Source organism: Oncorhynchus keta, chromosome 23, assembly GCF_023373465.1.
Source record: "Oncorhynchus keta strain PuntledgeMale-10-30-2019 chromosome 23, Oket_V2, whole genome shotgun sequence".
NCBI classification, from domain to species: Eukaryota; Metazoa; Chordata; class Actinopteri; order Salmoniformes; family Salmonidae; genus Oncorhynchus; species Oncorhynchus keta.
In genome coordinates this window covers 14837583-14981761 of record NC_068443.1, presented here as the reverse complement: position 1 = coordinate 14981761, position 144179 = coordinate 14837583, and the positions used below count along the sequence as shown (strand labels likewise).

The 144179-nt window shown below is 41.7% G+C and overlaps 2 protein-coding genes and 1 pseudogene across 4 annotated transcripts; all 3 read left to right on the top strand.

Moving 5' to 3' along the window:
* The window catches only part of LOC118401845 (carbonic anhydrase 4-like), a 5650-nt pseudogene extending 5022 nt beyond the window's left edge, over window positions 1-628 (top strand).
* A 72116-nt stretch (window positions 629-72744) lies between these two features.
* On the top strand, window positions 72745-99484 carry LOC118401843 (carbonic anhydrase 4-like). Its single transcript, XM_035799463.2, has 8 exons — window positions 72745-72875; window positions 72973-72999; window positions 73643-73813; window positions 76533-76681; window positions 77115-77210; window positions 77324-77402; window positions 77567-77730; window positions 96105-99484. The coding sequence occupies exons 1-8, from the start codon at window positions 72809-72811 to the stop codon at window positions 96309-96311; spliced, it is 960 nt and encodes a 319-aa protein (XP_035655356.1). The 5' UTR covers window positions 72745-72808; the 3' UTR covers window positions 96312-99484.
* A 4639-nt stretch (window positions 99485-104123) lies between these two features.
* On the top strand, window positions 104124-137931 carry LOC118401844 (carbonic anhydrase 4-like). 3 transcript variants are annotated; one of them, XM_052476506.1, is made up of 9 exons: window positions 104124-104166; window positions 110231-110297; window positions 110389-110415; window positions 110600-110770; window positions 112472-112620; window positions 114573-114668; window positions 114783-114861; window positions 115063-115226; window positions 136485-137931. In XM_052476506.1, the coding sequence occupies exons 2-9, from the start codon at window positions 110231-110233 to the stop codon at window positions 137148-137150; spliced, it is 1419 nt and encodes a 472-aa protein (XP_052332466.1). In that variant the 5' UTR covers window positions 104124-104166; the 3' UTR covers window positions 137151-137931. The 3 variants fall into 3 exon arrangements, with proteins under 3 accessions (XP_052332466.1, XP_035655357.1, XP_052332467.1); XM_035799464.2 differs by lacking the exon at window positions 136485-137931 and adding an exon at window positions 126240-133730; XM_052476507.1 differs by lacking the exon at window positions 104124-104166 and adding an exon at window positions 109322-109494.
* The last annotated feature ends 6248 nt before the right edge of the window (window positions 137932-144179 follow it).

The window sequence follows — 144179 nt, the reverse complement described above, 5'->3', positions numbered from 1 at the left end:
ACATTGCACATTGACCACAACTCCACCTCTGCCTTGATGACCAACGTCTTCAGGAGCATCCAACCGTTCAATGACTGGTTGGTGACGACCCAGAGCCGTCCAGCTTCGGGAGCCTCCACAATGTGCTCCTCTCTGGGCCTCATGGCCCTGGCCTGGATGCTGCTGAGGGTTTAGTGACGGCGAAATACTCCTTACCTGAAGTGCATTGCCATATCTCCATGAACCCTCAATCTACCAACATATTTTCCTTATATCGATTACCAACAAGGGTCATCTTGACCCCAAGGAGAAACTATTGGAATAAGCAACAATCATTGTGAAATGTGTTAAACTTATTTATTTTCTAAACATAATTATTTAGAAATGTAATGAATGTTATCTGATATAAAATAACCTAAACAAACTGTTTTTTTTTCAAAAAGAAAACAATGTTTTTCCTGTATATAATGTGCAGCTTGAGTACAATCAACCTTAGTACAAACATCATATTTATCATCATTTGATTAAAGTATCATTTAGTTTTCAGAATTTTGCAGTAAATATTAATGTTGTCATATGAATATTGTAAAAATGACTGCCATTTAAAAAGGTTGTTCAATTCACTTTTAAAAGAGACATTGACACAAAATATGACTTAGTGTTCTTTTTTTCCTAACTCAACATGAGCATCACTGCTGGTGAAACAATGGGAGTGGTAGGGGCTATGGCAACATGCTTCAAAATACATGACACAATCCTTTAAGTCACTTCCGATCAAAACGGTATAGCACCTACAATGTTTTAAGTTGCACATATATAATACTGAGGAAGAAAGGAATTCAGGTATTCATTTAACATTTTCAGTAGAATAAAAACATCTCTGAGAATACACACCAATAGAAACTGTGTACATTCCGAGTATAGCTGGTTTCTGTATTACAGTACCTCCAAGTACTCAGACCACTGACAGACTTTAATGACTTGGTTTGATTGCAACTAAGCACACATCCAAGGTAGTATTGATTTGATGATGGGGATTTTTTATTATTATGCTAATTCAATTTATAAGGGGCTGCGGAAATCGACTCTAGGGTGTTAAGCAGTATAATCAAATCAAATCAAATCAAATGTATTTATATAGCCCTTCGTACATCAGCTGATATCTCAAAGTGCTGTACAGAAACCCAGCCTAAAACCCCAAACAGCAAGCAATGCAGGTGTAGAAGCACGGCCAACCACCTGCAGCTGTATGCAACGTACTTTATATCAAGTAGCCAGTAAAGACGTCAACATGTAGGCTATTGACCACACCTGACGTCTTCATGGCAAACTAAATGAGGCATGGTACTGGCAGGTAAACTCATTGCTATATAGAGCTCTCAATAGACCATTCTATCATTACATGACTGTCTACTAGGCCTCTGTGTGGAAGCTAACTACATGTAGCATGAGCTAATGCAGCAGTATGTCCATTTCTCAACTGACACATGGCTGGGTACCCTAGATGAGGGAACATGAGCTGTCATCTTAGTACTTCCGAAATATTCTACCTAAATAATTAGGCAACTGTACATAGTGTGAATCCGCTTGCCATGAACCTAGCCAACCGCCTGCATTAAGATGCACCGCTGAAATGCTTCACTGAGGCAGGATGAGCTGTCAAATTGACATATCAGGATATTCTACCTATGCAACATAGCTACTGGACCACGGGGCTGACGCAATCATGATCATACAGCAATACTGCAGGAACTCATGTAAGTTCCACTATCTCAGAATCAATCATATGTAATGTTGTAGCAGCAGAGGATCATTGGCCCATGAGAAGCAATAGCAGCGCCGATGTCAAATTGGGCAGCCTATAGCTCAGAGCTAGCCCACAGTGCTGTCGAAGGAACCAGAGCTGTGATTAGTTCCAGTATCTAGTCATTGGTTACCAGCATCAATGTTGAACAGAGATTCGCCATGTGCCGCCCATGCTCCGCATCCAAGCAACACAACATGAAAGAGAGGACAAAGCAGTGTTAGTTATGGTGATGACAGCTGATGTTCCATGCTAATTCATTCATCTACGGGTGTATGAGAATATGGCTAAAATGTGAGTTTCCATTATGGAAACATAACATCATGCAAGACTAAAGGGAAGGAACATTTAGTGTATTTCAGACTGAAGAACCCATAAAAGCCATCATAAGTATCGCCTCTGGAAAAGCATAATGTTACACAGCGAAGGGTCCTGATGCCCAATATGAACTGCATCACTGCTATTGGAACATGATAAGGAAAGGCTGAATTTTCCTGACTGAAATTGTAATAGAAAAGGAATTAATGGTTATATAACAGAAGACATTGTGCAGAGAGAAGAGCAGGCAGTAAATACACTATCCAAACAAATCCCCCAAAACCGCAACTAAACGTTAGCTAGGTAACCACCTAAATAGTCCTACTGATACTGCTCATCAGCAGCATCTGCAGCGTGCACAGTGAGAGTGAGAGTGACATGATCATTTAAAACATACATATAGTTTACCTGAGCTAAATCTTAGGTCTAAAGGTATATCCGGTATGCCATGAGAGTATAATAGACTTGACAAATAGACCCCATAGATACTAGAATAAGCCTGCAAATAAGTGTCTGAAATAAGTTCTCTAACAGACATTTCCATGAAAGGCAATGAACACTTGATCAACCATCAGCTGATCGCGATGTGGGTGTTTAGCAAACCCACCGCATTCTAGGTAATGCCAGTATCAACGGCCCATCCAACATTCTTATTTACAATGACAGCCTAGGAACAATGGGTTAACTGCCTTGTTCAGGGTCAGAACAACAGTTTTTTTTTACCTCATCAGCTCAGGGATTTGATCTAGCAACCTTTCAGTTACTGGCCTAACGCTATAACCACTAGGGTACCTGCTGGTTACTGGCCCAACACTCTAACCACTAGGCTACCTGCTGGTTACTGGCCCAACACTCTAACCACTAGGCTACCTGCTGGTTACTGGCCCAACACTCTAACCACTAGGCTACCTGCTGGTTACTGGCCCAACACTCTAACCACTAGGCTACCTGCTGGTTACTGGCCCAACACTCTAACCACTAGGCTACCTGCTGGTTACTGGCCCAACACTCTAACCACTAGGCTACCTGCTGGTTACTGGCCCAACACTCTAACCACTAGGCTACCTGCTGGTTACTGGCCCAACACTCTAACCACTAGGCTACCTGCTGGTTACTGGCCCAACACTCTAACCACTAGGCTACCTGCTGGTTACTGGCCCAACACTCTAACCACTAGGCTACCTGCTGGTTACTGGCCCAACACTCTAACCACTAGGCTACCTGCTGGTTACTGGCCCAACACTCTAACCACTAGGCTACCTGCTGGTTACTGGCCCAACACTCTAACCACTAGGCTACCTGCTGGTTACTGGCCCAACACTCTAACCACTAGGCTACCTGCTGGTTACTGGCCCAACACTCTAACCACTAGGCTACCTGCTGGTTACTGGCCCAACACTCTAACCACTAGGCTACCTGCTGGTTACTGGCCCAACACTCTAACCACTAGGCTACCTGCTGGTTACTGGCCCAACACTCTAACCACAAGGCTACCTGCTGGTTACTGGCCCAACACTCTAGCCACTAGGCTACCTGCTGGTTACTGGCCCAACACTCTAACCACTAGGCTACCTGCTGGTTACTGGCCCAACACTCTAACCACTAGGCTACCTGCTGGTTACTGGCCCAACACTCTAACCACTAGGCTACCTGCTGGTTACTGGCCCAACACTCTAACCACAAGGCTACCTGCTGGTTACTGGCCCAACACTCTAGCCACTAGGCTACCTGCTGGTTACTGGCCCAACACTCTAACCACTAGGCTACCTGCTGGTTACTGGCCCAACACTCTAGCCACTAGGCTACCTGCTGGTTACTGGCCCAACACTCTAACCACAAGGCTACCTGCTGGTTACTGGCCCAACACTCTAGCCACTAGGCTACCTGCTGGTTACTGGCCCAACACTCTAGCCACTAGGCTACCTGCTGGTTACTGGCCCATACTGGCCGCCTTCTTGTTTTCTTTCTCCCATCAAATCTAAAGAATTAGCAAAATAGACATTTAAGAAATGTCATATTTTGGGAGAAATAGCATCCACACATGGGGGCGGCTTCATCTCAATGTACTTTTCAATTTGAGGCTTTTCAAATATATTCCCTTCTCCTTTCTCTTGTTTATAATATGGCTATATTCCCAATAATATTCATTTATACAATTAAGCTTGTACATGTATATTTCTGTCTTTATAATAATAACAATAAACATGTAGAATGCATTTCCCATGCTCAATACACATGTGAAGCTTGTTGTTTCTTGCTTCTGTGCGCAAGTTGTTTGATGGCTGCAGTTTGAAATGATTTATTCCCTATTATTTATGGAAAGAAGCAGATACTGGCCTTCATTATTTATGGAAAGAAGCAGATACTGGCCTTCATTATTTATGGAAAGAAGCAGATACTGGCCTTCATTATTTATGGAAAGAAGCAGATACTGCCCTTCATTATTTATGGAAAGAAGCAGATACTGGCCTTCATTATTTATGGAAAGAAGCAGATACTGACCTTCATTATTTATGGAAAGAAGCAGATACTGGCCTTCATTATTTATGGAAAGAAGCAGATACTGGCCTTCATTATTTATGGAAAGAAGCAGATACTGGCCTTCATTATTTATGGAAAGAAGCAGATACTGGCCTTCATTATTTATGGAAAGAAGCAGATACTGGCCTTCATTATTTATGGAAAGAAGCAGATACTGGCCTTCATTATTTATGGAAAGAAGCAGATACTGGCCTTCATTATTTATGGAAAGAAGCAGATACTGGCCTTCATTATTTATGGAAAGAAGCAGATACTGGCCTTCATTATTTATGGAAAGAAGCAGATACTGGCCTTCATTATTTATGGAAAGAAGCAGATACTGGCCTTCATTATTTATGGAAAGAAGCAGATACTGGCCTTCATTATTTATGGAAAGAAGCAGATACTGGCCTTCATTATTTATGGAAAGAAGCAGATACTGGCCTTCATTATTTATGGAAAGAAGCAGATACTGGCCTTCATTATTTATGGAAAGAAGCAGATACTGGCCTTCATTATTTATGGAAAGAAGCAGATACTGGCCTTCATTATTTATGGAAAGAAGCAGATACTGGCCTTCATTATTTATGGAAAGAAGCAGATACTGACCTTCATTATTTATGGAAAGAAGCAGATACTGGCCTTCATTATTCATGGAAAGAAGCAGATACTGGCCTTCATTATTTATGGAAAGAAGCAGATACTGGCCTTCATTATTCATGGAAAGAAGCAGATACTGGCCTTCATTATTTATGGAAAGAAGCAGATACTGGCCTTCATTATTCATGGAAAGAAGCAGATACTGGCCTTCATTATTTATGGAAAGAAGCAGATACTGGCCTTCATTATTTATGGAAAGAAGCAGATACTGACCTTCATTATTTATGGAAAGAAGCAGATACTGGCCTTCATTATTTATGGAAAGAAGCAGATACTGGCCTTCATTATTCATGGAAAGAAGCAGATACTGGCCTTCATTATTTATGGAAAGAAGCAGATACTGGCCTTCATTATTTATGGAAAGAAGCAGATACTGGCCTTCATTATTCATGGAAAGAAGCAGATACTGGCCTTCATTATTTATGGAAAGAAGCAGATACTGGCCTTCATTATTCATGGAAAGAAGCAGATACTGGCCTTCATTATTTATGGAAAGAAGCAGATACTGGCCTTCATTATTTATGGAAAGAAGCAGATGCTGGCCTTTATTATTTATGGAAAGAAGCAGATACTGGCCTTCATTATTTATGGAAAGAAGCAGATACTGGCCTTCATTATTTATGGAAAGAAGCAGATACTGGCCTTCATTATTTATGGAAAGAAGCAGATACTGGCCTTCATTATGTATGGAAAGAAGCAGATACTGGCCTTCATTATTTATGGAAAGAAGCAGATACTGGCCTTCATTATTTATGGAAAGAAGCAGATACTGGCCTTCATTATTTATGGAAAGAAGCAGATACTGGCCTTCATTATTTATGGAAAGAAGCAGATACTGGCCTTCATTATTTATGGAAAGAAGCAGATACTGGCCTTCATTATTTATGGAAAGAAGCAGATACTGGCCTTCATTATTTATGGAAAGAAGCAGATACTGGCCTTCATTATTTATGGAAAGAAGCAGATACTGGCCTTCATTATTCATGGAAAGAAGCAGATACTGGCCTTCATTATTTATGGAAAGAAGCAGATACTGGCCTTCATTATTCATGGAAAGAAGCAGATACTGGCCTTCATTATTTATGGAAAGAAGCAGATACTGGCCTTCATTATTCATGGAAAGAAGCAGATACTGGCCTTCATTATTTATGGAAAGAAGCAGATACTGGCCTTCATTATTTATGGAAAGAAGCAGATACTGGCCTTCATTATTTATGGAAAGAAGCAGATACTGGCCTTCATTATGTATGGAAAGAAGCAGATACTGGCCTTCATTATTTATGGAAAGAAGCAGATACTGGCCTTCATTATTTATGGAAAGAAGCAGATACTGGCCTTCATTATTTATGGAAAGAAGCAGATACTGGCCTTCATTATTTATGGAAAGAAGCAGATACTGGCCTTCATTATTTATGGAAAGAAGCAGATACTGGCCTTCATTATTTATGGAAAGAAGCAGATACTGGCCTTCATTATTTATGGAAAGAAGCAGATACTGGCCTTCATTATTCATGGAAAGAAGCAGATACTGGCCTTCATTATTCATGGAAAGAAGCAGATACTGGCCTTCATTATTTATGGAAAGAAGCAGATACTGGCCTTCATTATTTATGGAAAGAAGCAGATACTGGCCTTCATTATTTATGGAAAGAAGCAGATACTGGCCTTCATTATTTATGGAAAGAAGCAGATACTGGCCTTCATTATTTATGGAAAGAAGCAGATACTGCCCTTCATTATTTATGGAAAGAAGCAGATACTGGCCTTCATTATTCATGGAAAGAAGCAGATACTGGCCTTCATTATTTATGGAAAGAAGCAGATACTGGCCTTCATTATTTATGGAAAGAAGCAGATACTGGCCTTCATTATTTATGGAAAGAAGCAGATACTGGCCTTCATTATTCATGGAAAGAAGCAGATACTGGCCTTCATTATTTATGGAAAGAAGAAGCAGATACTGGCCTTCATTATTTATGGAAAGAAGCAGATGCTGGCCTTTATTATTTATGGAAAGAAGCAGATACTGGCCTTCATTATTTATGGAAAGAAGCAGATACTGGCCTTCATTATTTATGGAAAGAAGCAGATGCTGGCCTTTATTATTCATGGAAAGAAGCAGATACTGGCCTTCATTATTTATGGAAAGAAGCAGATACTGGCCTTCATTATTTATGGAAAGAAGCAGATACTGACCTTCATTATTTATGGAAAGAAGCAGATACTGGCCTTCATTATTTATGGAAAGAAGCAGATACTGGCCTTCATTATTCATGGAAAGAAGCAGATACTGGCCTTCATTATTTATGGAAAGAAGCAGATACTGGCCTTCATTATTTATGGAAAGAAGCAGATACTGGCCTTCATTATTCATGGAAAGAAGCAGATACTGGCCTTCATTATTTATGGAAAGAAGCAGATACTGGCCTTCATTATTCATGGAAAGAAGCAGATACTGGCCTTCATTATTTATGGAAAGAAGCAGATACTGGCCTTCATTATTTATGGAAAGAAGCAGATGCTGGCCTTTATTATTTATGGAAAGAAGCAGATACTGGCCTTCATTATTTATGGAAAGAAGCAGATACTGGCCTTCATTATTTATGGAAAGAAGCAGATACTGGCCTTCATTATTTATGGAAAGAAGCAGATACTGGCCTTCATTATGTATGGAAAGAAGCAGATACTGGCCTTCATTATTTATGGAAAGAAGCAGATACTGGCCTTCATTATTTATGGAAAGAAGCAGATACTGGCCTTCATTATTTATGGAAAGAAGCAGATACTGGCCTTCATTATTTATGGAAAGAAGCAGATACTGGCCTTCATTATTTATGGAAATAAGCAGATACTGGCCTTCATTATTTATGGAAAGAAGCAGATACTGGCCTTCATTATTTATGGAAAGAAGCAGATACTGGCCTTCATTATTTATGGAAAGAAGCAGATACTGGCCTTCATTATTCATGGAAAGAAGCAGATACTGGCCTTCATTATTTATGGAAAGAAGCAGATACTGGCCTTCATTATTCATGGAAAGAAGCAGATACTGGCCTTCATTATTCATGGAAAGAAGCAGATACTGGCCTTCATTATTCATGGAAAGAAGCAGATACTGGCCTTCATTATTCATGGAAAGAAGCAGATACTGGCCTTCATTATTTATGGAAAGAAGCAGATACTGGCCTTCATTATTTATGGAAAGAAGCAGATACTGCCCTTCATTATTTATGGAAAGAAGCAGATACTGGCCTTCATTATTCATGGAAAGAAGCAGATACTGGCCTTCATTATTTATGGAAAGAAGCAGATGCTGGCCTTTATTATTTATGGAAAGAAGCAGATACTGGCCTTCATTATTTATGGAAAGAAGCAGATACTGGCCTTCATTATTTATGGAAAGAAGCAGATACTGGCCTTCATTATTTATGGAAAGAAGCAGATACTGGCCTTCATTATGTATGGAAAGAAGCAGATACTGGCCTTCATTATTTATGGAAAGAAGCAGATACTGGCCTTCATTATTTATGGAAAGAAGCAGATACTGGCCTTCATTATTTATGGAAAGAAGCAGATACTGGCCTTCATTATTTATGGAAAGAAGCAGATACTGGCCTTCATTATTTATGGAAAGAAGCAGATACTGGCCTTCATTATTTATGGAAAGAAGCAGATACTGGCCTTCATTATTTATGGAAAGAAGCAGATACTGGCCTTCATTATTCATGGAAAGAAGCAGATACTGGCCTTCATTATTCATGGAAAGAAGCAGATACTGGCCTTCATTATTTATGGAAAGAAGCAGATACTGGCCTTCATTATTCATGGAAAGAAGCAGATACTGGCCTTCATTATTTATGGAAAGAAGCAGATACTGGCCTTCATTATTCATGGAAAGAAGCAGATACTGGCCTTCATTATTTATGGAAAGAAGCAGATACTGGCCTTCATTATTTATGGAAAGAAGCAGATACTGCCCTTCATTATTTATGGAAAGAAGCAGATACTGGCCTTCATTATTCATGGAAAGAAGCAGATACTGGCCTTCATTATTTATGGAAAGAAGCAGATACTGGCCTTCATTATTTATGGAAAGAAGCAGATACTGGCCTTCATTATTTATGGAAAGAAGCAGATACTGGCCTTCATTATTCATGGAAAGAAGCAGATACTGGCCTTCATTATTTATGGAAAGAAGCAGATACTGGCCTTCATTATTTATGGAAAGAAGCAGATGCTGGCCTTTATTATTTATGGAAAGAAGCAGATACTGGCCTTCATTATTTATGGAAAGAAGCAGATACTGGCCTTCATTATTTATGGAAAGAAGCAGATACTGGCCTTCATTATTTATGGAAAGAAGCAGATACTGGCCTTCATTATTTATGGAAAGAAGCAGATACTGGCCTTCATTATTTATGGAAAGAAGCAGATACTGGCCTTCATTATTTATGGAAAGAAGCAGATACTGGCCTTCATTATTTATGGAAAGAAGCAGATACTGGCCTTCATTATTTATGGAAAGAAGCAGATACTGGCCTTCATTATTTATGGAAAGAAGCAGATACTGGCCTTCATTATTTATGGAAAGAAGCAGATACTGGCCTTCATTATTTATGGAAAGAAGCAGATACTGGCCTTCATTATTTATGGAAAGAAGCAGATACTGGCCTTCATTATTTATTGAAAGAAGCAGATACTGGCCTTCATTATTCATGGAAAGAAGCAGATACTGGCCTTCATTATTTATGGAAAGAAGCAGATACTGGCCTTCATTATTCATAGAAAGAAGCAGATACTGGCCTTCATTATTTATGGAAAGAAGCAGATACTGGCCTTCATTATTCATGGAAAGAAGCAGATACTGGCCTTCATTATTTATGGAAAGAAGCAGATACTGGCCTTCATTATTTATGGAAAGAAGCAGATACTGGCCTTCATTATTTATGGAAAGAAGCAGATACTGGCCTTCATTATTTATGGAAAGAAGCAGATACTGGCCTTCATTATTCATGGAAAGAAGCAGATACTGGCCTTCATTATTTATGGAAAGAAGCAGATACTGGCCTTCATTATTTATGGAAAGAAGCAGATACTGGCCTTCATTATTTATGGAAAGAAGCAGATACTGGCCTTCATTATTTATGGAAAGAAGCAGATACTGGCCTTCATTATTCATGGAAAGAAGCAGATACTGGCCTTCATTATTTATGGAAAGAAGCAGATACTGGCCTTCATTATTTATGGAAAGAAGCAGATGCTGGCCTTTATTATTTATGGAAAGAAGCAGATACTGGCCTTCATTATTTATGGAAAGAAGCAGATACTGGCCTTCATTATTTATGGAAAGAAGCAGATACTGGCCTTCATTATTTATGGAAAGAAGCAGATACTGGCCTTCATTATTTATGGAAAGAAGCAGATACTGGCCTTCATTATTTATGGAAAGAAGCAGATACTGGCCTTCATTATTTATGGAAAGAAGCAGATACTGGCCTTCATTATTTATGGAAAGAAGCAGATACTGGCCTTCATTATTTATGGAAAGAAGCAGATACTGGCCTTCATTATTCATGGAAAGAAGCAGATACTGGCCTTCATTATTTATGGAAAGAAGCAGATACTGGCCTTCATTATTTATGGAAAGAAGCAGATGCTGGCCTTCATTATTTATGGAAAGAAGCAGATACTGGCCTTCATTATTTATGGAAAGAAGCAGATACTGGCCTTCATTATTTATGGAAAGAAGCAGATACTGGCCTTCATTATTTATGGAAAGAAGCAGATACTGGCCTTCATTATTTATGGAAAGAAGCAGATACTGGCCTTCATTATTTATGGAAAGAAGCAGATACTGGCCTTCATTATTTATGGAAAGAAGCAGATACTGGCCTTCATTATTTATGGAAAGAAGCAGATACTGGCCTTCATTATTCATGGAAAGAAGCAGATACTGGCCTTCATTATTTATGGAAAGAAGCAGATACTGGCCTTCATTATTCATGGAAAGAAGCAGATACTGGCCTTCATTATTTATGGAAAGAAGCAGATACTGGCCTTCATTATTTATGGAAAGAAGCAGATACTGGCCTTCATTATTTATGGAAAGAAGCAGATACTGGCCTTCATTATTTATGGAAAGAAGCAGATACTGGCCTTCATTATTCATGGAAAGAAGCAGATACTGGCCTTCATTATTTATGGAAAGAAGCAGATACTGGCCTTCATTATTTATGGAAAGAAGCAGATACTGGCCTTCATTATTTATGGAAAGAAGCAGATACTGGCCTTCATTATTTATGGAAAGAAGCAGATACTGGCCTTCATTATTCATGGAAAGAAGCAGATACTGGCCTTCATTATTTATGGAAAGAAGCAGATACTGGCCTTCATTATTTATGGAAAGAAGCAGATGCTGGCCTTTATTATTTATGGAAAGAAGCAGATACTGGCCTTCATTATTTATGGAAAGAAGCAGATACTGACCTTCATTATTTATGGAAAGAAGCAGATACTGGCCTTCATTATTTATGGAAAGAAGCAGATACTGGCCTTCATTATTTATGGAAAGAAGCAGATACTGGCCTTCATTATTTATGGAAAGAAGCAGATACTGGCCTTCATTATTTATGGAAAGAAGCAGATACTGGCCTTCATTATTTATGGAAAGAAGCAGATACTGGCCTTCATTATTTATGGAAAGAAGCAGATACTGGCCTTCATTATTCATGGAAAGAAGCAGATACTGGCCTTCATTATTTATGGAAAGAAGCAGATACTGGCCTTCATTATTTATGGAAAGAAGCAGATGCTGGCCTTTATTATTTATGGAAAGAAGCAGATACTGGCCTTCATTATTTATGGAAAGAAGCAGATACTGGCCTTCATTATTTATGGAAAGAAGCAGATACTGGCCTTCATTATTTATGGAAAGAAGCAGATACTGGCCTTCATTATTTATGGAAAGAAGCAGATACTGGCCTTCATTATTTATGGAAAGAAGCAGATACTGGCCTTCATTATTTATGGAAAGAAGCAGATACTGGCCTTCATTATTTATGGAAATAAGCAGATACTGGCCTTCATTATTTATGGAAAGAAGCAGATACTGGCCTTCATTATTTATGGAAAGAAGCAGATACTGGCCTTCATTATTTATGGAAAGAAGCAGATACTGGCCTTCATTATTTATGGAAAGAAGCAGATACTGGCCTTCATTATTTATGGAAAGAAGCAGATACTGGCCTTCATTATTTATGGAAAGAAGCAGATACTGGCCTTCATTATTTATGGAAAGAAGCAGATACTGGCCTTCATTATTTATGGAAAGAAGCAGATACTGGCCTTCATTATTTATGGAAAGAAGCTGATACTGGCCTTCATTATTTATGGAAAGAAGCAGATACTGGCCTTCATTATTTATGGAAAGAAGCAGATACTGGCCTTCATTATTTATGGAAAGAAGCAGATACTGGCCTTCATTATTTATGGAAAGAAGCAGATACTGGCCTTCATTATTTATGGAAAGAAGCAGATACTGGCCTTCATTATTAATGGTTTTTTTCAGATGTTTTTTTAGCTTAATTCAATTGATTCATATTAAGGTGTTTCTATTCCAAGAAAAAACGAAAATACATTTGACAGCCTATGTAATGGCTAACTAAAACATCCGTTAATACATTTGAAGTCCCTCAAAATGGAAATTATATATCCTGATGTTATATAGTAGAATATAAACGAGAGATAGGCTATTGTAGGTGGGGTAGGCTAAATCATTACAAATGAATAGAACTCATTAAAACATTAGTGATAAAGGGAAAAAAACACGCTAGGCAGAGCATGCCCAGAGCTTGTGGCTGAGCAGTACCAGAGCAAAATTGCAGTGGGAGAGAAGGCCAACCACATTTTTACATTTTTTTTACGCTCCGCTGTCCTCTCCAAACTCAACCACTTACATGCTCTGCATTCAAAAGCAGCCCTGTTTTGGGCTATAAGGGAAGTGTCAAATAATAATCAAATCAATGGATGGAATCCGTGAATGAATGGCTGCAGCAACTACTAAACGGTCTGACAAGCTGCATAGCAAATTATGCCTCGTTCTACAAAACAACAGTTCAGTCGTTCAAACGAGACACAATAATATCTCTTTTGAAATATGTAGTAAGTCATTCAAACAAGATACTAAGCTGTGAGACCATAAGTTGTTTGAAAAACTGAATTGTTTGTTCATGTCATCCAACAAATGTAAACGCCTGGAGTTGGTAAATGGCATTGGCACTTGGATTGGAACCCCACCTAAGGTCATGCCTTTGGTCATGTACACCTGCATTGGGATTTGCATCGAAAGAAAGTTATCTTCCAGCAAAACAATGAAATGAACCCCAAATAAATTATTAATAGACCACAAAATAAACATTTTTCTGTGGCCATCTCAATCTCTGGACTTAAACCCCATTGAAAACCTGTGGTTTGAATTATAGGTGGCAAACCATGAGCACAGACGAAGGATATCAGGAATCTTGAAAGAGTCTGTACGGAGGAATGGTCTAAGATCCCAATGTGTTCTCCAATCTCATGAAACAATTTAGAAAAAGGCTCAATGACAGTATTATCCTCGCAAGGTGAGGTATTGAAAACACTGGTGCCAATAATTTACCCCTATCTTTCTGAGAAAAAGTATTTATTGGTAAAATCCTTATCTCTGAGCAATTGTATTAGTATAACATTATTTTTGCATACACTATAGTTCAGTAATTGTTATTTATTTTATAGTCTTTTTTCTTCAACATTATCAAGAGTGACAATTTCAGACCTGACTGACCAGGGTAGCCGCAATCTGTTACAGCCTGTGACATGGCAGACCTATCAGGACTCATCTCTCGACATATCCAACCCCTCCATAAGCTCAGCCAATCATGGCTAGCCTGGAAGGATCCCGTATTTCTTCCTATATTCGGTAGCTCAGTGCCTTGGCTAAACTATTTCACATTTTTATTCATATTTACAGATCACATATGAGTTTGTAATTAAGGCAAATGAAAAATAACATATTCAAGAATACATTTCAGCTCCAAAAAACGTAATCTTTTGGAACTAGGGTCAAACGCCTAGAATCCTGTAACCAATCACAAATTGACTAATTTTCAGGTGCTGCATTAAAATGAAAATTCATTTTCAATCAAAGATCTGTGTTCAAATTCACAGTGTCGTGTACACCTTGCTTTTCAACACAAGTAAGCTATGAGTATCATCTGAGGTGACCCATCTATCTCCTGCCTTTATCTACATGCCAATCAACGACATTAGTATTTTATCTGGTCCTTGATCTCCTGAGCGTCAACTGTCTTTGTGGTCACAAGTCTCCCTCATGTGTACTGTACTCCACCTGCATACTCTTCAGTGGAACACGCGCACAACAGAGATTCATGGCTCGCACAGGTGTCTGTGCACGTGTTCTCTCACTGGGCACACAGTGGCGGTCAGTGCCTTTTAAGATGAAGATGGACAAAAATGTTTTCATGTGAATGGCCTTAGTTCTGTTACAGCAGATTGGAATATAAATTACAGTTATCCATTCACCCAGCTCAATGTAACATCGATAGGTTCAGGTATGTATATCCCTGTTTAGGTCCATTTGCTTCAGATTAAGAAAGTTTTTTCAACAGATACGGTGAATGAATACACCCCTGATTACACACAAACACAGAATTAACAGCTACATATAAACCGCATGATCACTTTGCTCGTTGTATATATACTGAACAAGAATATCAATGAAACATGCAAAAATGTCAACGATTTTACTGTGTTACAGTTCATACAAATATAAATAAATGCATTAGGCCCAAATCTATGGATTTCACATGATGAGTAGGTACAAAGCCATGGATGGGCCTAGGAGGGCACAGGCCCATCCATTAGGGAGCCAGGCACAGCCAATCAGAATGTATGTCTGTAATTAAAGGTTTTGAGGCCGGTTGGACGTACAGCCAAATTCTCTGATACAACGTTGGAGGACATTTATGTTAGCGAAATGAACATTACATTCTCTGGCAATAGCTTTGGTGGACATTCCTGCAGTCTGCATGCCAATTGCAAACTCCATCAATACTTGAGGAATTTGTGGCATGTCGTTGTGTGACAAAACTGCACCTTTTAGAGTGGCCTTTTATTGTTCCCAGCACAAGGTGCATCTGTCTAATGATCAGTCTGTTTAATCAGCTTCTTGAAATGCCACACCTGTCAGGTTGATGGATTATCTTGGCAAAGGAGAAATGCTCACTAACAGGGATGTAAACAGATTTTTGAAAGAACATTTCTGGGATCTTTTATTTCAGCTCATGAACAATGGGACAAACACTTTACATGTTGAGTTCATATTTTTATTCAGTATATAATTCCTTCTTGCATATATGTACTCCTCCCACCTTTTCCCTTTTCTTGTAGACTTCAATGCACACACATCAGCTGTCTGTGGCCATGTGAAAAAAATCCTTTCCAAGCCAAACATTCAGACCATAACCGCTAATCGCAACACATAGCCAACATTGTTTTAACCATATTAACATCATAGTCAGCATAGTTACTAGAACTACCTTGTTAGGAAACCGCTACAATCATGCAGTACAGTGTACATCAAGCAGTTTAGCAGTTACACCGGCGGCACCCCAGTGGAAATAAATTGATAAAACCAAAAGCTTACTTCGACTTGGAAGAGTTCCAGCGTTGGATAGCCATAGCCAACTAGCTAACATAGCATCACTATTTTTTAACCGGGTGTTTGAGTAGGCTAAACTAGCTAGCTGCAACTTCTAGCTAACTAACAAAATACAATTCAAAATATATAGCTCTCTCTCTCGCTATCTCTTGCTTCTCCTTCATTTTGGAAGAAATTCATTTGTCAAACTGTTCAACTATTGGCTTTCTCTTTGAGTCAACTACTCAACAAATTATGCTTTCAGTCCTAGATTAATTCTCTGATCCTTTGATCGGGTGGACAACATGTCAATTCATACTGCAAGAGCGCTGATATGTTGATGGACTTCCTCCGGAAGTTGTCATAATTACTATGTAATTCTAAGGAAGGGAGAGAGAAAAGTGAGTCTCCTAGGTTTTGTATTGAAGTCAATGTACTCAGAGAAGGACTGAAACTAGCTGTCCTCCGGCTACACCATTGTGCTACCCTACAGAGTTCTGTTGAGGTTACTGTAGAACATTGCAAAACAGTGTGTTTTAATCAATTATTTGGTGACATAATAATAAGTACAGTTTTATCTAAAAAGGTTAACTATTTTAATGATTCACTTTTTTATTTTTCTGTATTTCACTGACAATGGTACTCCCCCCTTGCTCCTCTGAGAAGCATCCACTGATGTGGATAATTGGGTAATAATTTGTTGAGACAATGATCAATGGCATTACAATCTACATTCACCCACAATTGCTGTAATCCAACTGCCGAAAGTCAGTTGAATTACAGTAACTTTGAAAATCTCCACACACCAGCAACGACCTATACATTCTTTCTTGAACGTGAACTTATTGTATGATATAACAAGGAAGTTGTAGTTACAGTAACTTCAAAATGTTCCCATGGATGTGTAACTCATTTTAATGTTGAACGTAACATTAGTTTGTAAGATAGCCTTAACTGAACAGAAATATGATCGCAACATGTAAATTGATGGTCCAATGTATCACAAGCTGAAGTAAAAGATCTCAAAAATATTTCCATACGCATAAAAAGCTCATCTCTCAAACATTGTGCACAAAAAAAACCAGTCAGAAACCATCTCATTGAAGCTCATTTGCGATCCGTGAAGGGCACACTTCTCCATCGTGCCAGTGGCCATCGAAGATGAGCATTTGCCCACTGAAGTCAGTTATGACGCCAAACTGCATTCAGGTCAACACCCTCACCAGGGGTGTTAGTATTGGATAGAAAACACTCAGAAGTTTCCAAAACTGTCAAAATATTGAGTATAACAGAACTGATATTACAGGCGAAACATTTGACATGTTTCTATGGACATTATGGAAATTATTTGGATCCTGTGGATTTCTAAACATAACGCGACAAACAAACGGAGGTATTTTGGATATACAAATCATCTTTATGGAACAAACTGAACATTTGTTGTGTAACTGGGAGTCTTGTGAGTGAAAACATCCGAAGATCATCAAAGGTAAACGATTAATTTGATTGCTTTTCTGATTTTCGTGACCAAGCTTCCTGATGCTAAGTGTACTTAATGTTTTGTAGTGCGATCGATAAACTTACACAAACGCTTGGATTGCTTTCGCCGATAGCATAATTTCAAAATCTGACACGGCAGGTGGATTAACAAAAGGCTAAACTGTGTTTTCCTATATTGCACTTGTGATTTCATAAATATAAATATTTGTAGTAATATTTATTGAATGTAGCGCTATGTTATTCAGCGGTTGTTGATGACACTTATCCCGATAATCGGGATTGCAGCCATAAGAAGTTAAAACCTTGGATGAGAGACCAAAGGTTAGCTGTAGATAGATAAATTCTCCAGTAGGAAGTGCTGCCCAGCCTATTGTTGTTTTCTAATAGAGGATATAACGTTGAAAATCTAATTCAGCATATCTTATGCAAGCTTTGTCTTTGTTGAAATTTGGTTACAATTAGCTCTACCCCCGTACATCACTGGGGCCGAGCTCCCTGCCATCCATAATCACTACACCAGGCGTTCAGAGGAAGTCCCAACATTTTTTCAAAGAAGCCACCCAAGCCACAGACTGTTCTCTTTGCTACCACAAGCCAACCAGTACCAGTGCATTACGTCTGGAACTAACAGGACCCTGAACAGCTTCTGCCCCCAAACAGTAATAATGCTAAACAAGACTGCTAAATAGCTAATAAAATGGCTACCCAGACTACCTCCATTGACACTGACTCTATGCGCTCACACACTGGACTCTAACCACACACTCACACATAATTACACTGACACCCCAACATACAGTGCATTCTGAAAATATTCAGACCCATTGACTTTTTCCACATTTTGCTATGTTAGAGCCTTATTCTGAAATGGATTTAAATACATTTTTTAAAAACTCATCAATCTACACACAATACCCCATAATCTACACACAATACCCCAAAATGAAAGTAAAAACAGTTTTATTTCGAAATGTTTGCACATTTAAAAAAAAAAAAAAAATGGAAATACCACATTTACTTAAGCATTCAGACCCTTTGGTATGAGAGGCGAAATTGAGTTCAGCTGCATCCCGTTTCAGGATTGTGTCGAGGCACAGATCTGGGGATGGGTACCAAAAAATGTCTGCAGCATTGTAGGTCCCCAAAACCACAGTGGCCTCTTAAATTGAAGAAGTGTAGAAACACCTTGACTCTTCCTAGAGTGGTGCTTGGTCAGGGATGTGACGAAGAACCCGATAGACGCAGAGAGCTCCAAAGTTCCTCTGTGGAGATGGGAGAACCTTCCAGAAGGACAACCATCTCTGCGAGTGGCCAGACAGAAGCCACTCCTCAGTAAAAGGCACATGACATCACGCTTGGAGTTTGCCAAAAGGCATCTAAAGACTCTCAGACATTGAGAAACAATATTCTCTGGTTTGATGAAACCAAGATTGAACTCTTTGGCATGAATACAAAGCGTCACCTCTGGAGGAAACCTACAGTAGCACCATTGCTACGGTGAAGCATGGTGGTGGCAGCATCACGCTCTGGGAATGTTTTTGATCGGCAGGGAGACTAGTCAGGACTGAAGGAAAGAAGAACGGAGCAAAATACCGAGCGATCCTTGATGAAAACCTGCTCCAGAGCGCTCAGGACCTCAGATTGTGTGAAGGTTAACCTTCTAACAGGACAACAACCCTAAGCACACAGCCAAGACAACACAGGAGTGGCTTCAGGACATGTCTCTGAATGTCCTTGAGTGGCCCAGCCAGGACTCGAACCCAATCTAACATCTCTGCAGAGACCTGAAACTAGCGGGGCGGCAGGGTAGCCTAGTGGTTAGAGCATTGGACTAGTAACCGCTAGGTTGCAAGTTCATATCCCCGAGCTGACAAGATACAAATCTGTCATTCTGCCCCTGAACAGGCAGTTAACCCACTCTAGGCCATCATTGAAAATAAGAATCTGCTCTTAACTGACTTGCCTAGTTAAATAAAGGTCAAATAATAAAAAACATGAACTCAGTACTGGTACTCCCTGCATATAGAGATGTTTTTATCATTATTCACAGTGTATTTATTCCTCGTCTCACTATTGTTATTTTCTTCTGCATTGGAAAATGACCCGTCAGTTAGCGCTGTTAGTCTACACCGGTTGTCTACGAAGCATGTGACAAATACAAGGCCAATGTATTGACCAAGCTACAATGAACTTATCAATCATCATCATTGAATCCAAGATGGCTTAGTAGTAAGTCGTCCTGTCGTATCGTCTCTCTGTAAATATCTGTAAATACCGTCTCTTTTTCGTTTTTGATATTTAAAAAAAATATTTTTCTTCACATATCTTTAAAAACATTTTGCAAAACCTAAGCTTCCAAATACTCTCCTGCAATCCACCTCACCCAGTGTAGCTACTTTTCCTAAAGTATTTATATTTACTTCGGAACCGAAACCCCTCAACTGAAGTTAGCCAGCTAACCACCAGCTATGCTAGCGGTCTTCAGCTAACCTTTAGCTCGGAAAGCTCTCGCCAGTTCGAACAACGCAACGCTAACCAGAGCATAACGGACCTATTTATTTTTTATCCCTGGATTCCCTCCGCAAACGGAACATTTTTTTCAGCTGGATCTTCACAACTAGCTATCGAGCTAAACCGCAACCCTGCTTGTTTACTCCTGGCTAGCGTTTCCACCCACATAACTTGAAGCTAGCCCGGCTAGAGCTCCTGTGTTCCTAGCATACTCCTGGGCTTCTATACCCGGATCCACGACCGGTCTACCGATGTCACTGCATGAAGAGGAATAAACAGACTCACCCCATCGCGACGTCCTCCAAAGGCTAACTCTCTAGCCCTCGCTATCTCCTTGCTTGCTAATTCAGCATGCTAACTGCTAGCTTGTTTAGCCCAGGTCCGCTAACTACTACCTTGTTTACCCCGGTCTGCTAATCTGTTAGCTTGTTAGCACAGGCCTGCTAACCGTCTGCATCGCAGTGGCCCATATGTACTTTCTATCTCTTCCCGATTTTTAACATTTGTTTATACCTTCCGGAAACCTGCCTCACCCAATGTGATACGGAATCGCTATTATTTGTAATTTTTAGAACACACTCAAGAACCTCCAGAAGCGAATTAGCTAACTAGCTACAAGCTACTTAGTCACTGTTATTTTTTTTATTTTTTTTACCTGGATAACACCCACCAGTCCAGCCCCCCTGCCTCATCCACCGCTGCCCCTGGACTCTGATCACTTGGCTACATAGCTGATGCACGCTGGACTGTCCATTAATCACGGTACTCCATTCTGCTTGTTTGATTTATCTGTCGGCCCCGTTGCCAAGTCAATGCCATTTTACCTGCTGTTGTTATGCTATCTGATTAGCTGTTGTCTCACCCACTGTTTTAGCTAGCTTTCCCAATTCAACACCTGTGATTACTGTATGCCTCGCTGTATGTCTCTCTCAAATGTCAATATGCCTTGTTGCTATTGTTGCTCAGGTTAGTTATCATTGTTTTAGTTCACAGTGGAGCCCCTAGTCCCACTCCTCATACCCCTGATACCTCCTTTGTCCCACCTCCCACATATGCGGTGACCTCACCCATTACAACCAGCATGTCCAGAGATAAAACCTCTCTCATCATCACCCAGTGCCTGGGCTTACCTCCGCCGTACCCGCACCCCACCATACCCCTGTCTGCGCATTATGCCCTGAATATATTCTACCATGCCCAGAAACCTGCTCCTCTTATTCTCTGCCCCCAACGCTCTAGGCGACCAGTTTTGATAGCCTTTAGCCGCACCCTCATACTACTCCTTCTCTGTTCTGCGGGTGATGTGGAGGTCAACCCAGGCCCTGCATGTCCCCAGGCACCCTCATTTGTTGACTTCTGTGATCGAAAAAGCCTTGGTTTCATGCATGTCAACATCAGAAGCCTCCTCCCTAAGTTTGTTTTACTTACTGCTTTAGCACACTCTGCTAACCCTGATGTCCTTGCCGTGTCTGAATCCTGGCTCAGGAAGGCCACCAAAAATTCAGAGATTTCCATACCCAACTATAACATCTTCCGTCAAGATAGAACTGCCAAAGGGGAGGAGTTGCAGTCTACTGCAGAGATAGCCTGCAAAGTAATGTCATACTTTCCAGGTCCATACCCAAACAGTTCGAACTACTAATTCTGAAAATTACTCTCCCCAGAAATAAGTCTCTCACTGTTGCCGCCTGCTACCGACCCCCCTCAGCTCCCAGCTGTGCCCTGGACACCATTTGTGAATTGATTGCCCCCCATCTAGCTTCAGAGTTTGTTCTGTTAGGTGACCTAAACTGGGATATGCTTAACACCCCGGCAGTCCTACAATCTAAGCTAGATGCCCTCAATCTCACACAAATCATCAAGGAACCCACCAGGTACAACCCTAACTCTGTAAGCAAGGGCACCCTCATAGACATCATCCTGACCAACTGGCCCTCCAAATACACCTCCGCTGTCTTCAACCAGGATCTCAGCGACCACTGCCTCATTGCCTGTATCCGCTACGGTGCCGCAGTCAAACGACCACCCCTCATCACTGTCAAACGTTCCCTAAAACACTTCTGTGAGCAGGCCTTTCTAATCGGCCTGGCCCGGGTATCCTGGAAGGACATTGACCTCATCCCGTCAGTTGAGGATGCCTGGTCATTCTTTAAGAGTAACTTCCTCACCATTTTAGATAAGCATGCTCCGTTCAAAAAATGCAGAACTAAGAACAGATACAGCCCTTGGTTCACTCCAGACCTGACTGCCCTCGACCAGCACAAAAACATCCTGTGGCGGACTGCAATAGCATCGAACAGTCCCTGCGATATGCAACTGTTCAGGGAAGTCAGGAACCAATACACGCAGTCAGTCAGGAAAGCTAAGGCCAGCTTCTTCAGGCAGAAGTTTGCATCCTGTAGCTCCAACTCCAAAAAGTTCTGGGACACTGTGAAGTCCATGGAGAACAAGAGCACCTCCTCCCAGCTGCCCACTGCACTGAGGCTAGGGAACACGGTCACCACCGACAAATCCATGATTATCGAAAATTTCAACAAGCATTTCTCAACGGCTAGCCATGCCTTCCGCCTGGCCACTCCTACCTCGGCCAACAGCTCCGGCCCCCGCAGCTCCTCGCCCAAGCCTCTCCAGGTTCTCCTTTACCCAAATCCAGATAACAGATGTTCTGAAAGAGCTGCAAAACCTGGACCCGTATAAATCAGCTGGGCTTGACAATCTGGACCCTCTATTTCTGAAACTATCCGCCGCCATTGTCGCAACCCCTATTACCAGCCTGTTCAACCTCTCTTTCATATCGTCTGAGATCCCCAAGGATTGAAAGCTGCTGAAGTCATCCCCCTCTTCAAAGGGGAGACACCCTGGACCCAAACTGTTACAGACCTATATCCATTCTGCCCTGCGTATCTAAGGTCTTTGAAAGCCAAGTCAACAAACAGGTCACTGACCATCTCGAATCCCACCGTACCTTCTCCGCTATGCAATCTGGTTTCCGAGCCGGTCACGGGTGCACCTCAGCTACACTCAAGGTACTAAACGACATCATAACCGCCATCGATAAAAGACAGTACTGTGCAGCCATCTTCATCGACCTTGCCAAAGCTTTCGACTCTGTCAATCACCAGATTCTTATCGGCAGACTCAGTAGCCTCGGTTTTTCGGATGACTGCCTTGCCTGGTTCACCAATTACTTTGCAGACAGAGTTCAGTGTGTCAAATCGGAGGGCATGCTGTCCGGTCCTCTGGCAGTCTCTATGGGGGTGCCACAGGGTTCAATTCTCAGGCCGACTCTTTTCTCTGTATATATCAATGATGTTGGTCTTGCTGCGGGCGATTCCCTGATCCACCTCTACGCAGACGACACCATTCTATATACTTTCGGCCCGTCATTGGACACTGTGCTATCTAACCTCCAAACGAGCTTCAATGCCATACAACACTCCTTCCGTGGCCTCCAACTGCTCTTAAACGCTAGTAAAACCAAATGCATGCTTTTCAACCGATCGCTGCCTGCACCCGCATGCCCGACTTGCATCACCACACTGGATGGTTCCGACCTTGAATATGTGGACACCTATAAGTACCTAGGTGTCTGGCTAGACTGCAAACTCTCCTTCCAGACCCATATCAAACATCTCCAATCGAAAATCAAATCAAGAGTCAGCTTTCTTTTCCGCAACAAAGCCTCCTTCACTCACGCTGCCAAGCTTACCCTAGTAAAACTGACTATCCTACCGATCCTCGACTTTGGCGATGTCATCTACAAAATCGCTTCCAACACTCTACTCAGCAAACTGGATGCAGTTTATCACAGTGCCATCCGTTTTGTCACTAAAGCACCTTATACTACCCACCACTGCGACTTGTATGCTCTAGTCGGCTGGCCCTCGCTACATATTCGTCGCCAGACCCACTGGCTCCAGGTCATCTACAAGGCCATGCTAGGTAAAGCTCTGCCTTATCTCAGTTCACTGGTCACGATGGCAACACCCATCCGTAGCACGCGCTCCAGCAGGTGTATCTCACTGATCATCCCTAAAGCCAACACCTCATTCGGCCGCCTTTCGTTCCAGTACTCTGCTGCCTGTGACTGGAACGCAATTTCAAAAAAAATCGCTGAAGTTGGAGACTTTTATCTCCCTCACCAACTTCAAACATCAGCTATCTGAGCAGCTAACCGATCGCTGCAGCTGTACATAATCTATTGGTAAATAGCCAACCCATTTTCACCTACCTCATCCCCACAGTTTTTATTTATTTACTTTTCTGCTCTTTTGCACACCAATATCTCTACCTGTACATGATCATCTGATCATTTATCACTCCAGTGTTAATCTGCAATATTGTAATTATTCCCCTACCTCCTCATGCCTTTTGCACACATTGTATATAGACTCCCCTTTTTTTCTACTGTGTTATTGACTTGTTAACTGTTTACTCCATGTGTAACTCTGTGTTGTCTGTTCACACTGCTATGCTTTATTTTGGCCAGGTCGCAGTTGCAAATGAGAACTTGTTCTCAACTAGCCTACCTGGTTAAATAAAGGTGAAATAAAAAAAATAAAAAATAAATACCTCTCAAGTACATTGACATTTTTTTATTGACGTCAAGTTCTGGCTTAGTTTACAGTCATCATTGGTAGCTCCGTAACTTGGGGCTATATTTGCCAACCAAGGATTAAACACTGTCGTACGTTTTAGTTACAGACACCTTGATAGTAATCTGAAAAGAATGACTAACAACATACAACAACTTCATATCAGTGAGTTGAGTAGGTTGCACTTCAATGGGAAAGGTGGAGACAAGCCAGCTAGGACATAAACTTCTGAGAACCAAATATTTACCAGAGCTTGGTGAGAGCCTGGTTGTCCTATGAATCAGAAACACCACATTTAGTATGTCACATTTGGTATGTTTACTTTAGACAGACTTAAGGTAAAAACGAACATTGGCTGCATGGTCGGGGCGGATGTACTGGATAATGTGGATGTCGAGCAACCCAAAGGCTGTGAGTTCAAATCTCATCATGGACAACTTTAGCATTTTAGCAACTTATCATTTACTTGTTACTTTTTAGCTACTTTGCTAATACTTAGCATGTTAGCTAACCCTTCCCCTAACCCTACTCGTAACCCCTAACCTGGCTAACTTTAGCCACCTGCCTATAATTGATAAAATATCACACATTTTGTAACATATGTTTAGTAAATTGGTAACACATGGTACATTTTGGAAATTCGTAAATATCATACAAAATGAGTGATGGACATCCACAAATGAATATAAATCATACACAACACGAACAAAAGTGTGGACACCTGCTCGTCTAATATGTCATTCCAAAATCAAGGGCATTAATATTGAGGTGGTCACCCCTTTGCTGCTACATTATAACAGCCTCCACTCATCTAGGAAGGATTCCTATTAGATTATTTTACCTTTATTTAACTAGACAAGTCAGTTAAGAACAAATTCTTATTTTCAATGACAGCCTAGGAACAATGGGTTAACTGCCTTGTTCAGGGGCAGAACAACAGATTTTTACTTTGTCAGCTCAGGTATTCAATCTTGCTAGTCCAGTGCTCTAACCACTAGGCTATCTGCCACCCCAAAAATTGGAACATCGCTGCGGGTACTTACTTCCATTCAGCCACAATAGCATTGGTGAGTTTGGGCACTGATGTTGGGCCCTTTAGGCCTGGCTCGCAGTCAGCCTTCCAATTCATCCCAAAGGTGTTCGATGGGGTTGAGGTTAAGGCTCTGTGCAGTCCAGTCAAGTTCTTCCACACCAATCTTGACAAACCATTTTCTATGTGGACCTTGCATTGTGCACAGGGGCATTGTCATGCTGAAACAGGAAAGGGGCATTCCCCAAACTGTTACCACAAAGTTGGAAGCACAGAATAGTTTTGAATGCCATTGTATGCTGTAGCGTTAGGATTTCCCTTCACTGGAACTAAGGGACCTAGCCTGAACCATGAAAAACAGCCATGAAAAACATTCCATTATTCCTCCTCCACCAAACTTTACAATTGGCACTATGCATTGGGGCAGGTAGCGCTCTCCTGGCATCCGCCAAACCCAGATTCGTCCATCAGACTGCCAAATGGTGAAACATTTACATTACATTTACATTTAAGTCATTTAGCAGACGCTCTTATCCAGAGCGACTTACAAATTGGTGCATTCACCTTATGACATCCAGTAGAATAGTCACTTTACAATAGTGCATCTAAATCTTAAAGAGGGGGGGGGGTGAGAAGGATTACTTATCCTATCCTAGGTATTCCTTAAAGAGGTGGGGTTTCAGGTGTCTCCGGAAGGTGGTGATTGACTCCGCTGTCCTGGCGTCGTGAGGGAGTTTGTTCCACCATTGGGGGCCAGAGCAGCGAACAGTTTTGACTGGGCTGAGCGGGAACTGTACTTCCTCAGTGGTAGGGAGGCGAGCAGGCCAGAGGTGGATGAACGCAGTGCCCTTGTTTGGGTGTAGGGCCTGATCAGAGCCTGGAGGTACTGAGGTGCCGTTCCCCTCACAGCTCCGTAGGCAAGCACCATGGTCTTGTAGCGGATGCGAGCTTCAACTGGAAGCCAGTGGAGAGAGCGGAGGAGCGGGGTGACGTGAGAGAACTTGGGAAGGTTGAACACCAGACGGGCTGCGGCGTTCTGGATGAGTTGTAGGGGTTTAATGGCACAGGCAGGGAGCCCAGCCAACAGCGAGTTGCAGTAGTCCAGACGGGAGATGACAAGTGCCTGGATTAGGACCTGCGCCGCTTCCTGTGTGAGGCAGGGTCGTACTCTGCGGATGTTGTAGAGCATGAACCTACAGGAACGGGCCACCGCCTTGATGTTAGTTGAGAACGACAGGGTGTTGTCCAGGATCACGCCAAGGTTCTTAGCGCTCTGGGAGGAGGACACAATGGAGTTGTCAACCGTGATGGCGAGATCATGGAACGGGCAGTCCTTCCCCGGGAGGAAGAGCAGCTCCGTCTTGCCGAGGTTCAGCTTGAGGTGGTGATCCGTCATCCACACTGATATGTCTGCCAGACATGCAGAGATGCGATTCGCCACCTGGTCATCAGAAGGGGAAAGGAGAAGATTAATTGTGTGTCGTCTGCAAAGCAATGATAGGAGAGACCATGTGAGGTTATGACAGAGCCAAGTGACTTGGTGTATAGCGAGAATAGGAGAGGGCCTAGAACAGAGCCCTGGGGACACCAGTGGTGAGAGCGTGTGGTGAGGAGACAGATTCTCGCCACGCCACCTGGTAGGAGCGACCTGTCAGGTAGGAAGCAATCCAAGCGTGGGCCGCGCCGGAGATGCCCAACTCGGAGAGGGTGGAGAGGAGGATCTGATGGTTCACAGTATCGAAGGCAGCCGATAGGTCTAGAAGGATGAGAGCAGAGGAGAGAGAGTTAGCTTTAGCGGTGCGGAGCGCCTCCGTGATACAGAGAAGAGCAGTCTCAGTTGAATGACTAGTCTTGAAACCTGACTGATTTGGATCAAGAAGGTCATTCAGAGAGAGATAGCGGGAGAGCTGGCCAAGGACGGCACGTTCAAGAGTTTTGGAGAGAAAAGAAAGAAGGGATACTGGTCTGTAGTTGTTGACATCGGAGGGATTGAGTGTAGGTTTTTTCAGAAGGGGTGCAACTCTCGCTCTCTTGAGGACGGAAGGGACGTAGCCAGCGGTCAGGGATGAGTTGATGAGCGAGGTGAGGTAAGGGAGAAGGTCTCCGGAAATGGTCTGGAGAAGAGAGGAGGGGATAGGGTCAAGCGGGCAGGTTGTTGGGCGGCCGGCCGTCACAAGACGCGAGATTTCATCTGGAGAGAGAGGGAGAAAGAGGTCAGAGCACAGGGTAGGGCAGTGTGAGCAGAACCAGCGGTGCCTTTTGATTTAGCAAACGAGGATCGGATGTCGTCGACCTTCTTTTCAAAATGGTTGACAAAGTCATCTGCAGAGAGGGAGGAGGGGGAGGGGAGGGAGGATTCAGGAGTGAGGAGAAGGTGGCAAAGAGCTTCCTAGGGTTAGAGGCAGATGCTTGGAATTTAGAGTGGTAGAAAATGGCTTTAGCAGCAGAGACAGAGGAGGAAAATGTAGAGAGGAGGGAGTGAAAGGATGCCAGGTCCGCAGGGAGGCGAGTTTTCCTCCATTTCCGCTCAGCTGCCCGGAGCCCTGTTCTGTGAGCTCGCAATGAGTCGTCGAGCCACGGGGCGGGAGGGGAGGACCGCGCCGGCCTGGAGGATAGGGGACATAGAGAGTCAAACGGTGCAGAAAGGGAGGAGAGGAGGGTTGAGGAGGCAGAATCAGGAGATAGGTTGGAGAAGGTATGAGCAGAGGGAAGAGATGATAGGATGGAAGAGGAGAGAGTAGCGGGGGAGAGAGAGCGAAGGTTGGGACGGCGCGATACCATCCGAGTAGGGGCAGTGTGGGAGGTGTTAGATGAGAGCGAGAGGGAAAAGGATACAAGGTAGTGGTCGGAGACTTGGAGGGAGTTGCAATGAGGTTAGTGGAAGAACAGCATCTAGTAAAGATGAGGTCGAGCGTATTGCCTGCCTTGTGAGTAGGGGGGAAGGTGAGAGGGTGAGGTCAAAAGAGGAGAGGAGTGGAAAGAAGGAGGCAGAGAGGAATGAGTCAAAGGTAGACGTGGGGAGGTTAAAGTCGCCCAGCACTCTGTGAGAGGTGAGCCGTCCTCAGGAAAGGAGCTTATCAAGGTATCAAGCTCATTGATGAACTCTCCGAGGAACCTGGAGGGCGATAAATGATAAGGATGTTAAGCTTGAAAGGGCTGGTAACTGTGACAGCATGGAATTCAAAGGAGGCGATAGACAGATGGGTGAGGGGAGAAAGAGAGAATGACCACTTGGGAGAGATGAGGATGTGCCACCACCCCGCTGACCAGAAGCTCTCGGGTGTGCGAGAACACGTGGGCGGTCGAAGAGAGAGCAGTAGGAGTAGCAGTGTTGTCTGTGGTGATCCATGTTTCCGTCAGTGCCAAGAAGTCGAGGGACTGGAGGGAGGCATAGGCTGAGATGAACTCTGCCTTGTTGGCCGCAGATCGGCAGTTCCAGAGGCTACCGGAGACCTGGAACTCCACGTGGGTCGCTAGCAAACGCCCCAAACGCTAGCAAACGCCCACAGATTAGCAGCACTGTAGTACTATTACACTCAACTGAACGACTTGATTAGTTTAGTGTTAGCTAGCTACATAGCTGTCTTTGTATCCAAGATAATTGTGTAGTTTAGAGTGTGTAGTCTTGGAGAGATTATCTTAATTTACCGAGGTTAGCTAGCCAGCTATTTGTCGTCCTTAACGTAGGAGACTCTGCTAGCTAGCCAACAGCTAACAGCTAACAGCTAGCCAACGTCTACTGAATTGAACTCAACAACCCGGTCGCACTCACAGGTAGTATCACATTTTCATTTCATTTCATTACAGTACAACGGTTTGATTTGTTTGATTGAAACATGATTCATCACTCAAGAGAATGCGTTTCCACTGTTGCAGAGTCCAATAGTGGTGAGCGTGACAACATTCCAGCCGACGCTTGGCACTAAATAACGTTTGGATTGGGATTCGTTCTTCTCTTTCAATTCAAAATGAGTCATTTTCTTGTTCCATTTCAGTAGCATTTGATTTTAGTATACATTTCTCTCTCTTCCTCAAGATGATTGTGTGAACATTATTCATCCTATTTCATCATACCAAATAAATTACCACTGTTAAATTGGGTCACTGACCACTCCAAATTGCAATGAGGCTGTGGTTTGGACCGTGTTCAAGGACCGTATCAAAGTTAGCCATTTCTGCAACAATTTCACAATAAACAGAACACCATTTCTACTTAGCAGGAAAAATAAAATGGGCTCCGATATGAAATATGGACTAAATTCAAATATCCTATAAATGCAGAGTACATTCCTTATCCATTCTGCTTTGGAAACATTATAAAAGTAATTATTCCCAACATTACCCAGAAATATTACCCAACAGGATCTTTCATCTGGGGTGGTCCAACAAAAGAGATTGTGACGTATTAATTGGCTCTTCAAGAAGTCCTGAACATACAGATCATGTATCATAATTTAAGTTAATTTCACACAGTAGGACAATAATATTGCAACAGGAAAAATTGTTATGTGGATTATAATTAATGGATTTTTTTATAGGGGTTACTACATATTTGTTATTGAAAATAAAGTACAAATTTTACGTAATTTTATGCAGGAAAATTCATGCAACATAATTTATTTCAGGGTACTTCACAGCTCAGAGCATAAATATTGTCTGTCCTCGGTTGCAACACTCACTACCAAATTCCGAACTGCTTCTGGAAGCAACGTCAGCTCAAGAACTGTTCGTCGGGAGCTTTATGAAATAGGCCAGGTAGCCTAAGACCACCATGCGCAATGCCAAGCGTCGGCTGGTGTGGTGTAAAGCTCACCGCCATTGGACTCTGGAGCAGTGGAAACGTATTCCCTGATGTGATGAATCACGCTTCACCGTCTCGCAGTCCGACAGACGAATCTGCTTTTTGCGGATACCAGGAGTAAAGTTTGGTGCAGGAGGAATAATGGTCTGGGTCTGTTTTTCATGGTTTGGGCTAGGCCCCTTAGATTCAGTGAAGGGAAATCTTAATGCTACCACATACAATGACATTGTAGATTAATCTGTTCTTCCAACATTGTGACAACAGCTTGGGGAAGGCTCTTTCCTGTTATAGCATGACAATGTCCTCGTGCACAAAGTGAGGTCTATACAGAAATGGTTTGTCAAGATCTGTGCAGGTCAGTCAAGTTATTCCACACAGAGTCCTGACCTCAACCCCATCAAACAACTTTGGGATGAATTGGAACACAGACTGCAAGCCAGGCCTAATCACTCCACATTTGTGCCCGACCTCACTAATGCTCTTGTGGCTGAATGTTCCAACATCGAGTGGAAAGCCTTTATTTTTTACCTTGATTTAACTAGGCAAGTCAGTTAATTAAGAATAAATTCTTATTTTCAATGACGGCCTAGGAACAGTGGGTTAACTGCCTTGTTCAGGGGCAGAATGACAGAGTTTTACCTTGTCAGTTAAGGGATTCAATCTTGCAAACTTTCAGATGCTAGTCCAATGCTCTAACCATTAGGCTACCTGCTGCTCCACTCTCCTGCACTTCCCTGCTGAGGGTTTAGTGACGGTGAGTAACGCCTCACCTGAAGTGCACTGCCATATCTCCATTAACCCTCAAGCTACCAACATATCAATTACCAACAGGGGTCATCTTGACCTCAAGGAGAAACTATTTGGAAGTTAAATTTTAACTTATTTATTTTCAAAACATAATTATTTAGGAATGTAATTAATGTAATCTGAAATAAAATACTACTAATTACACAAGCTAATTTACCATTTGATTAAAGTATCATTTAGTAGTTCAGAATTTTAAAGTAAATATTAATGCTGTCATTTGTGACTTCACAGGAGAGCCATTTGAAAGTAAATTTAAATTATCATTTTTTTAATCTGTGCATTGTTTTGGGCAGAAATGCCTTTTTGAACATGTAACTTTCATGTTTCTTAATAACAAACTTGTATGCCATCTGGTAAATACGAATAAAATTGTTAAATTACGAGAGTAGTTGGTTAGCCTTCCCGCTAGCCATAATTGACTGAGATAATGAGTGGGCTGGACATGCCGAGAGATGAGTTTGGGTTAGTCTGCCATGTAGCACGCTTCTGTCTATATCATGAGCTGGTCAGTGTATATATAGGTAATCCTTTCTAATGTGGATTTTTTTTTTTTTTATATAATGTAGTAGGACTGCATACTGTAAGTCACATATGTCAGAGTCAAGGCCCGCGGGCCACATCCGGCCCGCGAGAAGGTTTTTACGGCCCCTGGGATGATCTTGATTTATTATTAGAACCGGCCCGCAGACCGCAGCAAGCCGGCAGCCCGCAGATCTTTTACACGCACCAATACTACATTTCCCACAATGCAACGGTGACGCACCGAGCAGTAGGCTGCTTCATTTCAATATTTATTGGCACAGCAGTTGTCAGCATCACAGTAAAATTAACTTTCAGATACCCATCAAAAATGGCAAAACGGAAGGTGGACACTGAGAACCGGGGTTTCAAACAAGGTGGGAGTCGGAGTATTTGTTCACGGAGGTAGCTGGAAAACCTGTGTGTCTTCTGTGTGGAGAAAGTGTGGCGGTACTGAAAGAGTATAATCTGAGACGACATTATGAAACGAAACACGCGGACAAAAACAAGAATATGGACATGGAACAAAGGCTACAAAAGGCAGAGGAATTAAAACGAGGCCTCAAATCTCGACAGGCTCTGTTCAAAAAAGCCAAATCACAAGGCCAGGCTGCTGTCAAGGCCAGTTTTATTTTGGCAGAAGAGATCGCTAAATCAGCCCGGCCATTTACGGAGGGGGATTTCATCAAAAACTGCATGATTAAAGTTTGTGACGAAGTTTGCCCAGAAAAAAGGCAACTCTTTTTAAATGTGAGTCTGAGCAGAAACACCATTGCCGAGAGAGTAGACCAGTTGTCCATCAATCTAAAAGAGCAGCTTGTGAAAAAGGGAAAAGATTTCATTGCATATTCCTTGGCTGTGGATGAGAGCACCGACATTTCTGACATTGCCCAGTTGTCAATTTTCATCCGCGGAGTGGACTCCAGCCTAAGCGTGACAGAGGAGTTTTTGGCTTTACGTCCTATGCATGGCACAACTACGGGGCATGATTTGTATGAAGAGGTGTCAAGATGTGTAAATGAGATGGAGCTGCCTTGGGAAAAACTCGTCGGTTTGACAACCGACGGAGCACCTGCGATGTGTGGACACAGGAGCGGACTGGTGGCGAAGATACGGGAAAAGATGCAAGAGGAAAACGCGACAGGTGAGCTGACAGCTTATCATTGTATCATACACCAGGAAGCGTTGTGCGGTAAAGCCTTGAAAATGGAGCATGTAATGAGCATCATCACGCGCACAGTTAACTTTATCAGAGCCAAAGGTTTGAATCACCGCCAGTTCAAGGCATTTCTGACGGAGTTAGAAACGGAGCATGGTGATTTGCCTTATCACACAGAGGTGCGATGGCTAAGCCAGGGAAAGGTGCTTCAAAGATGTTTCGAGCTTCGTGAGGAGATTTGTCTGTTCTTGGACAGCAAAGGGAAAGACACAACACAACTCCGAGACGAAATGTTTCTGTGTGAAATGGCTTTTCTGTGTGACATTACGAGTCATCTGAATGCAATGAACTTGCAGCTGCAGGGTCGGGATCGTGTCATCTCTGATATGTACAGTACAGTGAAGGCATTTAAAACCAAACTGACTCTGTGGGAGACGCAGATGCGGAAAGAAAATTTGAGCCACTTTCCCAGCTGCCAGACCATGAAAGAGAAGCTCTCTACCAGTGCGTTCCCGAGCGCACAGTTGGCTGATAAAATAGGTATGCTTGCCGCTGACTTTCGACGCCGATTTGCTGACTTTGAAGCACAAAAAAGCAGGTTGGAACTGCTCGGTAACCCATTTGCTGTTGACGTGGAAAGCTCACCACCAAACCTCCAAATGGAGTTGATTGACCTCCAATGCAATGATGCACTGAGGGCAAAATATGCGGCAGTGGGTGCTGCGGAGTTCGCCCGTTTCCTCCCGACACAATGCCCCAGCTGCGCATCCAGGCTGCTCAAACGTTGTCTATGTTTGGCAGCACATACCTGTGTGAACAACTGTTTTCTTTGATGAACTTGAACAAAACATCACACAGTCGACTTACTGCTGAACACCTCCACTCAATTCTGAGGATTTCCTCAGCTCAGAGCCTTACCCCGAACATTGATGAACTTGTGGAAAAGATGGGACACCACCAAGTATCACCCTCAACCTCAAACAAGTGAACATTACTGTGCAATCACATATTTAGAGTTTTTACTCAGTTCAAATTTAAAAGTTAAAGTTTAATATTTGTTTTCACTGCATGTTACTTCTCCTTAAACAAAGTGTTGTTTTTGATTAATAGATTTTTGCACTTTATTTTATTGTATTTCAATCCAATTATATTTTAAAAATATTTCAGTTGAGTGGATGATAGAAAATTGCTATTATTGTTTTTTTCTTTGAAGTAAATTTAGCCCACTTTTGCTAAAATAGAAAATATAGGCTACTGATGGTGCCTTGAATACCGGTTTCTTTCATTTAATGTTCATGTTATGGGGATTTTTATATAAAGGAAATTTGTCTTTTGTGTCTGTTGAAAATTAAAGATTACTGACAGAGCCATAAGAAAATATTGCTTTATTTATCTGATCATATTGGAATATATTTGTTAGGTTTTCAGTAGGTTCAATTAGGTTATCTAGACTATATGCGTCATTTAAACATTTTTCAATGAACATTCGAACAGTCCGGCCCTCGGCTTGTAGCTAAATTTTTATTTGGCCCTCCGTCCATTTGACTTTGACACCCCTGCTGTAAGTGTTGCTCTTCACTTTACTCTCCACTCTTCACTTATGGCTAAGTTGATCGGTACTGTTTTGGTGGAGGAGACATTCCTCTCGGACAGAGAGGCTGATGAAAGCTGCTACGGGTAGTGTGGTAAGTCCCATAGATGTGAAACTGAGGGAGTTAGAACTAAAGCCATAGTTGGAGCAACATAAATGAAAGCTTTTGCAGAAGGCCGGAGAATGTGAGGAGCGATTGGCACAACACACTTGAGTTACAGCACAGGGAAAGATGAGATGAGCGTGCAGACAAACAAGATCAGGAACATGAGCATGCCATTCAATTTAAGAGAGATGGAATTGGAAGCATGACGTATCCAGTCAGGCCATCCTGCACCCTCAACTGAGTTTTGTTTTTGGTCTGAACAGTCGGCTTGTGCCGGCTTTCAACGAAAAAGGGGTGGTTGTATATTTTACTTTGTTTGAGCGGATTGCCACATCCTTAAAATGGCCGTGAGAGATTTGGTCACTGCTCCTTCAAAGTGTTCTTGTGAGAAAAGCTCTTGACCAGAGCTCAAATTATGACACTTGTCACGTTCGTCGTAACGAGGAGACCAAGGCGCAGCGTGATGAGAATACATTCCTCTTTATTAAACTAAGAAAACTTAAAAGAACAACAATAAAATGAACGTGACGCTATAAACACTAGTGCTGACACAGGCAACTATACATAGACAATAACCCACAGATAAACCAAGGAATATGGCTACCTAAATATGGTTCCCAATCAGAGACAACGATAAACAGCTGCCTCTGATTGAGAACCAATCCAGGCAACCATAGACATATAAACACCTAGACTACGAAAAAACCCTAGACAAAAACACACATACCACCCTCGTCACACCCTGACCTTACCAAAATAATAAAGAAAACAAAGATAGCTAAGGTCAGGGCGTTAAAGCTGCTATCCTCCGGGTGTATGTGTTAGTCCCAGAAGCATACAGATGACAGTTCCATAAATTACGAAAGACGATAACAAAGCCATGTTGAGTTTGCAAGGGAACAATCATGCATTTTTGTCAGTGGTGTGGTTCTCAAGAGGTCAAGGACCTTGAGGATTTAAAGACACTCCTCGAGCAGTTCAAGAATTGATTTCATGAAAGGGTTTCGACCCACATTTATGGGCACAAGGATCTCACTCCTGAGAAAGCTGCAGTTCTTGCAGATGGGTTTGTTGACAGATAAAACTACCTTCACAAATAAAGATATCCAGTAGTTATCTTTACACAAACAGCAATCCAGAGAAGTCCCATCCTGCTACAAGGTTTCAGTCCTTTTCTACAGCGCCCATAGATATATATCATTTTTTTATCCGCCAGTTTGTGATTACTTCTGTGAAAGACACATTGTCTCAGTTTCCTAAACTGAAACATACAAAAAAGCAGATTCTTCTTGTGGGATTACTCTAGCCCACTAAGTCTTTGGTTTTGGACTGGGGTATCAGGTGCGTATGAACCCTTTGTTTCAGATGGATTCGTGTCTCTGCAGAGTGGCGATGCTTTTAAGCCGGTGAAGATACTGCGAGACACTGGGGCGGCCCAATCCTTCATTTTGGAGTGTGTTTTGCCTTTGTATGACACTTCAGCAACTGGTTACAGTGTATTAGTACAAGGTGTGGAGATGATGTTCCTTTGTATTATGTGGAACTCTAGTCCTTCTTCTGGCCTGGTCTGAAACAGGATGTTGTGGCTTACTGTAAGTCCTATCGAGTTTGTCAGTGGACGGGTAAACCAAACCAAGTTTAACTAATGTCTAATTGTGGGGTTTTTGGTTTTTGGTAAACAAAACTGTCACAACACATAGGGGTATATTTATCAATCAGGGCATTTGAAGCCAAGCAGATGTTCATGCCTTCTGCCAAACATGGTCTGATATCGCAACGATTTGTCCTGTCCCTTTGGGCATTTAGATAATTCAACTGTATTTTAGGGACTGCAGGTTACCGACATGGAGCTGTTTTTAAGCACCAATAGTCTGTTAGATTACAGGCTAATGCTGTTTTGTGGGGTTTGTATGGAGTCGCTTACAGGAACATCTGATCATTTAGTTGCCTGAGTACTTCAGTCTGATAGACTGTGTAGTCTTGTACAATAACAGCACATCTCTTGTACGGATGACTATAGAGGTGGCATTCTGGAGAATTAAGGCCTTGTTTCTCAGAGCAGGTAAAGTTATTCCTGACAGGGGATATAGGCCTCTAGCTTGGATAGGTATTTACACAGACTGTAGTATGTATCCACAGCTGGGTCAATAGGTCCAGGTGGAATGAACATTGTCCCTGCAAAAAGTTCTAAGGGGTTGCAATCTCTAAGAAACCATTTGAGATGCACAGTGCATATGAATAAGGAATATTTAATTAAACAAGTTCTAGTGTCCTGATTCAGGCTGATTTTCTCCTATATGTATATATTTTCTGGTCACCTATTTGTTTTCTTTCTCCCATCAAATCTAAAGAATTAGACAAATAGATACGAAGAAAATCCACACACTGGGGCAGCTTCATCTCAAAGTACTATTCAATTTTAGGCTTTTCAAATATATTCCCTTCTCCTTTCTCTTGTTTATAATATGGCTATATTCCCACTAATATTCCTTTGTGATCAAACTTTTACATGTCTATTTTTTTATTATATTTTATTTTTCCTTCTTTATAATAATAACAGTAATATTGAATACGTATAGTGCATTTTCCATGCTCAATGCATATGAAATTAGGTTGCTTCTAGCTGTCGAGACTTCCTCCGGAGGCGTTCGGCAATCGACTTCACCGGATTTCTAGTCATCGCTGCTCAATTTTTCATGTATCCATTTGTTTTGTCTTGTTCCTTGCACAACTGGTTTTCATTCCCCAATTACACTACATGTATTTATTCCTCTGTTTCCCCTCATGTCTCTGTGGAAGATTGTTTGTGTGTTAAGTGTTTTTGAACGCACTAGGCTTGTGTGTATTTTTCCCGTGTTATTTCACGAAGCCTGTTTTGTATACATTTGATGTGATGTGTTGTGACTGTTTTGAGCATTATACACTTTGCCTTTTTGGCTGGAGGTTTTGGACGCAATTGCCGTCTGTATATTTCTCCTGCCGAAATAAAGTGTGCGGCCTGTTCACAATTCTCTGCTCTCCTGCACCAACTTCAGCTGACTTCAGCACAAGTATGCACACGCCTGACACTAGCTTCTGTCCCCAAATCCTTTGACGGTGTCACGGAATCCTATTCCGTTCAGGAGGTCTACGTCACCGGCCTCTAGGCGTCACTGAACTGTCTCATTATGCACACCTGATTCCAATTCCCCTGATTAGTAATTGTAATTGTATATATGTGCCCTTTGCTCACCATTGTCTTGTCGGTTATTGTTCCAATGTCCGTTGGTCTGTGAGTACCTCTGCTTTGTTATTTCGGCTTCCGTGCTACCTACCTCGCAAGGTGAGGTATTGAAAACACTGGTGCCAATAATTGACCCTTTCTGAGAAAAAAGTATTACTTGTTAAACAAAATACTTATCTCTGAGCAAATGTATTAGTATAAAATAATATAATTTCCCTTTTTTCTGCCTACACTGTTGCTCAGTAATTGTGTTATTTATTTAGTATTTTTTTATTAATATTTTGAGACTTACAAACCTGACTGACCTGGGAAGCCGCATTCTGTTAGACAGAAGCCTGTGACATGACAGACCAATCAGAACTCATCTCTCGGCATGTACAGCGTCTCCATAAGCTCAGCCAATCATTACTACCTAGGAAGAATCATGTCTTTCTCCAAATATAGCTCAGTGCTTTCTCATTGCCTAAACTATGCTCAACATTTTACATTTTTATTCATATTTACAGATCACATACGAGTTTGTAATTAAGGCACCGGAAAGTTCACATATTCCAGAAGACATTTCAGCCACACAAAGAAAACATCTTTAGGAATTAGCGTCAAATAACTAGGATACTATAACCAAACACATATTGGCTAATTTTCAGGTGTGGCGTTAACTCAAACTGTAATTTGAGCTACACCTTGTTTTTCAACATAAGTAAACTATGAGTATTCATCTGAGGTGACCCATCTATCTCCTGCCTTTATCTGCATACCAATCACTGATATTAGTATTTTATCTGATCCTTGATCTGCTGCGCGTCATCTGTCTTTGTGGTCACGAGTCTGACTTGCGTACTGTACTCCACCTGCATACTCTTCAGTTGAACACACGAGCAATAGAGATTCATTGCTCGCACAGGTGTCTGTTCATGGACACCTGTGTTCTCCCACTGAGCATATTCACCTACTCAAAGACAGCCAAAAGTTAGTTGAATGTCCAATGTCTATCACTATGCTTTCAACTATCTAAAAACACAACTCAATTCCAATGGAAAAATGTCACATGAATTCAACGTCAGATGTTTGGTTTATTTATACAAAAGATTGTGCTTCATCTAATAGCAGAACCAAATGATTTAGATTGCAGTTGAGATTACATTTAAAAGTGCATGGTACAAGTGATCAACATCATTTGAGTTTCTGTGCAGATCATTACAGCAATTGTGAAAATCTCCACAGACCTGCAATGATCTATGCATGCTATCTTTATTATATGATTATATAACAGGAAAGTTATAGTTACAGTAACCTCAATGTGGCCATTGAGGTGTTACTCATTTTGAGGTTGAATGTTACATAACTTTGACTAAAGCCATAGGCTATTTTACAATCTAGCAAGTAGTGTTTCCCCACAATTTTTCTGTCCTGCTAAGCATTCAAAATGTAACAAGTTCATTTGGGTGTCAGGGAAAATGTATGGAGTAAAAAGTACATCATTTTCTTTAGGAATGTAGTGAAGTAAAAGTCAAAGTTGTCAAAAATATCAATAGTAAAGTACAGATACCCCAAAAAACTACTTAAGTAGTAATTTACATTGCCCCTGAGCAAGATAGTTACCCACTGTTCGCCGAAGACATGGATGTCGATTATGGCAGCCCCCGCACCTCTCTGATTCAGAGGGGTTGGGTTAAATGCGAAAGACACATTTCAGTTGAATGCATTCAGTTGTTCCCTAAACTATTTTTTACTGAAGTACTTTACATCACTGCAAGGGGCCTGGTGAGCTGGGCATACAAAACAAATAATACTAGTAATAATTTGACAACCAAACACAAATCAAGATGAATAAATATGACCTTTTTAATCAGAAAAGAACCCGCAAGTTAGTATTTCAGTGTTAGTCTTCACCAGTTGTTTACGAAACTGATGATGACATGATTCTGTGGTTGAAATTTCACCATTTAAACAACAGTTGATAGCTTTTTTTCAATCAAATGTTTTTTTGTACGTAGATTCCACGTCACAATATGTGGACAAATTAGGTTGAAACAAACATTGATTAAATCAGTTTGTGCCCTGTGGGCTGTTCCGTATGTGTGCGTCAGGTACTCTGAAAAACACAACAGGGTGGTGCTATCTTACACAACTAACAGTGTACCTTATGTCTTCAGTTCTGCATGACTTCAAATGTAATGTGCTTAACATTCTATTGACTAGTGCTGAGCGATTGTACCTGGTCTTTTTATGTTCTTAAAGAACTAATTTTGTTCAATTTTTTGAAGTCCATTGTTCCTTTTTTTCAGTGACTTTGATACACAGTATCTGTAGAGATAAATCCGATCAAGCCTGAACTGTGTGATATAATAGGGGGTTGTAGTTTCCAAAAAGGACAATTTTCTAAATAGTTTAGCTCAGAAAACATTTTATTTAAACATTTTACAATGACCATAATCAATTGTGCACCTGCTGATTTGTCTAGTCTGTTTGGAGCAGACAGAAACGGAGAAGAGAGAGCTAGCAATGACAGAGATGGAAAGTAGTTGCTTCGCGAGGTATCTCTACCTGAAAATACATGATCTACTGTAAGTTACTGATAGTTGGTATTCAGCAGTCATAAAAGTATACTGTCACGCCCTGACCTTAGTTTTCTTAGTTTTCTTTATTATTTTGGTTAGGTCGGGGTGTGACGAGGGTGGTATGTGTATTTTTTAACTTGCCTAGGGTTTTTGTACTTCTATGGTGTTTTGGTATTGTCTAGGTATATTTGTAGGTCTATTGTGTTCCCAATCAGAGACAGCTGTTTATCGTTATCTCTGATTGGGGTTCCTATTTAGGTTGTCATTTTCCATTTTGGTTTTCTGGGTTATTGTCTATGTGTAGTTGCATGTCAGCACTTGTGTAATACCGTCACGTTCGTGGTGTTATTTTGTTAGTTTGTTTAGTGGTCTTCGCTTAAATAAAAAATAATGTATTCATATCACGCTGCGTCTTGGCCTCCTCGTTATGACGAACGTGACATATATCTTATTTACTTTAAAGAAATACTAAAATACTGATTTTGGCAGACAGTTTAGGAAGTAACTTTATAGAGATGATGACTTGGAATGAAATAAGTAAAACAAATATGTTATTAAAGTAATGTGAAATGTGAAGCAGTAATGGGAAGTCACTACCAATGCATAGTGCAATTATTGTAAAAAAAAAAAAAAAAAAAAGAAGAAGCAAATATCGAAACCGAAATCGGAAACTGATACTTTTTTAAAAAGTGAACCTGAAACTGAACTGACCTCAAAAAACACCAATGGCTCAACACTACTATTGATGCACCCACAGCATGGGCCACATCTCAACCCACAGCATGGGCCACATCTTAACCCACAGCATGGGCCGCATCTCAACCCACAGCATGGGCCACATCTCAACCCACAGCATGGGCCACATCTCAACCCACAGCATGGGCCACATCTCAACCCACAGCATGGGCCACATCTCAACCCACAGCATGGGCCACATCTCAACCCACAGCATGGGCCACATCTCAACCCACAGCATGGGCCGCATCTCAACCCACAGCATGGGCCGCATCTCAACCCACAGCATGGGCCGCATCTCAACCCACAGCGTGGGCCACATCTCAACCCACAGCGTGGGCCACATCTCAACCCACAGCATGGGCCACATCTCAACCCACAGCGTGGGCCACATCTCAACCCACAGCGTGGGCCACATCTCAACCCACAGCATGGGCCACATCTCAACCCACAGCATGGGCCACATCTCAACCCACAGCATGGGCCGCATCTCAACCCACAGTATGGGCCGCATCTCAACCCACAGCGTGGGCCACATCTCAACCCACAGCATGGGCCACATCTCAACCCACAGCGTGGGCCACATCTCAACCCACAGCATGGGCCACATCTCAACCCACAGCATGGGCCGCATCTCAACCCACAGTATGGGCCGCATCTCAACCCACAGCATGGGCCGCATCTCAATCCACCGCATCTCAATCCAACATTTGGGCTACAAACTAATATGACCACACTATAACCCATAAAAATTATTGGAGGTACGGATGTAGTTTTGTGTCAACAAAAGAAGGGTTTGAATATGTGTCAAAAAATAAAACAATATTTTCTTATATCTCCTAGATATAGGAGAGACACTTCAAAACCATATCATTTGCCATTTTATGAAAGTGTTATTCAACAACTTTCTGTGGGCTGTAGTGGAACATTTATTTGATAAAAATTCCAAATCAAATAGTTAATTGATCTATGGTATGACCTATGGTATGACCGTCTCACAACAATTCCACATGTTAGCTTAGTTGAAATTATCAAGCCACAAAGTCAAAAAAATCTAACCCAATCCTAACCTTTACCCCAACTTTAACCACACTGCTAATACCTAACCCTAACGTTAAATTAAGTCCCAAAAGCTCATTTTTGTTTACATGCATCTTTACAATATAGCCCATTTTGACTTTGCAGCTGGACCAACTAGCGTAAATCGCTAAATTCTGCCTCCAGAGCAAGATTCATCACAATTAACATTGACCTGCGTCTTTTTCTGTCTTTTCATTAACCCTCTTTACCTCTTTTCGTTTTAAAGGCTAGCTGGTGAAAAAAAAAAAAAAAGGTTCCTTGGGATGTCCCCACCATAAACCCTAACCCTAATCTTAATGAACCCCTAGCCTAAACCCAACCCCAACATGAACCCTTACCTAACCTTACCCTTGCCTTAATCTTTTATATTTCAATTTCATTGAGATGATGTCAGAAGTGGGACGTCCCAAGAAGTTTGAAAATCAAATCTAATTGTTCTATTGAATTGTTCTTTGTTATGCCCAGAATAATTTCCAAAGGCCAGACTGCAATCAGTGTGTACCTTACCAGAAATATGTTAATGTGATTCCTTACCTGAAATAAGTTAATGTGATGACATTGAATCAACATGAAAACTGATTGGATTTGCAAAAAGTAATCAACAAGGGAATTTAGTATTTTTTTCATTACATTTATTTTAACCTAAATTCAATTACATGTTGACATTTTGTTTATTTCACGTTAAATTCATGTTAGTTGACAAATCAGCCAAATGTGAATGAAAACTCGATGTTGAACTGATGTCTGCACCCAGTGGGCTTTGACCATTCCTCCATACAGAATCTTTTTAGATCTTTGATATAATTTCTCTGCGTTTATGGACTGCCCTATTCAATTCAAACCACAGGTTTTCAATGGGGTTCATGTCTGGAGACTGAGATGGCCATTGCAAAATGTTGATTTTTAGTGACTTAATAAACTACTTTTAAATTTGGTGGTGGATCTTTGATTTCATGGGGCTATTTTGGATCCACTGGTCCTGGGCACATTAAGGTCAACGGCAATTGGGTGGCAAATTGGGTTTCAGTGGGGTGTTGTTTTTACAGTACCACTCAACTTTGAACCCACAACTTGAACCACCCCCAGGCAAATGTGGCACCACAGATCTCAGAGTTCTGGGGCAATTCATTTATTCTTTGATGGTAACCAGGTGAAACTCAGAAACCTAGCTGTAGCAAGGACCTGAAGGGTTGAGCCTGCTCTAAATGCTCCAATGAGGGTAAATTGATAAAGAATTCCACATGATTCATGGACATGAGAGTAATTGGAGTGATTTGGTGTAACTAGAGGGACTTTGTCTGCTGTCAGGAGGAAGCAGTACCAAATGTTCACACTCATTTGAACAAAGAACAACATAGCAATTTAGATGTGGAGTAAAAATTACCTTAGACATATTTGAGCTCTCAATCTGAAGCACTTGTCATTCACACAAAGCAGTTTACAGACTGGGAACAAGTGTAACATACTGTACAGTACAGTTTGACTGCACAGCCTTGCATTGATGCTACTGCAGCTTGTGTTCAGATTTCTTGGCAGTGCTGTAAGTGAAATGATGTTTGGGTTGGCGCCTCCCCTTGGGTTGTGCCATGGCGGAGATCTTTGTGGGCTATACTCGGCCTTGTCTCAGGATGGTAAGTTGGTGGTTGAAGATATCCCTCTAGTGGTGTGGGGGTTGTGCTTTGGCAAAGTGGGTGGGGATATATCCTTCCTGTTATATATATATATATGCCATTTAGCAGACGCTTTTATCCAAAGCGACTTACAGTCATGTGTGCATACATTCTACGTATGGGTGGTCCCGGGAATCGAACCCACTACCCTGGCGTTACAAGCGCCATGCTCTACCAACTGAGCTACAGAAGGACCGCCCGGGGGTGTCATCGGATGGGGCCACAGTGTCTCCTGACCCCTCCTGTCTCAGCCTCCAGTATTTATGCTGCAGTAATTTATGTGTCGGGACCTAGGGTCAGTTTGTTATATCTGGAGTACTTCTCCTGTCCTATCCGGTGTCCTGTGTGAATTTAAGTATGCTCTCTCTAATTCTCTCTTTCTCTCTTTCTTTCTCTCTCTCGGAGGACCTGAGCCCTCGGACCATGCCTCAGGACTGCCGGGCATGATGACTCCTTGCTGTCCCCAGTCCACCTGGCCGTGCTGCTGCTCCAGTTTCAACTGTTCTGCCTGTGATTATTATTTGACCATGCGGATCATTTATAAACATTTGAACATCTTGGCCATGTTCTGTTATAATCTCCACCCGGCACAGCCAGAAGAGGACTGGCCACCCCACATAGCCTGGTTCCTCTCTAGGTTTCTTCCTAGGTTTTGGCCTTTCTAGGGAGTTTCTCCTAGACACTGTGCTTCTACACCTGCATTGCTTGCTGTTTGGGTTTTAGGCTGGGTTTCTGTATAGCACTTTGAGATATCAGCTGATGTACGAAGGGCTATATAATTACATTTGATTTGATTTGATACTTATCACATGAAACACACCCACAGTCTCCTAGAAAGCAGATAAACTTGATAATAATTGACATGGAATGTATTTTCACTTTAGAGACTGACAATCTAACATCAAAGGACAGGTGTTGACGAATGCCGGTTGTCATAAGTTAAAAAAATGCATCGTTACCGCCTTCCTGCTCCACAAACCCTTATCTAAATCTTGATCTCGATCTGTCACATTGTGTTGAGTCACATTTGAGAAGTAGAGCATGACACGGGTAGTCTGACTGACATCTACCTTGAAATCCTCCTGACTTCAGAGTCTGGAAAGGCGATTTACAGTTGAAGTCGGAAGTTTACATACAGTGGGGAGAACAAGTATTTGGTTCGTTGTCATGCTGGAAAACCCAGCCACGACCCATCTTCAATGCTCTTACTGAGGGAAGGAGGTTGTTGGCCAAGATCTCAGGATACATGGCCCAATCCATCCTCCCCTCAATACGGTGCAGTCGTCCTGTCCCCTTTGCAGAAAAGCATCCCCGAAGAATTATGTTTCCACCTCTATGCTTCACGGTTGGGATGGTATTCTTGGGGTTGTACTCATCCTTCTTCTTCCTCCAAACACAGCAAGTGGAGTTTAGACCAAAAACCTCTATTGTTGTCTCATCAGACCACATGACCTTCTCCCATTCCTCCTCTGGATCATCCAGATGGTCATTGGCAAACTTCAGCAGGGCCTAGACATGCGCTGGCTTGAGCAGGGGGACCTTGCGTGCGCTGCAGGATTTTAATCCATGACTGCGTAGTGTGTTACTAATGGTTTTCTTTGAGACTGTGGTCCCAGCTCTCTTCAGGTCATTGACCAGGTCCTGCCGTGTAGTTCTGGGCTGATCCCTCACCTTCCTCATGATCATTGATGCCCCACGAGGTAAGATCTTGCATGAAGCCCGTCATCTTGAACTTCTTCCATTTTCTAATAATTGTGCCAACAGATGTTGCCTTCTCACCAAGCTGCTTACCTATTGTCCTGTAGCCCATCCCAGCCTTGTGCAGGTCTACAATTGTATCTCTAATGTCCTTACACAGCTCTCTGGTCTTGGCCATTGGGTTGGGTGAAGGGTAAATGTCCGATGACAGAAGGGGGGGCAGGGGTCCATAGAAAGAGCAGTAGAGGGGGGTGTAGGAAGGGGGTCCCTGATGATCTTCTTGGCCTTCCTGCAACAACCTGGTGCGACATCGGTGTCAGAGCTACAGTGCCTTGCAAAAGTATTCACCCCCTTTTCATTTCATGTAATGGCAATACACAAAATAATCCAAATTGGTGAAGGGAAATGAAAATAATTACTTGTTTCAATTATTATTATTTTATGTAAAAGTGGTGGGTGAATATGTATCCACCCCTTTGCTATGAAGCCCCTAAATAAGATCTGGTGGAACCAATTACCTTCAGAAGTGACATAATTAGTTAAATAAAGTCATCTGTGTGCAATCTAAATGTTGATTTTCCAGTGACTTAATAAACGACTTTTAAATTTGGTGGTGGATCTTTGATTTCATGGGGCTATTTTGGATCCACTGGTCCTGGGCACATTAAGGTCAACGGCAATTGGGCGGCAAATTGGGTTTCAGTTGGGTGTTGTTTTTACAGTACCACTCAACTTTGAACTTGATCCACACCCAGGCAAATGTGGCACCACAGATCTCAGAGTTCTGGGGCAATTCATTTATTCTTTGATGGTAACCAGGTGAAACTCAGAAACCTAGCTGTAGTAAGGGAATACCCCCTGTATTGGACAAAAATGAATGGCATGTCATTGGCATCGGACAAACCATATACACATTGGCCAATACCACCCAATTCGGCGTTGATTCATCCAAAGTGTATTGCAAATGCCATATGGTAATTGCCAGTTGTAACACTTTAAAATTCAACAGGGGGCAAATGCGCTCCACCGGGGTTTTTCATATTGGATATGTAACCCAAATTAATGTCCAAAAGTAAAATTTTGAAAAAATGAACTTTTTTCAAAAACTTATCACCCCTTAAAAAAGTGCTTTCTGGACCGTTTTTCGAAATTCTTTCGATTTTTTTGTCAATTACACATGTGTAAGAACTGTATGAATATACTTTTGTCCAATTTTATTATCATAATTTTTTTAATTTTTTTATATGCGCATAAGGAATATGTTTTGTCCAATTCCAATATGATTTCATAGGAAGTCAAAAGTCAAAAGTCAAAAATGTCAAAATTTTGTAAAAACTTCACACACCCATAAAAAGTGCTTTCTGGACCGTTTTTCGAAATTCTTTCGATTTTTTGTCAATTACACATGTGTAAGAACTGTATGAATATACTTTTGTCCAATTTTATTATCATAATTTTTTTTTTTTTTTACATGCGCATAAGGAATATGTTTTGTCCAATTCCAATATGATTTCATAGGAAGTCAAAAGTCAAAAGTCAAAAATGTCAAAATTTTGTAAAAACTTCACACACCCATAAAAAAGTGCTTTCTGGACCGTTTTTCGAAATTCTTTCGATTTTTTGTCAATTACACATGTGTAAGAACTGTATGAATATACTTTTGTCCAATTTTATTATCATAATTTTTTTTTTTTTTTTTTTTACATGCGCATAAGGAATATGTTTTGTCCAATTCCAATATGATTTCATAGGAAGTCAAAAGTCAAAAGTCAAAAATGTCAAAATTTTGTAAAAACTTCACACACCCTTAAAAAGTGCTTTCTGGACCGTTTTTTGAAATTCTTTCAATTTTTTTGTCAATTACACATGTGTAAGAACTGTATGAATATACTTTTGTCCAATTTTATTATCATATTTTTTTATATATTTTTTTAATTGTGCATAAGGATTTTTTTGTGGGCCAAATGACGTAAGAAATTTGACATGCTCAAAAATCCTGCAGAAATGCAAAATTGACTGGCCTGATGAACTCGGGATGGCCGGGCAGTGATAGTTGTTCCTTTCCATCACTCGTTGTGTTGACTTCATCATGTCCATTTTGTGATGTTTTTTCACTATATAATCATATTGCAAGTGCACGTGCATTTGCAATATGTTTCAATGTGCATTTACCATATGAAATTTGACCTTGCTCAAAAATGCAAAATTGACTGGTCTGATGAACACAGGATGGCCGAGCAGTGATAGTTGTACATTTCCATCACTCGTTGTGTTGATTTCATCATCTCCGTTAGGTGATGTTTTTACACTATAGAATCATATTGCAAATGCACGTGCATTGTTGTGCAACTGGTAACCCAAAAATAAAAATATGGTTGTAAATGCATTTACCGGTCATTCTGATATTAATGCTCGCTATGGGAACACAGGATGGCCGGGCAGTGATAGTTGTACATTTCCATCACTCGTTGTGTTGATTTCATCATGTCCATTAGGTGATGTTTTTACACTATAGAATCATATTGCAAGTGCGCGCGCATTTGCAATATGTTTCAATGTGCATTTACCATATGAAATTTGAAATGCTCAAAAATGCAAAATTGACTGGTCTGATGGACACAGGATGGCCGAGCAGTGATAGTTGTACATTTCCATCACTCGTTGTGTTGATTTCATCATGTCCATTTGTTTATGTTTTCTCACTTTTGCAAAGTCACTGTGCATTTGCAATATGGTTCAATGGGCAGGTACCATCACGAATTTGTCATGCTATAAAAATCCTGCAGGAATGTGAAATTGACTGGTCTGATGAACACAGGATGGCCGAGCAGTGATAGTTGTACATTTCCATCACTTGTTGTGTTGATTTCATCATGTCCATTAGGTGATGTTTTTCACTATAGAATCATATTGCAAATGCACGTGCATTGTTGTGCAACTGGTAACCCAAAAATTAAAATATGGTTGTAAATGCATTTACCGGTCATTCTGATATTAATGCTCGCTATGGGAACACAGGATGGCCGGGCAGTGATAGTTGTACATTTCCATCACTCGTTGTGTTGATTTCATCATGTCCATTAGGTGATGTTTTTACACTATAGAATCATATTGCAAGTGCGCGCGCATTTGCAATATGTTTCAATGTGCATTTACCATATGAAATTTGAAATGCTCAAAAATGCAAAATTGACTGGTCTGATGGACACAGGATGGCCGAGCAGTGATAGTTGTACATTTCCATCACTCGTTGTGTTGATTTCATCATGTCCATTAGGTGATGTTTTTTCACTATAGAATCATATTGCAAGTGCGCGCATTTGCAATATGTTTCAATGTGCATTTACCATATGAAATTTGAAATGCTCAAAAATGCAAAATTGACTGGTCTGATGGACACAGGATGGCCGAGCAGTGATAGTTGTACATTTCCATCACTCGTTGTGTTGATTTCATCATGTCCATTAGGTGATGTTTTTACACTATAGAATCATATTGCAAGTGCGCGCGCATTTGCAATATGTTTCAATGTGCATTTACCATATGAAATTTGACATGCTCAAAAATGCAAAATTGACTGGTCTGATGAACACAGGATGGCTGAGCAGTGATAGTTGTACATTTCCATCACCTGTTGTGTTGATTTCATCATGTCCATTTGTTTATGTTTTCTCACTTTTGCAAAGTCACTGTGCATTTGCAATATGGTTCAATGGGCAGGTACCATCACGAATTTGTCATGCTATAAAAATCCTGCAGGAATGTGAAATTGACTGGTCTGATGAACACAGGATGGCCGAGCAGTGATAGTTGTACATTTCCATCACTTGTTGTGTTGATTTCATCATGTCCATTAGGTGATGTTTTTCACTATAGAATCATATTGCAAATGCACGTGCATTGTTGTGCAACTGGTAACCCAAAAATTAAAATATGGTTGTAAATGCATTTACCGGTCATTCTGATATTAATGCTCGCTATGGGAACACAGGATGGCCGGGCAGTGATAGTTGTACATTTCCATCACTCGTTGTGTTGATTTCATCATGTCCATTAGGTGATGTTTTTACACTATAGAATCATATTGCAAGTGCGCGCGCATTTGCAATATGTTTCAATGTGCATTTACCATATGAAATTTGAAATGCTCAAAAATGCAAAATTGACTGGTCTGATGGACACAGGATGGCCGAGCAGTGATAGTTGTACATTTCCATCACTCGTTGTGTTGATTTCATCATGTCCATTAGGTGATGTTTTTACACTATAGAATCATATTGCAAGTGCGCGCGCATTTGCAATATGTTTCAATGTGCATTTACCATATGAAATTTGACATGCTCAAAAATGCAAAATTGACTGGTCTGATGGACACAGGATGGCCGAGCAGTGATAGTTGTACATTTCCATCACTCGTTGTGTTGATTTCATCATGTCCATTAGGTGATGTTTTTACACTATAGAATCATATTGCAAGTGCGCGCGCATTTGCAATATGTTTCAATGTGCATTTACCATATGAAATTTGACATGCTCAAAAATGCAAAATTGACTGGTCTGATGAACACAGGATGGCTGAGCAGTGATAGTTGTACATTTCCATCACTCGTTGTGTTGATTTCATCATGTCCATTTGTTTATGTTTTCTCACTTTTGCAAAGTCACTGTGCATTTGCAATATGGTTCAATGGGCAGGTACCATCACGAATTTGTCATGCTATAAAAATCCTGCAGGAATGTGAAATTGACTGGCCCGATGAACTCGGGATAGCTGGGCAGTGATTCTGGTTCATCTCCATGGCTCGTTAGGGTTGATTTCAGAATGTCACTTTTGGTGATGGTCCCTCTCCGTTTAAACATATTGCTAATGTACAAAAGTCAACTAGCAAGTCAGTGTCCACCAGTCAATTAGATGTCATTCTGACACCAAACTGATACCAATTGACACCAAACCCACTTTTTCCAACTCATTTAGAAGCCAACTATCACATATGTCAGAGCAGGCCCATAATTCACAGCGCCATTAGTTTAAAACATAATAAAAACGTAAAACACATAGTTACGTTCTAGCTGCGGGTCCAGGTCAGACATTATGTGAAGGCCTATGTGAGGCGACCCCGAATCCCGAGTTTCGGCTCGATAGGTCCTTCGGTGCCCGAGTAAAACCCTAATTGGTGCTGAAAATCCACTTTTTTCCATGCCTTGCTATGGGGTCCTTGAATGAGCTATCGGACCGAAACGTTGGGGTCCGTCTCTATGGGCCGAGCCGGTTCCAATGCACCTAGTCTTGTGTCTCTGAGACTTTTCTAAATGTCGCCATTTTCGTAATGGTCAAAATGAATTGAAATCATTGCAAATGTACGAGGCTATTTCTCAGTCCGAGAACCTTCTAGAGCCACCTAACTCACCACGCACTATCGACCCGAGGTCTAGAACAGGTTTCTAAAGTTTCGGAACTCTAGGTCTGACGGTTCATTTTTAGCTCGAACAAAGCTAACTATTGGAGGCACTGTCTGTCTCTACAAACCCCAATACGTCCCTCCTTCCAAGTTGTGTGTCTGTGTGATTTAGTTTTCCTTTGAAATTTTATGGGAAAAATGACTGATTTACAGTTCATGGGGGTTGCCTAATCACACATATGAAGTTTTGGACAGATCTGACTTTTTAACCCCTCGAAACAGCCCCTGAGACACCAATTAAGGCACTTCCGGTTGTCACAGGAAGCTATAAGTCAACACATATCCTCACTGGGCTATGCTTTTACAGAATCCTGAGTTTTAAGTCCTTACGTTAAGAATTGACTGATTTACACAGGGTTGAATGCACTATGTCTATCAAACTGCAGGCAGGTAATGGAAAAACACTTTTAGGGTGATTTTAACCACTTCCGGTTGGTCCAGGAAGCTTAGAATCAACACAGGTAGACCTCATACTGGCCTGATGGACTGTTACCAAAGACAGGTTCATACGGCATTCATAACCCATATAGACTTCAGGTTGAATTTAGGGGTAAAGGCAATGTATTCCTATGGGGAGAGAAATCAATGCAAACTTTTGAAGTAAACACCATCTTTTAACTATTAAGGGTTAATGCCACACTGTCAACGTTAGGCTTGCACGGATCGGAAGGACCTTAGGAACATACCTGAGGTCGAATTGTGCTTCTCACCCTAACGGTTCTCTCACTGTCACCCAAAAGCAAATGACGTTGTGGGGCAGGCTTCATTTTGGGCCTACTTTTCTAATGGTCGCTGCGCTCAGACCGAGCGAGCTACGGTCAAGCGGGATATCTCGTTGAACTCGGCACGGCCTAGAGATTATGTTTATGCCATTGCCTGCTCTCTGTGTCTTTGAGAACCGCACTTTTTCACTCCAGCCTTGCTGTGTGTGCGTGTGAGAGCTTTTCTTTGACATCTGTTGGGAGAAATGACTGATTTACAGTTCATGAGGGTTACCTAGTCACACATATGAAGTTTTGAAAAGATCTGACCTTTTTAACCCTTGGAAACTGCCACTGTGACATCATTAAAGGCACTTCCGGTTGGCGCAGGAAGCTATAAGTAAACCCATGTCTTGATTGACATAGAAACTTACAGAATCCTGAGTTTTAAGTCCTTACGTTAAGAATTGACTGATTTACACAGGGTTGAATGCACTATGTCTATCAAACTGCAGGCAGGTAATGGAAAAACACTTTTAGGGTGATTTTAACCACTTCCGGTTGGTCCAGGAAGCCTAGAATCAACACAGGTAGACCTCATACTGGCCTGATGGACTGTTACCAAAGACAGGTTCATACGGCATTCATAACCCATATAGACTTCAGGTTGAATTTAGGGGTGCAGGCAATGTATTCCTATGGGGAGAGAAATCAATGCAAACTATTTGAAGTAAACACCTTCTTTTAACTATTAAGGGTTAATGCCACACGGTCAACGTTAGGCTTGCACGGATGGGAAGGACCTTAGGAACGTACCTGAGGTCGAATTGTGCTTCTCACCCTAACGGTTCTCTCACTGTCACCCAAAAGCAAATGACGTTGTGGGGCAGGCTTCATTTTGGGCCTACTTTTCTAATGGTCGCTGCGCTCAGACCGAGCGAGCTACGGTCAAGCGGGATATCTCGTTGAACTCGGCACGGCCTAGAGATTATGTTTATGCCATTGCCTGCTCTCTGTGTCTTTGAGAACCGCACTTTTTCACTCCAGCCTTGCTGTGTGTGCGTGTGAGAGCTTTTCTTTGACATCTGTTGGGAGAAATGACTGATTTACAGTTCATGAGGGTTACCTAGTCACACATATGAAGTTTTGAAAAGATCTGACCTTTTTAACCCTTGGAAACTGCCACTGTGACATCATTAAAGGCACTTCCGGTTGGCACAGGAAGCTATAAGTAAACCCATGTCTTGATTGACATAGAAACTTACAGAATCCTGAGTTTTAAGTCCTTACGTTAAGAATTGACTGATTTACACAGGGTTGAATGCACTATGTCTATCAAACTGCAGGCAGGTAATGGAAAAACACTTTTAGGGTGATTTTAACCACTTCCGGTTGGTCCAGGAAGCCTAGAATCAACACAGGTAGACCTCATACTGGCCTGATGGACTGTTACCAAAGACAGGTTCATACGGCATTCATAACCCATATAGACTTCAGGTTGAATTTAGGGGTGCAGGCAATGTATTCCTATGGGGAGAGAAATCAATGCAAACTATTTGAAGTAAACACCTTCTTTTAACTATTAAGGGTTAATGCCACACGGTCAACGTTAGGCTTGCACGGATCGGAAGGACCTTAGGAACGTACCTGAGGTCGAATTGTGCTTCTCACCCTAACGGTTCTCTCACTGTCACCCAAAAGCAAATGACGTTGTGGGGCAGGCTTCATTTTGGGCCTACTTTTCTAATGGTCGCTGCGCTCAGACCGAGCGAGCTACGGTCAAGCGGGATATCTCGTTGAACTCGGCACGGCCTAGACATTATGTTTATGCCATTGCCTGCTCTCTGTGTCTTTAAGAACCACACTTTTCACTCCATCCTTGCTGTGTGTGCGTGTGAGAGCTTTTCTTTGACATCTGCTGGGAGAAATGACTGATTTACAGTTTAGGAGGGTTACCTGGTCACACATATGAAGTTTTGGAGAGATGTGACTTTTCTAACCCTTCAAAACAGACAGTGTGACCCAATTAAAGGCACTTCCGGTTGGCACAGGAAGCTATAAGTAAACACATGTCTTGATTGACATAGCCACTTACAGAATCCTGAGTTTTAAGTCTTTAAGTTAAGAATTGACTGATCTACACAGGGTTGAATGCACTATGTCTATCAAACTGCATGCAGTGTATGGATCAACACTGATAAGGTGATTTCAACCACTTCCGGTTGCTTCAGGAAGCTTATAATTGGCACAGGTAGACCTCATAGTGGTCTGATGGACTGTCATAGAAGACAGGTTCATAAGTCATTCATAACCCACATAGGCTTCAGGTTGAATTTAGGGGTGCAGGCAATGTATTCCTATGGGGAGAGAAGTCAATGCAAACTCTTTGAAGTAAACACCTTCTTTTAACTATTAAGGGTTAATGCCACACGGTCAAGGTTAGGCTTGCACGGATCGGAAGGACCTTAGGAACGTACCTGAGGTCGAATTGTGCTTCTCACCCTAACGGTTCTCTCACTGTCACCCAAAAGCAAATGACATTGAGGGCCAGGCTTCCTTTTGCGCCTTCTTTTTTTCAAGGTCGCTGCACTCAGAGCGAGCTACGGTCAAGCGGGGCGTCTCGTTGAACTCTGCACAGCCTGGAGACTATGGCGATGCCATTTTTGTGTTGATTTCAGAATGCCATTTTGGTGATGGTCCCTCTCCGTTTAAACATATTGCTAATGTACAAAAGTCAACTAGCAAGTCAGTGTCCACCAGTCAATTAGATGTCATTCTGACACCAAACTGATACCAATTGACACCAAACCCACTTTTTCCAACTCATTTAGAAGCCAACTATCACATATGTCAGAGCAGGCCCATAATTCACAGCGCCATTAGTTTAAAACATAATAAAAACGTAAAACACATAGTTACGTTCTAGCTGCGGGTCCAGGTCAGACATTATGTGAAGGCCTATGTGAGGCGACCCCGAATCCCGAGTTTCGGCTCGATAGGTCCTTCGGTGCCCGAGTAAAACCCTAATTGGTGCTGAAAATCCACTTTTTCCATGCCTTGCTATGGGGTCCTTGAATGAGCTATCGGACCGAAACGTTGGGGTCCGTCTCTATGGGCCGAGCCGGTTCCAATGCACCTAGTCTTGTGTCTCTGAGACTTTTCTAAATGTCGCCATTTTCGTAATGGTCAAAATGAATTGAAATCATTGCAAATGTACGAGGCTATTTCTCGGTCCGAGAACCTTCTAGAGCCACCTAACTCACCACGCACTATCGACCCGAGGTCTAGAACAGGTTTCTAAAGTTTCGGAACTCTAGGTCTGACGGTTCTTTTTTAGCTCGAACAAAGCTAACTATTGGAGGCACTGTCTGTCTCTACAAACCCCAATACGTCCCTCCTTCCAAGTTGTGTGTCTGTGTGATTTAGTTTTCCTTTGAAATTTTATGGGAAAAATGACTGATTTACAGTTCATGGGGGTTGCCTAATCACACATATGAAGTTTTGGACAGATCTGACTTTTTAACCCCTCGAAACAGCCCCTGAGACACCAATTAAGGCACTTCCGGTTGTCACAGGAAGCTATAAGTCAACACATATCCTCACTGGGCTATGCTTTTACAGAATCCTGAGTTTTAAGTCCTTACGTTAAGAATTGACTGATTTACACAGGGTTGAATGCACTATGTCTATCAAACTGCAGGCAGGTAATGGAAAAACACTTTTAGGGTGATTTTAACCACTTCCGGTTGGTCCAGGAAGCTTAGAATCAACACAGGTAGACCTCATACTGGCCTGATGGACTGTTACCAAAGACAGGTTCATACGGCATTCATAACCCATATAGACTTCAGGTTGAATTTAGGGGTAAAGGCAATGTATTCCTATGGGGAGAGAAATCAATGCAAACTTTTTGAAGTAAACACCATCTTTTAACTATTAAGGGTTAATGCCACACTGTCAACGTTAGGCTTGCACGGATCGGAAGGACCTTAGGAACATACCTGAGGTCGAATTGTGCTTCTCACCCTAACGGTTCTCTCACTGTCACCCAAAAGCAAATGACGTTGTGGGGCAGGCTTCATTTTGGGCCTACTTTTCTAATGGTCGCTGCGCTCAGACCGAGCGAGCTACGGTCAAGCGGGATATCTCGTTGAACTCGGCACGGCCTAGACATTATGTTTATGCCATTGCCTGCTCTCTGTGTCTTTAAGAACCACACTTTTTCACTCCATCCTTGCTGTGTGTGCGTGTGAGAGCTTTTCTTTGACATCTGCTGGGAGAAATGACTGATTTACAGTTCACGAGGGTTACCTAGTCACACATATGAAGTTTTGAAAAGATCTGACCTTTTTAACCCATGGAAACTGCCACTGTGACACCATTAAAGGCACTTCCGGTTGGCACAGGAAGCTATAAATAAACTCATATCATGATTGGGGTATGCCTTTACAGAATCCCGAGTTTTAAGTCTTTACGTTAAGAACTGAGTTATTTACGGAGGGTTTAGTGAGTGTGTGTTATTTCAGAAAATCATAGAAAATCACAGAAATCTCGCAGAGCTCCGCAGCACACTTTAAAAAGATTCGTAAGAACAACCTGCAACTGGATCTGTAACCGTTGAAAAAAAAAACACCTATCCGTGAACATCACCAAGGTGTCGTTGTACGATTTCTCTTAAATGACGATAGATAAATGGCTGGTTCTTTTTTATTGACACCGGAGGCTCCTTGACTTTGACGTGAAGTGGAAAAATAATTTCTCTATTTTCATTTTGGACCTTTAATCCCAGATAAATGGCCATAACTCAAAAACCGTTGAGGCCTAGACGCCATCTTGTTCGGGGCCAACTGCCCATTATGCCGCCCCTACGCTCACCGAGTTTCGGCTTCTAAATATTTTCAGTTTTCGAGATAAGGCCCCGTCGTGAATCGTGATGTTTTGTAGCAATAGCCATATGATTGCTTATGCCCTCTTGTGGGAATTTCCGGGACATGGGAAAAATGACATAAATCTTATTATTTTTGTAAACGGAAACCGAATGTCCGACAACGTTCATTTGATGACTTCCTGGTAGGTCCGGCCCTGCCGCTCGGCCCGACGCCGTCCGCGAATTTTACAAACGATTTCGGACGTCTAGTAAGGGACCGTACATTTGCAATATGGACTTTCTCACTAACCATACAGGTACTGCCGAATTCTTCCCTTATGTATGCAAGGACCTGAAGGGTTGAGTCTGCTCTAAATGCTCCAATGAGGGTAAATTGATAAAGAATTCCACATGATTCATGGACATGAGAGTAATTGGAGTGATTGGGTGTAACTAGAGGGACTTTGTCTGCTGTCAGGAGGAAGCTGTACCACATTTTCACACTCATTTGAACAAATAACAACATAGCAATTTAGATGTGGAGTAAAAATTACCTTAGTTTTGAGCTCTCAATCTGAAGCACTTGTCATTCACACAAAACAGTTTACAGACTGTGAATTAGTGCAGTTTGTGTTCAGATTTCTTGGCAGTGCTGTAAGTAAAATGACGCTTGTACTTATCACATGAAACACACCCACAGTCTCCCAGAAAGCAGATCAACTTGATAAAAATTGACTTGGAATGTATTTTCAATGTAGAGACGGACAATCTATCATCAAAGAGGACAGGTGTTGATGAATGCCGGGTGTCATAAGTAAAAAATGCATCGTTACCGCCTTTCTGCCCCACAAACCCTAATCCTGATCTCGATCTGTCACGTGTTGACTCACATTTGAGAAGTAGAGCATGACACGGGTAGTCTGACTGACATCTAACTTGAAATCCTCCTGACTTCAGAGTCTGGAAAGGCTATTTACAGTTGAAGTCGGAAGTTTACATACAGTGGGGAGAACAAGTATTTGGTTCGTTGTCATGCTGGAAAACCCAGCCACGACCCATCTTCAATGCTCTTACTGAGGGAAGGAGGTTGTTGGCCAAGATCTCAGGATACATGGCCCAATCCATCCTCCCCTCAATACGGTGCAGTCGTCCTGTCCCCTTTGCAGAAAAGCATCCCCGAAGAATTATGTTTCCACCTCTATGCTTCACGGTTGGGATGGTATTCTTGGGGTTGTACTCATCCTTCTTCTTCCTCCAAACACAGCAAGTGGAGTTTAGACCAAAACCTCTATTGTTGTCTCATCAGACCACATGACCTTCTCCCATTCCTCCTCTGGATCATCCAGATGGTCATTGGCAAACTTCAGCAGGGCCTAGACATGCGCTGGCTTGAGCAGGGGGACCTTGCGTGCGCTGCAGGATTTTAATCCATGACTGCGTAGTGTGTTACTAATGGTTTTCTTTGAGACTGTGGTCCCAGCTCTCTTCAGGTCATTGACCAGGTCCTGCCGTGTAGTTCTGGGCTGATCCCTCACCTTCCTCATGATCATTGATGCCCCACGAGGTAAGATCTTGCATGAAGCCCGTCATCTTGAACTTCTTCCATTTTCTAATAATTGTGCCAACAGATGTTGCCTTCTCACCAAGCTGCTTACCTATTGTCCTGTAGCCCATCCCAGCCTTGTGCAGGTCTACAATTGTATCTCTAATGTCCTTACACAGCTCTCTGGTCTTGGCCATTGGGTTGGGTGAAGGGTAAATGTCCGATGACAGAAGGGGGGCAGGGGTCCATAGAAAGAGCAGTAGAGGGGGTGTAGGAAGGGGGTCCCTGATGATCTTCTTGGCCTTCCTGCAACAACCTGGTGCGACATCGGTGTCAGAGCTACAGTGCCTTTCAAAAGTATTCACCCCTTGGCATTTTTCATTTCATGTAATGGCAATACACAAAATAATCCAAATTGGTGAAGGGAAATGAAAATAATTACTTGTTTCAATTATTATTATTTTATGTAAAAGTGGTGGGTGAATATGTATCCACCCCTTTGCTATGAAGCCCCTAAATAAGATCTGGTGGAACCAATTACCTTCAGAAGTGACATAATTAGTTAAATAAAGTCATCTGTGTGCAATCTAAATGTTGATTTTCCAGTGACTTAATAAACGACTTTTAAATTTGGTGGTGGATCTTTGATTTCATGGGGCTATTTTGGATCCACTGGTCCTGGGCACATTAAGGTCAACGGCAATTGGGCGGCAAATTGGGTTTCAGTTGGGTGTTGTTTTTACAGTACCACTCAACTTTGAACTTGATCCACACCCAGGCAAATGTGGCACCACAGATCTCAGAGTTCTGGGGCAATTCATTTATTCTTTGATGGTAACCAGGTGAAACTCAGAAACCTAGCTGTAGCAAGGACCTGAATAATATAATAATAATAATAATAATAATAATAATAATAATAATAATATAATAATAATAATAATAATACTGAAGGGTTGAGTCTGCTCTAAATGCTCCAATGAGGGTAAATTGATAAAGAATTCCACATGATTCATGGACATGAGAGTAATTGGAGTGATTGGGTGTAACTAGAGGGACTTTGTCTGCTGTCAGGAGGAAGCTGTACCACATTTTCACACTCATTTGAACAAATAACAACATAGCAATTTAGATGTGGAGTAAAAATTACCTTAGTTTTGAGCTCTCAATCTGAAGCACTTGTCATTCACACAAAACAGTTTACAGACTGTGAATTAGTGCAGTTTGTGTTCAGATTTCTTGGCAGTGCTGTAAGTAAAATGACGCTTGTACTTATCACATGAAACACACCCACAGTCTCCCAGAAAGCAGATCAACTTGATAAAAATTGACTTGGAATGTATTTTCAATGTAGAGACGGACAATCTATCATCAAAGAGGACAGGTGTTGATGAATGCCGGGTGTCATAAGTAAAAAATGCATCGTTACCGCCTTTCTGCCCCACAAACCCTAATCCTGATCTCGATCTGTCACGTGTTGACTCACATTTGAGAAGTAGAGCATGACACGGGTAGTCTGACTGACATCTAACTTGAAATCCTCCTGACTTCAGAGTCTGGAAAGGCTATTTACAGTTGAAGTCGGAAGTTTACATACAGTGGGGAGAACAAGTATTTGTCTTCGGTCAGTCAGGATCACCACTTCATTTTAAGAATGTGAAATGTCAGAATAATAGTAGAGAGAATTATTTATTTCAGCTTTTTTTATTTCTTTCATCACATGGGTGAATTTTGGCCCATTCCTCCTGACAGAGCTGGTGTAACTGAGTCAGGTTTGTAGGATCCTTGCTTGCAAATGCTTTTTCAGTTCTGACCACAAATTCTCTATAGGATTGAGGTCAGGGCTTTGTGATTACCACTCCAATACCCTGACTTTGTTGTCCTTAAGCCATTTTGCCACAACTTTGGAAGTATGCTTGGGGTCATTGTCCATTTGGAAGCCCCATTTGTGACCAAGCTTTAAATTGGTGGCTTGAGATGTTGCTTCAATATATCCACATAATTTTCCGTCCTCATGATGCCATCTATTTTGTGAAGTGCGCCAGTCCCTCCTGCAGCAAAGCACACACACAACATGATGCTGCAACCCCCGAGCTTCACGGATGGGATGGTGTTCTTCGGTTTGCAAGCCTCGCCATTTTTCCTCCGAGCAGAGGAATACCTATGTGAGAATGCTGTTCATCGACTACAGCTCGGCATTCAACACCTAGTACCCTCCAAGCTCGTCATCAAGCTCGAGACCCTGGGTTTCGACCCCGCCCTGTGCAACTGGGTACTGGACTTCCTGACGGGCCGCCCCCAGGTGGTGAGGGTAGGCAACAACATCTCCTCCCCGCTGATCCTCAACACTGGGGCCCCACAAGGGTGCGTTCTGAGCCCTCTCCTGTACTCCCTGTTCACCCACGACTGTGTGGCCACGCACGCCTCCAACTCAATCATCAAGTTTGCGGACGACACAACAGCTTGATTACCAACAACGACGAGACGGCCTACAGGGAGGAGGTGAGGGCCCTCGGAGTATGGTGTCAGGAAAATAACCTCACACTCAACGTCAACAAAACTAAGGAGATGATTGTGGACTTCAGGTAACAGCAGAGGGAACACCTCCCTATCCACATCAAAGGGACAGTAGTGGAGAGGGTAGCAAGTTTTAAGTTCCTCGGCATACACATCACAGACAAACTGAATTGGTCCACTCACACAGACAGCATCGTGAAGAAGGCGCAGCAGCGCCTCTTCAACCTCAGGAGGCTGAAGAAATTCGGCTTGTCACCAAAAGCACTCACAAACTTCTACAGATGCACAATCGAGAGCATCCTGGCGGGCTGTATCACCGCCTGGTACGGCAACTGCTCCGCCCTCAACCGTAAGGCTCTCCAGAGGGTAGTGAGGTCTGCACAACGCATCAACGGGGGCAAACTACCTGCCCTCCAGGACACCTACACCACCCGATGTTACAGGAAGGCCATAAAGATCATCAAGGACAACAACCACCCGAGCCACTGCCTGTTCACCCCGCTATCATCCAGAAGGCGAGGTCAGTACAGGTGCATCAAAGCTGGGACCGAGAGACTGAAAAACAGCTTCTATCTCAAGGCCATCAGACTGTTAAACAGCCACCACTAACATTGAGTCGCTGCTGCCAACACACTGACACTGACTCAACTCCAGCCACTTTAATAATGGGAATTGATGGGAAATGATGTAAATATATCACTAGCCACTTTAAACAATGCTACCTTATATAATGTTACTTACCCTACATTATTCATCTCATATGCATACGTATATACTGTACTCTATATCATCGACTGCATCCTTATGTAATACATGTATCACTAGCCACTTTAACTATGCCACTTTGTTTACATACCCATCTCATATGTATATACTGTACTCGACACCATCTACTGTATCTTGCCTATGCTGCTCTGTACCATCACTCATTCATATATCCTTATGTACATATTCTTTATCACCTTACACTGTGTATAAGACAGTAGTTTTGGAATTGTTAGTTAGATTACTTGTTGGTTATTACTGCATTGTCGGAACTAGAAGCACAAGTATTTCGCTACACTCGCATTAACATCTGCTAACCATGTGTATGTGACAAATAAAATTTGATTTGATTTGATTTGATTTGATTTGGGTCATTATGGCCAAACAGTTCTATTTTTGTTTCATCAGACCAGAGGACATTTCTCCAAAAAGTACAAGCTTTGTCCCCATGTGCAGTTGAAAACCGCAGTCTGGCTTTTTTTTATGGCAGTTATGGAGCAGTGGATTCTTCCTTGCTGAGAGGTCTTTCAGGTTATGTCCATACAGAACTCGTTGTACTGTGGATATAGATAATTTTGTACCTGTTTCCTCCAGCATCTTCACAAGGTCCTTTGCTGTTATTCTGGAATTGATTTGCACTTTTCACACCAAAGTACGTTCATCTCTAGGAGACAGAACGCATCTCCTTCCTGAGCGGTGTGACGGCTGCGTGGTCCCATGGTGTTTGTACTTGCCTAATATTGTTTGTACAGATGAATGTGGTAAATTCAGGCATTTGGAAATTGCTCCTAAGGATGAACCAGACTTGTGGAGGTCTACAATTTCTTTTCAGAGGTCTTGGCTTATTTATTTTGATTTTCCCATGGTGTCAAGCAAAGAGGGCACTGCGTTAGAAGGTAGGCCTTGAAATACATCCACAGGTACACCTCCAATTGGCTCAAATTATGTCAATTAGCCTATCAGAAGCTTCTAGAGCCATGACATCATTTTCTGGAATTTTCCAAGCTGTTTAAAGTCACAGTCAACTTAGTGTATGTAAACTTCTGACCCACTGGAATTGCGATACAGTGAATTATAAGTGAAATAATCTGTCTGTAAACAATTGTTGGAAAAATGACTTGAGTCATGCCCAAAGTAGATGTCCTAACCGACTTGCAAAAACTGTAGTTTGTTAACAAGACATTTGTGGGGTGGTTGAAAAGCGAGTTTTAATGATATCAACTTAAGTTTATGTAAACTGGCATGGCAGGCACCCCCTTCCAAATCAACTGTTGGATTTTCAAATCCAAACGAGAGGTCAATACCCCAGGAAAATGTTTTTACGTTTGAGAAAACCAATCAAAGCTCAAGCCAACTTCTGCATGAATACTGCACTAACAAGGGACTCTTGTCCAGACCAGTGTGTCACAGCTCTCCCTCACTGTGTACCGAGTCAGCCAGGCTACAGCACGGGCACACGAAAAGTCACTATAGCCAACAGAATAACACAACTACATTGAATTTATCAATCATCCCTCTCAAGTACGGTGACATCGTTCTCTGGTTTATTTGACAGCCATCTTTGTTACTTGTGAGGAGTCTGTGTTATGCACTATAGCCCATTACCATATATGTGATTGAATATTATCTGCTGTTGGCTTGTGTGGATGTATGTGTTATGCAACATAGCTGACTTGAAACATTGTTAACAGTTTCAGGGCCATGGACCTTTCTCATGGTGGAAAAATACAGAATAACATGAAGACAGGAACTGTGGAATGAGTTGGGGGGGCACATTCAGAACGTAGTGTTGCGGGAACAAACGGTATTTTGTTAGATAACAGGAACCAGGTGTGAGATAACTGTATTGAGTGTGTGAGCGCATAGACAGTCTACACAACTACAACGACTGACCGCTGAAACGTTTAGGGGGCTGGGACCAGCTCGGGCGCCAACAATCAACGATAGGCTGAGTGAGTTTTAACCACGCCCAGTCTCTACTCTGACAGGCCAGCTCGGAAGCAGGAACTACTTCTGTCAAGAGTATATTATAATATCTTTGTCAGGGACAAGTCAGTTCTCTGTTTTGCCCTGCGAGGTGTGACAGAGAGCCCGTATATACGAAAATTGCTTAACTAATAAAAAAGACATAGCATACAATGCGGTGACTCATTGTCATATTTATCCTGACACCAGATTCGATTGACGCAACCCTAACATATGAAACGCCGTATTTTTAAACCAATGATTAAATACTGTAGTAAATTTTAGTTACAGCTAATTAGTCACTGACACCTTGTTAGTAGTCTGAAAATAATGACTAACAAGGGAGCCAAAATGTCCTTTAAATTGGGGAATTTGGAAATTGGGTGACTGATGCATCTGCATTGCTTAGAGATTATAAAGTTTAATAGTCACATGTACAGGGTTGCAGATGTAATTAGAGTGTACAGTGAAATTCTTAATCTCAGAACTCCAACATTGCAGGACAATGTGAATAAAAATAATAACAAAAAATGTAAATAATATATACATATTAACAACTGTAGCAATGATAAATGACCATTGGGTTGGGTGAAGGGTAAATGTCCGATGACAGAGAGAGGGGGGGTGGGGGTCCATAGAAAGAGCAGTAGAGGGGAGGGGGGTGTAGGAAGGGGGTCCCTGATGATCTTCTTGGCCTTCCTGCAACAACCTGGTGCGACATCGGTGTCAGAGCTACAGTGCCTTGCAAAAGTATTCACCCCCTTTTCATTTCATGTAATGGCAATACACAAAATAATCCAAATTGGTGAAGGGAAATGAAAATAATTACTTGTTTCAATTATTATTATTTTATGTAAAAGTGGTGGGTGAATATGTATCCACCCCTTTGCTATGAAGCCCCTAAATAAGATCTGGTGGAACCAATTACCTTCAGAAGTGACATAATTAGTTAAATAAAGTAATCTGTGTGCAATTTAAATGTCACATGATCTGTTACATGATCTCAGTATACATACACCTGTTCTGAACGGCCCCAGAGTCTGCAACACTACTAAGCAAGGGGCACCAAGAAACTTTGAACATCCCACGGAGCACCATTAAATCCATTATAAAAAAATGGAAAGAATATGGCACCACAACAAACCTCAAGGACCAGGCAAGGAGGGCATTAATCAGAGGCAACAAAGAGACCAAAGATAACCCTGAAGGAGCTGCAAAGCTCCACAGCGGAGATTGAATTATCTGTTCATAGTACCACTTTAAGCTGTTCACTCCATAGAGCTGGACTTTATGGAAGTATGGCCAGAAAAAAAAGCCAATGCTTAAAGAAAAAATATAAGAAAACCCATTTGTTGTTTGCCAAAAGTCATGTGGGAGGCTCCCCAAATATATGAAAGAATGTACTCTGGTCAGATGAGACTAAATCTGAGCATTTTGGCCATCAAGGAAAATGCTATGTTTGGTGCAAACTAAACACCTCTCATCACCCTGAGAACACCAATTCCACAGTGAAGCATGGTGGTGGCAACATCATTATGTGGGGATGTTTTTCATCGACACGGACTGGGAAACTGGTCAGAATTGAAGGAATGATGGATGGCGCTAAATACAAGGACATTCTTGAGGGAAACCTGTTTCAGTCTCCCAGAGATTTGAGACTGGGACGGAGGTTCAATTTCCAGCAGGACAATGACCCTAAGCATACTGCTAAAGCAAAACTCGAGTGGTTTACGGGGAAACATTAAAATCTCTTGGAATGGCCTAGTCAAAGCCCAGACCTCAAACCAATTGAGAATCTGTGGTGTGACTTAAAGATTGCTGTACACCAGTGGAACCCATCAAACTTGAGGGAGCTGGAGCAGTTTTGCCATGAAGAATGGGCAAATCTCCCAGTGGCGAGATGTGCCAAGCTTATAGAGACATACGCCATGAGACTTGCAGCTCTAATTACTGCAAAAGGTGGTTCTACAAAGTATTGAGTTTGGGGGGATGAATAGTTATGCAAATTTCTTCAGCATCCTGAGGTTGAAGAGTCGCCGTCAAACCTTCTTCGCCAAGGTGTTTGTGAGTTTTGACCATTTTATCTCATCAGAGATGTGTACGCCGAGGAACTTGACGTTTTTAACCATCTTCACACTGACCCCGTTGATGAGGATGGGGGTGTGCCTAGCCTGGTTCCTCTTGAAGTGCACAATTAGCTCCTATGTTTTGCTGATGTTGAAGGAGATGTTGTTTACTGTACCAGGCACAACGCCGTGAGAGTGCCTACCTCATCCGTGCAGGCCGTCGAGCTCATTGTTGGTAATCAGTCATACTACTGTTGTGTCGTCAACTTGATGACGGAGTTGGAACTGTGAGGCCACACTTTAGTAGGTACAGTATGTAGGAAGTACAGGAGGCGACATAACAATGCACTTTGTTTTGTTTCTAACACACTGTACTGGAGGGGTTGACTCTCTGCCCTGACGACGACTCACATTATTACAATGGATCTTCAATAATACGATGAATTACCAGTATGCATCGACATGCATCTTCAATAGGATCTAGAACATTTACATTACATTTAAGTCATTTAGCAGACGCTCTTATCCAGAGCGACTTACAAATTGGTGCATTCACCTTATGACATCCAGTGGAACAGCCACTTTACAATAGTGCATCTAAATCTTTTAGGGGGGGGGGGAGTGAGAAGGATTACTTATCCTATCCTAGGTATTCCTTAAAGAGGTGGGGTTTCAGGTGTCTCCGGAAGGTGGTGATTGACTCCGCTGTCCTGGCGTCGTGAGGGAGTTTGTTCCACCATTGGGGGGCCAGAGCAGCGAACAGTTTTGACTGGGCTGAGCGGGAACTGTACTTCCTCAGTGGTAGGGAGGCGAGCAGGCCAGAGGTGGATGAACGCAGTGCCCTTGTTTGGGTGTAGGGCCTGATCAGAGCCTGGAGGTACTGAGGTGCCGTTCCCCTCACAGCTCCGTAGGCAAGCACCATGGTCTTGTAGCGGATGCGAGCTTCAACTGGAAGCCAGTGGAGAGAGCGGAGGAGCGGGGTGACGTGAGAGAACTTGGGAAGGTTGAACACCAGACGGGCTGATGTGGCTTTAGCAGTAGAGACAGAGTTGGAAAATGTAGAGAGGAGGGAGTGAAAGGATGCCAGGTCCGCAGGGAGGCGAGTTTTGCCTGCCTTGTGAGTAGGGGGGAAGGTGAGAGGGTGAGGTCAAAAGAGGAGAGGAGTGGAAAGAAGGAGGCAGAGAGGAATGAGTCAAAGGTAGACGTGGGGGAGGTTAAAGTCGCCCAGAACTGTGAGAGGTGAGCCGTCCTCAGGAAAGGAGCTTATCAAGGCATCAAGCTCATTGATGAACTCTCCGAGGGAACCTGGAGGGCGATAAATGATAAGGATGTTAAGCTTGAAAGGGCTGGTAACTGTGACAGCATGGAATTCAAAGGAGGCGATAGACAGAAGGGTAAGGGGAGAAAGAGAGAATGACCACTTGGGAGAGATGAGGATCCCGGTGCCACCACCCCGCTGACCAGAAGCTCTCGGGGTGTGCGAGAACACGTGGGCGGACGAGGAGAGAGCAGTAGGAGTAGCAGTGTTATCTGTGGTGATCCATGTTTCCGTCAGTGCCAAGAAGTCGAGGGACTGGAGGGAGGCATAGGCTGAGATGAACTCTGCCTTGTTGGCCGCAGATCGGCAGTTCCAGAGGCTACCGGAGACCTGGAACTCCACGTGGGTCGTGCGCGCTGGGACCACCAGATTAGGTGGCCGCGGCCACGCGGTGTGGAGCGTTTGTATGGTCTGTGCAGAGAGGAGAGAACAGGGATAGACAGACACATAGTTGACAGGCTACAGAAGAGGCTACGCTAATGCAAGGAGATTGGTACGGCAAGTGGACTTACGTAGCAAGAATCTTATTGACTAAAATGATTAAAATGATACAGTACTGCTGAAGTAGGCTAGCTGGCAGTGGCTGCGTTGTTGACACTACACTAATCAAGTCGTTCCGTTGAGTGTAATAGTTTCTACAGTGCTACTATTCGGGGGCTAGCTGGCTAGCTAGCAGTGTTGATTACGTTACGTTGCGTTAAAAGAACGACAATAGCTGGCTAGCTAACCTAGAAAATCGCTCTAGACTACACAATTATCTTTGATACAAGGACGGCTATGTAGCTAGCTATGTAGCTAGCTACGATCAAGCAAATCAAACCGTTGTGCTGTAATGAAATGAAATGAAAATGTGATACTACCTGTGGAGCGAAGCGGAATGCGACCGGGTTTTTGTTGGCTAGCTGTTAGCTGTTAGCTGTTAGCTGTTAGCTGTTAGCTAGCTAGCAGTGTCTCCTACGTTAAGGACGACAAATAGCTGGCTAGCTAACCTCGGTAAATTAAGATAATCACTCTAAGACTACACACTCTAAACTACACAATTATCTTGGATACGAAGACAGCAAAGACAACTATGTAGCTAGCTAACACTACACTAATCAAGTCGTTCAGTTGAGTGTAATAGTTTCTACGGTGGTGCTATACGGTGGACGTTAGCTATGTGGCTAGCTGCAGTAGACTACGTTAGGACGACGAAATACGATAATTACGCAATTATCTTTGATACAAAGACGGCTATGTAGCTAGCTAAGAAGAAATTGCTAAGATTAGACAAATCAAACCGTTGTACTATAATGAAATGTAATGAAAAGTAATGAAAAGTAATACTACCTGCGGACCGAAGTGCGAATGCGGCAGCTCGCTCCAACCCGGAAGTCTCAATCAGAGATACAAATCTCAGCCGATATATTTTTCTAATGAAAACCTCAGGGATGATTGATTCACTTGGCATATAATGGTGTCCGCCTGGGTTCCCTTGTTTCTATCTCAACATGTTCTTTCAATTCTCCCCACAGTTCATATCAGTGAGTTGTGCAGGTTGTACTTCAATGGGAAAGGTGGAGAGACTACCCAGCTAGCGCATAACATTCTGAGAACCATATATTTATCAGAGCTTGGTGAGAGCGTTGTTGTCCTGTAGTTATTTTGAGTACAACCTTCCAACAAATATCTTGGAACGGTGCAGGATAGATGCTTGGCTTTGGAACATTCTCAGCACAAAATAAATACATTTTTGGGGGTATTTCATTACTTTAACAGAAGGTTTCATAAAAGTTCACATTTCAATTTTATTTCAATTTTGGTAGTATTCTAGGAACATTCTGCAACTGGTTCGACATTGGGAATGTCCTAAAATAGTTCAGAGAACGTTAAGAAACAATGTTCTTCTGTGGGAATTTTAGTACTTTAGCATAACATTTTCTACAGGCAGAGACGTAACCAGAGTTTGAGTTCTAGTGAGGGCCGGAAAGAATGCTTCTTTTGAAGCTGGACAGTTTTTATTCTGAAGAAAGAACATGCTTTTATCCAGATTCCCCCAATCTATATTTTCATCTATTCAGTCAGGTTGCAAATAAAGTGCCATTTTAGATGTATTTTGTCTGGAGCAATTGTACTGTTTAAAACACTATGATGAACTGTATTCCAAATAGCCTACTGTTAAATCATGTCACTTTATCTAGGTTGACTGGTTGAGTCACTATGAGGAGCGGCAGGTAGCCTAGTGGTTAGAGCGTTGGACTAGTAACCGAAAGGTTGCTAGACTGAATCACCGAGCTGACAAGGAAAAAGCTGTAGTTCTGCCCCTGAACAAGGCAGTTAACCTGCTGTTCCTAGGCCGCCCCTGTAAATAAGAATTTGTTCTGAACTGACTTGCCTAGTAAAATTAAAATAAATGAGGACTACTCTGAAGTCAATATTTTGATTTTCATAAAACATTTCTTAAGGTCCAAGTTAGTCTTTCATTAGGTACTGCATATCTTTCCTGGCAAACCTCACCTAACTTTATGCTTTTCAAATGGGTGTTCTTTTTACAGTATTACACAACTTGAAACCCCCCAAGCCTATTGAAAAAAGGAGGCGTGTTTATCGTTTCTAGTTGAGGTGTACGACTGAATAAAATGAGGGAGGATGGGAGGCTGAGTGCACAGGACGGAGAGGTGAAGACAGGTGCATGCAAACAGACATTTATGGCACAATATACCCTGCTTTTACTATATGACATGTTTGATGTGGCACACATCTCATTGACTAGGCTGGGCTAAGAAGTAACATCTGTTTTAATGCATTTATGCCATTTAGAGCCACATCAGGGAAAACAGTCAAAACAAATGTATATTTACTCACGTTTGCTGCTGGGATACACGAAGGAAACTAAAACAATTAATCGAGTTTTGCACTAGAAGCTGGAAGATACCCAACAACAGGTGAAGGTGGAGTTTTAATGCCAGCCTTTCCCGACAAACATTGTGGCCATGTTCCCCTGCTAAGACGTGGCATGCATCAACCAATGATTGGGTACTACTGTGTCATTGATGTGGATAGCTGATACATAAAATACCTATCAAGGCGTTGTAAGAGCTGGCATGCGTCAGCAATGCCTGGGCGGAGGTACAGTACATGCCCATTAAGTCATAGGAGCATTAGCAGCTCTTAAAGTGCCAGAACCACATTTTGGCCTTTGTAACACAAGCTCTGCTGAGTTATACCTACTATAATACGCTTAACTTGCTATAATAACTAAATCATTTGAATTGATTGCATTTATATATTGCCTTTCCAGCTGCTCAAAGTGCTGTAATGGGGGGCAAACTCACCTCATCCACCATAAATGTGTAGCACCCACTTGGGTGATGCATGGCAACCATCTGTGCCAGAACGCGCACCACACATCAGCTATCAGGTGGAGAGGTGAGGAGTGTTATTTGCCAATATGGAATGAGGGGCATGATTAGGTGGTCATGATGGAAATGGGGCCATGATGTGATTTTACGGACAGGATCTAAATTTGATCACCCTGTTGCAGGAGATTGAAACCTTTGTCGTGTATTTGAGGTTTAAAAAGGCTTCTAAAGTTTGTAATTTCCACTTTGAATGTTTCATTTATATTTTTGTTCGGTATATACTGAAAACATACTACCGTTCAAAAGCTTGGGGTCACTTAGAAATGTCCTTGTTTTTGAAAGAAAAGCACATTTTTTTTGTCCATTTAAAATAACATCAAATTGATCAGAAATACAGTGTAGACATTGTTACTGTTGTAAATGACTATTGTACCTGGAAACGGCTGATTTGTTTATGGAATATCTACATAGGCGTACAGAGGCCCATTATCAGCAACCATCACTCCTGTGTTCCAATGTACGTTGTGTTAGCTAATCCAAGTTGATCATTTTTAAAAGGTCTTTCGCAATTACGTTAGCACATCTGAAAACTGTTTTTCTGATTAAAGAAGCAATAAACCTGGCCTCCATTACACTAGTTGAGTATCTAGAGCATCAGCATTTGTGGGTTCAATTACAGGCTCAAAATGGCCAGAAACAAAGGCCTTTCTTCTGAAACTCGTCAGTCTATTCTTGTTCCAAGAAATTGCCAAGAAACTGAAGATCTCATTCAACGCTGTGTACTACTCCCTTCACGGAACAGTGCAAACTGGATCTAACCAGAATAGAAAGAGTGGTGGGAGGCCCCGGTGCACAACTGAGCAAGAGGACAGGTATATTAGAGTGTCTAGTTTGAGAAACAGACACCTCACAAGTCCTCAACTTGCAGCTTCATTAAATAGTAACCTCCAAAACACCAGTCTCAACGTCAACAGTGAAGAGGCGAATCCGGGATGCTGGCAGCAGGGGTTCAAACTCCAGAACCCAGTTCCTTCATTGGAATATAAAAATGTATTTTATCTAACAAAACTATGCTACAATTTATCTCTGGGACCCTCAGGATGAGAAATCAGAGTAAGATTATTGAATGTAAGTACATTATTTACTTTCAGAGGTGAATGTATCCAACCAGTTGTCGTGATAAATGTTTTTTGTTGTTGTGCACTCTCCTGAAAAAATAGCAAGGTGTATTTTCACTGTAATAGCTACTGTAAATTGGACAGTGCAGTTAGATTAAAAACCCCTTTGGATCGGACCCTTTGTTTCAATATTCACCTAAAATGACATACCCAAATTTATCTGCCTGTAGCTCAGGACCTGAAGCAAGGATATGCATATTCTTGATACCGTTTTAAAGGAAACACTTTGAACTTGATGCAAATTTGAAACGAATGTAGGAAAATACAACACATTGGATCTGGTAAAAGATCTGGTATAATACAAAGGGAAAAAATGTTTTTTTTATCAGATTTTTTCTATCCTCTTTGAAATGCAAGAGAAAGGCCACAATTTATCATTCCAGTCTAGGCACCATTTAGAATTTGGCCACTAGATGGCAGTAGTGTATGTGCAAAGTTTTAGACTGATCCAATGAACCAATGAAATTGGAGCCAAGTCCCATACTGTACGTTCCAAAACTGACCAAAGATGTGAACATTCTAATTCATCAAAAGCTTTTTCTGCGTTGAGAGAGAGAACTGCCCAAGGAGCTTTGGTTTCTGATGAAGCATGTTAGATATGTAATAGAAAACAGAGATTATCGGGGATAATCGTTTTTTACAAACCAGCTTTGGTTCGGATGTACCAATTTGGGTTTTGAGTTTTGAGACGGGACGGCATGATTTGAGAACATAGTTTAATATCTGTGTCTATCAAAGTTAAAGGGCGATCGTGAGAGCACTTGTTGGCCTCCTTACCTTTTTTTATGAAAGCGAAATTAGTGCTGTATTTACATCCATTTCAAATGAACGGCTATGCTTATCATTTCAACTAACAGTGGACCTGATTGGTTCCAAAATTTTAAATAGACCTCAGGAGGAATACTATCACAACCAGGTGATTTGCCTTCATTCATGTTATCCAATGCCCTTTTGAGTTCAAGGTGACAGGTTCAGGCTCCCAGCAAGCCGTTAAAATGTGGTTGTTTATCTACCTTACTTGAATGCAATGACTGTCACTCTGGATAACATCTCTGCTAAATTACCAAGATGTAAATGTAAAAGGAACACTTGCAAAGCACACTGGGTATTATACTAATGAGCTTCACTACTAAACAAGACCAAATTTGGTCAGTCTGGACCAAATCTGAACCAATCATAGAAGTTTAGTAAGCATAGTACAGCACAGTACAGTACAGTAGAGCATAGTAAAGTATAGTGGAGTACGGTAGATTCCCGAACATGTGAAATGTAGACGTCTACGTTTAGGTCAAATCAAGGCCGGTTCGGACCGGGACAGATCTGAACCAATCATAAACATCTATCTTTGTGGACGTTGTGACGTTGAAGTCAATGCCGGTCCGTACCGGACCAAAAATCTGCATTTGAAGATGTTAAAATCAAAGCCAGGGCGGACTGACCAAATTTGAACAACTTTTTAACGTCCATGGACGTCCAGCGTCAGTCGCTGCTCATTCATAATTCATAATTGCCTTCATCTCGCTTTCAGATGAATCGACTTGTGGTTATCATTGTGACTATCCTTGTCCCCACTGGATACAGTGCTGCAGAAGTTTGTAAGTGATTATTTTATTATTTTGTTGGCCTGTGACTGTCTTCTGCTATACATTTTGTGACTCTTTGCATAACTTTTCCCCTTTTCAATTTGAACAGTGTGGTGTTACCATGATCCTAGTTGTAGTAAGTATTGATTTTAACCCCATGGTTACAGTGTACACTGAGTATACAAAACATTAGGAACACCTTCTTAATATTGAGTTGGACAGCCTCAATTCATTGGGAAATGGACTCTACAAGGTGTCGAAAGCATTCCACAGGGATGCTGGCCCATGTTGACTCAGTTGTGTCAACATGGAAAACTGTTGAGCATGAAAAACAAATCAGCTTTGCAGTTCTTGACACAAGCCGGTGCTCCTGTCACGTACTACCATACCCTGTTTGAAGGCACTTCAATCTTTTGTCTTGCCGATTCAACCGCTGAATGATACACAATCTCAATTGTCACAAGGCATAATAAACCTTCTTTAACCTGTATCTTCCTTCTTGAACCTGTCTCTTCCCCCCCATCTACACTGATTGAAGCGATTTTAACAAGTGCTATAAATAAGCTTTCACCTGGTCAGTCTTTGTCATGGAAAAAGCAGGTGTTAATGTTTTGTGTACTCAGTGTAATTTTTATTCACAAATTGTACATTAAGTATTTGCTTGAAGTGATTGTAATGGCAGTGGATAAGAGACTATAGAATTTATATATTAGCATATTATATGACACTTATAAAACAATGGTATATTGAAACCATTGTATGATTGATTCCATGTTAAGATGACACCACTTGGTCCACCATTGCCAGTGAACATTGCAATGGATCCCGTCAGTCTCCCATCAACATCATCTCCACGTCGGCAGTGGGCGACGCAAACCTGGCTGAATTCAACTTCACCAAATACGGAGACAACTCTACAATGAAGAATATCAAGAACACTGGCGAAGCTGGTGAGGAGATTGAATGGATGACTTGCCTTCTCAATCCATCAGTGGTGGAAAAAGTACCCCATTTTCATAGTTGAGTAAAAGTAAAGATACCTTAAAAGAAAATGACACAAGTAAAAGTGAAAGTCACCCAGTAAAATACTACTTGAGTAAAGTAAAGTCCACAAGTATTTAGTTTTAAAGTATAAATCATTTAAAATGTCTTATATTAAGAACCAGACAACACAATTATTATTATTTTTTTTTAATTTACGGATTGCCAGGGAACAGTTCAACACTCAGACAAAATTCATAAAGGAAACATTTGTGTTTAGTGAGTCTGCCAGATCAGAGGCAGAGATGACCAGGGATGTTCTCTTGATAAGTGCGTGAATTAGACAATTTTCCTGTCCTGCTAAGTATACAAAATGTAACAAGTACTTTTGGGTTTCAGGGAAAATGTAAGTAAAAGTACATTATTTTCATTAGGAATGTAGTGAAGTAAAAGTTGTAAAAAAATCTGGTGAAGGTGAAAGAGGAGGAGAGAGATAGAGGAGGGCCTGGTGAAGGTGAAATAGGAGGAGAGAGATAGAGGAGGGCCTGGTGAAGGTGAAATAGGAGGAGAGAGATAGAGGTGGGTCTGGTGAAGGTGAACGAGGAGGAGAGAGATAGAGGAGGGCCTGGTGAACGTGAAATAGGAGGAGAGAGATAGAGGTGGGTCTGGTGAAGGTGAAATAGGAGGAGAGAGATAGAGGAGGGCCTGGTGAAGGTGAAATAGGAGGAGAGAGATAGAGGAGGGCCTGGTGAAGGTGAAATAGGAGGAGAGAGATAGAGGAGGGCCTGGTGAAGGTGAAATAGGAGGAGAGAGATAGAGGTGGGTCTGGTGAAGGTGAACGAGGAGGAGAGAGATAGAGGAGGGCCTGGTGAAGGTGAAATAGGAGGAGAGAGATAGAGGTGGGTCTGGTGAAGGTGAACGAGGAGGAGAGAGATAGAGGGGGGCCTGGTGAAGGTGAACGAGGAGGAGAGAGATAGAGGGGGGCCTGGTGAAGGTGAACGAGGAGGAGAGAGATAGAGGTGGGTCTGGTGAAGGTGAACGAGGAGGAGAGAGATAGAGGGGGGCCTGGTGAAGGTGAAAAAATAGTAAAAATATAAATACTAAAGTTAAATACAGACTTTACAGACCCAAAAAACAGACCCCAAAAAACTACTAAAGCAGTACTTAAAGTATTTTTTATTTAAATACTGTACACCAATGCAACCCATACACAGTCCCACTTGAGGATAATGTACAGTACCAATCAAAAGTTTGGACACACCTACTCATTCAAGGGTTTTTCTTTATTTTTACTATTTTCTATATTGTAGAATAAGTGTTGACCTCATAACTATGAAATAAAACATATGGAATCATGTTCTAACCAAAAAAAGTGATAATCAAAGAAAAATATAATTCATGTTTAAGATTCTTCACAGAAGCCACTCTTTGACTTGATGACAGCTTTGCACACTCTTGGCATTATCTCAACCAGCTTCATGAAGTAGTCACCTGGAATGCTTTTCCAGCAGTCTTGAAGGAGTTCCCACATATGCTGATCACTTGTTGGCTGCTTTCCTTCACTCTGCAGTCCAACTGATCCCAAACCATCTCAATTGGGTTGAGGTTGGGTGATTGTGAAGGCCAGGTCATCTGATGCAGCACTCCACCACTCTACTTCTTGGACAAATAGCCCTCACACAGCATGGAGGTGTGTTTTGGGTCATTGTCGTGTTGAAAAACAAGTGATAGTCCCACTAAGCGCAAACCAAATGGGATGGCATATTGCTGCAGAATGCCGTGGTAGACGTGCTGGTTAAGTGTGCCTTAAATCACAGACAGTGTCACCAGCAAAGCACCCCCACACCATAACACCTCCTCCTCCATGCTTCACGGTGGGAACAACACATGAAGAGACCATCTGTTCACCTACTCTGTGTCTCACGAAGACACGGCGGGTTGGAACCAAAAATCTCAAATTTGGACTCATCAGACCAAAGGACAGATTTCCACCGGTTAATTGTTCGTGGTTCTTGGCCCAAGCCAGTCTCTTCTTATTATTGTTGTCCTTTAGTAGTGGTATCTTTGCAGCAATTCGACCATAAAGGCCTTATTCACGTAGTCTCCTCTGAACAATAAATGTTGAGATGTGAACTCTGTGAAGCATTTATTTGGACTGCAATCTGAGTCTGATAACTCTAATGAATTCATCCTCTGCAGTAGAGGTAACTCTGGGTCTTCCTTTCTTGTGGCGGTCCTCATCTTGAGCTGTTCTTGCCACAATATGGACTTCGTATTTGACCAAATATGGCTATCTTTTGTATTGCACCTCTACCCGGTCACAACCCAACCGATTGGCTCAAACACCTATTCATTGAAATACATTCCAGGTGACAGCCTCATGAAGCCGTTTGAAAGAAGGCCAAGAGTGGGCAAAGCTGTCATCAAGGCAAAGGGTGGCTACTTTGAAGAATCTCAAATATGAAATATATTTTGATTTGTTTATCCCTTTTTTGGTTACCACATGATTGTGTTATTTCATAGTTTTCATGTCTTTACTATTATCCAACAATGTAGAAAATAAAATAAAAACTGGAATGAGTAAGTGTGATCAAACTTTTGACTTGTACTGTATGTACCAAACCAGGAACCTTAATGTTCGAAATGTAACCAATTCCTCTCTTTTTGTTCCTCCTCTCTTTCTTTCAGTCAAAGTGACGCTCACGAGTGGTGTCCAAGTTACAGGTGGGGCACTGTCTGAGGCCTATGACAGCCTGCAGTTTCACCTCCACTGGGGGAATGGTACCTCAGTACCTGGGTCGGAGCACACAGTGGATGGAACCCGCTACCCCATGGAGGTATGGAAAGGTTCAACGCAACCCACCCCACCACCCTTCATGGATTGGAGCATGCATGGCTGGAGGGAGTTTCCACCATATTCCAAACACTAGTCCATTACATTTGTTTGTTTATTTGAATCACCATTAGCTTTTGTTGAAGCAGCAGCTACTCTTCCTGTGGTCCTTTTAAATTCATGAGGAGAAATGTATGAGTGTACTTCGGGCGAAAAGAAGAGAATCTGAATGTAGCCCATGTTACATGTGGTGAATGTTTATACTAATGCAAATATACCACACTGCAATGGGTCAATATCGAGGTCTTAGTGATCTTTGAACAGCTGTATATTATGGCCGATTGTAGTCTACCTTTTTAAATGTATCATTACAGTGTTTTAATTTTTCAATGGATTCAGATAACTTTTTATATCAACTGTTATGCTTCACCTTTCAGTTGCACATAGTAAATGCCAAGTCTTCGCTCAATGGTAACACGACCACGGCCGTTGCAGACAGCACGGGACTCGCTGCTCTTGGCTTCTTCATAGAGGTGAGAGGATGCTTTAACTTTCCTAGAAATGGCGTCTATTTGTCCACAGTAGATTAGGCATTTTAATGTTTTATTGCTGTTTTTGATGACTAAAGTCTTTGTTTATCAAACAGGCCATGCCGGGTAATGCAACTGGTTCACCAGCAGCCTGGAATACTCTGACATCCTACTTGGCCAACATCACACTAAAAGGTGAGAGGAGAGATTTAACTGGTTCTGATTTGATCAAGAACTACTTTCTCAAAATAAAGTTTGTAATGATTTTTTTCTCTATTTATTCAAAATGAGTAATTTTCTTGTTCAATTTCAGTAGCATATGATTTTAGAATACGTTTTTTCTTTCTCTCTTCCTCAAGATGATATTGTGAACATTACTCATGCTATTTCATTGGATGAGCTCCTGGAAGGGGTGGACCGTACCAAATACTACCGTTACCTTGGCTCCCTGACCACTCCAAATTGCAACGAGGCTGTGGTTTGGACCGTGTTCAAGGACCCTATCAAAGTCAGCCAGGACTTGGTGAGTTTGTACAACAATTATACCATAAACTCAACACCATGGACTATAATCCCATATCGGTAACACTTTAAAATAAGGTTCCATTTGTAAAGAGTTTATAAAGGGGTTATAAATGTTATTAACAATTGTTGAATAATTTGTAAATGCATTATAAACCAATGAAAAGCTATATCGAATTGGTCAAAATAGTGCAATAACTGGTCAGTGTTTGCAAAATATTGAGCCAGTATTTACATCCAGTTATTAACCATTAATAAATGCACTTAGAAAATGCTTATAAGATTAACCCTTATGTGTTATCATATAACCTAATTTTCAATATTTGCACAGTTGAACAGTGATTTTCTCACTTTTGGGGTGTGATGCATAGGTGCTCTGTCCAAGGAACATAAGAGGTTTCTTTTAATGATGTGTCTAGACCACAAGGTTCCCTCGGGGACTGCTGCCCAGAAGAAATATCAGCATGTGCAGAGAAGCACCAGATTGAACTTCACTCAACTTTCTAGAGTTTTCCCTTTAGTTAACACTATCAACGTTTCCCTTTACTGTGGGAATTGTGATGGAATCAACGCAATATTAGCCACTTTCAATGCAACATACCGAAACATGACGAACTATGCAAGACTTAGTATGGAAAATAAACTATGCAAAATATGTTGTTGTAATCAAATCAAATCAAATTTCAAATCAAATCAAATTGTATTTGTCACATACACATGGTTAGCAGATGTTAATGCGAGTGTAGCGAAATGCTTGTGCTTCTAGTTCCGACAATGCAGTAATAACCAACAAGTAATCTAGCTAACAATTCCAAAACTACTACCTTATAGACACAAGTGTAAGGGGATAAAGAATATGTACATAAAGATATATGAATGAGTGATGGTACAGAGCGGCATAGGCAAGATACAGTAGATGGTATTGAGTGCAGTATATACATATGAGATGAGTATGTAAACAAAGTGGCATAGTTAAAGTGGCTAGTGATACATGTATTACATAAGGATGCAGTAGATGATATAGGGTACAGTATATACGTATACATATGAGATGAATAATGTAGGGTATGTAAACATTATATTGGGTAGCATTGTTTAAAGTGAATAGTGATATATTTGACATAATTCACCTTCAATTCCCATTATTAAAGTGGCTGGAGTTGAGTCAGTGTGTTGGCAGCAGCCACTCAATGTTAGTGGTGGCTGTTTAACAGTCTGATGGCCTTGAGATAGAAACTGTTTTTCAGTCTCTCGGTCCCAGCTTTGATGCACCTGTACTGACCTCGCCTTCTGGATGATAGCGGGGTGAACAGGCAGTGGCTCGGGTGGTTGTTGTCCTTGATGATCTTTATGGCCTTCCTGTGACATCGGGTGGTGTAGGTGTCCTGGAGGGCAGGTAGTTTGCCCCCGGTGATGCGTTGTGCAGACCTCACTACCCTCTGGAGAGCCTTACGGTTGTGGGCGGAGCAGTTGCCGTACCAGGCGGTGATACAGCCCGACAGGATGCTCTCGATTGTGCATCTGTAGAAGTTTGTGAGTGCTTTTGGTGACAAGCCGAATTTCTTCAGCCTTCTTCACGATGCTGTCTGTGTGGGTGGACCAATTCAGTTTGTCTGTGATGTGTACGCCGAGGAACTTAAAACGTACTACCCTCTCCACTACTGTTCCATCGATGTGGATAGGGGGGTGTTCCCTCTGCTGTTTCCTGAAGTCCACAATCATCTCCTTAGTTTTGTTGACGTTGAGTGTGAGGTTATTTTCCTGACACCACACTCCGAGGGCCCTCACCTCCTCACTGTAGGCCGTCTCGTCGTTGTTGGTAATCAAGCCTACCACTGTTGTGTCGTCCGCAAACTTGATGATTGAGTTGGAGGCGTGCGTGGCCACGCAGTCGTGGGTGAACAGGGAGTACAGGAGAGGGCTCAGAATGTTGAGGATCAGCGGGGTGGAGATGTTGTTGCCTGCCCTCACCACCCGGGGGCGGCCCGTCAGGAAGTCCAGTACCCAGTTGCACAGGGCGGGGTCGAGACCCAGGGTCTCGAGCTTGATGACGAGCTTGGAGGGCACTATGGTGTTAAATGCCGAGCTGTAGTCGATGAACAGCATTCTCACATAGGTATTCCTCTTGTCCAGATGGGTTAGGGCAGTGTGCAGTGTGGTTGAGATTGCATCGTCTGTGGACCTATTTGGGCGGTAAGCAAATTGGTGTTGGTCTAGGGTGTCAGGTAGGGTGGAGGTGATATGGTCCTTGACTAGTCTCTCAAAGCACTTCATGATGACGGAAGTGAGTGCTACGGGGCGGTAGTCGTTTAGCTCAGTTACCTTAGCTTTCTTGGGAACAGGAACAATGGTGGCCCTCTTGAAGCATGTGGGAACAGCAGACTGGTATAGGGATTGATTGAATATGTCCGTAAACACACCGGCCAGCTGGTCTGCGCATGCTCTGAGGGCACGGCTGGTGTTTCAGTTGCGGGCCGTGTCAGTGGCACTGTATTGTCCTCAAAGCGGGCAAAAAAGTTATTTAGTCTGCCTGGGAGCAAGACATCCTGGTCCGTATAGGCAGAAGGCAGAAGGCATCAGAGTAGAATTCTATTGCATTGACAGGCACGACTCAGGCCCATACTCTAGGTAACCAATCAAAGCTGCAGTAGGCCTACATGAAAATCGACCAATGCCATATATGGATCTGTGCCATTTACTTTGAACGGGACTGTTTTTACAGCATGAGCGGTTGTGAGTCGATGTGCTTGTTTTGAGATCAAAGTGAGAGCAACATGTAGCAACCTGTGCACATTTGTTAATATCCTTTGTTAGTTAGTGAGTTATTAGCCCATTTATAGATAGTTTGTAGTCAGCAATGGGGGAGTGATTTCTTCTTAGAAGAGCACACGTCTGCATTTCTAGACATCTTTGAAAAGAGAGTCAGGTAAAGAGAATTTTTTTCCCTTAACATTCTCTGAATTATTTGAGAACATTCCTAATGTCAAACCAGTTGGTGAACATTCCTAGAACATGACCAAAATTTAAATGACATGTAACCATGTTTGAACTTTTAACAAACATTCTGTTAAAGTAATGAAATACCAAGAAAATAAAGGTTCCTTAAATGTGCTGAGAATGTTCCAAATGCACTATTCCCAGAAAGTTGTGGGAAGTTTGTATGTAAAATAATCATAGGACAACCACACTCTTGCTGTCAGAGTTGTGTGTATAGGTGGCAGGGAAGTCAGGCGCAGGAGAGTCAAACGGAGTGTAAATGGAGTCTTTTAATATAAGTCCACTTAACATGCTCCAAACACTAAATATGTACATAGACAAACGAACATGGGTACGAGGACCCGTCGCGCACCTATACAACATAAAACAACACTTGACATAAAACAATCTCTGACAAAGACATGAGGGGAAACAGAGGGTTAAATACACAACAGGTAATGAATGGGATTGAAAACAGATGTGTGGGAAGACAAGACAAAACCAATGGAAAATGAAAAATGGATCAATGATGGCTAAAAGGCCGGTGACTTCGACCGTTGAGCACCGCCTGAACAAGGAGAGGCAACGACTTCGGCAGAAGTCGTGACACTGGCCAAGATCTAAGAAACATATGGTTATCAGAACGTTATGCCCTAGCTGGGTTGTAACGGATTACACAGTAAGGGAGAAGATGTAATATCCACTGGGGTAGTACAACAAAATATAATTCATATGTGATGTACTAACTGGCTCTGCAAAAACTCATGAACATACAATTTAAGTCGAAAGTGTACATACACCATAGATAAATACATTTCAGCTCAGTTTTTTCACAATTCCTGACATTTAGTCAGAGTAAAAATTTCCTTTTTTTTTAGGACAGTTAAGATCACCACTTTATGTTAAGAATGTGAAATGTCAGAATAATAGTAGAGAGAATTATTTATTTCAGCTTTTATTTCTTTCATCACATTCCCAGTGGTCAATTAGTACTTGGTAGCCTTGCCTTTAAATTGTTTAACTTGGGTCAAATTTTTCTGGTAGCCTTCCACAAGCTTCCCACAATAAGTTGGGTGAATTTTGGCCCATTCCTCCTGACAGAGCCGGCGTAACGGAGTCAGGTTTGTAGTCCTCCTTGCTCGCACATGCTTTTTCAGTTCTGCCCACAAATGTTCTGTAGGGTTGAGGTCAGGGCTTTGTGATGGCCACTCCAATACCTTGAAGTTGTTGTCCTTAAGCCATTATATTGATACTTTTGTACCGGTTTCCTCCAGCATCTTCACAAGGTCCTTTGCTGTTGTTCTGGGATTGGTTTGCACTTTTTGCAATAAAGTACATTTATCTCTTGGAGACAGAACGCGTCTCCTTCCTGAGTGGTTTGACAGCTGCGTGGTCCCAAGGTGTTTATACTTGCATACTATTGTTTGTACAGATGAACGTGGTACTTTCACGTTTGAAAGGGTGAACCAGACTCGTGGGGGTCTACGATTTTTTTTAAATGATTTCGATTTTCCCATGATGTGGGATTTTCCCACGTTGTCAAGCAAATAGGCATTTTATTTGAAGGTAGGCCTTGAAATACATCCACAGCTACACCTCCAATTGACTCAAATGATGTCAATTAGCCTATCAGAAGCTTCTAAATACATGACATAATTTTCAGGAATTTTCCAAGCTGTTTAAAGGCACAGTCAACTTAGTGTATGTAAACTTCTGACCAACCAGAATTGTGATACAGTGAATTATAAGTGAAATAATCTGTCTGTAAACAATTGTTGGAAAAATTACATGTGTCATGCACAAAGTAGATGTCCTAACCGTCTTGCCAAAACTATAATTTGTTAAAACTTCTCTTCCTGTCTGCATGACGAGCCCAAGTAAACTGCATGTAGCTCGGGCCCTGAAGCCAGGATATGCATATAATTGGAAAGAAAACCCTTTGAAGGTTGTGGAAATGTTATAATAATGTAAGAGAATATAACATAGTAGATATGGTATATGGATATGGAGAAAATCCAAAGAAAAACCAACCATCCTCTTAGAAAGGCAAGAGCATGAAGTGTCGTGGACATTTCCTTAATTACCAAATGATGAGAGAGCAAATCACACACCAGTAAGAGTTATGCTTAATCTTCACCTTTAATAATAATTAAGCTTTTGCAATAGCATTTTGACTTTCAACATTTCAGTATCTCTAATGAAAAGTTGAGAGTCGTCAACATAATGGCAACTGGGATCTTTTATTGCAAAGATCCACCCCCCCTAGACGACATGACAAACCACAGGACTTAGGAACTTACACAAAGAAAGACTTTACTTCAGAGAGGACTTCCCCCTAGCCAGACAGCATTGGCTATAAATTATCATTCAGTTTGGTCTCCTAAACAAAGCTCTTATCCTGTCCTTGGTACAAAATGGTACCAATACATTACCCCCACCCAATGATATATATCAATTGTCATCTTAGACACTCCCATCCCAAATACAACTAATTCTGGACAAGCTCACGGAGAGGAAAGTGAGCCTTTAGGTCAAGATAAGGGCAACGAGAGAGGGAACATAGAATGGTTCCAGACACTGCCATCCTCCTCTCCCCGATGAGAAAAGTAGGGAGTGACTGGCACACAGGCATTGTGGAGCCAAGAGATAATTGGTTCCCCATCAATCATCCCTTCACATGGTTTAAAAATAAGTTTACACATGATGACAAGCTTGACCGCTCACCTCTCTGCGGCCCAAGTAACTTAACCCTGACAGAGAACAGATGACTGCAAATGGCCATCACTATAGTACAACAAAATACATTCTTATGAGAAGTAACTCACAAGCATATAATGAAAATAAAACATATTATCTGTTACCCAACTAATTCTGATTAATCCCCAACATGCCCCTCTCAAGGGACCAAGTCCTTTCTGAAGAATCAGAATAGTAACATGGTACCTTACTAACAGTAGTTGCAGAGTATATAATACAATTTAAAAATCCATAATCAAAATTGAAAGATAATAAAGAATCAAATCCCTTCAATGTAAGTATTCACCCTTCAGAAACTGAGTTTACAATGTTTATACCATAATACAGACTTGCACCTGTTTAATCATATAGAATAATACATTTGTTGAGTAAAAATAAAAAGAACAAAACATATAAATGCTCCCAAAATTACAAGAGAACCCGTGTCTAAACACAGGCATCATTACAACCTATAGGACAGTCATCTCTCTAAGTCCTCATGCTTAGAATTGGGTTCCCCACTATCAGAGATATAGTCAGGAATAGGGAATAGGTCAGGGAAATCATTCATATACAGTGAACCCTCTCTATCTACACTGTTCAGTGAGAATATTTCCCTGTGGTCACCTGATTGTTGTCCATCAATCTCAGATTCCTCATCTACACCTACTTCATTTGCAAGCAAGGGCATAGTAAGAACAACATCAACCACTTTATTAAACTATTTCTTCACACAAATGATAATTAGCAACAGACCAATCAGTAATATTAGACCATAGATGAACCAGTGGAAAATGGTCGCAGCCCAAGCACCAAACACTGACTGAATCCATCCTAACGGATTCCAGTTGATGTCAGGCTGGTGTTCACTTTCGATAACACCCCTAAGCTCTTTCAAATGTTCCACTACAATAGTCAAATTGTCATCTCCCTGGGGTATGAATGTACAACAGTGATCTCCTATAATTTGACACACCCCTCCTTCACGTGCTAGCAACATGTCAAGTGCCACCCTATTTTGTGTTGCCATGAGTTGAGTGGCTTGTAATTCTGGTCTTATCATAGAAAACCCTGCAGTGGTCAAATTGACCAGGGATTCCAAATGATATCCTAGCCTATCCAACTCATATGCATTCTCCGATGCCCCATACCAGGGGATTAAACCACGCCAGAACTTTTACAATTTCGAGGATCTTCGAGAGGCACTAGGGACATTATTGTATTGTGAGATGTCCCTCTTAATTAGTCTTAACCTGCTTGGAATAGAGGAATTAGTTTTATGCATTACCACAAGGGAGATGTTTAGTTTACCAAAAATACAGCACCCTGTCCAATTTGTGGGTAGGTAGAGAGATAAGCTTTATCACCACAAATCCAATAATGATCAGTAAATGTTGCCGAGCCAAATTGATGAGGAGAACGATCGTCAGTTTCAGCATCAATAATGGTGTGTCCCACCCTCAGTTTAATGGGGTATCCAGAGCTGCATGTTCCCTTCTTCCAGCTACATCCTATTGGGAAAACACTATAATTGATACATGTTGACATTCCCAGATAGGATTCATTCAATTGTGGTATGGAAATATTGCTTGGATTGTGACAATGACAGGTCCTAAATGGGGTTCGCCAGGGTTGGACTTGAATAGGTTCTGGTACACCGGATCTAGGTTCTAAGATGATTCTACTACACCAATGTGAACAATCAAATCCCCCCCGTAAATCTTTTGTTGATGACAAATTACCATTACTGCATTTATCCCTCAGTGTTCTACCTAGTGAATGTTGACCCCATGTGTTCTCATTTGACAAGAGCACCTCTAGTGCACATAGTGTCATTAATGCTGAACTCTACTGAATACTGTAAGAATGGGGAGATTGCTGAATATGGAAACAAGCTACATACATAACAGGAGGTATTTCCTAACATCAGTTCAGTCTTTACTGTATAGTTAAGCAGTGACCACCAAGTGTTTCCCTCGTGATTCCTACTGTGATGCTCTTCCAGTGGATGCATTGACCTTCTTCTTCTTTCGATAGGGGAGCGGCTATTGTTTGCTGGACTCCTGTCCTGAGCCTGCCGTTGGCTCGAGCTGGAGTGGCTGTTATTTAAGTCCCGCAGTGGGACTCAACGGTTATCAGTCCGTACCATGTTGTCTTTCCAGGACCGGTTGTCCTTGAGTCACTGTCCATATGGCAACTGTAATGAGAAGGCTCAAGACCAGAGCAAGAAACATGATGCATAGAGTCTGGGCCTGATCCTCCCATCTAGTCGGTGACTTCAGGCATCTCTGGTCCTCCATCCTCAGGTTCTGGTGGGCAGTATGGCACCTTCCTGCAGTGATTGGCATGGATCCAAGTAGACCTCTCAGCTACGCGAACAGCAGTGGGGGCAATCAGCATCACCTGGTATGGTCCAGTCCACCTCTGCTGGTTCCAATGCTTTCGTCTCAGGTCTTTCACCACCACCCAGTCACCTGGTTGCAGTTTGTGCAGGATCCCCACCAGTGGCTGGAGTAGAGCCGCTTTCACCCTGGGGAAAATAGCCTTCAGAACATTGTTTAGAGCAGTACAATAACTTGCCATGTCATCGTCACAGCCCATCAGTGTCAGCTTGTTGTGTGGGAAGGGAGAATTAATCATCCTCATTGGTTTACCTGTCAGAACCTCATGAGGAGCCAATCCCGTGGTTCTGTGGGGCCTCCCTCGTATGTACATCAGAGCCAGGGGGATCACAGTGACCCAAGAAAGCCCCGTCTCTGCCATAAGCTTCACCATCTTAGATTTCAGGGTTTGATTAGCACGTTCAATTAAACCACCGGATTGCGGCCTATAGCTACAATGGGTCCTGAGGTCTATCTGCAGACTCTCAGACAAGGTCTGTATCACTAGGTTTACAAAGTGGGAGCCATTGTCGCTGGTTAATTTAGATGGTAACCCCCACCTTGGGATGATCTCCCTAAGGAGATTCTTGGCTACTGCCATAGCAGTGGAATGTCGATATGGGAATGCCTCTACCCACTTGGAGAAGGCGTCCACTATCACCAGACAATATTTGTAACCTTGACAAGGAGAGAGTTCAATAAAATCCATCATTATGTGTTCAAATGGTCCTTCAGGGGTCGGATGAGCCGACAGTGGTATGGGAATCCCTCTTCCCATGTTGTTAGTCATACAAATCACACATTTTGCACAAAATTGTTCAGCAAACACAGAAAACCCAGGTGCAAACCAAAATGTATTTACAAAATCAACAACTCCCCCCTTTGACACATGATCCCTTCCATGTGACAACTTAACTAAGTAGGGGAAACATGAACGTGGTAAGACTGGTAGCCCAGCCGGGCCCAGCCAGAGTTTCTGCACCTGGTCATATGTACATAGTCGTTTCCACTTCCTCAACTCAACAGGACCTACAGAGGATTGCAAGTCAGAGATATCAGTGGGAGAGAAGAGGTTATTATCAGGAGGTAAAACCATCTGTAACACAGGGGCCTCTAAAGAGACAGCTGCTGCCTTAGCTGCCAAGTCAGCCATAGCATTACCTTTGGAGACAGGGTCGGAAGAGTTAGAATGAGCAAGGCACTTACAAACAGCAATTTCAGAAGGGAGCAAAATAGCTTTTAGCAAGTTATCAACAAGTTTTGAATGAGAGATCGCCTTACCAGAGGAGGTCAGGAAGCCGCACTGTTTCCACAGATTACCAAAATCATGTACCACACCAAAGGCATATATGCTATCTGTATAGATTGTAGCAGACTGGCCTTTAGCTAATATGCAAGCTCTAGTGAGTGCAAAGAGTTCTGCTGCTTGAGCAGAAAGGTGGGAGGGTAATTTAGCACTTTCCAGTGTGGTTGAGGCAGTAGTAACCGCATACGCAACCAATGGTTCTCCTTTCTCAGAACACTGAGCAGAGCCATCTACAAACAGTTCCAAATGTGCATTTTGCAAAGGGACATCAGTTAAATCCGACCTTGGTTTAGAGACAAGCTCCAACAGTTCAGCACAGTCGTGCGGCTCTCCATCATCCTCGGTGGGCAACAAAGTAGCAGGATTTAACACAGTGCACCTCTTCAGGGTTACATGACACATTGTCAGAAGAACATTCTGATAATGGAGCAGTCGAGCTGGTGTTAGATGGGCCATCTTTGCCTGTGAAATAAGAGCATGCACAGCATGAGGAACGTGTACAGTGAGTTCACACATGGCAACAATGTCTGCACAAGCCAACACAGCTTCAGTAGCAGCAGCCACAGCTCTCAAACAACAAACCAGACCTCTGGCCACACTGTCCAGCTGTTTGGAATAATACCCAACTGTGCGCTGCTTTCCTCCATGTTCCTGTGTTAAAACAGATGACATAAAACCATTTTTCTCACAAACAAAGAGGTTAAAAGGTTTAGAAAGTTAATCGAAGTAAATCGCTTTCCTAGAAACGTGAAAGCAAACCAGAACTGAGATTCTGGTGCCACTGGAATACTGAAACATTTGTCAAATCAATCACAGAGAACCACTCTGCTGTGGGTTGTACCGCCCCCAACAGTGTAGTAACATTAGGAACCACCGGGGCACGGGCAAAAACTGCATCGTTCACAGGCCTTAAGTCCTGGACAAATCTCCAATCACCTGAAGGTTTTCTAACAGGCAAGATAGGGGTGTTACAGGGTGATTCTGGACAGGGAATTAAAGCACCATTAGCTAACAAGGATGCATGAACAGGTGTAATACCTGCTATTGTCTCCCTACTGAGTGGATACTGTGCTCTAGATGGGCGCCTGGTATCTTTAGGAGTGACTACCATTGGCTCAGCTCCCTTTATTCTCCCAAAATCATACTTGTCCCTTGCCCATAGTCATTCAGGGACCCCTCTCAGGAGGGGTGAGTCTTCACTCAACAACATGATATTGGTAGAAAAAGAAAAACACCATGCACACCCCTCTCAGTTGGTGTTCCCCAACTGAGTGGGTAACAACTTGTCATTGTGCTGGGTGAATAAGTTGACCCATCAGGGCGCATCTCCCAGTCTGTAGCATCAACCAAGCATTTCATCCAAATTCCAGTATCCACCCATTCTACTCTGTCTGATTTTGCCAGGAACACATGTGGTGCGCTATCCTCAAACAGGTAGAGCTCTTTCTGCGCAGGGTTAGATTAACCCTAAAGCACAGAAATCACTGCTACAGTATAAACCCTCACACTGCACTGACTCATTCTGTAATGTATCACACAGCCATTGTTTCTCATAATGGATGTCTCTTGTCAATGGTGAAAAATGGGAGGTGCAATGTAAGCCTGCTGTAGACATGAAACGGCCCTCGTGGCCCCAATGGGTTTTGGCCATTGAGAAAACACGAGCAATATTGGGCACCTCATCATCAACATCCCATGCATAATACCAGTCACAACACTCAGACATTAACATCAATTGCTCCCCCACTTTCTCCTCTTCCTCATGAATAACAGTTAAACCGGTTCAGCCACATGTTATGTTGATGCCAAGTTTACACAGGAGGTCCCTGCCCATCAGATTGACAGGACAGTGGTCAGAGTAGAGAAATTGATGTTGACACTTCTCCTCACAAAAGGAGACATGCAGAGGCATAGTTACCTGCTCTCTGAGTGGGAGGCCTGAAGCCCCTACAGTTTTGACTATTTCATTAGACATGGGAGGTTTTATCATAGCCTTGCAGTTAATGCAAGACATAGCAGCCCCAGTATCAACAAGAAATATTAATGACTCACCATTGACGCAAGCCTCCACTGTTGGCTCTACTCTCGGAAGGGTGTAACACTTTAAAAACAAATGCTCTTGTTGCTCTGAGGATTTTAGCACAACTGTCCCTGTCTTCTCATCATGTCAATACTCCTCCCCCTGTCCTGGATTGTACAGGGTCGTCTGTGCCGGCGGCCCCGTCTGCCAGGCTCCAGTTTGTCCTCTGCCTGGAGGGACTCCTTGTGGTCCCCACTGTTGCTGTTGCTGGACCCCGTGAGGTGGCCCGACCTGCCATTGGTTGGGAGGTGGCTGCCACGGCTGTTGTTGGAATGGGGCTGTCCATGCATGTGCTCCTTTTCCTTCTCCTCTTGCCCCCTCCTCTCGGGCCCCTCTTCTCGGTCCGCCCCTGCCTTTGTTCCTCTGTGGATTCGTTGGCTCAGAGGAGTCAGCAGCAAACTTACCCGGATTCCCACAGTTGTAGCACCTGTGCACTCTACCCCCTCGTCCTGTCCCTGCTGGGGCTGCTCCCTGGTAAAACGTCATCTGAGCAGCCTGTAGTTTCTGTGTCTTTACTTTTTCTGCCTTTATTTTTTCTTCCTTCTGAGTACTCTGTTGTCTCTCAGCATGCTTGCAGTGCTGTACCACCGTTGCTAATGGCTCAGTCTCCCAACTGATGCAGGTAGGCTGCACAGCTTTCTCCAGGCCCGGTGTCAGACCCCTCACCGGGGCGTCTTTCAGCAGATCCCCATATGCATGTTCGTTTGGTCTGATACCACTGTGTAGCCTGAAACAGGTCTCAAGTCTCTTTCTGAAAGCCTCCAGGCCCTCATCTTTCTTCATAGTGCATTCTCTGATAGCAGTCCAGTCAGTTTTAGTTGGATACATCTCCACAATCCTGGCCAGCAGCGCTGTTATCTGGTCCTGATATGCTCCATTCTCAGCCCACAGGTAGTTGCAATCAAACTGTCCCCGTACATCCGCCCACCTGAGTCCCAGTTTCTTTTTACAGATATGGGCTATCTCAGCAGCAGATGGTTTGTATTGACCCACCAATACCCTCATCTCTGCTGAATATTTCACAGCGTCCTTACTTGGGTCTGGTAGGTCCTCTACAATGTCTTTGATTTCATCATGTCTCCACGTCCTCTGGACATACACAATGGGGTTCCATGCTGCAGCGGCAGCAGCATTAGCATCATCAGGTCGAGGCTGAGGGTTTAGGACAGGCCATCAGAGGGTATTGATGATACATGTCTGATGCTGGGTCGTATTGGAAGGGGGTAGAGACACGCCTCTCCGTCCTGGCCCATAGACGGTCCTTCAACAGGTGAGTCAGCTGGGGTGTCCCTCCGTCCTCACTTTCCTCACTGGAGCTGAGTGGAGGAGCCTTGAGAAAAGGATTGTTGATTTTTTTCCCTTCTGGCGCGCTCCCCCCACTGCGCCTCCAGTGAGACTGGCCGGAGTCACTCCAGACCCTGTCAGGACTTCAGCCAGGCTCCGTGCCAGACGATCAGTCACTGTGGTGTTGGGAGAGACAGGGGGTGGGGCTGCAGGTTTTAGTGGTCTTGCATCCAGCGGATCAGCAGGAGGCGGCTGAGGAGGAGGGAGGTCCGGCAACACTGGGTAGAGAGTTTGAGGAGTACAGTAGGGAGGGGGACAGTCTCTGTCATCATCATCCTTCCTATTCCTTCTCACTGTTTCATCTTTCCCCTTCTTTTCTCCTTCCTCAGTCTGAACTACATATTCTGACAGGGTTTTCCCCGAAATGTGTCCTGTCTTTTCTTCCGTTTGTCAGCTTCCCTTTCCCATTTCCTGAATTTCACCCAGTCAATTTGATCCTTTTTTCCTAGTTTACCTTCCTTCTCTACCAATCTCTGTCTTATCTCGTCTAACAGCGTCATACTTAGTGTCCCTGTCAAAGGAAAACCACCTTACCCCATTTATCTACCATAAACTTCAAGGCTCCAGTAGGAGGGTCCGGAATGCCTGGTTCTTTGCACTCACGCAAAGTGTTACAACAGGAATTCCTTAAGTACTTCACACAGAATTTTACTGATCACCCACACAGAACTGGTCAGATGTCTCCACAGAACATCAGAACATAAAAAAGGTTACCCACACAGAGTCAACCTACCGCACCCACACAGAACGCTCCTACAAAGCAAAATACTCACACAGAGTAACCAAGGGCATACCTGGCTAGCACATTTAAAATAATTGTAATTCACCACCTCTGAGGGTCACTTAGACAATCACACAGACACACAGAATGAGGTCCTTCTTCCAATAGGGCTTCACCAAGTGCCATGTTTCACACAGAATACACAGTTCCCTGGCCCTCACCCCACAGACCGCACCAATCCCCACTGTGATCAATTCAGTGTCAGGACGGCTCTAAGTCCTATCCAACTCAACTTCAAGTGTGGTTTGCTCACCTCACCTCTTTTTTGTCCTTTTTTTAAACTATGTTCGGGATGTGGTATCCACTCGGCTCGCTGCCTCTCCGATCTTAGGTTGGTCCATCTCCTCCGTTCCCGAAGTGTGGTCTCCCTGATGAGAGAGCAAATCACACACCAGTCAGAGTTATGCTTAATCTTCACCTTTAATAATAATTAAGCTTTTGCAATAGCATTTTGACTTTCAACATTTCAGTATCTCTAATGAAAAGTTGAGAGTCGTCAACATAATGGCAACTGGGATCTTTTATTGCAAAGATCCACCCCCCCTAGACGACATGACAAACCACAGGACTTAGGAACTTACACAAAGAAAGACTTTACTTCAGAGAGGAATTCCCCCTAGCCAGACAGCATTGGCTATAAATTATCGTTCAGTTTGGTCTCCTAAAAAAAGCTCTTATCTCGTCTTTGGTACAAAATGGTACCAAGACATTACCCCCACCCAATGATATATATCAATTGTCATCTTAGACACTCCCATCCCAAATACAACCAATTCTGGACAAGCTCACGGAGAGGAAAGTGAGCCTTTAGGTCAAGATAAAGGCAACGAGAGAGGGAACATAGAATGGTTCCAGACACTGCCATCCTCCTCTCCCCGATGAGAAAAGTAGGGAGTGACTGGCACACAGACATTGTGGAGCCAAGAGACTATCATCCCTTCACATGGTTTAAAATATACGTTTACACATGATGACAAGCTTGACCTCTCCCCTCTCTGCGGCCCAAGTAACTTAACCCTGACAGAGAACAGATGACTGCAAATGGCCACCACTATAGTACAACAAAATACATTCTGATGAGAAGTAACTCACAAGCATATAATGAAAATAAAACATCTTATCTATGTTACCCAACTAATTCTGATTAATCCCCAACAGAAGACAGGACCCACCTGCTAAAATCGGTTTCCTATTGAACATTCTTCTTTCTGTAAGAAATATTATAGTTTGATTACATTTTAGGGTATCTGAGGGGTAAATAGAAACGTATTTTGAATTGTTGAAACAAAGTTTAGGGGTAGATTTTCAGAGTGGATTACTCAAATCGAGGTCGACAACTAAACAGACTTTTTGGGATATAAAGAAGGATTATATCTAAAACAAACACTACATGTTATAACTGGGACCCTTTGGATGACAAATTAGACAAAGATTTTAAGTGAAAAAAAAAAATTAAGTGAATATTTAATCGTTATTTGTGAATTTCTGAAACCTGTGCCGGTGGAAAAATATTTTGAAGTGGGGCTCCATCCTCAAACAATCGCATGGCATGTTTTCGCTGTAATAGATACTGTAAATCGGACAGTGCAGTTAGATTAACCTCTTGCGACGAGCAATCCCGTATCCGGGAGCGTAATCATAGCCTCAAATGCATTAGGTTAACGCAGAGGACATAAATACCCCTAGAAACTTTTCCTATTCATGAAAATCGCAAATGAAATGAAATAAATATATTCAAACACAAGCTTAGCCTTTTGTTAACAACACTGTCATCTCAGATTTTCAAAATATGCGTTACAGCCAACGCTGGACAAGCATTTGTGTAAGTTTATCATGGCATAATGCTATGCTAGGCTCTGCTGGCAGCAGGCAACATTTTCACGAAAATAAGAAAAGCAAGAAGAACTTTAGATGCTTTCACTCAGGAGACTCTCAGTCAGATAGCAAATGTTCCTTTTTTCCCAAAAATATTTTTTTTTTTTTAGGTGAAATGGCTTCCGTTTCTTCATCATGCTTGGCTGAGAAATCGACCGGAAAATGCTGCAACTATAACGGCAAACTTTTTTCAAAATTTGCTCCATAATATCAACAGAAACACGGAAAACGTTGTTTAGGATCCATCCTCCAAGTGTTTTTAATATATATATTCGATAATATAGCCGTCGAGGCAATTGGTTTCTCATAAGAAGCGATTGGAAAAATGGCTACCTCAGTATTTTACGCGAGATTTTCTGCGGGAGACACCATGTGACCACATGCTATATATGGTCCCTTACGGCCATTCTTCAATGGAAATGTCTAAAAAGACGTCACAATGCTATAGACACCTTGGGGAATACGTGGAAACGTAAGCTCATTTGTAGCTCATTCACAGCCATATAAGGAGTCATTGGCATGAGGCGGTTTAAAAAAATGCGGCACTTCCTGGTTGGATTTTTATCTGGGTTTCGCCTGTAACATAAGTTCTGTGGCACTCACAGACAATATCTCTGCAGTTTTGGAAACGTCAGAGTGTTTTCTTTCTGAAGCTGTCAATTATATGCATACTCGAGCATCTTTTCGTGACAAAATATCTTGTTTAAAACGGGAACGTTTTTCATCCAAAAGTTTTAATAGCGCCCCCTAATGCATAAGAATTGTATCTTTCAGCCGATATTAGACACATATGTACATAAATGTTTAACACCCATAATATTCATGATTATTTATTTGAATTGAAATGAATATGAATATTGTTGTTCATTTACATGTGTATAGATATAGATACAGTGCCTTGCGAAAGTATTCGGCCCCCTTGAACTTTGCGACCTTTTGCGACCTTTTGCCACATTTCAGGATATATAAAACTGTATTTTTTTGTGAAGAATCAACAACAAGTGGGACACAATCATGAAGTGGAACGACATTTATTGGATATTTCAAACTTTTTTAACAAATCAAAAACTGAAAAATTGGGTGTGCAAAATTATTCAGCCCCCTTAAGTTAATACTTTGTAGTGCCACCTTTTGCTGCGATTACAGCTGTAAGTCGCTTGGGGTATGTCTCTATCAGTTTTGCACATCGAGAGACTGACATTTTTTCCCATTCCTCCTTGCAAAACAGCTCGAGCTCAGAGAGGTTGGATGGAGAGCATTTGTGAACAGCAGTTTTCAGTTCTTTCCACAGATTCTCGATTGGATTCAGGTCTGGACTTTGACTTGGCCATTCTAACACCTGGATATGTTTATTTTTGAACCATTCCATTGTAGATTTTGCTTTATATTTTGGATCATTGTCTTGTTGGAAGACAAATCTCCGTCCCAGTCTCAGGTCTTTTGCAGACTCCATCTGGTTTTCTTCCAGAATGGACCTGTATTTGGCTCCATCCATCTTCCCATCAATTTTAACCATCTTCCCTGTCCCTGCTGAAGAAAAGCAGGCCCAAACCATGATGCTGCCACCACCATGTTTGACAGTGGGGATGGTGTGTTCAGGGTGATGAGCTGTGTTGCTTTTACGCCAAACATAACGTTTTGCATTGTTGCCAAAAAGTTCAATTTTGGTTTCATCTGACCAGAGCACCTTCTTCCACATGTTTGGTGTGTCTCCCAGGTGGCTTGTGGCAAACTTTAAACAACACTTTTTATGGATATCTTTAATAAATGGCTTTCTTCTTGCCACTCTTCCATAAAGGCCAGATTTGTGCAATATACGACTGATTGTTGTCCTATGGACAGAGTCTCCCACCTCAGCTGTAGATCTTTGCAGTTCATCCAGAGTGATCATGGGCCTCTTGGCTGCATCTCTGATCAGTCTTCTCCTTGTATGAGCTGAAAGTTTAGAGGGACGGCCAGGTCTTGGTAGAATTGCAGTAGTCTGATACTCCTTCCATTTCAATATTATCGCTTTCACAGTGCTCCTTGGGATGTTTAAAGCTTGGAAAATCTTTTTGTATCCAAATCCGGCTTTAAACTTCTTCACAACAGTATCTCGGACCTGCCTGGTGTGTTCCTTGTTCTTCATGATGCTCTCTGCGCTTTTAACGGACCTCTGAGACTATCACAGTGCAGGTGCATTTATACGGAGACTTGATTACACACAGGTGGATTGTATTTATCATCATTAGTCATTTAGGTCAACATTGGATCATTCAGAGATCCTCGCTGAACTTCTGGAGAGAGTTTGCTGCACTGAAAGTAAAGGGGCTGAATAATTTTGCAAGCCCAATTTTTCAGTTTTTGATTTGTTAAAAAAGTTTGAAATATCCAATAAATGTCATTCCACTTCATGATTGTGTCCCACTTGTTGTTGATTCTTCACAAAAATATATAGTTTTATATATTTATGTTTGAAGCCTGAAATGTGGCAAAAGGTCGCAAAGTTCAAGGGGGCCGAATACTTTCGCAAGGCACTGTATATAATAAAGAGTTTCAACGGAATTTGTCCCGCTAGAAGAAATTTGTGGAGTGGTTGAAAAATGAGTTTTAATGACTCCAACCTATGTAAACTTCCTACTTCAACTGTACACACATTTCAGGAATTTGTCTGGTTTTAATCTAACTTTTAATCAAAATGCAATTACATGCCTCAAAGTTTTTTTGGGGGTGATTTATTTATTTACTTGGAGAGCAATTTGCCACAAAGTGTAGTTGATTTCATGTTACTTGGCATCTCAAATAAAATTAGTTGTTGAACTGACGTCTGTGCCCAGTGGGTAAAGCCATTGGGCCAACCTGATGTCACACTTATGTCTATGATCCAATCTGCAATTAATTAAGCTTCTCCCCTTAGATTGATCTCTTCAGCACAACATTGCACATTGACCACAACTCCACCTCTGCCTTGATGACCAATGTCTTCAGGAACATCCAGCCTGTCAACGGCAGGATGGTGACGACCCAGAGCAGCCCAACCACAGCCCCGCCAGTGTCAGAAGCCTCCACAAAGTGCTCCTCTCTGGGCCTTATGGCCCTGGCCTGGATGCTGCTGAGGGTTTAGTGTCGGCAAGTAATGCCTCACCTGAAGCGCACTTCCATGTCTCCATTAACCCTAAAGCTAAATACTGTACATTGATTACCACATGGGTCATTTTGACCCCATGGAGAAACTATTGGAAAAAACAACAATCATAGCAAAATATAAACTTATTTCGTATCAAAACATCATTATTTAGACATGTCATTAATATTATCAACAAAAAAAATGAAATACCAAAACAGAAGTACAGTCAATTTGCAGACACTAACAAACTAATTTACAGTGCCTTCGGAAAGTGTTCAGAAATCCTTGACTTGTTCCTGATTTTGTTACATTACAGCCTTATTCTAAAATTGATTACATTGTTTTTTTCCCTCATCAATCTACACATAATACCCCATAATAACATAGCAAAAATAGGTTTTTGGAAATGTTTGATAATATATTACAAATTAAAAATGGAAATATCACATTTACATAAGTATTCAGACCCTTTACTCCGTACTTTGTTGAATCACCTGGCAGCGATAACAGAATTGAGTCTTCTTGGGTATAACACTACAAGCTTGGCATACTGAATTTGGGGAGTTGCTTCAATTCTTCTCTTTATTTCATAGTTTTGATGTCTCAGTATTATTCTACAATATAGAAAATAGTAAATATAAAGAAAAACCCTTCAATGAGTAGGTGTGTCCAAACTTTTGACTGGTACTGTACATCCAAACATATTTTAATGCTCCATTCTGCTTTTGAAACATTTTTAAAGCAATGATTCAGAAATATAGTACCCAACATGAGCTTTGTAAGGGATTACACAAGAAGGGAAATGACAACATAGAAATATTTTTTAACAATTCCTGCAACAACAGGGTGATCAAAAGATACGGCGTATGTACACACATTTCAGAAATGTGCTTTGTTTTAAGGTAAGGGTTTTCACTTAATATGTTCACCACAAGGTGTCACTGTTAGAAAGGTCAAGATGAATTACTTGTATGGATAAAGAGGTGAAGCAATGCAGACTGGGAGAATGATAAGACGGATGTGAGTAAAGCCATGTTAAAACTTACCTCTCTACCTAGACCTTTTGTTACTGATTAAAGTCTTCAGTTACTATACACAACAGCTAGCAAACTATTTAACTGTAGAGTCTGACCTGCATATCTATTGATTATGATTCGACATGGCAGACTGACACACTTTCATCATATCCTTCCCACTAGACATCAATCAGATGATGATTTCTTTCCACAGTGAAAGTTCACATGTTCAAGAAGGAATTTCTACCAAAAAAATATGCATTTTGATTAAAATATATATATTTAATGTTTCAAATGCCTCTCTTGTGAAGTAGTAACGTCCGCGTTCGCTTGCGACGTCACATTTGTACATTTTCTCACTACTGAACTGTGCGGAGCTGAATGGAGCTGTTTTGCACTGGTCTGGTTATGTATGCTGGAACCATGCTGTGCGGAGCTGAATGGAGCTGTTTTGCACTGGTCTGGTTATGTATGCTGGAACCATGCTGTGCGGAGCTGAATGGAGCTGTTTTGCACTGGTCTGGTTATGTATGCTGGAACCATGCTGTGCGGAGCTGAATGGAGCTGTTTTGCACTGGTCTGGTTATGTATGCTGGAACCATGCTGTGCGGAGCTGAATGGAGCTGTTTTGCACTGGTCTGGTTATGTATGCTGAACCATGCTGTGCGGAGCTGAATGGAGCTGTTTTGCACTGGTCTGGTTATGTATGCTGGAACCATGCTGTGCGGAGCTGAATGGAGCTGTTTTGCACTGGTCTGGTTATGTATGCTGGAACCATGCTGTGCGGAGCTGAATGGAGCTGTTTTGCACTGGTCTGGTTATGTATGCTGGAACCATGCTGTGCGGAGCTGAATGGAGCTGTTTTGCACTGGTCTGGTTATGTATGCTGGAACCATGCTGTGCGGAGCTGAATGGAGCTGTTTTGCACTGGTCTGGTTATGTATGCTGGAACCATGCTGTGCGGAGCTGAATGGAGCTGTTTTGCACTGGTCTGGTTATGTATGCTGGAACCATGCTGTGCGGAGCTGAATGGAGCTGTTTTGCACTGGTCTGGTTATGTATGCTGGAACCATGCTGTGCGGAGCTGAATGGAGCTGTTTTGCACTGGTCTGGTTATGTATGCTGGAACCATGCTGTGCGGAGCTGAATGGAGCTGTTTTGCACTGGTCTGGTTATGTATGCTGGAACCATGCTGTGCGGAGCTGAATGGAGCTGTTTTGCACTGGTCTGGTTATGTATGCTGGAACCATGCTGTGCGGAGCTGAATGGAGCTGTTTTGCACTGGTCTGGTTATGTATGCTGGAACCATGCTGGAAAGGACAATGCGAATGTGAAATAGCTGAGGCAGCTCAGAGCAGTATTGGTAGGCAAGATAATGTGAAAGGCTAATAGGAGTCAATAGACTGACAATTTAATTATTGTAACTGCCAGTAGAGCAACTGACTTTCTCCAAACAATTACTTCTTAATTCAAAGAAAGATGTAATCACTATATGTAGTGAGTATAACAATGAGTTTGAGAATTTGTATAAAATAGTGTGAAAACTATTTGAACAAACAATGTACCTCTATGATGATATTAAAGAAAGTGATGGGAAGAAATGGATGGGTGAACACAAGAGAGAGCAAGATAACTGCATTTGGAGGTTTTATTATTTATTTAACCTTTATTTAGCCAAGCAAGTCAATTAAGAATAAAGTCTTATTTGCAATGGCAGCCTGGCAAGAGACAGAAGGCCTCCTCTGGGGTCAGGGCTGGAATAAAAAAAAAGAAGCAAAAATTTCAAGGCAAAACGGCCAACACAGACAGAAGACACTGGCAACAGCACAAATACAACAGCAAACAAATAGTGGATGTGTGTGTGCATGCAGGCTATTGAACGATGGAGGGGTTATGAACATTGGAAATGTATGAAATGTATTTGTGGCATCATGTATTTGTGTTGTTTAAATGATCCAATCACCTCAAATACAATAAGCCAAGAAAAAATATTGATTTCAAAAACTAAAACAGCCAATACATGGAATTTTGAAAATCAAATCGAATTCTTGTTTTGATTGTCCTTTGTCATCCCCAGATTTATTTTCAAATTATTATTTATTTTTTAGACTGCAATCTGTATACTTTAGCTGAAATAAATGATACTATGGTGGATTATGTAATTATTTTGTATGGTATAATAATAATCATTATCATCATCCATTGGATTTATATTTCCAGTCCTGATAACTAGAGGGACTTGGTCTGCAGGAGGAAGATGTACCAAATGTGGAATTGTGTTCCGGGGAGTCATCCGCAGATTTTATAACGCATTTTCTGCAATTCTATTACATTTCGCCGTGGGGCAAAGAGAAAATGTTGCAGTTTTAAAGTAACTGCAGTTTTTATAATGCTATTCTAAACTTTTTATCATGAATCTGAGAAGAATTTTAGCAGTTTTATAGCAAATTTCCTGCAATTCTGCAAATAAAAAATATTGAGAAAGAGGAGAAGTTGGACCGTTTTTTGTGCCTAAAGTTGACCGTTAAAGTTAATTTACTGCAATTCTACACATTTTGCCATGGTGTCATGCCCTGACCTTAGATATCTGTTTTTCTATATATTTTGGTTAGGTCAGGGTGTGACTAGGATGGGTACTCTAGTTTTATGTATGTCTAGGGTTTTTGTATGTCTATGTTGGCCTGATATGGTTCCCAATCAGAGACAGCTGTTTATCGTTTTCTCTGATTGGGGATCATATTGTGGCTCAGTTGGTAGAGCATGGCGCTTGTAACGCCAGGGTAGTGGGTTCGATTCCCGGGACCACCCATACGTAGAATGTATGCACACATGACTGTAAGTCGCTTTGGATAAAAGCGTCAGCTAAATGGCATATATTACTATTACTATTACTATATTTAGGTAGCCATTTTCCTCATTTGTGTTGTGGGATCTTGACTATGTGTAGTTGCCTGTCAGCACAATTTTGTATTGTGTTTTGTTGGTTTGTTCAGTGAGTTTTGATTTATTAAAATTATGTGGAACTCTACTCACGCTGCGCCTTGGTCTCCTTCCGACAACAAATGTGACACATTGCTTATGACATCTGGGTCCCCACCATTGACATGCATCTTCATTAGGATCTACAAATTTTAGCCGAGAACCATTTTTTGTAAACCTCAGGGATGATTGATTCACTTGGCATATAATGGTGTTCGCCTGAGTTTCCTTGTTTCTATTTCAATATGTTATTTCAATTCTCCCCACAGTTTATATCAGTGAGTGGTGTAGCACCTAATGTTCTGAGAACCATGTTTCTTACAGCTTATTTAGCATAGAACCTTCCCAGGACATTCTGGGAATAGTGCAGAATAGTTGCTTGGGTTTGGAAAATTCTTAGCGTTAACAGAAGGTTTCCCAGAAGTTGAAAAAGTTACATTTGTTTCAATTGTAATTTTCTAGGAATGTTCTCCAACTGGTTTGTCATTGGGAATGTTCTCATATAGTTCAGAGAACGTTAACCTCTTGGGGCTAGGGGGCAGAATTTTCACTTTTGGAGCAGGGGCATCAAACACTTTTTTTCACTTTTCCTGCTACTCATGCCAAGAATATAAGATATGCATATTATTCATAGATTTGGATAGAAAAAACCCCGAAGTTTCTAAAACTGTTTGAATCATGTATGTAAGTATAACAGAATTTATGCAGAAGGCAAAACCCCGAGGACTAACTGTTCAGAATTATTTTTTTGCCTCTCTCTGTTCCCTGACATGTCATTGCTAAGGGATATTTCTTAGGAACCTGTTATCAGTTCCTACCGCTTCCACTGGATGTCACCAGTCTTTGGAATTTGGTTGAGGTTATTCCTGGGTACACTTTTGTGAGTTGCGCAAGACGTGAAAAGTGGCGCTGGTTTGTTTTCATTCCTGTATTGAACACAGATTGCCCCGTCTACAATTAGGCAACTTTTGAAATATTTTGTAGTGACGATGCGTTTTTTGTAAGCTGTTTTTTTTTCTGGATCAAACACGCTTTATAAATTGACATTTTGGATATACTGTATGTCAACGGAATTAATCAAACAAAAGAACCAATTGTGATGTTTATGGGACATATTGGAGTGCCAACAAAAGAAGCTCGTCAAAGGTAATGCATGTTTTATTTTTTATTTCAGCGTTTTGTGTAGCGCCTGCAGGGTTGAAATATGCTAACCCCTTTGTTTACTGCTGGTGCAGATGGTGCAGGCTATCAGATAATAGCTTCTTATGCTTTCGCCGAAAAGCATTTTTAAAATCTGACATGTTGGCTGGATTCACAACGAGTGTAGCTTTAATTGAGCATCTTACATGTGTAATTTAATGAAAGTTTGTATTTTATAGTATTTTTTTTAATCTGGCGCTCTGCATTTTCCCTTGCAATTGGCCAGTTGAGACATTTGCGTCCCGCTTATCCCTAACTAGTTTTAAAGTCACTCATTAGTAAGGAACTCCCCTCACCTGGTTGTCTAGGGCTTAATTGAAAGGAAAAAACAAAAACCAGTAGGCATTATATAACGACATAGGGCGAGACCCAGACACAGACACAGGAGGCAGATGGTTTGAGTCTCTGATATTTATTAAAATACAAGGGGGTGGCAATAGGCAGGTCGATGACAGGCAGAAGTTCATTAACCAGATCAGAGTCTGAAAGGTACAGGGGGGCAGGCAGGCTCAATGTCAGGGCATTCTGAAATGTCAGGCAGGCGGGCTCAGTGTCAGGGCAGGCAGAACAGATCAAAACCAGGAGGGCTAGAAAACAGAGACTAGGCAAACAGGAGCATGGAAAACCACACTGATAAGCTTGACAAGGCAAACTGGCAACAGACAAACAGAGAACACAGCTATAAATAAATTGAGGATAATGGGGAAGATGGGTGACTCCTGGAGGGGGGTGGAGACAAGCACAATGACAGGTGAAACAGATCAGGGTGTAACACATTAAGGCCCTCCATGGAATGTGTTTGATGCCCCTGCTCTATATTATTTTGTTTGTTCAGTTGTATTCACAGCGCCTCCTAATTGGCCACACCTAATCATAATCATTGCTGGGAAAAGTACCCAATTGTCGTACTTGAGTAAAAGTAAAGGTACCTTAATAGAAAATGACTCAAGTAAAAGTAAAAGTCACCCAGTAAAAAGTATTTGGTTTTAAATAGAGTTTAATATCAAAAGTAAAAGTATAAATCATTACCTAATTCCGTATATTAAGCAAACCAGACAGTACCGTTTTCTTGTTTTTTAAATTTACGGATAGCCAGGAGCACGCTCCAACACTCAGACATCATTTACCAACGAAGCATGTGCTTAGAGAGTCTGCAGGATCAGAGGCAGTAGCGATGACCAGGGATGTTCTCTTGATAAGTGTGTGAATTTGACCATTTTCCTATCCTGCTAAGCATTCAAAATGTAACTAGTACTTTTGGGTGTCAGGGTAAATGTATGGAGTAAAAAGTACATAGTCTTCTTTAGGAATGTAGTGAAGTAAAAGTAAAAGTTGTCGAAAATATAAATAGTAAAGTACATATACCCCAAAAAACTACTTAAGTAGTATATTCAAGTATTTTTACTGAAGTACTTTACACCACTGATCATAATGAGTGCTTGTTACCTTTGAAATGTGGTCTGTTTGAATAGACTAAAATGAAATGCTTTGTATGAGTAGAAAAACATAGCATAATAGCTCCATCCTGACTAATTTTCAGAAGATTATACAGAATCTCACAGATGCCATGTCACAATAAAACAGATATGTGTTTGCATGAGTAATGCCAAGGAAATTCATTCCATGTGTCCTATCTATGCTTGGAGTTCAAGAAAGTTTCATCCAAAATAAGCTAACAGTGTTATTAAGTCTTATTGAAACATTCAGTGAAGGTTTTAAGGAAGTTATTCAAAAACCTCAAAATAACCTATATTTTCCATTTCCAGTGTTAATTAAACCTCCCAGGAAAACTTTGAAAGAACCAGAATAAAATGTTCTCCCTGCAACCTAAAAATAAATGTTCCCAGAACAGGTGAAATATTCACTTTGTTCTCAGATTGTTTATAAAAAACTTCCCAGTTTTAGTAACTTCATTCCCACAACCAATGTGAAATCCAAAAACACACGAGCACACAACTTCCAAGGAATGAAATGTGTTCGCTGGGAAGCAAAGCAAATCGAAGTTGCATGATTTCTATTGATTGCATGCAACAGTGCGGGCAAGACAGACTGTAGTCATCGTTTACCATAGAATGTGAAAGAAGAATTAACAACACTGTTTCTTGTGTAGAGAGCAAACATGCTTTTATCCAATAGGGAGTCAAAGATGTGAAGATATTCCCCTCATCTATATTCATCTATTTAGTTTGTCTCTAAGTCAGGTTGTAAATAAAGTGCCATTATGGATGTATTTTGCAGCTGTATTGTTTAAAATACTGTTATCAACTTCAGCCCAAATAGCCTACTGTCAAATCATGTCACTTTATTTAGGTTGATTGGGTCACTATGAGGACTACTCTGAAGTCAAGATTTTGGAGTTGGTTAAAGCTGCACTGTTTCACTTTTCTTAAGGTCCCATTTAGTCTTGAAATACTGTTATTGCCATAGGAACTGAAAAACTTTCCTGGCAAAAGTCACGTAACTTTCTGTCTTGTCAAATGGGCGTTCTTGTTACAGTACTACACAACTTTGAACCTACAACTTGAAACCCTCCATCCGGGAGAATAAAGGAGGCGTGTTTAGCTTACCTTGTTGAGGTGTGCAACTAAATAAATAGAGTGAGAGCATCAGAGGCTGAGCATACAGGATGGAGAAGTGAAGACAGGTGCAACTTCAAGGTAAGATGATTCTGGCATTGACGCAAACATACATTTATGGCACAATATGCCCTGCTTTTAAGATATGTCGCGCACATCTCATTGATTAGGCTGATATGGTAGATCTGTTTCACTGCATTTATGCCAAATCATGTGATGGGAAAGCAGTGGCTTGATTCATTTGTTTGTTTTCATGCTGCCAAGTATTTTACCAAGGCATTTCAGAGAGTGTGAGGTTGGGGTCTCGAGTCTAAGGAATTAATCTACCTTAGCTCTGCAGCAGGGTTTCCCAAACTTGGTCCTGGGGCCCCCCCTGGGCGCACGATATAGTGCTAGGACAAAAAACAAAACGTGCACCCAGGGGAAGCCCTACTCTAGAGAACCCAAGGGAGCTTACATCCAGTCCCGGTCTTGGGTTCTCAGCTGATGGTATGGAGGAAAGCTGGCTACATGTAAACTACAATCCCAACGCTCTATTTTAACGCTTTGAAACGAGATACGTTTGAAGCAGAAATTGGAGGGGATGAAGTAAAGTTTCAGTTGGAGGCGGTGTTCTTGAGAATACAGCGGGGTGCAACTTTCCTAAACTGTGTACAGTAAGTGTATCTTTCGTATTAGGACAATTATTTCTCGTTTATATGAAAGTTAAGTTCCAAATGTTTTCAATACTCTATAGTGTGGGAGACGTATTCACATTTAGACAGCTTTTGGGCAGAGTCTGAGTCTCAAAGCGTTTTCCTTACAAGGCTAAAGGGGACATCCAATGGCTCAATGTAATGCAATGGAATTGGAGTAATGAATAAGGGTTAGCATACCTTTTTCACACCTTCATTCATTGCTTTATGGTCACATTAGGAATGGCATTTCCAGTGGTGTAAAGTACTTATGTAAAAATACTTTAAAGTACTACTTAAGTCTTTTTTGGGGGGTATCTGTACTTTCCTATTTATATTATTGACAACTTTTACTTTGGTTTCACTACATTCCCAAAGAAAAGTATGTACTTTTAACTCCATACATTTTCCCTGACACCCAAAATTAAATTAAATAAAATCAAATGTATTTGTCACATACACATGGTTAGTAGGTGTTAATGCAAGCGTAGCGAAATGCTTGTGCTTCTAGTTCCGACCATGCAGTAATATCTAACAAGTAATATAACTTAACAATTACACAACAACTACCTTATACACACAAGTGTAAAGGAATGAATATGAAATTACTCGTTACTTAGCTGCTTAGCAGGGCAGGAAAATGGTCTAATTCACACACTTATCAAGAGAACATCCCTGGTCATCCCTACTGCCTCTCTGATCTGAACATAAACAGAGAACATCTGTCATCCCATGCCTCTGATCTGGTGGTCTCACTAAACAGAGAACATCCCTGGACTCACTCACTAAACACATGCTTTGTTTGTAAATGATGTCTGAGCTGTCAATTAAAAATGAAATTGCGCAATCTGGTTTGCTTAATTGCTTAATTTCATTTACTTTTGATACTTAAGTATATTTGAAACCAAATACTCATAGACTTTTACTCAAGTAGTACTTTACTGGGTGACTCACGTTTACTTGAGTCATTTTCTATTAAAGTATATTTAACTCAAGTATGACAATTAGGTACTTTTTCCACCACTGGGCATATCCCACCCCTTGTTGTAGCTACTCATACAGTCGTATATACCCTTGATAAATTATGGAGTCTGGAATTATTTTTGCCTATGTAGACAATTATGTTGCTTTGCATTTTCATCATCTCCCAGGGAGCCAAATTATGTTGAAAATATATATCTTCTAGACATAAAATCACGTACATGTTCAGTTCTGAATTACATTTTAAAAGGTGTCTATTCCGAATGATGAAAAAACATTGTTTTTGGACATTTAAAATACTTTTACTGATGTTAAAAATACTTATTTTGGGGGATTAATTGTTTCTATGGCCTATTTTTAGCCTTAAATACATTTCCTTTCGCTACTTTCACCTTAAAAAACTTGTCACATTCAAAAGTTTTATTTCCAATTAAAATCATATTGCAGAATGGAATTACAAATAAGATTGCAGTAGGAAAAAAAACAGAACAATTTAACTACAACCACATTCTCAGTAACAGTTACAGAATCATTTTTGAAAATGAGTGTGGGCACTTGGGTGACTGGTTAGGCCAGGAGGAGAAAATTGGTGAACAGGTGAACCACGGTAAGATGTTTTGGCAGAAGGAAGGACACTGAGAGTTGGCTATTCCTTAACCTCACCCTTGGTGAGTAAATTTATTCAGCATGTGCTGGAATGAAAATGCAAGAACAAACAATCAATAAAATGTCATAATGCATAAATCAAATGATCATGGACCCTCTCTTCACATTTCAATGCCACATTAAGATATTGACTCAGATACAGACCAAACCCCTCGTCGTACTGTTGTCTACACTGACAGGGGTGTTGTCATTTGAGTTGGAGACAACATGTAACTTCGTAAAGAGCTTGGGTTGATACATCTGAACATTAGGGGCTTACTTGCTAAAGTGAAATACATCAAGATCTGGGCTATTGTTTCGGTTTTCTTCCGTTGAAGGAGAGTCGGACCAAAATGCAGCGTGGTTAATTCAATACATCTTTAATGAAGAAAAAAAACACGAACGATACAAAAACAACAAACGGAATGTGAAAACCTATACAGCCTATCTGGTGAACACTAACACAGAGAAAGGAACAATCACCCATGAAATATTAAAAGAATATGGCTGCCTAAATATGGTTCCCAATCAGAGACAACGATAATCACCTGACTCTGATTGAGGACCGCCTCAGGCAGCCATAGACTATGCTAGACACCCCACAAAAACCCCATGACAAAAACGCACCACAAAAACCCATGTCACACCCTGGCCTGACCAAATAAATCAAGACAAACATACATTACTTCGACCAGGGCGTGACAGCTATGCAGACAAAACCGCACATTCTTCTATTGACTGGAACTTGCATCTCAGGGGACATTCTGGAATCATATCAATATTGAGGGTTATAATGTGTTCAGAGCTGACAGACAGGGTAGAAGTGGTGGAGTGGCCATTCTTATTCAAAATGTTTTATCTGTCACTTTACTGAAATTAATTTCCCTTACCAATATGTTGGCTATATTATGTAACAGCAACACTTAGGAGTGACAGACAGACAGACAGACAGACAGACAGACAGACAGACAGACAGACAGACAGACAGACAGACAGACAGACAGACAGAAGAAGCAGAGAAGATTCAGACTGCACAACAAGGAGGCAACAAAGGCCCAGTTATAGTGGTGAGTTGTATCTCCAGTGGTGTTTTTACATGTTGTATTAGTCTTAAACATGAGAAGGTTGAAAAGAGGACTATGTTTCACTGGTCACTGGTAAAATTTCTATACAACTATAGTTGTTAATGTTATGTGTCATTAGAATTACTTCATCTGTGTGTAAGTCCTTCAATTACTTTTTTGTGATGATAAATTAGAGCAGATGGTGCTTACAAACCATAGCCTTCCTGTATTCTGTTTCAATCCAAGCTAAATCTGTCTAGTGACGTGTGCTGTTGAGTTTTGGCCACATAATACTTTTTGGGGGGGACTACACAGCTAATCCTCATAAAATCTCATAAGAAATTACTAATGTGGTGTTTTTGATGTAACAGTAACGTTATACTATGCTACTATGCTATTATATTGGGTTATGTTATATAGAACACTAATTAATCTTTATCTGATCTTCTAAGACAATTGATTCAGCATTGATCTAACTTTACTAAAAGAGCACCATTGTGAGAAGTGGCTGAGTGTCTATAAGCTCCAGCACTACACCCCTACTCCCACGGCACCAAACCAACTAATTGAAGCGCATGTAGCCTACTCTTTTACCTCGCGGAAAATTTGGTCATGCAGAAACAAACGACCACGTGTGGCTGTTTTATGAAAATCTTGGAATATTTTGCTAAGGAAACATTTCAGGTTGGTCTTTGGGAATGTAAAGCAGTTAGGAAGGGGAATACTTGGCTGAAATGCCAGGGCTGAACTTGTCCCAGTCCGCCCCTGAATATAGCCTAATATGTAATTAGATTGTCTTTTATAACACATAGGTATAGCCATCTACATGACATTTATACAATGCTTTATATCAGACAGAAGTCATCATGTATTACAATAAAACATTAAAAGAATGCCCAAATGCTTAAAAATCCTAGTTCATCTGTTAAATTAGAAATTGGGGTCTGTCTGTGTATTTTAATTGTTTAATCAATGTTAAATCTATTTGCTTCGCTTCTAAATCTTAGTGTTTCTTCACCCAGTGAGGCAACGAGGGGTTTTGAACTGTAGCGGAGAGGAAGAGTTGTGTATCTGCCCTCTCATTGGTTAGAATCTTTGAGGACACGTAATTCCATTGTTAGAGCGGTCAATCGACATGTCCATATAATACAGTGGTTCCCAAACTTTTCATGGTCCCGTACCCCTTCAAACATTCAACCTCCGGCTGCATACGAGGGTCAGCACGAGGGTCAGCACGAGGGTCAGCACAAGGGTCAGCACTCTCTCAAATGTTGTTTTTTGCCATCATTATAAGCCTGCCACACACACACTATACGATACATTTATAAACATAAGAATGAGTGTGAGTTTTTGTCACAACCCGGCTCGTGGGAAGTGACAAAGAGCTCTTATAGGACCAAGACACAAATAATATAATAATAATAATCAATCATTTTTCTCTTTATTTAGCCATCTTACATATAAAACTTCATTTGCTCATGGAAAATTGTGAAAAACTCACCACAGGTTAATGAGAAGGGTGTGCTTGAATGGATGCACATAACTCTGCAATGTTGGGTTGTATTGGAGAGAGTCTCAGGCTTGAATCATTTCCCACACACAGTCTGTGCCTTTATTTAGTTTTCCTGCTAGTGGGGGCTGAGAATCCACTCTCACATAGGTAGGTGGTTGCAAAGGGCATCAGTGTCTTAACAGCGCAATTTGCCAACGCAGGATACGCGTTGGGCCAGTAACCGAATGGTTGCAAGTTCAAACCCCCGAGCTGACAAGGTACAAATCTGTCGTTCTGCCCCTGAACAGGCAGTTAACCCACTGTTCCTAGGCTGTCATTGAAAAGAAGAATTTGTTCTTAACTGACTTGCCTAGTTAAATAAAGGTAAAAAGATAGTGTTGTACTTGTTTCCTCCAGGATCTTCATGTTGTTCTGCGATTGATTTGCTCTTTTCGCACCAAAGTACGTTCATCTCTAGGAGACAGAACGCGTCTCCTTCCTGAACAGTCTCCTTCCTGAACAGTCTCCTTCCTGAACAGTATGATGTAAATGGGTAATTGCACTGCAATAAGGACCTCTTAAATGAAGCATTACCGTTGAATGCACTGACTGTAAGTCGCTCTCGTTAAGAGAGTCTGCTGAATGCCCAAAATGTAAATGTAAGATAAACACTTACAAAGTACTATACTAATGAGTATTATACTAATGAGCTCCACCCCCGAACAAGACCAAATTTGATTGACCAAATCTGAACCAATCATAAATGTCTGTGTTTAAACAGTTAGTACAGTACATGGCAGTACAGTAGAGCATAGTTGAGTAGAGTCCAAACTTGCCAAGGATGTTAAAAGGTGGTTGAAATTGGGTCAGTCCAACCTGGACTTGATTTCAACATCCACAGATGGCCTTGATTTTAGCATCCATAATGTCCGCAACATCCACAGAGGGCCTTGATTTTAGCATCCATAATGTCCGCAACATCCACAGAGGGCCTTGATTTTAGCATCCATAATGTCCGCAACATCCACAGAGGGCCTTGATTTTAGCATCCATAATGTCCGCAACATCCACAAACATAGACGTCTATGTTTGCGTCAAATCATGGCTGGTCCGGACGGGACCAAATCTGAACCAATCACAGACGTCTATGTTTTTGGACGTTGTGGATATTGTGGACATTGAAATGAAGGCTGGTCCATAATGGATCAAAACTGTGCATCCGTGGATATTGAAATAAAAGTCAAATGGACGTCCGGCTTCATTTATAATTGCCTTTTCCTTGCTTTCAGATGAATGGACTTGTGGTTATCAATGCAGCTCTATTTGTCCTCACTGCAATCAGTGCTGCAGGCGGTTGTAAGTGATTATTATATTATTTTGTTGCCCTGTGACTCTCTTCTACTATTATTTTTGTGACACTTTGCAAAACTTTTTCCCTTTTTATCAGCGTGGTGTTACCATGATCCTAGCTGTGGTAAGTATTTGTTTTACCCACTGGTTACAGTGTTTTTATTCACAAATTGTACATGAAGCATTTGCTTTGAAATGATTGTGATGGTGGTGGATAACAGACTATAGAATGAATGTGTTAGCATATAATGTGACCCTTATTAACATACGATACATTGACACCGTGTTATGGTTGATTCCATGTTAAGATGACACCACTTGGTCCACCATTGCCTCAGAACATTGCAATGGATCCCGTCAGTCTCCCATCAACATTGTCTCTGCATCAGCAGTGGGCGATGAAACCCTGACTGCCTTCACCTTCACCAAATACGGAGACAATTATACAATGAACAAGATCAAGAACACTGGCAAAACTGGTGAGGAGAATGGATGGATGCCTTGCCTCTCAATCGATAGACTGAAAGTGCCCACTTGAGGAAAATTCCTGGTTTGGTACAAATAGTGCATTCGGGAAAATATTCAGACCCCTTGACTTTTTCTAAATTTTCTTACATTACAGCCTTATTCTAAAATGGATTAAATAGTTTTTTACTCTTATCAATCTACACAATATCCCATAATAAACAGACATTTTTGCAAATGTATAAAAAAAACAATAGGGAAATATCACATGTACATAAGTATTCGGACCCTTTACTCAGTACTTTCTTGACGCATCTTTGGCAGCGATTACAGCCTCGAGTCTTCTTGAGTATGACGCTACAAGTTTGGCACACCTGTATTTGTGGAGTTCCTCCCATTCTTCTCTGCAGTTACTCTCAAGCTCTGTCAGGTTGGATGGGGGTGCGATGGGGGTGCGATATTAGATTGGGTCAAGTCTAGGCTCTGGCTGTGCCACTCAAGGACATTCAGAGACTTGTCTACTCCTGCGTTGTCTTGACTGTGTGCTTAGGGTCGTTGTCCTGTTGGAAGGTGAACCATAGCCCCCAGTTTAAGATCCTGATAACTCTCACAGGTTTTCATCAAGGATCTCTCTGTACTTTTCTCCATTAATATTTCCCACAATCCTGACTATTCTCCCGGTCCCTACCGCATCCCAAAGCATGATGCGGCCACCACCATGTTTCACCATAGGGATGGTGTCAGGTTTGCTCCAGTTGTGACGCTTGGCATTCAGGCCAAAGAGTTCTTGGTTTCATTAGTCCATAGAATCATATTTCTTATTGTCTGACAGTCTTTAGGTGCCTTTTGGGCTGCCATGTGCCTTTTACTGAGGAGTGGCTTCAATTTGGCCACTCCAACATAAAGGCCTGATTGGTGGAGTGCATCAGAGATTGTTGTCCTTCTGAAAGGTTCTCCCATTCCACAAAAGAACTCTGGAGCTCTGTCAGAGTGACCATCGGATTCTTGGTCACCTCCCTGACCTTGACCCGTTTCCCCTGATTGCCCAGTTTGGCTGGGCACCCAGCTCTAGGAAGAATCTTGGTGGTTCCAAACTTCTTCCTTTTAAGAACGATGGAGGCCACAGTGTTCTTCGGGACCTTCACTGCTATAGAAATTTTTTGGTACCCTTCCTCAGATCTGTGCCTCGAGACAATCCTGTCCCGGAGCTCTATGACAATTTCCTTCGACCTCATGGCTTGGTTTGTCAACCGTTCACTGTCAACATGCACTGTCAACTGTGGCACCTTATATAGACAGGTGTGTGCCTTTACACATCATGTCCAATCAATTGAAATTACCACAGGTGTACACCATTCAATTTGTAGAAACATCTCAATGATGCTCAATGGAAACAGGATGCACCTGAGCTCAATTTCAAGTCTCATATCAAAGGGTCTGAATACGTATGTAAATAGGGTATTTCAGTTTTTAATTTTTAATACATTTGCAAAATTCAAAAAAGCGGTTTTCACTTTGTCATTATGGGTAGTGTGTGTAGCTTGATGAGGACTTTAAAAAATGTTATTATCTTTTAGAATAAGGCTGTAAATAACTAAATGTGGAAAAAGTCAAGGGATCTGAATACTTTCCAAATGCACTGTACGTACCAAACATGGAATTTGTTTGAAATTGAACTAATTCCTCTCGTTTTGTTGGTGTTTTCTTTCTTTCAGTCAAAGTCAGGCTGACAAGTGGAGTCCAGATTGCAGGCGGGGCCTTGTCTGAGGCCTATGACAGCCTGCACTTTCACCTCCACTGGGGGAATGGTACCTCTGTACCTGGGTCGGAGCACGCAGTGGATGGAACCCGCTACCCCATGGAGGTATTTGGAAGGTTCAACACGACATTGCTGCGTTCTGATTCTCTACCTTTCTCCAGAAGTGTCACCTCATTCACCCCCCCCCCCCACACACTTCTCATACTGATGGTGCCATTTAAGATGAGGGAGGACGATTAAAAAAAATATGAGCAATGGCTTTATTTCTATTATAGCATATTGGATGACCGTCATTTTATATTCCATTCACCAAGCTCAATGTAACACAATATGTTTAGGCTACTACATGATACTCAATTGTTCCATATACACATCATGAGGTTGCTAGAATCTACCCTATGAATAAAGTGTTTACAACGTACAGTAGGTGCACAGTTTGAGAGAAAATGTTGAGATGTGACAGACAGTGACACATTCAATACTGCCTTGCACACTCTTGCCTGCATATAGCTGATCTAGGGTGTAATCCTTAGTCCAAAAGTTGCAAACGAGAGTTTCTATTGGACAAATTCAGGTATTTTTAGCCCTGTTTCATTCTGTTTGCTTCGGTATAAGAAGCATTCTTTAAACAGAATCGGCAGTATAAATACACCCCTGATCACACATAAACACAGTTCACTTTCAAAGCAGCCACATAAACAGCATGACTCATTTGCTCATTTGCACATCTAAGTGCTCTCCTCCACTCACCTTTTCTATTCGGTTGTGGATTTCAGTGGACAACACATCAGCTGTCTGTAACCAGGCGAAAAAACCTTTCTAAGAAAAACCTTCATATCATAACCGCTAAACCACTACACACAGCCTACATCGTTGTCACCATATTAGCTAATGTCATAGTCAGCATAGCTACTAGAACTAAAACATTAGTAAACCTGCTGCAATCATGCAATCATGCAGTACAGTGTACAGTCAGAAAGCAGTTTAGCAGTTACAATAAATGAATCAAACCAAAAGCTTACCTTGACTTGGAAGAGTTCCAGTGTTGGATAGCCATAGCCAGCTAGCTAACATTACATCGCTCTCTGTTTGAGTAGATTTAACGAGCTAGCTGCATTTGCTAGCTAAGTGAAAGTGAATGTGAATTATTTTTTTTAAATAGCTAGCTTGCTCGCTCTCTCTCTTTCTTCTCCTTCATTTTTGAAGAAATTTATTTTTTCAAAGCTGTTCAACTATTGTCTTTCTCTCTCTTTGAGTAAACTACTCCCCACATGTTAAGCACTGCAGCGTTAGCTAGATGTAGCGTATGCTTTCAGTACGAGATTAATTCTCTGATCCATTTATTGGGTGGACAACATGTCAGAGCAAGAGCTCTGATAGGTTGGAGGACATCATCCAGAGTTGTCATAATTACTGTGTATGTCTATAGAAGGAGGTGAAAACCGGAGGAGGAGGAAAACTAGCTGTCCTTTGGCTACACCATGGTACTACCATGAAGAGTGCTGTTGAGGCTAATGTAGACCTGCATTGAAAAACTGTGTGTTTAATCAATTATCTGGTGATGTGAATATACTGTATTGAGTATAGTTTTATTTAAAAAGGATAACTTTTAAAATCTTTCACTCTTTTTATTTTCATGAAATTCACTGAGGAAGATGTTCTTCCCCTTCCATCTCTGAGGAGCCTCCACTGATGTACATATACCATACTGCCATGGATCAATGTCAAGTTATTTGTTTAGGCTTAGTACAGTCTGAATTATCCCCCCTCCCACGCAACTTGGTTTACTAGAAAACTGACTAATGGGTAAATGTAACCACTCTCAGATTTTCAAAGATAGTGCAATAGTCTGACGGTTGACCTGAACTTATGAGGCATTTATAAGTTCTATTCCTTAAGAATCAGGGGGCATATATGTCATTAATTTAAATTACCTTTGAAAAGCTGTAAATATGGCAGATTGTAATCTACCTTTTTTAAATGTATCATTACAACGTTTGAATTTCCCAATGGATTCAGATAACTTTTTATATCAACTGTTATGCTTCACCTTTCAGTTGCACATAGTAAATGCAAAGTCTTCGCACAACGGTAACACGACCATGGCCGTTGCAGACAGCACGGGACTCGCTGCTCTTGGCTTCTTCATAGAGGTGAGCGGATGCTTTAACCTTCATAGAAATGGCATCCATTTTTCCATTGTAGATTTTGGGCATTTCAATGTTTTATTGCTGTTTTTTGTTTTTAAAGTAATGTTTTTGCAACAGCCCGTACCAGGCAATGTGACTGGTTCACCAGCAGCCTGGAATACTCTGACATCCTACTTGGCCAACATCACACTAAAAGGTGAAAGGAGAGATTTGACTGGTTATGATTTGATCAAGAACTACTTCCTCAAAATAAAGTTTGGAAGAGGGATTTGTTTTTCTCTTTGAATTCAAAATTATTATTTTAGTTATTAGTTATTTAGTTAGTTTAGTTATTTTATTGTTCAATTTCAGTAGCATATGATTTTAGAATACGTTTTTTCTTTCTCTCTTCCTCAAGATGATATTGTGAACATTACTCATGCTATTTCATTGGATGAGCTCCTGGAAGGGGTGGACCGTACCAAATACTACCGTTACAATGGATCACTGACTACTCCAAATTGCAACGAGGCTGTGGTTTGGACCGTGTTCAAGGACCCTATCAAAGTCAGCCAGGACTTGGTGAGTTTGTGAAACAATTTCACAATAAACTTAATAACATTTATACATCCTAGAATTGTTTAAAAAAAAATATATATATATATATACGGTGCTTTTGGAAAGTATTCAGACCCCTTGACTTTTTCCAAATTTTGTTAAGTAACAGGCTTACATTTTGAAATAGTTTTTTCCTCTCATCAATCGACACAATACAAAAATATATATTTTTAAATAATTAGAAAAACGGAAATATCACATTTACTCAGTACTTTGTTAAAGCACCATTGGCAGTGATTACAGCATTGTGTCTTCTTAGGCATGATGCTACAAGCTCGTCACACCTGTATTTGGGGAGTTTCTCCCATTCTTCTCTGCAGATCCTCTCAAGCTCTTTCAGGTTGGATGGGGATCGTTACTGCACAGCTATTTTCAGGTCACTCCAGAGATGTTCGATCGGGTCAGAGTCCGGGCTCTGGCTGGGCCACTCAAGGACATTCAGAGACATGTCCCAAAGTCTTTCCTGCATTGTCTTGGCTGTGTGCTTCGGGTTGTTGTTCTGTTGGAAGGTGAACCTTCACCCCATTCTGTGGTCCTGAGCGCTATGGAGCAGGTTATCATCAAGAATCTCTTTGTACATTGCTTCGTTCATCTTTGTCTCAATCCTGACTATATATCAGTCCCTGCCGCTGAAAAACATCCACACACCATGATGCTGCCACCACCATGCTTCATCTTAGGGGTGGTGCCAGGTTTCCTCCAGACGTGACACTTGGCATTCAGGCCAAAGTCTTTAGGTGCCTTGTGGCAAACTCCAAGCAGGCTGTCATGTGCCTTTTCCTGGGGATTGGCTTCGATCTGACCACTCTACCATAAAGGCCTGATTGGTGGAGTGCTGCAGAGATGGTTATCCTTCTGGAAGGTTCTTTGTTCTTGGGGACCATCAATATTGCAGAAATGTTTTGGTACCCTGCCCCAGATCTGTGCCTCGACACAATCTTATGCCAGAGCCCTACAGACAATTCCTTCGACCTCATGGCTTGGTTTTGCTCTGACATGCATTGTAAACTCTGGGACCTAATATAGACAGATGTGTGCCTTTCCAAATCACTCCAATCAATTGTAGGAACATCTTGAGGATTATGTTTTTAAGGCTGTAACGTAACAAAATGTGGAAAAAGTCAAGGGATCTGAATACTTTCTGAAGGAACTGTGTATACATATGCTGTATATAGACACTATATATAAAAAAGTATTTGGACACCCCTTCGGCTACTTCAGCCACACCCGTTGCTGACAGGTGTATAAAATTGAGCACACAGCCATGCAATCTCCAAAAACAAACATTGGCAGTAGAAGGGCCTTACTGAAGAGCTCAGTGACTTTTAAAGTGGCACCGTCATAGGATGCCACCTTTCCAACAAGTCAGTTCATCAATTTTCTGCCCTGCTAGAGATGCCCGGTCAACTGTGAGTGCAATTATTGTGAAGTGGAAATGTCTAGGAGCAACAATGGCTCAGCCACCCAAGGTCACAGAACAGGACTGCCGAGTGCTGCAGCGAGTAGCACGTAAAAATCATCTGGTTGTAACACTCACTACCGAGTTTCAAACTGTCTCTGAAAGCAACGTCAGCACAATAACTTTTCATCTGGAGCTTCATAAAAATGAGTTTCCATTCGAGCTGCCACACACAAACCTAAGATCACCATGCGCAATGCCAAGCGTCGGGCTGCAGCGGTGTAAAGCTTTCCGCCATTGGACTCTTGAGCAGCGTAAAAGTGTTCTCCAGAGTCATGAATCATGGTTCACCATCTGTCATTCCGATAGACTAATCTAGGTTTGGCGATGCCAGGAGAACGCTAAGTGTAAAGTTTGGTGATGGAGGAATATCAAATCAAAATCAAATCAAATGTATTTATATAGCCCTTCGTACATCAGCTGATATCTCAAAGTGCTGTACAGAAACCCAGCCTAAGACCTCAAACAGCAAGCAATGCAGGCGTAGAAGCAAGGTGGCTAGGAAAAACTCCCTAGAAAGGCCAAAACCTAGGAAGAAACCTAGAGAGGAACCAAGCTATGTGGGGTGGCCAGTCCTCTTCTGGCTGTGCCGGGTGGCACATTATAACAGAACATGGCCAAGATGTTCAAATGTTCATAAATGACCAGCATGGTCAAATAATAATAATCACAGGCAGAACAGTTGAAACTGGAGCAGCAGCACGGCCAGGTGGCCTGGGGACAGCAAGGAGTCATCATGCCAGATAGTCCTGAGGCATGGTCCTAGGGCTCAGGTCCTCCGAGAGAGAGAAAGAAAGAGAGAAAGAGAGAATTAGAGAGAGCATTATTAAATTCACACAGGACACCGGATAGGACAGGAGAAGTACTCCAGATATAACAAACTGACCCTAGGCCCCGACACAAACTATTGCAGCATAAATACTGGAGGCTGAAACAGGAGGGGTCAGGAGACAATGTGGCCCCATCCGATGATACCCCCGAACAGAGCCAAACAGGAAGGATATAGTGGTCTGGGGCTGTTTTTCATGGTAAGGGCTAGGCCCCTTGGTTCCAGCGAAGGGAAGTTTTAACGCTACTGGTCCTTTGTACTGTAAATCAGTTGGTAGAACATGGTTCTTGTAATATTAGGGTAGTGGGTTCATGTCCCTTGACCACTCATTTGTAAAATGTATGCTTTCATGACTGTACAATGCCTTGCAAAAGTGTTCACCCCCTTGGCGTTTTTCCTAAATGCACAAAATAGTCCAAATTTGTGAAGTGAAATGAAAAAAATTACCTATTTAATGATTTATTTATTTTACGGGTGGTGCGTGCATATGTATTCAGCCCCTTTGCTAAAAATCCCCTAAATAAGATCTGGTGCAACCAATTACCTTCAGAAGTCACATAATTAGTTAAATAAAGTCCACCTGTGTGTCACATGATCTGTCACATGATCTCAGTATATATACACCTGTTCTGAAAGGCTCCAGAGACTGCAACACAACCAAGCAATGGGCACCACCAATCAAGCGGCACTATGAAGACCATGGAGCTCTCCAAAAAGGTCAGGGACAAAGTTGTGGAGTGTGGCGGAAGAATCAGAATTAGTTGTGTAACAGAAAATTAAGATGTCTTATCTGCATAATATGCTTATGTGATATACTTGTTATTAGAATGTATCCCTTCGGACTCTGGTGTTGGCAGTTGCATGTCTTCCCTCAGCTGGGGCTCAGTCACCTGGGGCCCAGAGAGGTCAGACTTATCTTTCACATGTCCCTGGTGCTATGCAGAATATCAGAAAGGGAAGAGGACAGGAGGGAACATTGTCTTCATATGTGAATGTGTCTACCTATTTGTAAACCATGTGAAGGGATGGCGTGATTAATGGGGAACCAATTACTTGTCTCCACAATGTCTGTGCGCCAGTCACTCCCTCCTTTGACATTGGGGATGTGTGTGGCAGTGTCTGGAACCATTGTATGTCATCTCTGATGTTGCACTTATCCTGGGATAGTGTATGACCTAGAGGCTCACTACCCTCAGTGAGTTTGTCCAGGAGTGGGGTCAATAAGTAGTTTTACTTGAGATGGGAGAATCTGGAGTTGACAATTGATTTATGCCATTGGATGAGTTGGTATTTTTGTGCAAAGACGTACCAGGAACGAGTTTGGAACCTCGTCTTAGGGGCCAAACTGAATGATAATTTATAGCGAATGTTATCTGGCTACGGGATACTCAATTCTCATTTAAAACGTCTTACCTTGTGACCTGTTCAAAACATCTGTGGTTTGTTATGTTGACTAGGGGGTGGATCTTGGCTATGAAAGACCTTTGTACTTTTGTCTCACCTCTCTCAACGAATCATCAAAGAGACGGTGTTTAGTTGACAAGTCATTGCTATTGCAAAGCTCTCACTATTAAAGATTTAGTTTAAGTGTAACTCTGGCTTGTGTGATAAGTTTGTCTCTCCTCATTTGATAGTAAAGAAATTAACCACCACGGGAGAAGTACAGATCATGGTTGGGCTTTAAAAAAATATCTGAAACTTTGAACATCCCACAGAGCACCATTAAATCCATTATTACATGTTTTAAAGAATATAGCATCACAGCAAACCTGCCAAGAGAGGGCCACCCACCAAAACTCCCGGACCAGGCAAGGAGGGCATTATTAATCAGAGGCAACAAAGAGACCAACGATAACCCCGAAGGAGCTGCAAAGCTCCATAGCGGAGATTGGAGTATCTGTCCATTGGATCACTTTAAGCCATACACTCCACAGAGCTGGGCTTTACAGAAGAGTGGCCAGAAAAAAGCCATTGCTTCAAGAAAAAAATAAGCAAACACGTTTGGTGTTCACCAAAAGGCATGTGGGAGACTCTCCAAACATATGTAAGAAGGTACTCCCGTCAGATGAGACTAAAATTTAGCTTTTTGGCAGTCAAGGCAAACATTATTTCTGACGCAAACCCAACACCTCATCACCCCGAGACACATCCCCACAGTGAATCATGGTGGCGGCAGCATCATGTTATGGGGATGTTAATCATCGGCAGGATCCGGGAAACTGGTCAAAATTGAAGGAATGATGGATGGCGCTAAATACAGGGAAATTCTTGAGGGAAACCTGTTTCAGTCTTCCAGAAGTTTTAGACTGGAATGGAGGTTCACCTTCCAGCAGAACAATGACCCTAAGCATACTGCTAAAGCAACACTCTAGTTGTTTAAGGGGAAACATTTAAATGTCTTGTTAGGGCCTTGTCAAATCCCAGACCTCAATCCAATTGAGAATCTGTGGTATGACAAAGATTGCGGAACACATCCAACTAGATGGGTCTGGAGCACTTTTGTCTTGAAGAATGGGCAAAAATCCCAATGGCTAGATGTGCCAAGCTTATAGAGACATACCCCAAGAGACTTGCAGCTGTATTTGCTGCAAAAGGTGACTCTGCAAAGTATTGACTTTGGGGGGGGTGAGTAGTTATGCATACTCAAGTTAAATTTTTTTGGTCTTATTTCTTGTTTGTTTCACAATAAAATATATTTTGCATCTTCGAAGTGGTAGGCATTTTGTGTAAATCAAATGATACAACAAAATAGGAAAAATGCCAAGAGGGGTGAATACGTTTGCAAGCCACTGTAAGTCACTTTGGATAAAAGCATCTGCTAAATGGCATATACTATTATACAGTATATTACAATGACATTCTAGACAATTCTGTGCTTCCAACTTTGTGGCAACAGTTTGGGTAAGGTAATGTTAAGCCATGAATCAACCTAGAAGGTCTATTTGTCATGCATGAATCAACCTAGAAGGTCTATTTGTCATGTATGATGAGGGAGAAGTGGGTATTTTTTTAACGATAAAAAAACCCATCCAAAATGACCAGGGGCGCCCCCAATTGGATGGGCACAGCTGGGGGGTGCTTCCTACCCAGCTGTGGACCCCTTGCACCCTCCTAAAGCCATTCAAAACTGTTTCAAAATTTGCTCCTGGTAGCCCGTTCCATTCAACAGGCTCACGGCTGTCCATTTGCAATATGTGTCAATGGGCATTACCATCACAAATTTGACATGCTCAGAAATGCAAAATTGACTGGCCCGATGAACTCGGAATGGCCGGGCAGTGATAGAGGTTCCTCTCCATCGCTCGTTGTGTTGATTTCATCATGTCCCTTTGGTGATGTTTTGTCACTGTTTAAACTTATTGCAAATGTACAAAAGTCAGCCAGCAAGTCAGCGTCCATCAGTCAATAAGATATCATTCTGACACCAACTAACACCAAACCCACTTTGTCCAACCTGGTTAGAAGCCAACTATCACATATTTCAGGGCAAGCCCAAAATTCACAGTGCCTGCCTTCTGTGTAAACCATAATAAAACATAACACACGTAGTTACATTTTAGCTGCAAATCCAGTTCTGACATTATGTGTAGGCGTAGCTGTGTCTACCCCGAATCCCGAGTTTCGGCTCGATAGGTCATTCGGCGCCCGAGCAGACACCTTAATTGGTGCTGAAAATCCACTTTTTCCGTGCTTTGCTACGAGGGCCTTGAATGAGCTATCGGACAGAAACGTTAGGGTCCGTCTCTATGGGCCGAGGCGGTTTCGATGCACTTTTTTCTTGGACATCTGTTGGGAGGAATGTCTGTTTTACAGTTCATGATGGTTTCCTAATCACACATATGAAGTTTAGGAAAGATCTGACCTTTTTAACCCTTCGAAACAGCCCATATTACCCCAATTTAAGGCACTTCCGGTTGACACAGGAAGCTGAAAGTGGACACATCCTCCTTGGGGTAGGCTCTTACAGAATTTAGAATTTTAAGTCTTTTGTACGGTTTCTCGTAAATTACGATAGATACACGGCTGGTTCTTTTTTTCCTGACACTGTAGGTTCATGTACTTTGACGTGAAGCAGTCAAACTAGCGGTCTATTTTCGTTTTTGACCTTTAATCGCAGAAAAATAGCCTTCACTCAAAGTAATGTTTCTTGGTTAATAGCTCATTAGGCCAAACCTATGCTCACCAAGTTTGTCTTCGAAGTCTTTTGGCCATCGTCTTCGAGAGATGGCCATGGTCATGATTGGTGATCTTTTGCAATAAGAAGTCATTCACCATCTGGTGGAATTTACTGGGACAGAGGAAAAATGACCCATTTGAAAATTTTATAAAATGGAAACCAAATGTTCAAGAGACTTGATTTGACGACTTCCCAGAAAATTTGACCCTGGGGCACGGCGAACATTTGCGGACGTCTAGTAAGGTACCGTACATTTGCAATATGGAGATCCTCAATCATACAGCAAATGTCATTTGCGTCCCTTATGTAGGGAAGGCCCTTTCATGTCAAGGTCCCCATGCACAAAGTGAGGTCCATACAGGGATGGTTTTCCAAGATCGGTGTGGAAGAACTTGACTGGCCTGCACAGAGCCCTGACCTCAACCCCATCAAACTCCTTTGGGACGAATTGGAACCCTTTTTGCCAATCGCAGAGGTCAGACGTTTCTTGTAGACGGCCACCAGGTTGGCACACATCTCAGGAGGGATTTTGTCCCACTCCTCTTTGCAGATCTTCTCCAAGTCATTAAGGTTTCGAGGCTGATGTTTGGCAACTCGAACCTTCAGCCCCCTCCACAGATTTTCTTTGGGATTAAGGTCTGGAGACTGGCTAGGCCACTCCAGGACCTTATTGTGCTTCTTCTTGAGCCACTCCTTTGTTGCCTTGGCCATGTGTTTGGGGTCATTGTCATGCTGGAATACCCATCCACGACCCATTTTCAATGCCCTGGCTGAGGGAAGGAGGTTCTCACCCAAGATTTGACAGTACATGGGTCCCGTCATAGTCCATTTGATCTGGTGAAGTTGTCCTGTCCCCTTAGCAGAAAAAGACCCCCAAAGCATAATGTTTCCACCTCCATGCTTGACTGTGGGGGTGGTGTTCTTGGGGTCATAGGCAGCATTACTCCTCCTCCAAACACGGTGAGTTGAGTTGATGCCAAAGAGCTCCACTTTGGTCTCATCTGACCACAACACTTTCACCCAGTTGTCCTCTGAATCATTCAGATGTTCATTGGCCAACTTCAGACGGGCATGTATATGTGCTTTCTTGAGCAGGGGGACCTTGCAGGTGCTGCAGGATTTCAGTCCTTCACGGTGTAGTGTGTTACCAATTGTTTCTTGATGACTACGGTCCCAGCTGACTTGAGATCATTGACAAGATCCTCCCGTGTAGTTCTGGACTGATTCCGCACCGTTCTCACGATCATTGGAACTCCACAAGGTGAGATCTTGCATGGAACCCCAGGCCGAGGGAGATCGACAGTTCTTTTGTGTTTCTTCCATTTGCGAATAATCGCACCAACTGTTGTCACCTTCTCACCAAGCTGCTTGGCAATGGTCTTGTAGCCCATTCCAGCCTTGTGTAGGTCTACAATCTTGTCCCTGACATCCTTGGGGAGCTCTTTGGTCTTGGCCATAGTGGAGAGTTTGAAATCTGATTGATTGCTTCTGTGGGCAGGTGTCTTTTATACAAGTAACAATCTGAGATTAGGAGCACTCCCTTTAAGAGTGTGCTCCTAATCTCAGCTCGTTACCTGTATAAAAGACACCTGGGAGCCAGAAATATTTCTGATTGAGAGGGGGTCAAACACTTATTTCCCTCATTAATATGCAAATCAATTTATAACATTTTTGACATGCGTTTTTCTGGATTTTGTTGTTGTTATTCTGTCTCTCACTGTTCAAATAAACCTAACATTAAAATTATAGACTGATAATTTCTTTGTCAGTGGGCAAACGTACAAAATCAGCAGGGGATCAAATACTTTTTTCCACTCACTGTGTGTGTATGTGTGTGTGTGTGTATATATATATATATATAAAGTGAGTATGTTGGAGCCCATGTACTTATTTTATAACTATATATATATATTACACTACCTTTCAAAAGTTTGGGGTCACTGAGAAATGTCCATGTTTTTGAAAAATAATAATAATAATAATAATAAAATAATAATAAATCTAACATTTTTGTCCATTAAAATAACATCAAATTGATCAGAAATAGAGTGTAGACATTGTTAATGTTGTAAATGACTATTGTAGCTGGAAATGGCTGATTTTGAATGGAATATCCACATAGGAGTACAGAGGACCATTATCAGCAACCTTCACTCCTATCATCCAATGGAATGTTGTGTTAGCTAATCCAAGTTTATCATTTTAAAAGGCTAATTGATCATTAGAAAACCATTTTTCAATTATGTTAGCACAGCTGAAAAATGTTGTTCTGATTGAAGAAGCAATAAAACTGTCCTTCTTTAGACTACTGGAGCATCAGCATTTGTGGGCTTGATTACAGGCTCAAATTGGCCAGAAACAAAGAACGTTCTTCTGAAACTCATCAATCTATTATTGTCTAAGAAATGAAGGCCATTCCATGTGAGACATTGCCAAGAAACTGAAGATCTCGTACAATGCTGTGTACTACCCCATTCACAGAACAGCGCAAACTGGCTCTAACCAGAATAGAAAGAGTGGGAGGCCCCATTGCACAACTGAGCAAGAGGACAAGTAGATTAGAGTGTCTTGTTTGAGAAACAGATGCCTCACAAGTCCTCAACTGGCAGCTTAATTAAATAGTACCTGAAAACACCGGCCTCAACGTGAAGAGGCGACTCTGTGATGCTGGCCTTCTAGGCAGAGTTGCAAAGAAAAATACATATCTCAGACTGGCCAATAAAATATTAAGATGGGCAAAAGAACACAGACACTGGACAGAGGAAGATTGGGGAAAAAAAAGTGTCATGGACAGACAAAGTTTGAGGTGTTCGGATCACGAAGAACATTTGGGAGACACAGAAAAAGTGAAAATATGCTGGAGGAGTGCTTGACGCTATCTGCCAAGCATGGTGAAGGCAATGTGATGGTCTGGGGGTGGTTTGGTGGTGGTAAAATGGGAGATTTGTACAGGGTAAAATGGATCTTGAAGAAGGAAGGCTATCACTCCATTTTGCAACGCCATGCCATACCCTATGGACGGTGCTTAAATGGAGCAAATTTCCTCATACAACAAGACAATGAACCAAACCACAGCTCCAAACTAAGCAATACATTTTTAGGGAAGAAGCAGTCAGCTGGTATTCTGGCTATAATGGTGTGGCTAGCACAGTCACCGGATCTCAACTGTATTGAGCTGTTGTGGGAGCAGCTTCACCCTATGGTACTTAAGAAGTGCCCAGGAAGCCAATCCAACTTGTGGGAGGTGCTTCAGGAAGCATCGGGTGAAATCTCTTCAGATTACCTCAACAAATTGACAACTGGAATGTCAAAGATCTACTTGGCTGTAATTGGTGCAAATGGAGGATTATTTTACGAAAGCAACAGTTTTTTCAATTATAAATCATTATTTATAACCTTGTCAATATCTTCACTATATTTCCTATTCATTTTGCAACTCATTTCATGTATGTTTTCATGGGAAACAAGGACATTTCAAATTGACCCCAAACTGTTGAATGGTACATTTGGGCAGTCTTGGTTTTAAAGAAAAGAACATGCATGCAAAGGTTCATTGGATCCGTTTAAAACTTTGCACATACACTGCTGCCGTCTAGTGGCAACAACAGAATTGCGCTGGGGTGGAATAATACATTATGGCCTTTCTCTTGCATTTCAAAGATGGTACAAAAACATTTACAAAAAAAAGGTTTTTCTTTCTATTATCTTTTACCAGATAAAATGTGTTATTCTCCTACATTAATTTTTACATTTCCACAAACTTCAAAGTGTTTCCTTTTGAAATGGTATCAATAATATGTATATCCTTGCTTCAGGTCCTGAGCTACAGGCAGTTAGATTCATTTTAGGCGAAAATTGAAGAAAAATGGAAGATCCTTAATAGGCAAACATATTATGTTTTATTGATATTTGGAAAGTTTTCGGACCAATTTTTCTGCCGTGAAACAAATATCTGACATATACTTTAGGTTGGATGGAAACCTGGTCTATGTGATTTACTTTATTGATTGGCTCTGCAAGAAGTCATGAACATGATTTGAGCAAGTTGCGCACAGTAGGAAAATAGTCCTGCATCAACTGGAAGTATTAATTGTTATATGAATTATACATTTTGTATAGGGGTTGGTAAATTTTCTGTAAGGAAAATCAACTCTGAAATGTTTAAGCGGAAATTAAACTTTATAAGCCTTTTAAAATATTGAAGACCGTACAAGTTTGCATGTTTTACTCTGCAGGAAGGATCCTGCAACAGCAGGATGATCAAATTAAGATATGGCCTCTGTACACACATTTCAGAAATGTGTCTTGTTTTGATCCAATGCAATGATATGCATTAAAGTTGTTTTTGTGATCTATTTATTTATTTGGAGAGCAATTTGCCTCAGTTGATTTCACGTTACTTTGCAGATCAGCTGAAACTAGATGTTGAACTGACAGTGGGTAAACCATTGGGCCACCCTGATGTCATACTTACGTCTATGATCCAGTAATTAATTAACCTTTTCCACTCAGATTGATCTATTCAGCACAACATTGCACATTGACCACAACTCCACCTCTGACTTGATGACCAACGTCTTCAGAAACAAAAAGCCTGTCAACGGCCGGGTGGTGACAACCCAGGGCAGCTCATCCACAGCCCTGCCACCGTCGGGAGCCTCCACAACGAACTCCTCTCTGGGCCTCATGGCCCTGGCCTGGATGCTGCTGATGGTTTAGTGTCTGAGTAACGCCTTACCTGAAGTGCATTGCCATGTCTCCCTTAACCCTCAAGCAACCAACGTATTTTACATGCGCCAATTACCAACTTGGGTCAAATTTACCCAAAGGAGAAACTGCTGGAAAAAGCAACAATCATAGAAAAATACAATCTTATTAAAACATGATTATTTAGACATGTAATTCATGTTGTCTGAAATAAATAGTACTTATTTTAGCTAGATTTCATAAAAGAAAATATAAAATGTTCCTGTATATAAAGTGCTGTATGTTTCCAAAGTACAATCCATATTATTTCCATGGAAGTACAAGGCTAATTTAACATAATTTGATAAAAGTATAATTTACTTTTCAGAATGTAAGTAAATATTAATGTTTTCATATTTATCTGGTAAAACAACTACCAATTAAAAGGGTAGTACACAAATTCTAAATATACTTAATTTTATTGACACAAAGTCATTAAATTCACTTCAAAAAGTGATCCTGAGAGACGTTGACTTAAGAGATTGCTTAGTTTTCTTTATTTACTTACTCCACAGCCAGCACCAGCATCACTGTTGGTGAAACAATGGGTGTGGTGGGTGCTATGGCAGCATTTTTCAGAAAGCACCCTCAAATCCTCTGTCAGTTCAAACCAAATAATAGCATAGCATCCACAATGCCAAAATATGTTGCACATATACAATATTGTAGGATATTATAAGAATTCTGGTATTTCTATAACATTTTCAGTAGAAATGTACTTTTTCTGAGAATCCACACCAATGCAAACTATGTATCCATTCAGAGGGTAGCTGGTTTGTGTATTACAGTTCTAAGTATTCATAACATTGACAGACATTTATGAGCTGGTTTGACTGCAACTAAGCATACAGTGGGGCAAAAAAAGTATTTAGTCAGCCACCAATTGTGCAAGTTCTCCCACTTAAAGATGAGAGAGGCCTGTAATTTTCATCATAGGTACACTTCAACTATGACAGACAAAATGAAAAAAAGAAAATCACATTTTAGGATTTTTGAATGAATTTATTTGCAAATTATGGTGGAAAATAAGTATTTGGTCAATAACAAAAGTTTATCTCAATACTTTTTTATATACCCTTTGTTGGCAATGACAGAGGTGAAACGTTTTCTGTAAGTCTTCACAAGGTTCTCACACACTGTTGCTGGTATTTTGGCCCATTCCTCCATGCAGATCTCCTCTAGAGCAGTGATGTTTTGGGGCTGTTGCTGGGCAACATGGACTTTCAACTCCCTCCAAAGATTTTCTATGGGGTTGAGATCTGGAGAATGGCTAGGCCACTCCAGGACCATGATATGCTTCTTACGAAGCCATTCCTTCGTTGCCCTGGCGGTGTGTTTGGGATCATTGTCATGCTGAAAGACCCAGCACGTTTCATCTTCAATGCCCTTGCTGATGGAAGGAGGTTTTCACTCAAAATCTCACGATGCATGGCCCCATTCATTCTTTCCTTTACACGGATCAGTCGTCCTGGTCCCTTTGCAGAAAAACAGCCCCAAAGCATGATGTTTCCACCCCCATGCTTCACAGCAGGTTCTTTGAATGCAACTTAACTCATCGTGTTTGGAGGACAAAGAATGCTGAGTTTTTACCAAAAAGTTATATTTTGGTTTCATTTGACCATATGACATTGTCCCAATCTTCTTCTGGATCATCCAAATGCTCTCTAGCAAACTTCAGACGGGCCTGGACATGTACTGCCTTAAGCAGGGGGACACGTCTGGCACTGCAGGATTTGAGTCCCTGGCGGCGTAGTGTGTTACTGATGGTAGGCTTTGTTACTTTGGTCCCAGCTCGCTGCAGGTCATTCCCTAGGTCCCCCCGTGTGGTTCTGGGATTTTTGCTCACCGTTCTTGTGATCAGTTTGACCCCACGGGGTGAGATCTTGCGTGGAGCCCCAGATCGAGGGAGATTATCAGTGGTCTTGTATGTCTTCCATTTCCTAATAATTGCTCCCACAGTTGATTTCTTCAAACCAAGCTGCTTACCTATTGCAGATTCAGTCTTCCCAGCCTGGTGCAGGTCTACAAATTTATTTCTGGTGTCCTTTGACAGCTCTTTGGTCTTGGCCATAGTGGAGTTTGGAGTGTCACTGTTTGAGGTTGTGGATAGGTGTCTTTTATACGGGTAACAAGTTCAAACAGGTGCCATTAATACAGGTAATGAGTGGAGGACAGAAGAGCCTCTTATAGAATAAGTTACACGTCTGTGAGAGCCAGAAGTTTTGCTTGTTTGTAGGTGACCAAATACTTATTTTCCACCATAATGGATTTTTTTAAAATCATTTTGTCTGTCATAGTTGAAGTGTAACCTATGATGACAATTACAGGCCTCTCATCTTTTTAAGTGAGAGAACATGCACAATTAGTGGCTAACTAAATACTTTTTTGCCCCATTGTATATCTAAGGTCGTGTTGATTTTGTACACGGTCTTACCTAGTTATAACCATAGGTCAGTACATAAGGTGCTCCTTCTCTGCAGTTGATCTGTTTATCTGGTCAAAATCACTGATACAGTTCTACCTCCATCTGATGATCTGTATAACTTATTGTTATGTAACCAGAGAAACTTGGATTCAAATAAAGACGCATGTCCCCTAGAATAGCTACTTTTCGGAGTATACACACTAATGCTCTGAATCTACAAAGAGAGCTGTATATCGGAGTTCTGTATTGCGTTTCTATCAAATCGTTATTGGGAGATGTTTATACAGTGGGGAGAACACATGCAAATTAATTACTTAAAAATCATACAATGTGATTTTCTGGATGTTTGTTATAGATTCCGTCTCTCACAGCTGAAGTGTACCTATGATAAAAATGACAGACCTCTACATGCTTTGTAAGTAGGAAAACCTGCAAAATCGGCAGTGTATCAAATACTTGTTCTCCCCACTGTATATACAAAACAAGATAATGTTGGTTTTGTACTTACGATGCGTGGTATATAATAGTACAATTTTAGGTAATTACATGGGGAGCTACAGTACATTCAGAAAGTATTCAGACCCATTCGGTTTTTCCACATTTTGTTATGTTACAACCCTTATTCTAAAATTTATTAAATTGTTAATTTTCCTCATCGATCTACACACTACCCCATAATGACAAAGCAAAAACAGGTTTGTAGGCATTTTACCAAATTGATAAAAATACAAATTAAAATATAACATTTGCATAAGTATTCAGACCCTTTATTCAGTAATTTGTGGAAACACTTTTGGCTGAAATTAAAGCCTTGGGATTTCTTGGGTATGATGCGACAAGCTTGGCAAAACTGTATTTGGGGAGATTCTCCCTTCTCTGCAGATCCTCTCAAGTTCTGTCATGTTGGGTGGGGCGCATCGCTGCACTTCCTGCACTGCCGTTCAAACGTTTGGGCTCGCTTAGAAATGTCCTTGTTTTTTAAATTACATTTTAAAAATTGTCAATTTTTACAATAACATCAAATTGATCAGAAATACAGTGTAGACATTTTTAATGTTGTAAATGATTATTGTAGTTGTAAATTATTATTGTAGCTGGAAACGGCTGATTTTGAATGGAATATCTACAGTTGAAGCCTGAGGTTTACATACACCGCAGCCAATTACATTTAAACTCAGTTTTTCCTGACAATTCCTGACCTATCTTAGGTCAGTTAGGATCACCACTTCATTTTAAGAATGCGAAAGGTCAGAATAACGGTAGACAGAATGATTTATTTCAGCTTTTATTTATTTCATCACATTCCCAGTGGGTCAGAAGTTCACACAGACTCAATTACTATTTGGTAGCATTGCCTTTAAATTGTTTAACTTGGGTCAAACGTTTCGGCTAGCCTTCCACAAGCTTCCCACAATACGTTGGGTGAATTTTGGCCCATTCCTCCTGTCAGAGCTGGTGTGACTGAGTCAGGTTTGTAGGCCTCCTTGCTCACACACACTTTTTCAGTTCTGCCTACAAGTTTTCCATAGGACTGAGGTCAGGGCTTTGTGATGGCCACTCCCAATACCTTGACTTTGTTGTCCTTAAGCCATTTTGCCACAACTTAGTAAGTATGCTTGGGGTCATTCTCCATTTGGAAGACCCATTTGCGACCAGGCTTTAACTTCCTGACTAATGTCTTGAGATGTTGCTTCAATATATCCACATAATTTTCCTACCTCATTGTTAGGAGTGTGTATTGGAGGCGAAGACAGGTGCAGGAGAGCAGAATGTAGTGAACAGGTGCACTTTTTAATTCCGGTCAAAATGACAGTACAAAATACAAAATAATAAATGTGCACAAAACATGGAACATAGCCAAAAAGTAATGCACGTATCAAAATACACGTAACACAAATGATCCTACACAAAGACATGATGGGGAACAGAGGAATACATTCATATGAATTGATTGGGGAACCAGGTGTGCAGAGAACAAGACAAACCAAATGGATACCTGAAAAATGGAGCGGCTATGGCTAGAAAGCCGGTGATGTCGACCGCTGAATGCTGCCCGAACAAGGAGAGGAGCCGACTTTGGGGGAAGTCGAGACACTCATGATGCCCCACAACATGATGCTGCCACCCCCGTGCTTCACAGTTGGGATGGTGTTCTTGCAAGCCTCCCCCTTTTCCTCCAAACATAACAATGGTCATTATGACCAAACAGTTCTATTTTTGTTTCATCAGACCAGAGGACATTTCTCCAGAAAGTGCAATCTTTGTCCCCATTTGCAGTTGCAAACCGTAAGTCTGGCTTTTTGCTCCCAAGGATGAACCAGACTTGTGGAGGTCTCAATTTTTTTTGTGAGGTCTTGGCTGATTTCATTTGATTTTTCCATGATGTCAAGCAAAGAGGCACTGAGTTTGAAGGTAGGCCTGGAAATACATCCACAGGTACACCTCCAATTAACTGATGTCAATTAGCCTATCAGAAGCTTATAAAGCCATTTTCCAAGCTGTTTAAAGGCACAGTCAACTTAGTGCATGTAAACCTCTGACCCACTGGAATTGTGATACAGTGAAATAATCTGTCTGTAAACAATTGTTGGAAAAATGACGTGTCATGCACAAAGTAGATGCCCTAACCCACTTGCCAAAACTATAGTTTGTTAACAAGATATATGTGGAGTGGTTGAAAAACGAGTTTTGATGACTCCAATGTAAGTGAAGCGGCAACTCTGGGATGTTGGCCTTCTAGGCAGAGTTCCTCTATCCAGGGTCTGTTATTTTGCCCATCTTAATCTTTTATTTTTATTGGCCAGTCTGAGATATGGCTTTTTCTTTGCAACTCTGCCTAGAAGGCCAACATCCCAGAGTCGCCATTTCACTGTTGACGTTGAGACTGGTGGTTGCGGGTACTATTTAATGAAGCTGCCAGTTGAGGACTTGTGAGGCATCTGTTTCTCAAACTAGACACAATAATGTACTTGTCCTCTTGCTCAGTTGTGCACTGGGGCCTCCAACTCCTCTTTCTATTCTGGTTAGAGCCAGTTTGCGCTGTTCTGTGAAGGGAGTAGTACACAGCGCTGTATCAGATCATCAGTTTTTTTACAATTTCTCGCATGGAATAGCTTTCATTTCTCAGATCAAATGTAGACTGAGGAGTTTCAGAAGAAAGTTCTTTGTTTCTGGCTATTTTGAGACTGCAATTGAACCCACAAACGCTGATGCTCCAGACACTCAAGCAGTCTAAAGAAGGCCAGTTTTATTGCTTATTCATTCAGAACAACAGTTTTCAGCTGTGCTAACATAATTGCAAAAAGGGTTTTCCAATGATCAATTAGCCTTTTAAAATGAAAAACTTGGATTAGCTAACACATCGTGCCATTGGAACACAGGAGTGATGGTTGCTGATAATGGGCCTCTGTACGCCTGTGTAGATATTCCATAAGAAATCTGCTGTTTCCAGCTACAATAGTCATTTACAACATTAACAATGTCTACACTGTATTTCTGATCAATTTTATGTTATTTTAATGCACAATGTTTTTGCTTTTCTTTCAAAATCAAGGGCGTTTCTCAGTGACCCCAAACTTTTGAACGGTGGTGTATTTTAAGGTCTTTCCAGACATGTTTGATCAGGTTCAAGTCCAGACTCTGCCTGGGCCACTCAAAGACATTCAGAAACTTGTCACAGGCCACTCCTGCATTGTCTTTGCTGTGTCTGTGTCCTGTTGGAAGATTACCCTTCGCCCCAGTCTGAGGTCCTGAGCACTATGGAGCTGGTTTTCATCAATGATCTCTCTATACTTTTCTCCGTTCATCTATCCCTCAATCCTGACTAGTCTCCCTGTCCCTGCTGCTGAAAATCATACCCATTGCATTATGCTGCCACCATCATGCTTCACCATAGGGATGGTACATGTTTCCTCCAGATGTGACGCTTGACGTACAGGCCAAAGTGTTCAATCTTGGTTTCATCAGACCCGAGAATCTTGTTTATCATGGTCTGATGCCTTCTGCCAAACTCCAAGTGGGCTTTCAATTGCCTTTTACTGAGGAGTAACATCTGTCAGTCCACTCTACCATAAAGGCTTGATTGATAGAGTGCTGCAGATTTGTGAGAATGACCATTGGGTTCTTGGTCACCTCCCTGACCAAGACCCTTCTCCCTCGATTGCTCAGTTTGGCTGGGCGGCCAGCTCTTGGAAGAGTCTTGATGGTTCCATACTCCTTCCATTTAAGAATTATGGAGGCCACTATGATCTTGGGAACCTTCAATGCTGTAGACATTTTTTGGTACCCTTCCCGAGATCCGTAACTTGACACAATTCTGTCTTTGAGCTCTAAGGACAATTCCTTCGACCTCATGGCTTGGTTTTTGCTCAAAAATGCACTGTCAACTGTTGGACCTTATATAGACAGGTGTGTGCCGTTCCAAATAATTTCCTATTCATTTAATTTACCACAGGTGGACTCCAATCAAGTTGTAGAAACATGTCAAGGATGATCAATGGAAACAGGATTTATCTGAGCTCAATTTCGAGTCTCATAGCAAAGGGTCTGAATACTTATGTAAATAAGGTATTTCTGTATTTAAATGTTTCTTTATTAGCACAAATGTATAAAAAACAGTTTTCGCTTTGTCATTATGGGGTATTGTGTGTAGATTGAGGAATTAATTTGATATTTTTTTTGTAAAAGGCTGTAACGTAACAATGTGGAAAATAATCAAGGGGTCTGAATATTTCCCGAATGCACTGTATATCTGTGAATTCTTACTGATACATGTCGCCCTTCACCCTCTGGTGCAATGGATAACTTGTAATTAAAGTTTTTCTCCAGAAAGACCTTGATGCAAATGAAGTTCCTTTTTATCAAATGGCTATCGGCTGAATTAGTGTGTTTTGTGTTGGGGTAAAAATGACCCCAAAGTACTTTAATTTAAAAAATAAGTCCATATTGATACAGAAACACTATACAATTGTATAGATTTGTTAAGAACAAGTTGATTGAAAAAGTCATGAGAAATTTGAAGAATTTAATAAACCACCTTTGGGCTATGATCAAAATATATACGCTTCTTGGGTCAAAGTGACCCGTCGGTAGCTTGAGGATTAAAGGGATGTTGAAATGATGTCAGCTATAGAATGACAAGCCAATTGATGAACATTTGAAAACTGCCATTTCTCGTGAAGTGGAATAGGCAAAAACGGTTTTAGCCATTCCTTTAGTCATTGCAGTTTTGCCAGTTGTCATAAACGGTCATCTTATGTAAATGTAAATGTATCTTATGTCAACAGCAGTGTAGAAGCCTTACGGTTGTGGTGGTAGACTTCAGTTTTATACCTCAATGTGCCTAAATTAACTTGCCACATTTGCACAATTGCCTCCATGAATTATGTATATTTAGTAATGCTGCGTTGGTAGCCAAGTGGGAGCTGGGAATGAATAAATACCAGTTAGATGCATTCACGTGCTTTGAACTCCTTAGCCGATTGGCTAATTGCCAACAAGCTGTGTTAACCATAAACTAAAAGAACATCTATCATGCTTGTAAAGAAATGATAGGGTAAAAGAAACATTCATATATTGCTTTTTATAAAGAATGTTTTGTTACATTTAACTGCTGAAAATTATGTTATTGAGGTCAGTTCCTTCCAGTATCTCAGTTGGTAGAGCATGGTGCTTATAATGGTAGGATAGTGGGTTCAATTCCTGGGACCACCCGTATGTATAATGTATGCACGCATGACTGTAAGTCGCTTTGCATAAAAAATGTCTGCTAAATGATATACATTTCTATATTAGGTGATGTCAGCACGTGGGAGAAGTTGGAGCCCAGGGATGATAGATGATTTTCCCGCTCGTAATTACCAGTTGGAGGGTCGTTCAAGTGATTTTCCCCAGTCGTATGTTGGATATTCCCACTTCCTCCTTGGTTATGAACGCAGCATTAGGGAGGTACTATTATCCTTTATTTCAGACTCTTCTCCCTTTTATGTGAATCACTGATCAACCCTGTTGTTCAGAGGGATCATTTGAGTCGCCTCCCACTGGGCTCACACTGGTTGAATCAAAATGGTTTCCACGTCAATGCAATGAAATTGTGTTGAACCAATGTAGAATAGACATTGAATTGACATCTGTTCCCAGTGGGCTGGCCAGGTGGCAATGCCTGTGAGCCTGCCAGAGACAGGTTGGTGCTGATGTTGATTGTTTTTATCTTTCTTACCGAACCAGCACTACTTGTTTATTGTATTTTATTGTGTATACAATTACTATGCTGGACAAACAAGTGAAAATTATTCAATATTTTTTTATAATTATGTAATTGATTGTTGATTCTTGTCTCGAGTAATCTGTCCCAGGTACTAAATGAAAGTGTTCCTTTTAGACAAGTTTACGGTTGACCCTCCTTGTTTCGTTCAATTTGTATTCCGTTTGGTGCCTACAGTAGTAGTGAATACGACCCATGCTTCTGAAAGTAGTGTTGGGTGGCTAGTAGGGAGCACTCATCCCTCTGATCTAAATGTTATCTGACAGGGAGCACTGCCCTGCAAAGAGTCCTCATTTGACATTAAACTGAGTTCCTGTCTCTGGCCTTTCTACATCCCATTACACTTATACCAAGACTGGGGCTCTTAACCCTGGTTTCTAACATGGCTGCTCATCATAAAATACCATTGTGGTGAAAAAATTCCCCTCTGGTTGGATCCCCAACTTCAATGGTTGGCATTGTTCATCTGAATGGTATTGTTAATGTGAATGCATTATTTAATCTATTCAAGCCAGTATCAGCATCAGGTCAGGATGACCCAGATACTTGCTATAAGCTTTTCAAAGAAGGGATTTTAAATGTTCATGAAACAATGCCTCAACAAAAGCTCCCATGACAACCAGCTAAATATTGTGAAGGAAAAGGTGTTCAATTTCAAACCACGAAAACAAATTCCTGTCTGTTGTTATAGTGACAATAGTGGGTGGTTCATTTGTCCTTGTTGTTTTTGTTTGCTTGGAAAGGGATTTTGTGTTCATGCACTTGATCCCTTTGATGTAATTAATAAGAATGGATTACATGTTAAGAACATTTATTAATAGTATTGCACCTCAAAGAGAAGAGCTGGGCTTCGTGCTTGGCAATACAATATATTGTTTTAGGATTAGAATCATTCCACATTGTGCATTTTTTATTTTTTATTCTTGATTCATGAAAACATGTGGATAGGCATTTGAAATTAAACTGTTTATGTCACGTTCTGTCCATCGTTCGTATGTGTTTTCCTTGTTTTAGTGTTGGTCAGGACGTGAGCTGGGTGGGCATTCTATGTTGTGTGTCTGGTTAGTCTATTTCTATGTTTAGCCTGATATGGTTCTCAATCAGAGGCAGGTGTTAGTCATTGTCTCTGATTGGGAACCATATTTAGGTAGCCTGTTTTGTGTTGGGTTTAGTGGGTGATTGTTCCTGTCTATGTGTTTGCACCAGATAGGACTGTTTAGGTTTTCACGTTTCTTGTTTTGTATAGTCTGTTCATGTATAGTAGTCTTTATTAAAAACATGAATAACCACCACGATGCATTTTGGTCCGCCTCTCTTTCACCAGAAGAAAACCCTTACAGAATCACCCACCAACCAAGGACCAAGCGGTGTGGTAAACAGAGGCAGCAGCAGCAGGAGAAGCAACAGGTGCAGCAGGAGCAACAGCAGCAGCAAAGGCAGCAGCAGGAGAAGCAACAGAGGCAGCAGCAGCAGTGGGAGAGGCTGCACTATTTGGATAAATGGACTTGGGAGGAGATCCTTGACGGAAAAGGACCCTGGGCAGAGCCAGGGGAATATTGCCGTCTGCCCAGCGCCGTCTGAGCTACCAGTCTGCCCAGCGCACTCTGAGCTACCAGTCTGCCCAGCGCACTCTGAGCTACCAGTCTGCCCAGCGCCCTCTGAGCTACCAGTCTGCCCAGCGCCGCCATTGCTGCCAGTCTGCCCAGCGCCGCCAGTCTGCCAGGATCTGCCAGTCGGCCAGGATCAGCCAGGATCTGCCAGTCTGCCAGGATCAGTTAGATCCTCTATTCAGCCAGGATCCGCCAGTGTGCCAGGATCTGCCAGAACTGCCAGGATCTGCCAGATCTGCCAGGATCTGCCAGAACTGCCAGTCAGCCAGGATCCGCCAGTCTGCCAGGATCCGCCAGTCTGCCAGGATCCGCCAGTCTGCCAGGATCCGCCAGATCCGCCAGTCGGCCAGGATCAGCCAGGATCTGCCAGGATCAGTTAGATCCGCCATTCTGCCAGGATCCGCCAGTCTGCCAGGATCCACCAGTCTGCCAGGATCCGCCAGATCTGCTAGTCAGCCAGGATCTGCCAGTCAGCCAGGATCTGCCGGAACCACCAGCCAGCCAGGATCTGGTAGATCCATCAACCTGCCTGAGCTTCCCCTCGGTCCCGAGCTTCCCCTCGGTCCCGAGCTTCCCCTCGGTCCCGAGCTTCCCCTCGGTCCCGAGCTTCCCCTCGGTCCCGAGCTTCCCCTCGGTCCCGAGCTACCTCAGTCCAGTGGGGCCCGTTAGGTTTCCTAGGCCAAGGTTAGAGGCGAGGGTCGCCACTCAAGGGACACTAAGGAGGTGGACCAAGACAATTATGGAGTGGGGTTCACGTCCAGCGCCAGAGCCGCCACCGCGGACAGATGCCCACCCAGACCCTCCCCTATAGGTTTAGGTTGTGCGTTCGGAGTCCACACCTTGGGGGGGGTTCTGTCCATCGTTCGTATGTGTTTTCCTTGTTTTAGTGTTGGTCAGGACGTGAGCTGGGTGGGCATTCTATGTTGTGTGTCTGGTTTGTCTATTTCTATGTATGGCCTGATATGGTTCTCAGAGGCAGGTGTTAGTCATTGTCTCTGATTGGGAACCATATTTAGGTAGCCTGTTTTGTGTTGGGTTTTGTGGGTGATTGTTCCTGTCTCTGTGTTTGCACCAGATAGGACTGTTTAGGTTTTCACTTTTCTTGTTTTGTATAGTCTGTTCATGTATAGTCGTCTTTATTAAAAACGTGAATAACCACCACGATGCATTTTGGTCCGCCTCTCTTTCACCAGAAGAAAACCCTTACAGTTTAGAAAATATATGGAATGAAAATGGACATGAATGAACAAAACAGTATAATTTGGGTGAACTATCAAGTGCATTTCTTTAATCGCAAAATTTAGTTACAAAATTAGCAGTTGTTGAAAACATTTTCAGACGCAACGAGGGAGGCCGGATATTCTACCCTCCTTTGCTCAGCACTGTAGAACAATGTTAAGAATATGAATGTCCTTGTTCTCTGGGCAGTGTTTTCTTTGACATTTGAGGAGGCTGCAGGCAACAACTATTGTACAACACTGATCTGTGTAACACAATGGAGAGTTTGTCTGCACAACAAAATGGAAACATAGATCTTCAGGAATAGTAAACATGAGGGAGAGCTAGAGAAAGGGTTTATTGTCAAGTGGAGACAGTTCATGTTGCTGTTTTTTTTTATTTAACCTTTATTTAACTTGGCAAATCAGTTGAACAAATTCTTATTTTATAATGACTGCCTACCCCGGCCAAACCTTCCCCTAACCCAGACCATGCTGGCCAATTGTGCACAGCCCTATGGGACTCCCAATCACAGTCAGTTGTGATACAGCCCGGGATCAAACCAGGGTTTTTAGTGACACCTCTAGCACTGAGATGCAGTGCCTTAGACCGCTGTGCCACTCAGGAGCCCCTGTTACATTATTGCATATGTTTTATACTATAGCTCATTTTCTATCTAACATTTCTAACAGGAAAAGTCAGCAAGAACAATGATGTTCAGCTAAATTAAATGGTTTCGACACCATTCAATATCTTTCACCGTTAAATGAATTCACGAATTTCAGCCCATCTAACATCCTGACAAAATAATTGGGAGCTCAAAGTTAAATTGCAATTGAAGGCAAAAAGCCCTGGAGCAGATACAGATATACACTGATGTTGGGACTTTGACAAACGTATCAGTGAGTGAATGATCATGAAAACACACAATATTGATGGCTATAGCTATGCTCAACAAGTATCCCACTGGGCACAGATGTCAATTCAACACCTATTCCATGTTGGTTCAACTTAATTTAAATGTAATTACGTGGAAACAATGTTGATTCAACCAATGTGTGCCTAGTGGGATATTATTATTCTGGTTTATTCTATCAAGCTCTTTTTGTGATATTTTACATTGCCTTGCTGGCTCACTAAGTAATCAATCCTACAATGATATCTACGATGACGTAGACAATAACAATTTGATTACGTGTTTCATCTGAAGTAGGATTCTTAAATGGAAAGAAGCCTTTTTCTGGTGCGAACAACTTTTCATGATGTGGTTGGGAAATGAGTGTTCAACGGTGCACTACTTGTGACCAGAGCACTATTAGGCCCTGGTCAAAAGTGGTCCTCTAAATAGGGAGTAGGGTGTTATTTGGGACAGGCCCTCTGTTTGGGTATTCCTCACTGTATTCAGACATGTCTTGAATCAAAAGGCTGCAATTTGAACACACACAATCAATTAACTCGGTTGTCAAAGACCAATATCCCTTGAGGAAATGGAGGCCAGGCTTGAGTAGGTTACTGTCTAAATGTTTTATTTATTTTATTGTCACATACACCAGATAGGTGATTTGGAATGTGTTGTTTTATGCCAGATGCCAGATTTTTCACCTTGTTGGCCCGGTTATTCAATCCAGTGACTTTCAATTTACTGGCCCAATGCTCTAACCGCTAGGTTACCTGACAACCGTACAGTTACAATACCTGTCCACAATTGTAATCCGTAACGTTTGGATTATCCAAACGCAGTAATGTAATCTGATTACTTTCCAAACTAAATCAAAAGGATCCATCAAACACATTTGGTGTGTCAATATAGTGGTCTCTGACTTGTCAGACTCGCTCAGGTGGAACAAACTTAAACTTGCTTGCATTTTCACTGCTGATTTTGAATATCATTGATAAAACAGAAATGTGTACAAATGTATTTTTCGCAAACATCCTTTATTTTTGTGACCTTTTTTGTCCTTTATTTTCATTGGGGGTGGGGGGTTACAGGTATAATGTCACTTCAGTATGAATAATCCAGGAGACAGATGCAGGAATGCGTAATCGTTTTTTTTTATTGTACCCAAATTACAGCATGCCATGTAAAGGCACGGAACGAAGACCAAATAAACACTATACAAAAACACAGGGTTGAAGCCCAAACAAAAGAGAGAGGAGTACCTCGAAAAAATAACACATGCGCACGATGATTAACACACGGGACGGGACCTGTAATCATCTGCGCAAATCCTCAATGGCACGAAAGCCAAAACACACAGCACAGGCACTCACACGCACCAACGGACATAGTAACAATAATCAACAGCAACATGGTCAACAAAGGGCACACTTATACAATTACTAATCAGTGGGAATAGGGGACAGGTGTGCATAACGAAAGTTCTGGAGGGATCCGTGATATATACAAATTCATATAATTATATAATCACTTAATATTTACCTGTGGGCTGCCACTCACAAAGAAAAAAAAGGCAGATAAATACAGTACATTACAGAGTTTATAATTGTTTTAGAATATGTTTAGTATGTAAAAGAAAAGAAACTAAAAGGATTACGTGTTGCATATCAAGTAAGATTCTTAAATGTAAAGAAGCCTCATTCTGGTGCCCATCCCAGTCCCCCAGAAAACCCTCCCCATACCACCACTTCCCTGTGGATCTGAAATCAAAGAAGGTAAAAAATATGAATATATACAGTACTGTCATACCTTAAGGGAAGATTTCAGCAGTTGCTGTATGGTTAGTGAGAAAGTCCATATTGCAAATGTACGGTCCCTTACTAGACGTCCGAAATCGTTTGTAAAATTTGCGGACGGCGTCGGGCCGAGCGGCAGGGCCGGACCTACCAGGAAGTCATCAAATGAACTTTGTCGGACATTCGGTTTCCGTTTTACAAAAATAATATGATTTTGGTAATTTTTCCGCTGTCCCGGAATATCCCACAAGAGGGCATAAGCAATCATATTGCTATTGGACAAAACATCACGATTCACGACGGGGCCTTATCTCGAAAACTGAAAATATTTCGAAGCCGAAACTCGGTGAGCGTAGGTTTGGCATAATGGACAGTTGGCCCTGAACAAGATGGCGTCTAGTCCTCAACGGTTTTTGAGTTATGGCCATTTATCTGGGATTAAAGGTCCAAAATGAAAATAGAGAAATTATTTGTCCACTTCACGTGAAAGTCAAGGAGCCTCCGGTGTCAATAAAAAAAGAACCAGCCATTTATCTATCGTCATTTAAGAGAAATCGTACAATGACAGATTGGTGATGTTCACGGATAGGTGTTTTTTTTTTCAACGGTTACAGATCCAGTTGCGGGGTGTTCTTACGAATCTTTTTAAAGTGTGCTGCGGAGCTCTGCGAGATTTCTGTGATTTTCTATGATTTTCTGAAATAACACACACTCACTAAACCCTCTGTAAATAACTCAGTTATTTATAGCTTCCTGTGCCAACCGGAAGTGCCTTAAATGGTGTCACAGTGGCAGTTTCCAAGGGTTAAAAAGGTCAGATCTTTTCAAAACTTCATATGTGTGATTAGGCAACCCCCATAAACTGTAAGTCAGTCATTTCTCCCAACAGATGTCAAAGAAAAGCTCTCTCTCACACACACACACAGAAACACACACAGCAAGGATGGAGTGACAAAGTGCGGTGCTTAAAGACACACAAAGCCTACAATGGCATTTCCATATTCTCTAGGCCGTGCCGAGTTCAACGAGATGCCCCGCTTGACCGTAGCTCGCTCGGTCTAAGCACAGCGACCATTAGAAAAGTAGGCCCAAAATGAAGGCTGGCCCTCAATGTCATTTGCTTTTGGGTGACAGTGAGAGAACTGTTAGGGTGAGAAGCACAATTCGACCTCAGGTACGTTCCTAAGGTCCTCCCGATCCGTGCAAGCCTAACCTTGACCATGTGGCATTAACCCTTAACAGTTAAAAGAAGGTGTTTACATCAAACAGTTTGCATTGACCTCTCTCCCCATAGGAATACATTGCCTGCACCTCTAAATTCAACCTGAAGCCTATGTGGGTTATGAATGCCTAATGAACCTGTCTTCTATGACAGTCCATCAGACCACTATGAGGTCTACCTGTGTCGATTCTAAGCTTCCTGGAGCAACCGGAAGTGGTTAAATTGACCCAAAAGGTGTTTTGATGTACATAACCTTCAAAGGTGAAAATTACTACATTCAACCCTGTGTAGATCAGTCAATTCTTACCTTAAAGACTTAAAACTCAGGATTCTGTAAGAGGCTACCTCAGTCAAGACATGTGTTTACCTATAGCTTCCTGTGCCAACCACCGGAAGTGCCTTGAATTGGGTCACACTGTCTGTTTTGAAGGGTTAGAAAAGTCACATCTTTCCAAAACTTCATATGTGTGACTAGGTAACCCTCTTGAACTGTAAATCAGTCATTTCTCCCAACAGATGTTAAAGAAAAGCTCTCACACACACACAGCAAGGATGGAGTGAAAAGTGCGGTGCTCAAAGACACAGACAGCAGGCAATGGCATAAAAATAATCTCTAGGCCTTGCCGAGTTCAACGAGATATCCCGCTTGACCGTAGCTCGCTCGGTCTAAGCGCAGCGACCATTAGAAAAGTAGGCCCAAAATGAAGCCTGCCCCACAACATCATTTGCTTTTTGGGTGACAGTGAGAGAACCGTTAGGGTGAGAAGCACAATTCGACATCTTGTACGTTCCTAAGGTCCTCCCGATCCGTGCAAGCCTAACCTTGACCGTGTGGCATTAACCCTTAATAGTTAAAAGAAGGTGTTTACTTCAAAGAGTTTGCATTGACTTCTCTCCCCATAGGAATACATTGCCTGCACCCCTAAATTCAACCTGAAGCCTATATGGGTTATGAATGCCGTATGAACCTGTCTTTGGTAACAGTCCATCAGGCCAGTATGAGGTCTACCTGTGTTGATTCTAAGCTTCCTGGACCAACCGGAAGTGGTTAAAATCTCCCTAATAGTGTATATCCATTCCCTGCCCGCAGTTTGATATACATAGTGCATTCAACCCTGTGTAAATCAGTCAATTCTACACGTAAAGACTTAAAACTCAGGATTCTGTAACAGCATACCCCAATGAGGATATGTGTTGACTTATAGCTTCCTGTGCCAACCGGAAGTGCCATAATTGGTGTCTCAGGGGCTGTTTCGAGGGGTTAAAAAAGTCAGATCTGTCCAAAACTTCATATTTGTGATTAGGCAACCCCCATGAACTGTAAATCAGTCATTTTTCCCATGAAATTTCAAAGGAAAACTAAATCACACAGACACACAACTTGGAAGGAGGGACGTATTGGGGTGCGTAGAGACTGACAGTGCCTCCAATAGTTAGGTTTGTTCGAGCTAAAAAAGAACCGTCAGACCTAGAGTTCCGAAACTTTAGAAACCTGTTCTAGACCTCAGGTCGATAGTGCGTGGTGAGTTAGGTGGCTCTAGAAGGTTCTCGGACCGAGAAACAGCCTCGTACATTTGCAATGACTTCAATTAATTTTGACCATTACGAAAATGACGACATTTAGAAAAGTCTCAGAGACACAAGACTGGATGCATTGAAACCGGCTCGGCCCATAGAGACGGACCTCAGCGTTTCTTTCCGATAGCTCATTCAAGGACCCCGTAGCAAGTCATGGAAAAAAGTGGATTTTCAGCACCAATTAGGGTTTTGCTCAGACACCGAATGACCGATCGAGCCGAAACTTGGGATTCGGGGTCGCCTCAGCTAGGCCTACACATAACATAAGAAATGGACCCGCAGCTAGAACGTAACTACGTGTTTTATGTTTTTTTTATGGTTTGAACCGAAGGCGTTGTGAATTTTGGGCCAGCTCTGAAGTATGTGATAGTTGGCTACTAAACGAGTTGGAAAAAGTGGGTTTGGTGTCAGAATGATATCTAATTGACTGATGGACGGTGACTTGCTGGTGACTCTTGTCCAGTTGCAATATGTTTAAACAGTGAGGTACCATCACCAAAGTGACATTCTGAAATCAACCCTAACGAGCCATTGAGATGAACCAGAATCACTGCCCAGCCATCCCGAGTTCATCGGGCCAGTCAATTTCACATTTCTGCAGGATTTTTATAGCATGACAAATCCGTGATGGTACCTGCCCATTGAACCATATTGCAAATGCACAGTGACTTTGCAAAAGTAAGAAAACATAAACAAA

Excerpts from the sequence above, each read along its gene's own strand:
- LOC118401843 (XM_035799463.2), top strand. The coding sequence starts at position 72,809 with ATGAATCGACTTGTGGTTATCATTGTGACTATCCTTGTCCCCACTGGA. Across the intron at positions 72,876-72,972 it reads ATACAGTGCTGCAGAAGTTT|TGTGGTGTTACCATGATCCT; the intron begins GTAAGTGATTAT and ends CAATTTGAACAG. Across the intron at positions 77,211-77,323 it reads CTCTTGGCTTCTTCATAGAG|GCCATGCCGGGTAATGCAAC; the intron begins GTGAGAGGATGC and ends TTTATCAAACAG.
- LOC118401844 (XM_052476506.1), top strand. The coding sequence starts at position 110,231 with ATGAATGGACTTGTGGTTATCAATGCAGCTCTATTTGTCCTCACTGCA. Across the intron at positions 110,298-110,388 it reads AATCAGTGCTGCAGGCGGTT|CGTGGTGTTACCATGATCCT; the intron begins GTAAGTGATTAT and ends CCTTTTTATCAG. Across the intron at positions 110,416-110,599 it reads TTACCATGATCCTAGCTGTG|ATGACACCACTTGGTCCACC; the intron begins GTAAGTATTTGT and ends TTCCATGTTAAG.